This window comes from Centropristis striata, chromosome 5 (assembly GCF_030273125.1).
Source record: "Centropristis striata isolate RG_2023a ecotype Rhode Island chromosome 5, C.striata_1.0, whole genome shotgun sequence".
Classification (NCBI taxonomy): domain Eukaryota; kingdom Metazoa; phylum Chordata; class Actinopteri; order Perciformes; family Serranidae; genus Centropristis; species Centropristis striata.
Window position 1 is genome coordinate 33486954 of NC_081521.1, and position 120575 is coordinate 33607528.

Consider the following 120575-nt stretch of genomic DNA (forward strand, 5'->3'; position numbering starts at 1 on the left):
ATGTCACTTCCTGCAATTTAATTAATTATTTTTTGCAATTATTAAATGTTGCCATCTTATTGGCTGTCTGTTGTCATGCTCGCGTATAAGTTGCACCTAGTTTACAATTCAGGATAGAAAAGTACATACTGAGAGACATTTCAGAATGAAGTGTGTGTGTGTGTGTGTGTGTGTGTGTGTGTGGAGGCCAGTCAACCTCTGCATTCCTCATGAAATCCTGCCCCCTAGTGGTACATGAAAATAATAAATGGGTATGATTGCTATGAGATATATATGAGGCTACATGTTTTGGATGAGCATGTGCAATAATACAATACTATTTACAGCTTTAAGTAAAGGTAATTATTCACAAATCAAATAGGTCATTGTATTCTATCTTTTTTAACTAAGTTGTTAAGGCTTCACCTAATCTAATCAATGTTGCACTATTACAAGTATGAAAACAAATTAACCATATGGATATAAGAGGTAATAATAGGTAAGCTAAAGGTGCATTGTGAGATTTTGAAAAAATACTTGGAGATTGTTTGGTTTAATTCCCAGATCATCAAAAAAAAGATGTGCTTTGGGTTGGTAGTAGGGATGTACCAGCATTTCAAAGAGTCGCTATTTGACAACCTGGGAATGAGACTTGGCAATTTACTATCATTCTACAGAATCACATACTGCACCTTGACAAAAAAAAGGCCTTCATGGGAGAATAAAGTTGGCATATAAAAATGTAAACAGTTTTGAGCATCTTCAACAACAACAACAAAAATCATAAATCACCTTGTTAAAATAGCTTCCACAAGGTAAGTGCTAACTTAATAAAATAACTGTTAATAGTTTGAACAAACTATATAGGCAATGTGTAATTATTCTTTAGAGATGTGATTGGGTAGACTCATAAACCATCCAAACCTGCAGGGGGCACTGAATACTTACATTACAGAGAGACATGGAGACTGTAACTCATTTCACTAATACAACAAAAACAATCCAACCATTTAATGCAATGTTTGGTAAATTGTACATGGCACAACCTGTGATTAAGCTCTGATCAGAGAGTCACTTTGTTATATAGAAAAACATGGGAGGATCTTTGCCTCAGCCGTTCTGTAACGGAAATGCTCATCCTGCAAGATTCTGGCATTATGCAATGTGCGTATCTCCTTTTCCCACTGGCATTTAATCACGGGTACTAAAAACATTTGGTGTGTATTTCAAACAACTGACAGTTACCTCGCTGCCACTAGTGTTAAGAAAAAGCATGCCTTTCAGGGCTTTTCAGCTTACAGATGTTTACCCAGAGCCTGAATCACAGGAGAGAATGTGAAGTATGCCGGGAATCTGTGAAAAACATGCCTGAGGTGTCTGGATATCTGTTGAATCCACACATATTTTGACTCAAACAGAATATAAACACAAAGGAAGTTAGGGGGAAGATAGTATATTTGTAAATGATCTATCTAAATTTGTTTTGTTTGTAATTATTTACATTGCTGTCTTTTCTGTTTGTCAGCACAGTAAATCAAGATTATTCCTGGTGTCACCTCAACCTGAGAATGCCCCCTTTGTGAGAGAAGGGCTGAGCATTGTCATCCAGGAGAGACAGACGCCAGCATGCTGTGTGGGAGACAGCTTGAAAGAGTGCCAGCGTAAACACTCCCAGACCACATGTTCTCCCAGGGCAGAGGGGCTGGCCTCTCTCCAGGCACATCTGCACACAATCCCTCAGCTTTTAGCAAACCAGCCAAGGAGACAGAGCAGGGCACAGAGGGGAGAGAGAGAAGAGTTCCCAGACAGGGAGAACCTGCTTCCTCTGTGACAGCGTGTCAATGATGAAAGTGATGACATCTGAGGGAAACGATGAAAAGCAGCATGCAGATGGAGGATCACATGGATCTACTCCCTGTATGAAAAGTTAATGCAAATCCTGTGTGTTAAGGGCTGACCACCATCTTTGCAACAGTACGTGTGTATCGCACCACTAGATTCACATGCCAAGGTCTGCTTGGCTACAATCATTACCCAACCTGCCCATATCCTTGAGAGAAGATGGATTGCTGCATAAATCAAGCCCCTGACTCTCACACAGCCTCGCTCTGCATCTGTAGCAGCACTGCTTGCATGAAGTACACCATGCCTGTAACACCATTTTTCAACAAACTTCACTCTGGCAAACTCAATCTCTTGAGAAAACAACCATTCCAGCTCAAATTATGCCTAAATGTGAATATACATGTACACCCATCTGTCTCTAGCACGTCGCCCAACAGCGTCTCTTGGTTGTTACCTTTTAGTTTGCTAGTAAAGTGCGGCTTTGTGCTTGTTTTCACAGAGAGGTAATTACTGAGCAAGCCATGCTGACAACACCTGAGGAATGCAGAGCATGCACCAGCAGCCTGTGTTCTCCTAACCCCCCTCATCACTCACCCCAACACAGTTCTCCCCCATCTGTAACCCTCCCCCACACAGCCCACTATCCAGAGCCTCCGTCCAACACAAAGTTCAGCATGACATTTTCACAGGCACCTTAGATTTCCAAATAATGCAGGTGTTGTTTTATTTAATATTTTGGTTGTTGTACAAGTAAACAGACTTCAACTCAAGAATATTCTAGATTGACCAACAATATTCTATTGTATTATACAGTTGCAATCACATCAGATTTTTTTCTATCTGCTAGTGGAGGAAACCCTATACAAAAACCCACAACTCCCAACAGGCTCCACTATTCCCGTCACTGGTGAAATCACAGTGTGTGTTGGCTGAGTCACTCCCAAAACTGTCCTTGAGCTCTGTGGAACTCACAGCCCATCTGGCTTAGCACTTGCACACACATTTCAAAACATTGCATAGATTGAAAAAGGGGGCGCACACAACTCTGGGTGACCTAAATGCGGCATGAAAGCGGTCCAGTCGGAAAAAGGCATCAATATCTGGCTGTAGACAATGATGCCAATGCAGAATAATGTCATTTTTATGCAAATGAAACCAATGCATCAAGTTTTGTGTGAAATGCATGTGTGTGGGAGACAAATAAAGATAGAGGAAGAGAGAGAAAGATTGTGAATTCAGCTGAGCCTGTCTGACTCGACCGTCATGATGAAATCAGGATGAAATCTCTTGTGCATCTAGATCAACACAAGTATACAGGCCTCTGCTCTGTCTTTCTGTGCTGCTGCATTGAGCAGTTGTAGATATTTTATGCAAATGCCATGGTTAGGAAAAAAACAGCACACTGTATGGCTGAATGAACAATTGCATATGTTTTCGACACACTTGAGGGCTAATCAGTCAGGGTACGCAAGACGAAACAAAAGGGTCAGGGGATTCAGTTGCTTGGCAACTTCTGTTGATAAAAACATTGTTTTTATTCATATAATGAGAGCCGCCAAAATGCACGACAACTCATGAAAAGGCAGGGATCCAAGATTACTTCAGACATAGTTAATCAGTTAACCTATATATCAAGAGTTAACCGTAAATTTGGGTCAGATCCAGAAAAATAAACACTGGAAACTAGTTAGTCACACAATCCGGCGTTAACATTAGCATTACGTAAGAAGTGATGGAAATTAAAAGCAAAGTGCATTTTAAGCTTTGGTTTCACAGGTTGATTCATTTCGAAAAAAATAATAGATACATTGTACAGGAAAGCATTACTTGCAGGTTTTCACTGACACAAAGTAGAATGTAACGGGGACATTTAATTTAACTTTTGTCTCTTATCATACTCAATGTTAACACAGTTACATTAATTAAAACTACACTGCTGTTCTGATATGCTGACTGGTTCCAGTGATCACAGCTACATACTCTATGTATAATATATGTAGGATATTTTAAACCTATTTTATTTCTCAATAACCTTTTAGTTAATTATTCTTCATTTAAAGCCAGCACACATCTCACAGAGCTCCTTGTTACTCAGTTGATAATGGATAGCTAGCTGTAAAGAGCTGTTAACTACGTTTAAATGTCATTTTTTAAAGTGCCATAATGGCTGACGTGCTGTTTCTAAGCTTTCCAGCCTGAGGATTTACATCTGCTTTGTTTCACAAAGTGGCCAAAACTAAAAAAGAGAATGCCAGTGTGGGTTGCGACAAGATTATTTTGCTTTGATTTACCTTTAAAATACAACTTTTCTGATGCCAACCATATTAACTGGGATCACAAAGACGGCCCAGATAAAATAACACAGATTTGAGTTTGTAAGTAACATAGTTTGAAGATTAGACTTAATTTTGCTGTCAGTTTCAGGTAACCAAGGCTGGTTTAATTCATCTAAAGTGTCACCCAGATGGCGTCAGCTTCACCTGGAAGGGTTTAATCCCTTTTTTGGAGTTAATCCTGTGTCTATGCTTGGGAGATCATTAAATTGAATGTCTCTTAAGCAGTTTTCCAGATAGTTTAGCTGATTAAGTTAACTTGCCTTTAGCTACAGTCAGCTTGGGGACAAGTTTTTTACTTTTCCAATAAAAATCCAAAAATAAAGGAAGAATATACCACATCAGGGTGTAAAGTACAGATTTTTGTAAAGGTAAAAGTTATTTCAGGTCACAGTGATTCATGTCTGCTTCCTACTCAGGAAATAGTAGCAGCGGGCTATTCCCTTTCACTTCTGGTGCATATATTGCCTCTTGACCTGAAGTTCATCCAGGGGACATCAGTGAAATCTTAACTCCTTAATTTCGAAAAAGGCCTCTCAAATCTGATGGGTTAGTCCTGCTAGCTATTCCAAAATCCAGGTTAAGGTAAAAGGGTAATCAATTGTTTTCTGTACTGGGACCTCAGCTTTGAAAGTGTTCCAGTTAGCATCAGATCTGCTGACACTTTATCTGTTTTTAAATCATGTCTTAAGAAACAGACTTGCCTTTTTAACATCAAGTCACAACAACTAGCTTTATTTTGTTTACATAATACAGCTCTGTTGTGCAATCACCAGATTTTCAGTTTATTTTAGGAAAACTGTCTTTGGGTTAAAAAATGTAATACATTATCTTAACTGTGTGCTTCTGTTTGGCTGTTGAGTTTTTCTTTTTGTATTTATGATTGTTTTGTATGCTGTCTATAGAAAGTATCCAAATCAAATCATTATCTTTATTTAGCACTAATACCAGCTGCTAAAAATACTGACTGGCAGATGTTTTTGCACAAAGACTCAAAGTCACAATTTCCACACCAGACTTGTACAAACATCTGCTTTTCTGCATGTTTTCACCAAATCTCAAATTCAACAGGGTTACTAGGACTAGCAGTTGTACAGTGGATTTTGGATTTTAAGCCCATTCTTTCTTTTTTTTATATAATTTTGTCTTTATTTATTGGACATCTGTAGATGGACAGCAAATGGTAGAGAGGGAGAGAGGGTGACATGCAGCAAAGGGTCACAGGTTGGAACTGAACGTGTAACTACACTAGAAAGAATAATTTAGATGTGAAAACTGTTCACAACAAGGTCTATGGATTACTTTGAATAACAGAGTCAAAAAATCCTTTTAATGATTTCGGGCTGTCCCTGCTGTAAGTAAAAGTATGTGGGTATAATAACAAAAATGTTTAATTGTTTCATATAGGACTATAACTAATGATCATGTTCACTTAGGATTCATCGGCTGATAATTGCCCCAAGTGAAACCTTCACAGAGCTTGTTTTGTTTAAATCTCAATAATATTTACAATACATTGACAAAATGCAATAATTAAGGTTTTTGGTTTGTGACAACTTATTATTAAGATAGTTGACAATTAGTGATCTGTCAGCTAAACAGCTAATTTACTGAGTGAGTGATTGATTGATCGATTGATTCACTCAATTCATGTACATTTTAGACCATAAATAAACAAACCAACAAAACCAAAAGAAAACAGTCAATTCTAATTACATGATTAAAAAAAAGGAGTGGAAAGAACTGTGAAGTGACTTTATCCCACCCCCTCTCCATTATTCTTTAGTTAGGCTTCATTATTTAATCATAACTTATGAATACATATGAAATAAAGAAACACACACACACACACACACACACATAATAGATATTACATTTTTAAAAAATGATATTATATTTATTGACATACATTTTATACATATGTCTAAATTTTATTTATGTATTCATAAGTTAGAATTATAAAGAGGAAGCCCATGCTGACATATTAGCTAAAGAGATTTAATAATAAGTCAGCATAGGCTTCCTTATTTAATAAATAAACATTATATTATGAAAGCCTAATATGGCCTGCAAAATACAATTTGATCTAAAACCATGTATCTTATATATCATAACTTATTGCCTATATTGAATTAATTTTGTCTTCTATGAATAGAATGATTTAATTCATTATTGAAATCTTGTATATAGTGTAGGGTAGCTTAATTTATAAAAAAAAAAAAAAAAAAGGCATCATATTTTATAAGCTCTTCATACGTTTTGGTGCAAAATTAAACAGTTTAAATGCAAGAATTTTTGCAGGGTGGTATTAGTAGGCTACTTGTACAAGTATCTGAATAGTTCCTGCACCGCTGGAGATATCACACATACAGTAAGCACACAGGCAGTACAGTGTGTGGAGCAGATCAGAGTGCTGCTGGGAAGAGCGACTCCAATCACTACCGCTGTTCCTGGCTGAATTTCCCTGGCTGACGTCAGCTGACTGCCTCGGCTCTCCGCTCCTCCGGACACAGCGCCGTGTAAAAATGCTGCTCTCTGTGCCGCCAAGGACAGGATTCAACCCGTACAACGGCTACACCGGCAAAAACATCAAGAAGGTAAAATAACAACCCCCGCAGCCTACTTCTACCCTCTCTCCCTGCCTGTAACAGTGAGTGATTTTCTCGATGCGGTGTTGTTCCGAGCCCTTCAGTTAAAAGCTGCTCGGCTGTTTAAGCTGCAGTGTCCTTGAACGTTTAAACTCTCTCATACTTGCTGTTGCAACCTTCGCTGTCGGCTTTCTCGTGTTGTTTCTACGTTGTTACAAACTAACACAGGGCCCGTTACATTGTTGCCTGTAGATTACTACAACAGTTTGCCTTTTTTCTCCTACCCGATACGGTCTCTGTTCTCTTCCTATACCAAGCCTGTACGTAGAGAGCAGCTTATAAATGCGCTGTAGATGCTCGTTTGGTTGCAAACAAGGTAATAAATGCGAATTATGTTCGACTGTAATGTGAATTCGTGGAGGTTGAATCAACTGCCTAATGTTTAGGTGATGTTTTCATTGAATTACCTACAAGTTAGCAAAGTTTTTTTTCCTCTTTTACGCGTACCGATATGCCCCACCCCTTCAGTCCTAATGATGACTGAGAGGGTTTGCATGGCACTATGGAGGAGAGGAAAGTTACAGAGCCCATGTAATAAGACTAATGCACATGTAATATATGTGGCTGTATGGGATGAGCAGATCAGTTATAGAGCAATGACAGAGCTGGATCAATATATAGGGTTTAATATTGATTAGCTTGTCTTCTGATATGAATAATTCATGGTGTGACATTGTTCAACTACCTTTCCTGTACAGATTATAGATTTAATTTGAAATTCTGGGACAGAAATTACAGGATTACACTGGACTTTTTACTTTTCACTGTTTTAGCAACAGTGTAAATAAACTAGACAGCCATGAACAGCATTTTGTGCGCTGATTCTCGACGAAATTGTTAAACTATTAAGATTTTATGCCAAAAAAGTGTCTTGGGTGAAGTATGTTGGACTCTCAGCATTTCTTGAATAACATTTCAACAAAGCTGAAATCAAATACCTCCCTCCTTTCCCTGTGTTATTCCCTTCCCTGCCTTGCGGCTGGCAGGAATTCAGATTGCACAGATTAATGACCTGGAATTCCTGGAATCCTGGATTCAGACAATGTGCTCATTTGAAGAGGGGCTCTGCAAACTCAAACCTTTCCTTGAAAGAAGAATTGCACACACTTTTTTTTTTGCATTGTAAGAGCGCCAAAGTCACACAGAGGGAAGACTTGTAAATCCAGCGTCAAGTGGTAACCTCTGTTCTGTGTCTTTTACTATGGGAAAAAGGGCGGAGAAAAAGAAAAGGATTAAGAAACCCCCCCTCCCTTTCCTCTGCTTTCGATTAACTCCCCTGCGTCTTTTTTTTCTTTCTCCCCTGTGTGTTTCACATACCTTGATTTCTTGTCTGTCAGTGGTTCAGTTCACATGGAGAAGAGAGCCGGAACATTCCTCCTAACTGATGAATCCCTCGTCCAAAGAATTTCTGGTCTCTTCAGGGTGCATGATACCTGTTGAAAACATTTTTTTAACCATTTGTTCAGAGTTTTGTGGTGTTTTCCTTTTTTATTGAAACTGGACTAAGGATAAGGACAGCAAGGAGAAGTCTCACCTTGTAGCCACAGGACACCAAGGATTTCCATCACTTTTCTCATTTGGTTCTTTCCACCTTGCAGCTGCAGAAATATCATATAAAGAGATTTTGTCTGTTACACTATGATCTTTTCTACGGTGCCTTTTAAAGTTTCTTTAGCCAAGCAGGTAGGACTCCACATTTCAGATATCTCTCAATATACAATGTCATTTATTTGTAGGAATGTACTTGTTGCATGGCATGAATAATAACGGTTTTGGCAATCTAGAGATTATGATGTTGACAATATAATTATTCATTATTGAGATGCTACTGTATGGTAATGGAAAGTACCATTGTGTTGATAATGATTGGCAAAATACATCTTATTTTGGGACTAATTCAAATAATGAATATTCTTAACACTTTAAGTGTTTTATCAAGGACTTTATAGGAAACCATATGTTAAGAAAGTGAATTAACCAAATGATCTTAAGAAGAGTTTGTGAGATTGTTCTTCAATCCTCATTATAAGTTGCACAAAAGCTTTGTGTTGCCATACAGATGTAGCAGTCAAGCATCAGACAATTAGATTCATATCTCTGCTAATGCTACAGAGTTCCAGGCATACATCGCGCCTCACTTGGCACTCATTGTTCTCTCTTGGATGAAAAAGTCCTTGAGTCACCTGCGCTCCCAGCAGGTATCACCTCTGCTCTCTCCAACTGTAATCACCTCATCAGTCTTCAGCTGCTGCCTGAAGCACACTGCCTCTCTCTGCATCATGCTGGTGGCCATTTACTGTAGTTATGCTTCTTGCACAACTATAATAATAATTATAATAATACAAGGAGCCGGGTTACCTTACTGGAACTATAGCTGCATACTCTGTGGTAGTAATTGGTATGTAGTAGAAGTAGTTTTAGAGTGGTGTAAAGCACCTAAACATCAGTTGTTCGTAGGCAAGATTATTTTGCTATTACAGACAACAAATGCCTCATTTTTTAACCAATTTATCATCACAATTGTAAATTTGTGTATGTCATATATGCACAGGATTTCCTGTATTTATTAGTTCCCACAGAGCTGTGATGCCTCCAGGAATGTAGTTCAATTTAACGTTGACAGCTAATACCAAAACATGTCCCCCACAACCTCTGTCCACTTCAAGGACAGAAACACAAACATTTGTGTTTTTCAGAGGAATGTAAAGAATGTTAAGCAGTGACACTATGATGCATGTAGAAACAATGTTGTTTATATTAAGTTGGCGGCTGTGGACAGAAGAGTAACAAGTAGGAAGGACTAGCTAACTGAATTGGCAACCTTACAAGCTGAAAAAGGGGTATTCTGATCATGCACATTTAAGATGTATGCCATACTTTCTGACCTTCCCTTTCTAACTGCATTCGTGTTGTTCTGAATGCATAGCTGCCTGTGTTTGGCATTACCTTACATGGGTGGCAAAACACCTGGAGCTGTTGCTGGGCGCTGGGGCAGATGGGGAGTAGGTGTAGATCTGACTCACTGCCATCTTTTTCTCAGAAGGAGCCTAGCAGAGCGATCTTAATGAGACACTGCCTTCTGACTTGAGAGCACATGAGAGGGATTAGTGTTTTCCGCTAACAAGCTCAGATCCTAATTAGACAGGCCTCACTAGCCAGGCCTGGGCCCTGACTCGGTCTCCCGTCAGATCCTATCTCCCCAGGCCTCTGCAGGTGCATCCCTCCTGATAGTCTGTGCGGCCCGCCTACAGTGAAGGCAACGGAAAGCACAGGAAGAGGCTGTGATTGTGGAAAAACAAACAGCGTACTATTGATGCTTAAGAAGAGAGGGAGATTAGAGAAGAGGACCAAAATGAATGGGCTCTGTGAGTCACTGTGATTTTCTCAGCCTGACTGAAAAGACAGGGAGTAAGTTCTGAAGGCCCATAAGGTTGTAATGAAATAGTTTTTACCTCTTTCCATGAAATGATTGTGACAGTGTGATTTATTCTGGAGAGATAAAGTATATATCTTCTCAAAACTTATTCAAACATATCACAATGAAAATGAAACCACAATTAACAGAGGATTGTGCCTGAAAACAAAATTATTCCAACTTTATGGGCGGCTGTGTATATAAAATATATATAAGAGATATCAAAGTACACATTAGTCTAATATTTAGGGTTTAGCTGTCAGGTAGAAATAGCTTTGTATTGGGAAATACTGCATTCGCATTTCATTCATACATCATCATACATGCTTACATATTTAGCCAATTTGTGCCCAAAACTGAAATGATAATTTTCAGTTTGGTGGAAATGTTCTACAGGCTTGCCTCAGCAGGTATCTGTAGAAATGTGCTTTGGCTGGAAAGTGAGTTTTTCTTTTCACACTATATCCAGTCTTTGGACACGTGGGACTACTGTTTTTTATGGTGGGAAAAACAGCAGTCTCATGTGCCCAAATACTAAATATAGTATGATAAGAAAAGGGATGTCTCTCAGAAAGTACAGTTGATTTAATAAACACATTTCCCCTTTTTTCTTTAAAAAATCCTGAATTTGGCTATTGATAAAAGTGTATTTTTCTCATGTGGTTTACATTTTTTGAAGTTTACTGTGAAATACTTGTCCAAAGTTAGTCTTTATGAGATTATGAGACGTAAGACCAATCAGAACAAATGTTACAGCATTTTTCCTTGCAAGTCCATGGCAAAATGGGTTTATGTCTATGTACTAGCTTGTTAACCTGCTTGTTGCTTTAGACTGTAGACCTGACATCAGCTGGCTACAGTATAAAGTTTCTCCAACCAGGTACATGATTTTATAACGTTACAACAACAACAACAACAACTTACTTTTCACCCAAACTTCATATTACTTTGGAGAAATGTTTTTCAATTCACTGAATATGACATAAATCTTTTCTCACAAGTCTATTTGATTAATCTACTTATTATTTTTGACTAAATACTACATCCATAAATCCAATTTTTTAAACAAAAAGCCAAACTGTCCATTTTAGAGGTGTGGGGAAAAATCGATACAGCATAGTATCGTGATATATTGTGTGGCAATATTATATCGATTCATGGCCGCCAAGTATCGATATTTAGCGTTACAATGGCCGGCGGGCTGTCAGTTTTTTCGCCATTTTCACTTTTATGAATATACTGGAGATACTGGTATCATATGAATCTAGAGGATCTAAGGAACCTATTGATGTGCGTCAGGATATCATGTCGAAATAACACTGCAAAATTAGGCTATTTTTATGTTTCATTGAAAAAAAATTCAAAACAGTGAAGTCTAAAGTTGAGGAAAGTTTGAGAAAATGCTGCAATTGTTGTCTTCAATACATGTTTGATATCAGTTCAGTTCAGTTTGAATGAATTCTTCGTTGGTCAGTCTGTGGGTTTGACTCTCATTTTGGAGAAATAAAAAGACTGAAGTGAAGTGAATGAACAGACTGAGAAATTTTCTCTTATTTGCCAAAATAATTCTTGATTGAATTTAATTCTGTGGACACAAAATGCAGTTAAACAGTTAAATCGCAATATATTGAATCGCAATACTCACCATATCGCAAAATGCTTAAAATCACAATATAAAACTGATAAAATTGTATGGTTGGGCCTCTGCTGATTCCCACCTCTAATAGATTCCCCCTCTGAAAGGGGCTTAACGTTTAACTTTATGTTGAACAAAGTTTTGTCAAGTTTCAGAAATGTAAAATACCGTTACAACCGGTAAAAAGCACCTAACGTTACTAGTGAGACAAAAAACAGCTGAAGCTAACCTTTACCTTCCATTGCAGAGGACATCGAGCTATCAAGCTAAATGTTAGCTACGCTCTTGTTCCCCACAAGTCTATTACAGCTCGGTAACATCTTGTTTGTGGGTTTTTTATTACATTACTCTGCTTCCAACATTTGGCGAAGATGTTGTCAACGTCTGTGTTGACTGACATGAAAGTGTAACCAATAAAAACGCGGTTAGTAAGAGATCTGTAAGTTGATTGGTTGTAGCTTGTTGCAGCACAAAGGATTGGTTAGATTTTTCCCCTTCGTCCCGCCCAGGCACGTTGCACTGTTTTTGAGTTTGCTTTACTTTTTTATTTACTACTTTTGATCGTGTCACATTGCAGATATCTACAGAACCAAACCAAAATAATAACATAGTATCTTACAATTATGATTTAATATCCCATACTTATGACTAACTATGTCATGAGATACTAAGTCACAATTATGAGAAAGTTTCTCACTACCATTAGACATTAAGTCATAGTTATGATATATTAAGTCATATGATAAGATACTAAATCCTATATGAGATACTTAGTCACAATAATGAGAATTTTTCTCATTACTATGAGATATTAGGTCATAGTTATGAGATATTAAGTCATATACTAAGATTCTAAGTCCTATATGAGATACTAAGTCACACTGGAGGAAATGGGCTTTCATATATATCACTGTGACTGTGAACATTGTGAGTGTGAAACAAAACATCCACATCTTATTCTTAGATGTTGAAATCTTAATTTCAAAGTTTTGTGAAATCTGGGTTTTCTGGGTTTCCTGGTATTCAACTTGTACAAGCTGGTAGAGAGCAGATCCACCACAGAGAGAAGGAAAGATGTCATAATTACCCTCATTCTAGCAGTCTTTTGACAACTCCCTCTCTGTTAATAAGCTGATGGTCCACAGCTGACCTTGTGGTGTCCAACAAGCTATCCCATTGTTCCCCGGGGCCGAGCCTGCTGACCCTAACTAATCAAACAGTTCCTCCCCTACCAGGATTGGGAGGAAGGCAATACCAAGGACAGACTTAGCTCACATTTGACATCCACATCAATTAATCCTGTCCATAGTATTAAAACAGTTTTTAATTAAATGCAGACATTGAAAACAGCCAAATTTATTATGTGTATGTGCACATGTGGTTCCTTATCCCTTCTCAATTTGGGGGTACATTATGGCATGACCAGTAACATGCCCATTATACACATGCGATGATGTGAGTGGAGTCTCGCATACTGCTCCATTCTTACTTACGCATCCATGAGCAGTGTACAGTGACAAAAAAAAATGGTACCTCTCCATTTAGATACTTTTGGATTTTTATCACCACCCTAAGACAATACCGGTGCATGGAATTAGTTCTTGCTGCTCAAAGTCCTGACAAATTTCATTTGAAAAAGCCAATCTGAAAGTCTCTTTCCAGAAACATTGTCCTGGTTACGGTGGATTATCCACAGATCTCCCTGTGAATAGTTTGGATTGGAACTGTTTCAAATACTCCCAATGAAAACTGTTTGCAGAAACCCTTCCAGCTTCACCCCGCAACATAAAAGACTCTCTTGCAGCAGTGTGGAGCTTAGCCGCTTTAATTCCAACCAGATTTCATGTTATACGCTTTAGTTTTACATTAAAATGGGCTCATCACAAGATCGGCAAAGCACAGTTCCCATGTATGCTGTAAATTTTTATAGTGTATATCTTTGCCAAATATAGCATTTCACTGAAGTTCTACTGCTCAAAAGTAGGTCAGTTTGAATGAGACAATTAAATATATAACAATGAATGTAAGGTCTAAACTTTTACAGTCAAACCAAAAGGTATACTGTATTTCATCCTGTAACAGAGCTTCATGATAAAAAGCGTACTATGTGCACTTATTATCACAGAATCATTGGCTGTACATAGCTGTAGCCCCACTGTCGCGCCACTTCTCTACCTATATATGATGTAGTTGGATGATGGCTCATTCAAAGGCCCAAAAGACTGAGCTTTTTGATTCTTTCACAGTATTTATATAGCACCTGGACCTGCTTTTATGGTCAAAAAACACATGGAAATCTCACTTTTTACAATATGGGATGTTTAATGTTTGTATTATTTAACTTATTTTGACTGTACATATTAAAAGGTTCCTTCATTTTCAACCTTTACCATCTCCATATCATCTAATTTCATCACGTCTGACCTGTCAAGTCTAATAAAGCAGCAAAATTGCTATTGCTATCCTGACTCTTGACTTTGTAGCCCTATCTGGATACTTGTGTTCTGGCTAATAGTGTCTTTAACTGACATGCTCCTCATAAGACTTCAATTTGAACTAGTCAGCTTGTAAACAATTAAATATCCAGTTGGCAATTGCATCAGTTGATACAATTCATTTCATGTATCTATCTTCTTTGTGTATGATTAAACCAAATCTGCTATGCCCTGTGTTTGTTCTGCAGCAGACGTATGTGTCCCCTTCCAACCATCAGATGGCTCCCCCAAGCCCCAACAACAACAACAACAGCAACACCACCACCTCCACCTCCATCAGCAATGGCAGCAGCAGCAGCAGCAGTGCGGGAGAGCAGCTGAGCAAAACAAACCTGTACATCCGCGGCCTCCACCCAGGGACCACAGACCAGGATCTTGTCAAGCTCTGTCAGCCGTAAGTCATCGTAAAACCAATTGCTCCAACTTCTACATGATGTACACCTAATAAATCTCTCTCTGGCTGCGTGCTGCAAATGTGAACCAGGCTAGAATTGCAGAGTAGATTAAGATAGAGCAGAGTGCTGCGTGCATTGATATATGACTGAATGCATCAAGGATTGCATGACTACATGCTTTTCTTTACACTTGAAGTGCACATGAATGCTAAAGTACACCTTAGCAGGTATTTCTGGAGTGGAGCAGAGGGCCGCTTTTTCATCCTCGTGTTTTTAAGGCCCATCATTTAGTGGCCTTTTGGAAAAACCAACAATCATTTTGGCAGCAAACTAAGACCTTTCACTTTAGCACAGCTCAGCAAAGACTTTCCAACGACTAAGTACAGAATGTTTAGTCTCCCTCTCTCACGCAAATTCGTTGTGTATGTCTCCTCTTGCTCCATTTTAGACTTTTGTCCTACAAGAGTTATTGCTCCTCTGCGCTTTGGTCTTTTAGATTATCATCAAACTGTTTGACGACAATGAGACTATGCAACCCTAATTCAAAGTCATCTTGTGCACTATAAATACCACACTACGTTGCTCATCAGTGTGAGTGTGTGAAAACTCTGTTGTGGGCTGCATGCAGTCAGACATCAAACAACAACACCATCCAATCCATCTGATATGTTTGTTAGGCCTTCAGTGGAAGACATCAAAACAAGCAGGGCTGAGATGAATGGTCTGCGTTGACTTAATTGAATTCTGGAGCCTGGTGATGAGGACCAGAAGAGCAGAGGAGAGGAGTGAAAGAAAAGGAGGGAAAAGGGAGCGAGAGAGATTAAATAAGGGAGAGAGAGAGAGCGAGAGAGAGAGAGAGAGAGAGAGGGAGAGGCCTGCTATTTTACAGCTGTCTGGAAGATATGGCTCACATGAGGCTGCCCAACCCTACAGGAAACAGCGAGCCCAGGGGAAAGGGAAAGACAAACAAGGGCAATGGCATGAAGAGGGGGTGGATGGAGAGAATCAGAGGGGGAGGAGTGAATGGAGTTCAGAGTTTGTGTGTCAGGTGGTGTTCTGTGGGGGTAGTTCTCATATTTCTGCTTTTACAGAGCAGATAAAATCACTGCATGAAATTTGCCTTTTAGCAGATCACATTAAGGCCAATGTAATTCTCAGTTAAACTAGACTTGGAGACGACACTCTTTCCAATAATGGTTAATAGGGGGAATGCTCACAGATGAGAATGTAAAACAGTAGGAAGACAAGTTATGGAGGGAATTCGACTTAGTTAACTTAAGTTTAAGCAGCAAATTTGTGCACAGTAACAGAGCACAACACTCACAAAGCTCCCCTCCCCCACACTGGGAGTTGTTGTATGCACGCTCTGAGATGTACTGTGTTGGGAGCGAGGGATGAGAGGATCGGATGGGGGTTGGTTTTGCATGTCCGGCCTCTGCAGTTGTCTCTCTGGGTGCCTTGCTCTGGTCCGTTTCTGGTGGTTGGCCATGGATGGACATCGGGGCTGGACTCTGCTATGCTCTCTCTCACACATGGCTGAGTCTGCAGCCCCTTTTTTTCGCTCTGCATCATGTAGTCCGAGACCTCTGAGCGCAATTCAGTAAGCGGGTCTCTCAACTGTGCAAGCAGGGGTGTGCAGCAAGTACAGCTCACAGCTTAAATGTTACTCATAATGTGAAGACTGGTGGGAGTGCTGTGTGCTCACAGTCATAATGAATATGAAGATATAGGAACACAATGTTGGCACATCCATCCAGTCCAGTTGGAGACGTCTTAAGGCTTAAAATCAGTAATGAACCATAAAATTATCATGTTATATATGAAGTAAACCAACACTGGTTAGATTCAGTTTGAAGAGATTGTGTATGAGATACATTATTATAACATAATATAAAATCTGTATATGAGGCCTTGAATGTCAAGGGAAAACTTTATTTTTATGGACATTTATATTTATGGATAATTATTGATACATATCAAAGTGTTTTTATGTAAACACAAATAGAATAACAGGGAATCAAACAGTATTTTAGGATCAAACCAATGATGGTTTGGTCTTCTTGCATTGCTCTGTATTGGAACTGGATAGATTCATTCAAATAAATCTCAATATACTGTGTATGCAATATTTCAATATTTATATTCATAACATGTATCAGAATCAGAATCATCTTAAATGGCAAGCATGCATTGCTCAACAATGCTGGACAAATAAATGTAAAGCATGGACATAGGACTATTATGGACACAACTATGTAAAAAAATAATAGGTGTATTTATACACTAGGGATGTACAAAACACATTTTTATCAAAAATCCAAACATGGACAACAGCAATATTCAAATCACAGGACAAATTATATTTTTTAAAGGACAAAACTTGTCAGTATACTGATCTGAATGAAGTTTGGTGGTGCTGCAGAGATGTCCCGGCCAACAAATCCTATTATACAAACTAAAGAAAACATTTGTGTTTGGTGGAGATCCTATGGGTCGCCTTTGGCTCAGTTTGGTAGAGCGGTTACTCATTGGTCTGAAGGTCAGTGGTTCAATCCCTGACCATGGCAGCCTACATGTCGTAGTATCCTTGGGCAAAATACTGAACCCCAAATGGCCCAATGATGCTGCGTTCACCGATGTATGAATGAATTCCCAATGGTGGCAGGTGGCACCAGTGTGCACTGGTAGCCTCGGCCACCAGTATGTATGTAGGTGAATGTGCGCAGTCTGTAGTGTAAAGCGCTTTGAATAAAAGCGCTATATAAGTGCAGTCCATTTACCATGTTTTCAATCAAAATGTGTATAATGATGCAAAATGATAATTACCTCCATTATTGTGAGTCATATTGCCATTGCAAAAGATCAGTCGAAATAATAATTTAAAAAATGAAATGAGTTTTTTTCTCCGTATTATGCAGTTCCAATATTGACATTGCATCATGTTTTTGTGTTCAAATCAATAATTTAGAATGGTTTTATATTGTTTTTTGTATATAAGAAAGTAGTCATTTTCACAGATGACGTTAAGTCACTGTGGTAATTAAATAAAGATTTCAGATTAATTTTTTTCTCTGAAGAGAAATTAATCCCAAATTAATTTTAAAGACATAATTTCATTTCCGATTTGGAGTAATCCAACAGATTAATTGTCAGATTACAATTTTAGCAGGTCATCGCATAATCCTGACCAATAGAGCAGATTTTGAAAGTGACTCTTGCAGCCTGGATGAAATGTGGTGGTGGTGCAGTGTCACTGGATGAGAGCTGGACTGTGTTCTGAGAGGCACTAAGACCCAGCGGAGGGCAGAGTGCTGCCTGGAGAGAAGCTGGTTAGTAGAATGAGAGTATGGCTGGGAGCCAGCATTGGACAGGACAGCCAAGGAGAGGCATATCAGATTACACTGCATGCACATGCCTGGAGAGATGGGAACCGATAGACACTCTGCCGCACACAAGCATTTGCCTATGCCAGGAGCCATCCTATGTATCTGCAGTGTCTGTAGCTGGCCAGCTGGATAGATAATGCAGAATTTCTAAATTGACAATGTATTGTGAAGCAATCTGGAAATGCAAAAGAGACATTTATTTGTAGCATATTTTCACGCCATGATGGATTAGCCTTGAGTTACAATCTCCATTAACCCCTGTGAGGGTAGAAAGGAAGAAGATATTGGAAATCTATAGTTTTTTTTCTAGCATGCACAATCCCACGGGACATTATTCTTATTTCATTTAATTTATGACCAACTCTTTCTCTAAAGATTTCCCCATGCACATTGTTTTTTATATCAGGTGGGTTATTGTATTTAGTAAGTGTCATTGCACTAAAGCTTTCGGATGAATTGTAATTTACTCATTATTGAGTTCAGTCCTTTAGGGTTTGTTGAGTTAAGAGAGAGAAACCATGTTGTCTCAGCAATGTTGCAATGCTCATATGAAATGTAAACAAGGCATTATTTTTCAACACAGAATGGGGACCAAACTTGATTGTAAACCTCATTGTTTTTCAGATATGGGAAAATTGTGTCTACCAAGGCCATCCTGGATAAGACCACCAACAAGTGCAAAGGTGAGGCGTCAAGGCATCAGCTGCTTTAAAGTAACATCAGTTCATAGAGGGATGGAAAAGCAAGCTCATTTATACACACATACATTGTTTTTTAGGAAAATTCTGCAGAATATACAATATATCGGAAAATATTTGTATCTTAGAAGCTGAAACTCTCACTTAAACATTGAATTTGCTATCAAAATAGTTGCAGATTAACGTTCAGTCACTCCATACACCACTGTGTTGTCAGATTGTGACTCATTCACAAATCTCTATGACTTTATGTCCTCAGTAGATCATTAATTCACTGACACCTTATTTTGACAGGTGTTTACTGTGTGTTACATGCTATATTTCACGCTATATTTCCCAGCTTTCTGTAATTTCCCAGCTTGGGATAAATAAAGTATATCTATCTATCTATCTATCTATCTATCTATCTATCTATCTATCTATCTATCTATCTATCTATCTATCTATCTATCTATCTATCTATACCTATCTCTGAGGTGTGTATTGTGCGATAATATAGACAGTGTTGTATAACTCTACATCTGTCCTCTGTGGAGAAGCAAAGCTAACTGTCTGTCTCTTCAGATTCAAACAGTATGAGTGCTTCATGAGCTCACATTACATGCCTGTGTCCATAAAGTCCTGCGGTATGCATATCTCATTGTCACAACGTGTATGTCTTGCTGTATGTCTTGCTCACTGCAGGCTATGGCTTTGTTGACTTTGACAGTCCGGCCTCAGCTCAGAAGGCGGTGACAGCGCTGAAGGCGGGTGGAGTGCAGGCTCAGATGGCCAAGGTAAGAACCTCCACTGGAGATGTCAATATTTGGTGCGTTTATTTCCTACGACTTACTGTCAACTTCAATCAAATTGTAAGAGTTAAATTCTCAGCACGGGAGAAAAAAACTTTCATGCATTTTAACAGTGACTCAGCATAAAAGTTGAATGATGAATAATTAATTATAAATTAAAGGCTGAATTATTAACCTTGCAGCAGAAAGGTTGTTCCTCTGCCTTATCTGCTTCTTATGAATTTCTCCGTTAAAGCTGTTGCAAGCTCTTTCTCTATCTTGCTCTCGCCACATGTTTTTTTTGTTATTGTTATATGAGCCAGAGTTCAGGAATATAAGCCAATTAAGCCTCAGTTTGTGTGTGTGTGGTTGCGTGCGTGCGTGCGTGTGTGCGTGTGTGTGTGCATGTGTTTGCAGGGTGGTGTACTCGCTGCGTGTACGCTTAAATCAGTGTATTTATGGGTAAAAATGCACTGTAGAATATGTGTCTGCACAAACAAGACTGCCTGGATGCAAACAGGTACATGTGTGTAGATGATGTGCGTGCTCCATAGTGGTGACGGTGTTGAGGGAGTGTGTCCCAGGGCCTGCTCTCTGAGCTCCCCATACAAAGGACCTGTGTGTTCTCTCTGGTGGCATCTGACTCAGTGTCTGAGCAGCTCCCCAGTCAGCAGGGCCCTGTGCCCAGCCACCCGCCCTGTCAACACACACACACACACGCACACGCACGCACACTTGACAATCACACATGCACTTCACCAGCCTTGCCTCAACCGGATTATGACACACACTCACAAGCGACGCACACCACCAGCAGCACCCTGGGAAAGCTGATCTGCCGCTAAGCTGGATCACTGACATTCATACGGCTCCTTGCTCGCAGAATAACTTGATTCCACTCACCCCTTCACTCCGGGTTTACAACGAGGCTTATGTTTGCGTCAGATTTCTCTCTGACTCATTCTGACTCACCCGCAGCAGGACTTCTCTGCTCGCTCTCATGGGTTTGAGCTTCATCTCCAGTTCGCGCCGCTGCGGAGGAGGAAGAGGAGGAGGGAGGAGGTGAAGGAGAAATCACCTTCACCACAGGTCGCAGCAATAGCACATGCATAATTCATGGGGTGAAAATTAATTCACACTGCATTTACAGGTTTTTAATCACATCTGCACTCTGAGATAATGAATATGCATAATGGTTAGAGGGTGATACAGATTGGTTATTTTACAAGATGCTGTTGGTCAAATTGAATTTGTTTGAGCAGGAGGAAGAGAAAAGAAAAAGCCTACAAAATAGTTTGAAAGCATAAAATGAAACGATGGCACTTTTGGAGCTTCTTTCAGTTTGTTTTCTAATAGTTTCAAATTTAAAAGCTGCATAATTTGTCTGATTTATGCAGGCCAACAGAGCAGGCCTCTGTGTCTGCATTCAAGGTCAGGATTACCACATGAATATAACTGCTTGAATGCAAGTGACATATTATTGTCATGTCCTAGGAAAAAGGATGATAATGTTTGGCTTGTGGGGACGATAATAGCACAATGCGTTAGATGTTCTTCAGATCATTTCCAAAGGTCTTTGTCCAAAATGTCTCTCGGCTGTTATTCTCCACCGAGCGAGAGCACATAATCATTTTAAATCAGCCATGGATGGAGAGCCATTAGAAATGTAATTATGCTTTGATATCACATTACCTGGATCCTACGCTTTTATCCTCCTAAGAGGCGTGTCTCTTACAAAGGGCCTGTCTTCTACCCGTTTTGTAATAATGTATGGGTGATGGAGTATGTGAGAGGAGCGTGAAGAAGAAAAGCAGCGAGTTGGATGAATAAAAGTAGAGGAGACAGAAATAGAGTCAGAATGAGAGAGAAGTTCAGTGGAAGTCCAGCCAGAATACTATCTCACCATCTCTCCATTTCTGAATATTTCTTTTCTCTTTAGACCTCATCCATGCAGCTCACGCCTAAATGAAACCTGCCTTTAAACTCTCTGCCCTCTCTCAGATTGTTTTTTTTAACTATCTAATGTGCACCTGCCAGCCTTTCAAATACCAGACACCTCACACACTTCCTGTCAAAAGGTTATATACATTTTCATACTTCTGCTGACAGCTTTTGTGTGGCTCTTGACATCATAATGCAGCTGTGAATGAAGGGAACAAAGAGCTCTGTCTGCTCCACATCCTCATTCATTAATCCTCTTGTGGCTTTCTTTCTATTCAGCAACAGGAGCAGGACCCCACCAACTTATACATCTCCAATCTGCCGATGTCCATGGACGAGCAGGAGCTGGAGAACATGCTGAAGCCCTTCAGCCAGGCCATCTCCACTCGCATCCTCCGTGACAGCAACGGAACCAGCCGAGGAGTGGGCTTTGCCAGGTATAAGCTGCTGTTGTTCAGTCACATGTCTTAGGAGAGCTGGTTAAAGTTGATTAATGATGGTGTAGCCTCTTGTGCTTTGAAGAAACTACCCAGTTGCACAAATGTATTAATCATGATGAGTGAGCCATCTGGTGGCCGGTGCAGGTATACCATCTCTTTGTTAGACATATTGCTTGTTTTGTGATAATCATTGAATTAAACCTTTTCTTATAGGATGGAGTCAACAGAGAAATGTGAAGCCATCATCCAACATTTCAATGGAAAATATATCAAGACTCCACCTGGAGTTCCAGGTGAGCTTTCTTTCAGTTAGTTTTAATGTAGCATCTTTAAACATATACAGTGCTTAACAAATTTATTAGACCACCTGTCATAAAAAACGAGAAAATGTAAATATTTTAGAAATCTTTCAAAAGCTTGTTTAAAACTAAAAATGTTATTGGTATTTATTTGGCAATTAACAAACTGAATTCACTTTTTTATACCCAGATTTGATCCTGCAAGTCAGAAATTAATCAAGCAATACATTCAACCACCAAAACTAATTTTTCTGTTCAGAAATGCAAGTAAATTGCTCTAATTTGACATCAAGAAATTATAATGTGCTTTACTATTTTTACATTTTTTATGAAAACAGTAAATTTGAAAATGTATGGTCAACAATAATAATTATATTTTACATTTAAAATATAATTTCGGTTAAAGAGCATCTATATACTGGTGTATTGACCATTACAGAAACATAAAAAATGATTTTGGTAATTACTAATACTGTATTTAGGTCAGCTGTGGCATAAACCGGTGGTCTAATACATTTGTTAAGCACTGTATATAATTTGAAGAACACATTCTCATCCAAAAGTGTTTTACATTGATGATACTGAATATTTAATTTCACATAATGTACATTATAGTCATTATTCATCTATATATGAATTTATATTTCCATGGTCCAGTGCCGCCAGAGCCCCTGTTGTGTAAATTTGCTGATGGCGGCCAGAAGAAGCGTCAAAGCCAAGGCAAATATCTGCAGAACGGCCGGCCCTGGACGAGAGATGGCGAGACTGTGAGTTTATTTCCTCACATCGTAATGACTTCTGTAAAAACACTTTATTATGTAACACTGCCTGTGATCAGCCTCATAATGACAGTCCTTTGTCTCTTTTCTCCAGGGAGGAATGACTCTTACCTATGACCCGACCACAGCCTTACAGAACGGGTCAGTGCTGCTGCCTGTGTTCACCCAGAGGGATGTTGTTGTGTTGTGGTGACTAATGAGTGTGTGTTTCTGCAGGTTCTACTCCTCTCCCTACAGCATCGCCCCAAACCGGATGATGGGGCCGACCTCCCTCTCTCCGTACATGCATTCACCTGTGTCCACCTACCAGGTAGATCAGCCCCTCAAAGCTTGAATGTTAATTAGTTGTTTTTTTTAGTTAGTGTTTTTGTTATTGAAATTTTCAGGACATACATGCATCAGCATTTTAGATATAAAAACTTTAATTATGATAATACTTTTTACAAGTTAACATGTATTATACGAGAAAAAAAGATTTATTTGAAAACAACAATAATAATCACCTATATATTTTATTATATCTATATCTATTCTCTTCCTTTTATTCATCACACATAATTTGGTTTTGTATTTAATTATTTTCATAATGTTTTATTTCCTTTATTTTCCTGTCTCTAAGTTTGTATATTTCTGGTCTTGTTTAGACATATATAATTTCAATAAACATTTGATCGCAAAATAATAATAATAATAATAATAATAATAATAATAATAATAATAATTATAATTATAATTATAATTATAATTATAATAATATGAAGAAGAAGAAGAAATTGGAAATGATAACAAAAATTACAAAAAATAGGAATTAAGATAGAAATAGTGAGATAGCAGACTAATCTAAGTAAAATTAATTGACAATAATTATTAAAAATGATTACATAAGACAGCTTTGCTTGTCTTTTTTTTTATTTGGCCAAACTTTTTATTTGATCTTCTTTCTTGTTCCTGCAGGTACACAACCCATCCTGGCTACACCATCAGTCATACATCATGCCGCCCACAGTGAGTATCTTGAACCTTAAAGCTGTTCACCTTCCTGCCTGTATTTGTTGCAGAAGAAGCCCTTTAATATTCTGTTACCTGCTACCTATGTCTTATTGTTTTAATGCCACTGGCTGTATGTGTTTTATTTTTTTAAAGGGAGCAGTCCTGACACCAGGAATGGACCACACCATGTCCATCCAGCCGACCTCCATGATGGGGCCCCTGACGCAGCAGCTCAGCCACCTCTCTATGGGCAGCAGTGGCACAGTCAGTAAAGAGCAGAGTATTAGGCATTCAGCTTACTCTTGCTACGTTTCTTGACTTCATCCTTGCTTGTGTTGTTTTATCTCTCATTTGTACAGCGCTTTGGAAAAAAGCATCTGCTTAATGACATTGTAGAATTGTAGGTAGGTAGGTAGGTCCGTCGGTCCGTCATTTAGAAATTATAATGTGTTTTACTATTTTCACATTTTTTATGAAAACAGTAAATTTGAAAATGTATGGTTAACAATAATAATTATATATATTTTTTTAAATTAAAATCTCATTTCGGCTAAAGAGCATCTATATACTGGTGTATTGACCATTACAGAAACATAAAAAATTATTTTGGTAATTACTAATACTGTATTTAGGTCAGCTGTGGCATAAACCGGTGGTCTAATACATTTGTTAAGCACTGTATATAATTTGAAGAACACATTCAATGTAGCATCTTTAAACATATACAGTGCTTAACAAATGTATTAGACCACCTGTCATAAAAAACGAGAAAATGTAAATATTTTAGAAATCTTTCAAAAGCTTGATTAAAACTTAAAATGTTATTGGTATTTATTTGGCAATTAACAAACTGAATTCACTTTTTTATACCCAGATTTGATCCTGCAAGTCAGAAATTAATCAAGCAATACATTCAACCACCAAAACTAATTTTTCTGTTCAGAAATGCAAGTAAATTACTCTAATGTGACATCAAGAAATTATAATGTGCTTTACTATTTTTACATTTTTTATGAAAACAGTAAATTTGAAAATGTATGGTTAACAAAAATAATTATATTTAAAATTTTAAATATCATTTCGGCTAAAGAGCATCTATATACTGGTGTATTGACCATTACAGAAACATAAAAAATGATTTTGGTAATTACTAATACTGTATTTAGGTCAGCTGTGGCATAAACCGGTGCTCTAATACATTTGTTAAGCACTGTATATAATTTGAAGAACACATTCTCATCCAAAAGAGTTTTACATTGATGATACTGAATATTTAATTTCACATAATGTACATTATAGTCTTTATACTTCTCTACCACTGGTCTAATGAACGTATTGTCTCCTCTCTCCTGCAGTATATGCCTGCAAACACATCTATGCAGGGGACCTACATCCCCCAGTACACCCAAGTGCCTGCCACCAACATCTCAGTTGAGGTAACTATCTTTTTTGTATCTGTCACTAGAACCGTTAAAATGTTGTGCAAAACAATCACTCATGGGTTTAATCTCAGCTGCCTCCCTCTCAGGAAAGTGCCGTCCAACCACCTGTTGCCATTGAGACGCCCACAGAACACACAACCTACACCTACCAGCATAACAAGTGAAGAGGCGGCACAGGTGGGTTTTGATCATTTATCTCACTGTGATGTTACTGTGAAAGGAGACGGTGCAGCAGTAACTCGTGTTCCTCACTTCTCAGATCCTCCTCTGGAGCCGCAGTGACTCTCAAGGGGCCCCAAGTGCTGAAACTCAGCACAGTGACTCTGCACGTAAGGCACCAGACACTCGGGAGGAACATGGACTGTTACACAGAAAGGACAAAAACAAATCAAAAAAACAAACAAAAAAAGATATTTTCTACAAACTCATATTTTAAAACAAACTCTTTTACTCCAAACAAGCACGGCTGGAGGATGGCAGGCAATGTGAGACGGAGGAGGAGAACAAGGAGCATCTATTTTGATAACAGTCACACACAAACACACACTACAAATGTTTGAAAAGGGTTTTTTTCATATTCTTTTCTACTACAACTCCGGGGAGCTAGAATGAAACCAGGAAAAGAACATTTCAACACCATGTTTTATTTTGAGTCATGTTTTGTTTTGACCTTTTTTTTGTAAGATATGCTGATCTTACTTTTTTCGTCTGATACTTTCAGGCTTTGAACCTGCCTTTTTGTACATAATTCTTTGTTTTGGTGTGTTTCTAGCTTCATGTGTCCTAGTTTGATTGATTGGTGCAAATATTTGAATACAGAAGACTCGAAAGGCTAAAAAAAGAAACAAAAGTCATCCAAAAAGCTGATAACTCATATTTTAGACAGATATGATGCTGACTTGCATTAGCGTCTCTTGAAGTGGCAGCAAGGTTATCAGGTAAAAAACCTTTTCAACAGAAGCCCTGAGAGGCAAGTGAGAAAAACAATTACAGTGATCTATATTCTAAGTCTGATCTAAATTGTTTTCCCTCTGGTTTGTTTTTGAGTTCCCTTTATCATCTGGGAAAGAGGTGGAAAAGTTTTGCCAGGTGAAAAAAAAATAATTCTGCAGGATTATTTCTCTAGATTATCTGTTAAAACTGGATTACAAGACATTAGCCTGCAAATTGTCAACCCTAACCCTAACACTAAAAATTCTAATACCTCACTGAAGAATTACTCCACTATGAGTAAAAGTCCTGAATTCAAAATTCACTTCAGTAAAAGTACAAAAGTATCAGTATCAAAATGTACTTAAAGTATCAAAAGTGAAAGTACTCATTATGCAGAATGACCCCACTCAGACTGTTATATATATTCCAAATATATGATTGGATTATTATTATTGATGCATTTATTCAAGCAGTGTTTAAAACTTCTCAAGGCATGTCTTATTTAAACTACTCAATATACAGTTATGAGGTTTAATTAAAAAAAAATGTCTCATCACTTTAAATGTATCATGTTGTTCATGTTTAATCTCAAAATGAAAAGTAACTAAAGCTGTCAGTTTAATGTAGTGGAGTAAAACGTACAATATTTACCTCAAAATGTAGTGAAGTAGAAGTCTAAAGTTACATAAAATGGAAATACTCAAGTAAAGTACAAGTACCTCAAAATTATACTTAAGTACAGTACTTGAGTAAATGTACTTAGTTACTCACCACCACTGCTCAGCATATGATGGTGTTAGGCATCACAGCAGTCCATACACAGATCTATGCGTAACAAACACATAAGAAAAGAGATAATATACAGGATCTGCCATGATGTTTTTAAGCACTGAATCACTTGAGATCACAGACGTTTTCCTTATCCGAACTGAATGTCATAAACACAGGAGAGAAAACTATTAGATCAGATATAGCGTGGATCACCAGAAATGTTTTGTTTGTTTTTCTCACTTGCTCTCAGGGCTTCTGTACTTACCCGAGGCAGCATCACTTCCTTTTGGCACTTGACTCTCAAATAATGTATAGTTTCCAACAATCTCATAAAAGCTTCAGACAATCAGAAGATTACAAAGAAGAGAAAATTAAGAGACGATTTCACAGAGATGAGCTAAATAGATTTAAACCATTCCAGAGATGAATATTATCAGATAAACTATTAGTTCACGTTGAGCTGCTCCACTTGATGAAATCCAAAGTTTCTCAACAGGGATCACATCTCTCACAGAGCTGCCTGTAAATAAGAGATTTAAATGTATTTAGGTTTTCTTTTGATTTCCTTTTATCGGTGTAGTAATGCTTCAGTTATTTTAATAACAATATTATACCAAATTGTCCGAACATGGCAGTTCACGTATTGCTGTGTTGTTGTTGTTTTTTGTCCCTTTTATAAAAGGGAAATATCTGCATCCCAAAAATACATTTTCTGAAGCAAGAATTAGATGTTGTTATTAGAGTATGAAGTTGTTATGACAAAGACATGGAGATCAACTGATAAAGTGCAGCTCTGTCCTGTTATATCTTCAGAAAACACTATCAAGGTTTATTATGGATTATTATGGCCAGTACAGAGATGCTTTAATACTGGCCATTGTTGTGTGTTTGCATCTATTTCTGCATTTCTGTTTTTCACCCTCATGTGTTTTTTTCTTATTTAAAGGTTTTCTTAATTTTTTTATTCAGTTTTTAAACTTTTAAGATCCTATTTTTCAAAGAAGTTTTGTTTTTATTTTTGATAGTGTATTGTGTGCTTCAAATAGTGATAAATAGAGGTTTTTTTGTTTTTTTAAATATGGATTTGTTTGTATGTTGCATACTTCTCTTGTTCTAGTTACAGTGTTGATGTCAAAGAGGCTTTAATGTTTATTTTGTAACAGACACTTCAGCTCAGTCTGTGTCACAAAGTCCTGATCATGGGTGAATTATGTCTGCTCGGTTCAGATGCATTGTTACAGAGTTGCGCCCCAAGCAGTTGGGAACAGAGTAAAAGAAATATATGTTCAAAAACTTGACTTACCTCATCCTGCCAGAGAAATGTAGATTCAGTTTGTGTGCAAGGTTCACAGGCAATAACCAACAGGTCTCATGGCTGTTCACAGCTGGTACTGTGTCCACATCCTTTAACTCTTCCGTCCAATGTTTGGAAAACACGCCCAAGGTCTGACGATCTATGCAATTAATTTATTATCCTTATAAATGCAATACTACAGATATCCAACAGACACCTCACATTATGACAATGGATCACCTCACAATATGACTTCACATCCTGGTTCACAAAGCTTTTCATTCATATATAAGTTTCTTTTCTGACTGACACACTCATTATCGGTGCATTAATTGTTAGTGAAACTGCTGCATAAAAAGGGAACTATTTCATACCAAAATGTAGTTGTTAATATGACTGTAAAAAATGTAGGAAGTCTAAATAAAATATATAGCAGGTGTGCTTTCTGTGAATGAAAGTGGGTGCTGCCCCCTTGTCTACCCTACTTTTATTTCACGGTTCCATCCAGCTTCTGGTTATATTTGATGTGTCCTGTTTGCTTTCTTGTTTAGTAATTGATGCAGTTGTCCTTCTTTTAAACCATGAGACAGTTCATTTCCAAGAGAGAATTAAACTTCACAGAAATGCCTTAGATTTCACTTGAAAGGATGGTGAAGTGCTACTCAGATTTGATGGGCTTGTTGTTTTTTCATGCACTGCTAATGTCGAAAAGATTTTTGTTGTATCAAACTACTCTGAACATAGATCTATGAAGCAAAGAAATATTTACATCTTTAAATTACTATTTTGTGTTCCATTGTCATTCCATGATTTCTATCCAAAATGTTGAAGAAAAACTGAACGGTGGCTTATTGAGTCTAAAGAAATATTGCTGCTAACGTTGGATTGAGTATTTAGAAATCTTTTAGTTGTCATCGAGTGTATCGAGTCACATTTGGGGTCAGTTTGTAACTCATGTTCAGAGATGTCTGTGCAGTTTGTTTTGTGCATCAAACCTCTCCTCAGTAAATGTTTGTCCGTCTGTGCCATGATGCAGGTCTTTGTCTTCTTCATAGAAAAAAAAATCCTACAGCTATTAAACTTTTAACTTGGTTTGATTTGGAACTTGTCATTTTTTTAATAAAAAGTTTTTCACTGTGCTTTTTGTGCTCTTTGTTACATAAGGGGGTTGTTTGCAGTGTTCATACAAAGTCTTGAGAGTTTGGGAACATGCTTTATTTTAATTATGTTTTACAGGTTGCTTGAATTTGATAATAATCTTTGAAGAATGCACGAAATGAAACAATCATTTTCCTGGCATCTTGGGGCCTCATGCATCAACGCTGCGTACGCACAAAACATTGCTCACGCTGTTTTTCCCGCACACGCCACATGTATGAAAAGTGAACTTCCCGTGAGAATGTGCGGTGGTCTTTTATGCTCTATTTAAAACGTGTTTCATGTCTAAATTCAAACTACACACAGCTGGCATTTAAAAAAAAAATATATATATATAGTTTATAGCTCTCAGAAAATGGAGGGGAAATGCCGTTTTCCACCATCAATAACCCGTTCTAAATATGAGGGGATATATATATTTTTTTCATCTATTGTCATATTTTAGACTTCACCTGCGTACTGCTGCTTACTTGTGCAATGATAGTATATTGAAGTCTATATGTTTTGATGTTAAGATTCTTAAGTCTATATATTCTGCTATTTCCACTATTTTTATATACACCGAATTTCCCTCCGGGAATCAATAAAGTACTTGTGATTCTGATTATGGAGCGCATACATTTTTCACAGTTAACCTGCCTTAATTACTGTGTCAAAGTGTCGATCGCCGACTGTTTCCCCTTTGGTTTAACATGGAGATGTTAAACCATGATCCATGACACACAGATCCCTCTCTCCTCGGAGAAAAAAACCTGTGTGGGAAATCCTTTCAGAATAAGTCAGGTGTTGTCCATATTTGATCACGTATGTGATGTTTAATTGGGACAAGTTAAGTGCGGCTTATAAACTGACCCGCAAAAATGATTTTGGCGGCTTTAACCAAAAAAAATAACGGTGAACTTCAAAAAGTTATTTTCTTGTGTTCACTTGTGATTTAAGTTAAATAAGACCTCTGTTGCTTCATTTTCTCAAAATGAGTCAGTTTTAAATAATAGTGACCAACACATAATCAAAGTTAACAGCTGGTAAAATAAACTGTGGGACAAATAAATCCAGTTAACTTTAGTCTTTAAAAATTGCAACAATTCAGATGTTATGGTAAAAGTCTTCAAGACTCTGGAAATATTTGGTGCAAGTACCTTGAAGTTATTGACTTTTCAAGCCTTGTATCTTTAAACGTGATCATGTACTTCAAATAAGCCAAGACACAATCAGGTTCTCTCATGTTTATCAAATTATCAAATGTGGCAGTTTTTTTCTTTTATATCAAACCGAATAGACTTTAAGGTAATACACAAAGAACAGTCACAATACATGAGATTTATTTCTAAAACAGACTTGTTTCTAGATAAAAATAGATAAGAAATACGTAAAGAAAAAGGTATATTACACTGTTCAAGAGGCCTTATATGTTTTTAGTATATACAAAGTTCAAAATATACTGAATATGCCCAAAAGCTGCTGTAGGAGACTCTGAAATACATAAAATAGACTTTGAACCTTACTTTACAATCTTTTATCAAGACAAACATGTTTATTTTACCCCGCCTGTTTTAGGGTTTTACCTAAACTGTCTGTGGCAAGGTGAAACATTCTGTTTCGTTATAAATCATACTCTGAGGCAGTGTTTAAGGACTTTTGTGCCTTTTAATCAAACAAATTACAAAAATAGTTGTTTTAGGTGAAATGTTGATATTATTGAAATAAAAAACAAAACAAAAAAAAAGCCTCATGCCTGAATACAAAGAGACAGATGTTTAAGACTAGAAATTTCAGCTTTCGAGGTAAAGTCAATTTTCCTCTGAACAGACTGAGTATCAAACATTGACACCAAAACGCAGCATTACTGTCGTTATAAAAATTACGTGGCATATGCGCTCATCTCCCTGTAAGACAAAAACATGTAAACTTTGTAGGTCTGCATCAGACTGAACATTGCAGCTCAGAGTATGGTTTGTAAGTCAGTACAGTTCAGGCTGAGAAATAGAAAACACGCAGTGTTTCAGCTGCTGTACTGACGTTCCATGGGTGCACCAAAAACAAACAACAGAGTAGAGGAGTGGGTGGCAGTGCTTGGTGCTCCAGCAACATCCCATCAGCTAAGGGGTGGTTGAAGTAGAGGATGCTGGTTCCTGACCTGATGAGCTGGTGTGCAAGTCTTTCCCAGAACAGGAATACTGTAGATGGATCCTGGTGTTGAATGTAGCTCAGCCATCGCTTTGACTCGAGCAGACTATACAAGTTCAAAACCCTCATGCTGATATCACAACAGCTTGTGGTTTAGTATCTCCCAAACCATCCTTTTTCTGAAGTAGGGCATGTGTTTCTGGGAAGAAAAAGAGAGGTCCCGTAAGACACTTCTGGGCCATTATAATATGATGATGAATACCAGATAAATCTTTGCTCTTTGTTACCTGTGTGAATGTGATTGGCTTGTCTTTGGTAATGTAATCTGCATATTTGCATGTGAACATTCCACAGTCGCTACCATTCATCTGCTGTGGGATTTCCTGAGAATGAAGGAGGAATAAAAAGGTTAATGGACTGCCAAGATTTTGCTTTGAAAATTCACTCTCTTATATTTATCACATGAGACATTTTGTTCTTTACAACACAATGACATTAATAGATTTTCAAGGGTTTATGCAAGAAATGATTTATGAGCCTGAAAGGTTGTCCAGCAGTAAATGTGTACAATGTATCAAATCAAGTATAGGAATTTAAGGTCGCTTTCACATATAAAGTCTGGTGGATTTAGTGTGATTCAGTGGTGAAGTTGCAATAGTGTTGCATTTTTCATTTGCTTTGACGCTGTGATTTGTCAAATGCACCAAACCAGCAAAAACCATACGGACTATCCAACACCCCTAAATCTTTAGGGCTATTTATATTATATAGATATATACAGCTTATTCAATTAATTGGAGAATGCTTGACAAACAATTGTTAAGTTTACTCCTGTGTATGCTGTATTTCTATAAAGGTGGTGCAAATAAAATAACTAAAATATAAACAAAAAAAAATCATGCATATTAAAAGAAGTTCACTGGTAACAGTACTGCACTGCAACAGACCTGCACAAGCTGGCCAAGAACTACAACCTGGAACTTTCTGCCAATATTGCAAGTGTAACCCAAATGACCTAAACAAATGCAGTTTGATGACAAAGCATGACAAGGAACAAAAATGAAAACAGGCGGCTTATTTTCTCTCCAACAGAGTTGGGTCAATTTATGGATTTGCTGGTCTGGTGTACGAGCTTAAACCAGTTTGGTTTTTTTGCAAAGCGGCTAAACCACTGTTTGTCATTATGACACATTATGTCAAATTAAAATATATGTCAGCGTTAGACTCAAAACTATTTCTTTTTTTTTTTTTTTTAAACCAGCCCCACCCGACTCTTCACCATCGTGCCTTTAGGACTTACGTTGCGCTTTTTGCTGTGCAGACTCCAGCCTGAGGTATCCAGTTCTTTGCCCTTCTTGTCCTTGCTTTCTTGTTGCAGGTAATCACTGTGGAAACAAAATACTTTATACAGTTTTGTGGCTCATCAAAATCAATATACAGGAGTTCCATTCAGCTCTCAATATACATCTCATTCAACAAACAAACATATCGGATAATGAAACTTACAACAATATTCTGCATGCTTCATCATTGTTTCCTCCCATGGAATCAAAGTACATGATCGCCTTTTTGCGGAAATCCACCACCTGTAAATAAAATAAATAAGGTTGCACAATAAAACACTGCAACATAAATCTCAAGGTTGTTACTTCTATGTTTACAATTATGATCATTCAGACTTACAGAGAGACACCAGTGCACCCCCAAGTGGACAGGAACCAGCAGGATGTCTTTTGCAAAGATGTCCGTCTTTTTGGTCCAGCGGCGGACAGCAGAGTAGCCGCTGCTGCGCAGCTTGGGATAGAAGAAAGTGTTGAATGTATTGGCTGATGGCAGGTTAGGGTCCTTGCTGCGCTCCACCAGCAGGTTCATGTAAAAGTTGATCACCTGATGGATTAAAGAGGAAGTTTGAATTATGGAACAAGCTAAACTGCATGGCTCAGTGTGCAACAAGAATTACAAACACAACATGATCATGTATTTTTTTAATATGATGACATATTTATAACCAAAAGAAGAGTGTGTCAGTCTGCTGCAAAGTGAATGCCTCATTCACACACAGATCTGACTTTGAGTGTAGTCTGCTCACCTCATCATTGAGCCAGTTAAGGTTGCTGAGGGTCTGTAGGTCTTTGCGTGTCAGACTGAGACCAAAACCTTCACTTAAAACTTCATGATTACCTCTTCTTAGTGCCTTGTTCACCTCAGACTCCATTTCCTTAACAGAAAGACAGCACACAGGTGAAAAGCAGGTCATATTAACCCTGATATTCATTACATATAAATTTGCAGAAACAAAAAAAATAGCCATTACTTGTAACACCCTTATTTATTCTGAATGATAATATTTTACTTATTTCTGCTCTTACTGTTTCGAACCAAAGAAAGGGACTTTCAGGACACATTATGAAAATTATGAAAATATGTTTTGCTTTTTTTTTTAATGAAGAAACAAGAAATTAGGAAATGCATAATATTTTGCTAGCAAGTCTATTGGTAGGCCATCTAAATAACTCCTGTACATTGTAAACACTGCAAGCTTATTAGGACACAATGGCCACACCTCCGTCATTTCTGGGAATTCTGGTTTCTCTTCCAAAGCTTTCTGTTCTTCTATTACAAGAGGCAGAGGAACCTCCTTCTCCAAAGGAACTCGAACATGGACCTCCACATCTGGGCTGCGTTGCCCCTCTTCAGACAGGCGCTGGTAACCAGTAACAAGGTGGCACAGATTAGTGGGATAAGAACAAGCTGAGAAGCAACAGATATAATAAAACTGAATCTGAAAGAAGGCTTTAGTGGTGCAGACTGACCTGTCGCAGCAGCTGGGCAGCCAGGGCCTCCTGCTCTTCAATCTGTCTCCGTCTTTCTCTCGCCCGGGAATCATACATACTAGTCCTACAGTAACAAAAAAAAAAGTTTTTATCTATACAAATAAAATGTCAGTGATCAATTATATGATTAAATATACTGATGTGTGCTTACAATTCTTTGATCCATAACTCTGCTTGGAAACATGGCACACTGTAAAGACAGAGAAATCAGTCATACAACATACGAATAAAACACTTCAGTTGACTGTAAGCTTTGATATCTCATTGTTCTTCCTCCACTCTTAACACCTAAGTTAACACGGTATTAAAGTTAATTAAACTTAAAATTAAACATTTTGAATTAAAATAACAGCATCCAACGTGAAATATTTAGACATCTAGAGTGAAAACAAATACTAACCTTGAGCTGTCTTGCTTTTTACCCTTTCGCTCATTTACAATAATTACAGAGTCACCATCATGAGCTGCAAGACAAGACCGGGAGATTACGACCTCTCCAAAAAAAATGCAATCGCAAGCAAATATTCAAACCAATTATTATATACAATTTTTACAATGCATAGGTTTACATTAAGTGCACATACAAGTGGCTGAAAAACTGTACCTGATGATTGTGTGTCCTGAGAGGAGTTATCCTGCAGAGCGGATGGAGAGGGAACTGATGTGAGAGTAGCTGCTCTGCTGGAGCTGAGGTCTGTGTCCAGAGACCATGTTTGGATCCCTGGCCTGCTGGAGGCCCCCACTGGGCTGGGGATATTGCTGGAGCTCTGGCTAGACACCCCCCTGGGGCTGGGGGGGCTGCTGGGTCCCTCTGAAGTTCCTCCTGCTGCTGACCCATTAGGAGAAGAGCACTGCAGCAGTCTGCGGCTGGTAGTCAGGAAGCTGGTGCTGATGAGAAAGTGTATGTATGTGAGAGAGCAGTCACTTTCTAGATACACACAGAAAAGTCAATGTTTTGTGTGGAGCTAAACAATGTTATTCACTTTCCACATAAATGAAGTGTGTGTTTGTGGTTGGAGTAAAGATGGATACTAACTGCATGCTAGTTCCAGCTACAAAGCATACATGCAACTCAACTGAGTATCGCTCATGCAGAGTGAGGAACTGACACAAAAAACAGAGTTTGTGATAAGATACTATTAATCTTATATGCTTTTGGAGCCCCCCACTGGTCTGCAAATGAATGTTGAAAGAACTCTTTTCCTCCATGACCCCTCACTCTGTATACCGTTATATATTTTTAACAGTTTGAAATGGAAGCTGTTAAATAGTACTGCTTTTGTATGAATACGTACAAATCCCTGTGTGACCTCACGATGGCGTGTGAGCTGCCGTTTTGAAGGAAAGAGGACTGACCACCAGAAACCATGGTCAGAAGCTGCCTATAGACCTCCTTCTCCTCTTCACGAACAGACTGGACAAACATGGAGAAGAGCCATGAAATTAACAAAGAAATGCAAAACCTTGACTTAGAAGGAATTACGTTTGTTCAGGTATCTGACCTCCTGTGCTGTGCAGCGGGGCCTGGTGTTGTGCATGCGCCCAGATGAGGTGCTGTGTGTTGGGCTCTGCACCACTTTGATGGGAAACGTCTTCTCATACATGCTGGTGCACGAGCTGCTTGCCACTCCACTTAAACTGCAGACACAAAATGATGGTGTTATAACAACTGACAATAGTTCACACAGTCAAATGATACATAATATAACACATGACTATTGAAATCTTGCAATGTAAAAACAAAGATATGAGTAATACCTTGGTGCTCCATACTGTCGGAGGTTTAGGGGCCTGCCTAGCCGTGGAGGGGGGTGCAATTTAGGGGTAAAGGTGGGTGGCAAGTTGACTGAGTGACCATTTGTTTTTGGCACTTCTCGATGTGTAGGACTCATGCACACTTGTCGCCTACAGACTTTTGCTCCCATAGTGGACTTCTCATTGCGCAACCATTCTAGAGTTGAAACATAAATGTTAGTACAATAATTAACTTCTCTCAAAGAGCTTATGGCATGCATAATGTTTAGCAACTGTGATGCACAAAGCTTATACAACACTTAAAATGATAATCTTACCTGTTTTAGATGATTTCCATTCCAAAGTTGTTGAGGGAGCAACAAACGTCTCATCCAAACAGTTTCTTTCAGCAATCTTAAACCAAATACATATGACATGTTTGAAATAATATCTCTGCACTGCCCTACAAAAGGTAAAGGGCAGAAACTACAAAACCAGTAATAACACAGGTCATACACAGTTTTAGGCCTGAAAGTATGGGGGTTGGGGTTGATTTGGATAAAGATAATATGATTGCAAGCCAATAATCCATAAACTATAACTATATATACTATTTGTTGGAATAGTAAACAAAATTAGTTATTGGACCTTGCTTTTGTAGGGCAGTACAGTCAGGCCCAAAACATTCATCCCTTACCGGCATCCCAGCCCAGACTGCTGCTGATGTTGATGGCTGTGGCTCCTCAGGTGGAGGACCAGGGGAGGTAGGCAGTATATTTCTCAAGGTAGGGCTTACATTGTTCCTCATCCATGTAGCCACACTGGAGCTGTGATTCTTAACCCCTTCAGCTGCAACCTTGACTGTGTCAATAAGATCTCCTAGAGACATATGATACAGTCAGACAAGATCGTAGGTGAGACTTGGCGCCACATAAACTCACACCATAATATGAAACAAAGTGAGAGATGAATTACCCATTCGAGATTTCTTTATAATCATACCATCTTGGTCGATGTTATGTCCATCTTCCAAACTTAAGGGGGAGACAAGTTGATGTTATACAGTTAATAATTCGTTTTGACAAAGTTAAAACAAACGATTTCTTCACATAATGCGGATAAGAAATGGTTTAGACGCTGAATGAACAGCGGGGCACTGAATGGCGGTTCTCACTTCAAAGCAAACTGGAGTCGGTCTTTTTAAAAACAGACTTTTGGTTTCACATGGGAGTAAAGCTGCTACAGCTCATACCATTCAATGGGTCTTTTCCTCCTCACCGGACCGTCTCCCTGTGGCGGCTGTGCATCAGAGTGCTCCGCAGCAGCTGGCACTCCGTTGCGAAGATTGGCAAAGCTCGTTTCAATCCATTCGTAGATTTTATTCAACATGGCTCAAAAAGTTTTAGAAATATCGCCGCTGGTTTTAAAGATAAATCGCTGTAGCCGTCTACCTGTCAATATAGTCGAACCGAATTAAGCTAGTGCGCTTCATTCGACTGAGGCAGGTTGGCTGAGGCTATTTTAAAGGCTAGCGCTCCTCACAATTATCATTTTACTTTCCCACGAAACGAGCTAACCGTTAGCTAGCTAGCTGAGAATTAGCTGGTTGCCTAGCTAGCACGCTATGCTAACTGCCTCGCTAGCTAACGCTGCTAGCTACAACGGCTAATTTATGGAAGGAAGTTTAAATTCCAGCAGGAATGCGACAAGTCGCAACTAACGCCTTCGGAAAAACGGTTATCATTTTGAGTCACGTCCTAACTCATTTATATATCATCAACTTGACTTTAAATTGAATATAAACTCGTTGAAGTATATTATCTCCCGCTTCTTCCTCATTCAAAACCACAACATGGCTGAACCGGACGCTCGACCATCGCGCCTTGTGATTGGATGTCTGGATGCTGTAAATCCCAGTGAAGCCGACTTCTACTGGCTGGCTGCGGACCGGAGGAGACCATTTAATACACGTCACTCCCGCCGGCTATGAGTCCTGAGCACAGTTTTATCACATAGGCACAATTTCTCAATTCTCAGATACGACATCTGGAACAACAGAGATATATTTTACATACGGAAATCTTTATTTATGGAAAACTGGTTTAACCATGGAATCTATTTAGTCAAGCAGCTTTTCAACTCTAATGGTGTTTTAGTATCTTACTCTGAACTTTTAAATAAGTAGGCTACAGTATTCCCATTCCTCCAAAGGAATACGCTGTCATTTTTGACGCGGTTCTACATAGGGGCCTACAGGGGCCACTGCCCCTGTGAAGAAGCCTTTGGCCCCTGCTGTGGCCCCTGTGTCAAATTAATAATAAAATGATCAATTTATAACGATAAACAATTCTTACCTTTTTTTTGTTCAAACAATATCTCATTGTACACAAAAGGAACCCAGAATGTGTACATTGTATACTATTTTAATTGTCCAATAAAATATTGGTATATATACACACACACACACACACACACACACACACACACACACACATATGTATATGTTGTGTATATGTATATGATGTTTAAATAAGCTAAAATAAAGGTTTTGATTGCTTAAATATCATCTTTGCCATTTTTTATGTGCTAATGTGCCCCTCTGATTAAACACTGGCCCCTCCTTGGCCCCCACAGTAAAATTGGTCTAGAACCGCCACTGGTAATAACTGTAATATACGTGCTTTATTTCAAAAGGACATAATCTTTGTACAAACATCTGATTATAAATAAGGTTAAAGAAGTGTCTTTTAAAATGATTCATAGGTTTTATCCCTGCAGTTTATTTCTACGTAAATACAAAAACGACATTGACGTGAACTGCTCATTCTGCAAACAGTGTGAAGAAGATCTTTGTCATTTGTTCTGGTCCTGTCCATTTGTATCTGTTTTCTGGCAAGATGTCTGTACATTCATTTCCCAGAATATTTTATCTGGTGTCTCTCTCACATATATAAATGTACAGTTTGGGTTCCTCTCCTATCCTAAGAACAACAATGATCAATTTTTCATTACCACCCTGATTGTTCTACTTGCAAAATACCATATACGCAAATCCAAATTCTCTAATCACAAACCATCTTTTTTGAGAAGGAACTCAAACAGTACATTACAACAATCCAACCTTCAACAAACAAAAAAAAGCCATCAAAACCACTGAGCTATGCACCCTTTATAACTAATTCATCATTATTTTGTATACTGTGACCCCCTGGCATTGTTGTTATTTTGTATCAATGTTCTGTGTTTTTACTGTTTGTAATACCTGACTTTCAATAAATTAAAAAAAATGTTTATCACACCACAAGTTTTAGCTAACTTTATACTTTAACTCCACTACATTTTTTCCCCCATTGATTTCCATCTGTATCTAATTGAATTGAAAGACAGCAAAGCAGGAAGAAACCCTAAATAGTACAAAAGATAAAACCAACATGGCATTCATTACTTTGTCCAATGAAAGTGATATAAACAAAAAGCTGAATATGGTGAACAGTTGAAAGTTGCCTAACTGTGCACTGTACTCAAGTACAATTGTGGCAAAGGCCTACATTGTACTTTACTTGAGTATTTCCATTTTCTGCTACTATACTTATTACTTATTAAACTCCAATACAGAGGGAAATATTTTAATTTAATATTTTTAATTTTTCTCCACTACATCTTTTTTGTAGCTTGAATTAAAGTTACTTTGCACAAACAGATACAACCATTATTGAAAAAATGTATAAAGATAAGACTTTTTTGATGCCATGGTGAATGGTGAATTTCACATTCTACCAAGCAGTGTATATAGTAAAAAAAATCACAGCTGCAACATTAAAGTGATGAACATATTTATCCAACAATAATTATAACTCAGTAATATAATACACATTATTCTGAAATGAGACATCCATTCTGTATCATCTGTACCATCACTTTTTGTACTTCAATTTTGATGTCAATACTTTTCTTCACCTTTGACCTTTATTTATGCAGGTAATCCCATTGGAACATGAGTGTAATTCTCATGAGAGACCTGATTATCACTAATTTCAGGGAAATGCTTAAAATAAATAGAACTATGGCTCCAAAATAAACACAGGCGGACAAGGAACTTTATATACAGCTAAAATATTAGAGTAAGAGTCTTTTATCTGAGCACCAGAGTGCTGCTAAATAACGCAAATAACACACTCTTAGCAGGAGCACATTGCAATGCTTAGGCTAAAATATATAACTGAACTATAACTAAATTAAGCTATTTTGTCCTATGAAAAGTGGCATTTTTCCTAAATTAATTTTTTAGAGTTTAAAAAAGAAATAGCTCATAGACATAAAATACATTTGAAGTGGAGGTGTTAAAGCATATTGTTATTTATTAAATCAGAGAGACCCAGTGAGTCCATTCATACACATTCACCCTTTAATAAATCAATACTATAATACCAATGCTTAGGTGAAATGCAGGGTGTTCTAAAAACAAGGTACTGCATCAATATCAAGGCCACTTTAGACAACGTATGAATTCATTTCAAGCTTCAAACTCACCGTTTTATATCACACACTTTCTTAAATATATCATTCTGTCATAAAAAAATAAACTTCAAATGTCATGAAATATATAGCACTACAGTCCTTTTTCACAAATGTAAGCCTTATCAAAAGTTACGGTAAATCCATGCATATATGGCACTGTCATGTTTACATTTAATTATCACTTCAAACCACCAAAATGTTTCTCATGAAAAGATTAAAACACATATGTGTTAGACAAATGACATACTAATAATAATCAAAATGACATGGAGTTAAAACCAACACATAGACCATACAGTATATGGGAAATATTAGTAACAAATCAAGTCAGAGATGAGTAGAAATGTCCAAAATCTAATCAATAACATTTTCAGATTGTAATTCAAAAGCCAAAAAAAACACCCCCACCCCCTGATGAAACAGGGAAGGGGTATCATTTCATTCACAGTATTCACAGAAAAGATTGGATATGCTTGAAAACACAGTAAAAGTCTTTAAAACATTACATTTGTGCCTTCAGTCGTTAAATCAACACCCACAGCAATAGCCCAATGATGGAATAACTACACCTGGCATAGTTAGGGCTGTTTAAGAGTCATGCATAATGTTTTATAGATCACATACCTCTTAAAGAGCACTGACATCTATTGTTTGTGATATCTAGGCAGGCATGGACATGAAGACACCCATACAGCTTCAGATGGACACTCACAGTATGTTTTATCAAAGGAAGATCACTGATTGATTCTTGCTGGTTAAGCTAGTAAACTAACCTCACCATGATGTGGGTTCACAACATGCTAGAGAGAAGGGAAAGGTGGTAGACATTTTGGATATGAACACTGGCATACATCGATGTACATGTATAGCTGTACAAAGAGTATTTATGACCTTATCAGTATCAGGCAAAAAAAAAAAAAAAGCTGTTACAATTGGAAGCACTGTCATCACAATCACCAAAATGTTTAAAAAGACTTATCATTTCATCCCTTGTCTGTATAGGTAATAAAGATGGGGTGGTGGTTTACTCTTGTTTTGTTCCGAAGATTTGGAGGAAGAAGGAGAAGATGTAAATGATATCAAGGTAGATGTTGAGAGTGGCAAAGACGTACTCTTCTGGACTCATGGTGTAGCGCTTGTTCCCCATGAGGAGCTGGGTGTCGAATGCCAAAAACTGCAACAGAAATAAAACAGCAAGTAAGACATATTTTTTTGTTTGTTTCTGATTCTGATAGTCGCCAATATACGATCATGTCTATCAGTAAGTGTCTCTCACCATGGTAAACAGTATGGCTCCCAAGACAGCATAGATGGCATCCAACCAGGGTACCTGCACAGAAAAAGATGTCCACATCACCACAATAGCTAAATATAATCTCAATTTAGAGTTGAATTTGCATCTCATGTCAAGTGTTTTTCAATTTTTTAATTTACACTCGTATTTAATGGAACTATATACTGGTTGTCTAAAAATCCTGCATGTTCAAGTGTTACATGACACACAACTAGAGGTGATCCTAAACTCTGGAGGGCCCGAGGCCAAAAAGCCTATTGAGGCCAAGGATGTATAAGAGGTGGGCCCCCATTCATTCCAATGGAAGTTGTTCAGTGGTACATGAAGCCAAAGACGCTCAACTTCCATGTATGAAATTAACCCAGATCTACAGTATCTCTGGGCCCACAGAGGAAGCGCACAATTCGTTTAACTCAATTAACAACTCGGTCTTTGGCTCATTCACATGAATGACGGAAAGGGAAATAATAAAAATAATCCAGCTATTTTAAAACTTCAGGACATAATGACTTAAATAGGACCTATTTAGGTGCTTATACTGGGAAGTTGATGTACCTCCAAAAAATGATCTTACAGACATTGCTTTCCCAATGTAAGTCCATTGGAAAAAATATTTTTAGGCTCCACGGCATCACCTGACAGACCCTGAAGTTGTACTTACACAGCTGAGCCACTGGGTCAAATTGGCTTAAAACACTATGCTGTTCCTGCAGGCCCGTTAGCTAGCTGACAATCCTTACTAACGGTATCCGGCAGCTAGAAGGGGCCCCACTAAGGGGTTTTTCTGGGCAGCAGTGGGGCACTGTATATTGCCTTAGTGGGAGGTTTAAAAATTGTTTTAAAATGACAAAATGTGACACTAAATGATCAATGTGGGCTCCTTTTCCCAAAACTTTTGTGGGGAACCCCAAACTTTTGCCTTGTTTGCCTCTCCTGATGATGCGCCCCTCACATTGCGGATGTTACAGCTTGATTATGGAGATGTAGTTGTACTTACATATTGAAAGGGGAGGACGAGTGCCAGCACCAGTCCAGAGATGAACATAACCATGCAGAAGACGAAGAGCACGCCTTGGTATGATGTCACGTCAAACTGGATAGATAAAGCACATGCAATATGTTAATCCAAAAGCATGTAAATCTGACACACGGGAATGATTTCAACTCCCAATCATGCATAGAGTATATCAGATAATAAGTAAAGTACAGTGAAGGAAAAATGTTATTTTTCTTACCTTAGTTTGGAAGCTGAAGACCGTGACCAGGAGACAGACTGCAACTGTGATGCCCAGACACATCACCACTGACTTTGTGTTATAGAAGCTATTAAAACAAGAAACACACAACCTCACAAATGGTAGAGAAAATACATTGCTGGCTAAAAGCAGATAGAGACAATACACCATTACACAGGTCAGTCACATAAAACTGTAAGCAAACATGAAAGTGTACCTGGACAACATCCCTGTCATGTATGAGAGCGAGAGGGTCTGTAACAGACACATCATGAGCATGTTAAAATACAGGCATTTGTAACAACAAGTCATGACTGAAGAGCATTTATTAAAAAAAAGTATAAATTAATTAGTTTAATTTAGTTTTTAATTTTAGTTCCATTTTAGCTGTCAGCTTACAATCATTTGTGGAGTAAAAGTCACAAACTTACTTACTGTTAATTTTTGAACGTATTGTTTGCAATTCTAAGCCCCAGTATGTTTGATTTGATTCAAAACACTGCTAATTAATAGCACAAATACAGTCAATACATGAAAACATCAAATAAAAAAGTAGATATTTTACTTGTACTTACAAAGATACCGAGAAGAATCAGATTCCATGGAAATTGTCTCCTGTAGAAGTGAGTTTAAACACTGTTAGCGGTTAATTCTTTTCTTTTTTTTTTTAAATGTATGATGCACATTTTGAGAACTTACCTTGGTGCAGAGCAGCAAGACAAGGTCAGATATGTGACAAAGAACACAGCGCTGTAAAATAATATAAATGTTATTAGATATTTTATACGATAGGAGTGACATGAAGCAATAATGTGAGGAGTAATTTTATTACTGACTAAACCTGTTACTTACTAAGAGGCCCAGTACCAGCCAGGGTTACTCTGAATGTAGTCCTTCACAGGGTCACTAAAAGTAACACAGGCTTAAGTAAGATCACAACACAAAATCACTTGTTCAGTATTGTTCAACCCTCTGAACCCCAGGCTATTTCAGGATGTTTTTCTGTTTTTCTTACATTTTACTCAAAGTGGCTTTTCTATTTCACTACAATATATAAAATCTGCAGCTCTGTGGAATCAGCACAATCATGTCTAGAAGTGTGCAACTCAAAAATGTCTTTTGTGCAGATTAACACAGTAGAATTGATCCGATAAGGCATTTTTTCTTTAAAATTGGAATAAAATTGAATTTTATTTTACTTTTCCAAGTGCCCATAAGTGTCATGAATATTGGAAAAGAAAATTGGGTCTCCACATAGTACATATTGAACTATTTGCATTTTTACAACTCTACTTCTAACCTCTCCTGTCCTCTCCTCTCTGCTCTGTGTAAACAGATTTTCAGTAAATATTGATCACATGACCGTTTGTCTCAGCAGAATCAATCATGGCTTCACAGTATCGCTGAGGAGGGTTTATTGCTTTTAACAGGATCTAATTATTCCAAACGGTTTATTTTTGGTGATGTTTTAAATAAGACATGTAGAATAAAGTGATTTTGACAGAAATATCTAAATTTTAAGATTAATTTTGGTTAATTTTTCTAACATCAACTTTCATAATCTATAATCCATTCAAGGACTGTGATAAAAATCAAATCACGATAAAACCCGATTTTACAGTTTCGTTGTACAATAAATAGTGTATTCTTGGCTATTACTTAAAGAAAAAATAAATTTCAATCGTGGATGATGGGGTTCACAGGGTTAACATGAGAGAAAATTTAAAAAATGTTGGTCGAACACTAACCAGAATGTGAAAAGAGCCACAATAGCAAGAGTCACCAACAGCTGGATCATCAAGATGGCGTACACCTAAAAGAAAACAAGTTAGGTATGAGAAAAATGGGGAAATGATAAGTGATACACAGTATTAAGAGAAGAGCTAATAATGTTAATCATATGTGTGTTTGATACCTTTCGAATGAAGACCCTCCTGATGTTGAGATCATCCCAGGTGAACTCTGTGAGCATCTCAACATCATTATAGCAAGGAGCACTGGTGCCTGGAGAACACATTTATTTAAGACTTTCTGGTGGTGAAGATTTACAATGCATGGAAGTCAACACCACTACAACACCGTCCCATAATAAACATTACCAAACGTATGTGAAGACAATGACACAATGTTATGATACATATAGGAGAATGAGGTGTGGTCTTACCCGCAGTGGCTTCCTCATAGCTCGGAGGAGACGGTGTCACTAAGACATCTCCACTGGAGGAGCCGTTGGAGGCCTTGTTTGCAAGTGACAACTGATAAAGTAGCACAAAAGAGTAAATCAATATTTTAAAGGGGAAAAAATACTTGTAAAATGTTTTTGACTAAATAGTGTGAAATAACACATACTCTCTCCCTGAAAATATGAAATTGTAAACATTTATTGTTCAAATAATCACAATGTATAATTCAGGATGATTATAAGTGGTCAATCATATTCCAGGAACTTCTCCTTCTTGGAAAATGAAAAGTAGTAAAATAATGACAGATCTGCGTAGTTAACAGTTCAGTGGTTGAAATATTTTTTAATATTTAATATTTTTTAACACTCTGAGCCAGATAAGCCAGTGACACTTATAAACACAGAACATTCGAGTTTTATTGCCATCTATATTCTGTAAATTTTTACTTGTACAGAAGGATTTATTCATATTCCATTGCCTGGTTCATGCATTTCATTTCTAAAAACAAAAAGCTGTTGACAGTACTGCACAGAAATGTACTGTGTTACTTTAAAGTGTTTTCTATCTTTTTTTCTAAATTTGTGCAAATGCCATAAAAATAAAAGTAAATTGCTTTTATTACAACAATTAACCATAAATGGACATTGAAATCTGTGAATTAATATCATTGGACATTATAGATTTTTTTTTACAGTATTATCAATTGCTTAATGGTCTTGCATGTTGAATTTCAGTGAGTTATATGAAAAAATACACATCATATTGCTAACTGTGTAAAATTCAGGCAACTTTCTGTTTACTTACAGTAATATTTTGATTTAATGTAAAAACATTTTAAAGTTGCCAAACACCTTCATATTAAAGTTTTAAAAAAGATTAAGTTATGATACAAATGTATATTTTTTAAATACAGTTATTTACTGTATATCATCCATACATTTACATACATTTATGAAGCGTTATTACTTTGGTAAAAAAAAAATCTTTGAAGCTAATATGTCAACAATGAAACCTCTAGGATATCCTAGAGGTTTCATTTTTTTTTACTTTTTCCAATTTTCAGATTTAAGTTCTGGAAATGCATGGAAATTATCTCAAATTTAACATAATAGTTGCTTATTTGCCTATTTAAATTTAAACATTTAGCCTGCAATACAAATAAACGTTTTAATGTAAGTAGCTGGTGAAGAACTGGGAAAATTTCACGGTGAATAGCTACAATTCAATAACTGCAATTATAGCCTATAATAAAGGAGTTTTTATTGATAGGTTGACACAGATCCTATTGACAGCCTATTCCGTAGGTGTACAGTCAGACAGTTAGTCCAAATTCGTCTCTCATGTGAGGATCCATTCAGATTGTCTGGCGTTGAAGCTAAAAGATGATTAACGATGTGACGTCATTAGGTCGTGTGAATCCACTTAACTGTGCTCCGACCGTATTTTAAGAACCTTAACACACCGTTTTTACCATCTAGATGAAAAATGATTATGCAGAACTGTGAATCGGAGACAGCAGCTTCACATAGCGGAGCTACGGGAAGAAACTGGCCGTCATGATGACGCAACATGATAAAACAGCCTGTGACGCACTTCATTCACATAAACTCAGGTAACACTGCTCAGCTCTGAACACCACAAATATCAAACAGGATTAAGATGCCATTAATACTCTGTGTGACAGCTATTATTTTGTAGCTATAAATAATATAATGCAGGTCGTTAAAATCCACTAAAGCCAAATAATCATTCATTAAAAGATTAATCTGATGGTTTTCACAACTGAATAGCCTGCATTGCCATGAAGCATTTCACAATAGTGAAATAGTGAAATAGTAATGAATGATGGAGTAAAGGCATGGAGTAGAGACATGCATATCAACTGGCTGTTATGTAATAATCTAGGTCTCATACAGAAAATCTAAATATAAAACTGTTTAGCCACACTTAATGGCAGAAATTATAACAGAATGAGATTAAGCTCATACCTTGCCCTGTGTCATGATGCCTGTCTGTCGTCCTGCAGTAGGTTGTCCTGTTCTGTATGCCAACCAGTCAATAGGCCTCTGGTGTCTCCTTTCTGGATGATGTAGTTCTTGCAGAGACTAAAAGGAATAGCTGTGTGAAAAGGACCTCGGATTGACAGAGCTCTTCTTCTTGCCTGCTCAGACTGGACACCCTCTGACGATTTTGTGATGTAATCCCAAAACAACGCAGTTAAGACTCGTGCAGATACCCCTCCCTCACCCACAGAGAGATGTTCTAGCAGCATCCAGGTGAAGCTGCACCATAGAGAAAAGCTGGGACTGTACCACAGCAGCAGGGCAAATGGGGAGGATGGATGCCTGCATGAGGAGAGAAGTCCAGAAAAATCTGGAAAAATGGTCTGCAGTAAAAGAGAGAAATTTAGTACTTTGTTCAATGCTAGATGAAATGTTTGTGTGTGTGTGTGTGTGTGTGTGTGTGTGTGTGTGTGTGTGTGTGTGTGTGTGTGAATTTGAATTGGCTTCTTGCATTTGAATTATCTGAATCACAAGTAGCTTTCTTTCTGTAAAGGTAAAAAATTTACAACTGTTGAACTTAATTTCCACTTATTCTATATTATATTGTTTTTTTTAATGACTGGTGTTTTGTTTGAGTTTGAAATCAAAAAATAAATCAAAAAGTAGTTACAATCCTCTGGGGAATACATTTAAATCACAAAATATACTTTTTCTAATAAAACACTTCTCAATAATTATAAAACATCAATATGCCACAAATTGAAATTCCAGTTAAAAAAAATATTCATGATGTACAATATGTACACTTTTATTTAAAAGCATAAAAGAGCACAGATAAGACTATACAGAGTAAAATAACCTGTACATGGTGCAGAAAAAGCATTCAAGAGTTGTCGTGAATAAAAATACACAGATGCTGGAAATAACCCTGCACAGAAATGTTGTAAGAACTGACATTCAGATACTGGTCTACATGCTATTTATTTCTTTGGATATTTACTCTGCCACTCTTGTCAGGTCTGTTTTGTCTCTCCATCGGTGGACACAATGATGCAATAAACCTGGAATAGTTGGTGGAATTATATATGTAGGAGTACAGAGGTTCAGAACTGTCAGATGCATTTGAATCTCACACCTCTGAGCTTATCCAATCCTTTAAATCAATAATAGCATGTTTTTATGATAGTCACACTTTGCAACCACAAGAAGTCATGGCGGAGAGGAAGAAACAGTCCAAAGTGTGGCTTCAATTCACAAAGAAAGACAACAACAGTGCAGCTTGCATTGTCTGTAAAATTATAATTTCAAGTAAGAGCGGAAACACCGGAAATATGCTAAAACATCTTTCAACACATAATGGGCTTAAATTCTAGTAACATAAGTGCTTCCCAATTGAGGAGCTTGTCGATACCAAGTGTAAATATCCTTTAATGTTAACATTAGTGCAACACAGCCAAGCTCATCTGATCTCAGAAATGTGTGGGTCTACCTTTTTCTACACAGAAAACAGATAGGAATCATTCATGGAATAAATAAAGACATGGACCAATAAGCAGAATCAATAATGGCATTGGTATCAAAATCTTATCAACTCCCATCCCAAGACATGGCCAGGTCCCCAAAGAATCCCGACACAGACAACACTAGTAAAAGTAACAAAGTAACAAGGCAACATAAAAAACATTGGAATTAAATATAAAAACACCCCTTTGGACTTTGATTTCCTTCACTGATGCATTTGGCAAAAAATAGACTATTTCAGTAGAACATATGAGGTCTCTACTTTTTAAATCACACAAACCTGGAACATTACATTTGAACCCATAGAGCATAAATTAATATATGGTCCATCTCCTCAGAACATCTCCCCCTCCCCTCTGTTTGCCTCCAGTCTCAGGTCGGTGTCGTTTCTGCCCAGAGTGAACAGACTGACGACGGCCATCAAAGCTGCCAGCATCATAACTGCACAGCCTCCAAACATGTGTCTGGTGCCGCTGCCCTCCTCCCCTCCACCTGTTCCTGATATCTCCCCATGAAGCGCCAGCAGCCCGAGGCAGGCCAGCAGGTGCAGAGGCAGCCGGAACCAGGCCAGTACACTGGACCGCTTCTCCTCTGGGATCACTCTGCTCTGAAGGAAGCTGACTGCGGGGAAGTAGAGCCCACAGGCCAGCTCCAGCAGCAGGAAGGCCAGAAAGGATTCATGAGGTCTAGGTTGACCTGGGGCGGTGGAGAATGTCAGCATGAAGAGGGAGAAGAAGGCCATCAGCACAGAGAGGCAGAGGACATGGCCTGGCTGTAGACAGTAGCGTGTGGAGGTGGCGAGGCGGTAGAGCAAGGAGCCGGCCATGCTGGCAGCCATCAGGCAAGAGAACACTATCCCCAAAGGAGGCCCATGAGGGTCCAGTACCGGGGTCCACAGGAAAATGAAAACGTAGAGGACACTTTCAAACAGAGCTTGCACTCCACCTAAGAGCATGACTCTCCTGTCTGACAGCAGGCAGCGCAACCCTTCAAAGCAGCTGCGTGAGAACCGGGCCCTCGCAGACAAACGGGTCACACCTCCATTTGGTGTGCCTAGAAGCAGTTTTTGTTTGTCTCCTTCAGGACCTTCTTCAGCCTCTTCCTTGCCCCAGTCTGTTAACACCACCCACCCACAGCACACCAGGCAGGGGACAGCCAGGAGAAAGGGGGCCACTGGCCCCAGGTGGAGCCATTCAGCCAGCAAGTTAGCCACCAGCCCCGCTCCCACAGCGAGGCCATGATTCCAGGTGGCAGCTTTGTTGAAGGTACTGGGGATCCACTCCTTGGGAAAATCGTGGACCTCTACATGGCGGTGCACGTACCAGGATTCAAATGTGGTGGTGAGCAGGGATGTGGAGAGCCCCCCCAGGATCCGACCCACAATCAAAACAAAGTAGTCTGTGGACAGCTTGGTGAGACAACAAGCAGAGTAGGACAGGCAGAAGAGAAGACACGTCTGTCTGCGGCCCAAGACTTGAGGGAGCCAGCCTGAAAAAGGAGCAAACAGAACACAGGAGGCCAGACCGCACACATATAATATGGCTATTTGGGATTCCAGGAAGCTGTAGTGGCGGTACAGTTTGTAGAGGTAAGGACCCTGGAGCCAGTCTGCCCACAAAGCCAAAAGGTATGCCCGGAGGAATATAGTCTGGAAGCGGCGGAAAACTGGGTTGGCTACGGCGGTCGGAGTGGACTGGGGTGGGGTGAGCCGGCGGGCTGTGAGCTCCAGGCCAACACACAGGGCGAGCAGGAAAATGATGGCGAGATATGCTGTCACCAACATGGTGTTATAAACTGCACCCACTTGAGGTCAAACCTGAGATCCTGAGGTGTTTTCAACTCTCTCCCTTCTGTTTCTCAACACCTGCAGAGAGACATGTTGAACAAAAAGTAACCGAATAAGCCATTCAGTCTAATCAATTTGCATTTTGTCTTGCATGTAGCTATTTTATTGAATTTGTCTTGATTTTAGGTTGTTTTATTTTGTTGATTTTTTTAAGCACAAATATAAAATGTTAGATGACAAGTACAATGATCAAACAATAAAAACCATCAGCAACAACAAGACAAAAAACAAGCAAACAACCAAAACAAAAGGGCAGCTATGATTCCCATCAATGCCTTTACTGTCACAGGACGTGCTCTGTTGATCTCGGCTCTTGTTTATTTAACATTGGCTATTCTGTAAAAGGCTAGAATCCATTGTGGCTTTAAAGAGAGACTTGGAGTGTAGGTTTTTTTTCTTCCTTTTTTTGCAGTAGTAAATCCTGCAAACTGCAGTGGATTAAAAAGTAAAGGATGAGTTGTTGTTGAGAAGACGGAGAGATGGATTTGAATCATTGCTCAAACCAGTCAGGCCTGATAAAGAATAACAGGGTAATCCCATAACATATGCAATTTTACTTTTTAGACTCATGAGCTGCTGAAACATGTGATTGTCCCTCGCCGTTGGTCCAATGGAGTATCTTCATCCATGTAAAATCTTACGTTAGCGAGCGTTGCTAAAAAAGCTTTTACTTTTAGGATTATAGTAAACTACAAAAACTACATTGACCATTTACGGCAGTAACGATAAAGTATTAGGTTACCGTAATTAGTGACAAAAGCCTGAATTGTGACAATTCGGTTTTGTTTACTTTGACACGTCTAAAAGCGTACTCGCATGCAATTGTTATTCAGCTAACGCTAGCCTACAAGCTAACTTGCAATAACTTGGATTATTATTGCGGCATTAATCTATTACATGTTTTCCACCATATTGTAACGTATTAACATATGATGGATCTTACCGTGTCGTTTGACAGCGGTCCCATATTAGTTACACGACGTACGAAAGTGGTAACATTAAACATAAAGTGTTGGTGTCGGACAGGAAATAGTAGCAAAACGTTCACTTCCGGGGACCCGGCGGGGTTTGTTGCTTCACCACCAGGTGGCGCCACCGCTTTGCTTTCCGATTCCCAGAGGAAGGAGAAAGTTTTCTCATGTTCCCAGACATCCTGTGCTGCAACTTTCTCCGACAACAATTAAGTAGACTGAATCATATTGGTCCGAATACATTTAAGTCCCTTTTTTATTTTATTTTGAAGGGCAAACATCCTGATGTGTGTTAGTAAACTGTCGACGGTAAGCGGAATAAAGTGTATTTTGGCTGCAAAAAAAAAAAAAAAACTTTCTCAGACAAGACCAGTCCACTTTCAGGTTTGATTCATTAACTCGAAGTTCCTTGTTTGAAGTAAGATGTTCTTGACTACTTTCTGTAGTTTTTTTCACGTTTTGTTTTGAAGACACTCAGTTTCTGCAACGTGTAGACCAACATGTAAACATGGTAATGAACTTGTTGTTCTCTGTCTGACCTAGATTTTTTTTTTTTTTAAGCTTTGAGTGCAATCACCCATCTAATGCACGCCCTAACAGCTCACAGTGTGTGGGAGTAGTAGGAGTAGGAGTCATTTCTGAGAAAACAAACAGTCCTAATCAGTGGTTGAATACTAGGGGAGAAAGTGTGATGTGTGATGAGACAAAAACTTTTTCTTTTTTTTAATCTCTGCATTTACAGCTAACTGATTTTTTTTTTTGTCAGGGATCTCACATTTTGACACAAATTACCCCTATGTGTCTCCTTTGAAGATAAATAATTACAACTTCTCCAGGTTTATCACAGACTTCAACCATCTGACCCCGAAGCTGTTTCAGGGTGGGTTTTTTGTGCTCTTTTTACGTTTTACTCACTGTGGCCTCGTATTTTACTGCAATATATAAGTCCTGCAGCTCTCTCGAATCAGCACATTCATGGCGAGAAGTGCCAACAACTCAAAAATGTTTTTTGTCTAGTCACCATGGTGACAATGACATAAATCATAGAAACAGAAAAAATGCAAGTTGAATTTCTCTCATATATATTTTTTATAAGTGTCCCAAGTGTCATGAATATAGGAAAACAAAATTGGGTTTCCACATGTTATACATATTGAACTACTTGCATTTTTACAGTCTTCATGCAACCTTTCCTGTCCTCTCTTCTCTGCTCTGTGTAAACAGATTTTAAGTTAATATTCGTCATGTGACCATTCATCTCAGCAGAATCAATTATGTCTTCACAGTGTCACTGAGGAGCAGAATTTAATGTTTTTTTTAACAGGATCTAGTTTTTTCCAACAGTTTATTTTTGGTGACGTTCTAAATGAGACTTGAAGAATAAAGTGTTTTTGATGGAAATAATGCAAGTTTAGGCTTTGTTTTAGTTACTTTTTCTAATGGAAACTTTCGTAACCTATGAACCTTTAAAGGACTGTCAGAAAGTTCCAATTCTGATGTTAATGCATGTTTTTACAGTTTTTTTCTACAATAAACAATGTCTTTTGGGCGATTACTAGAAAACAGTGGAATGTTGGGGTTCAGAGGATTATGATGTCACATACAAGGAGTCTCATTGTCATAACCTGTCCCACTACCCAGGTTAGTTGTAACACACGCCATTTTCAGACCTGCATTAACATGTGTCTTGGGTGATCAGATTACAAGTGGACGGCTTTAAGTACGTTGGTTCACATCTGGTACAAAAGTGCATCTCTACGTGTCTTGAATGATTATTTACCTGCTCCACATGAAAATAAACATGGGATAAACACATGGCTAATACAGCAGGCATTGCTGCGTAAGTTTACAGTATTGTCTGTAATGAAATCCTGCATATTTGTGAATTGAGGTAAATTTTATGAACCTAAAGATATAGATTATTGTTACCCGTGGTACTGACACCTCATGAGATATGTCATTATTAGACTTTAAAACTGATGCATCAGTGTGCATGCAGAATTGATTAAGCTGGTTGGGGTGAAGAAAGTTTAAACCTCTTTATAATAATAATAATAATGATGATGAAGTTATTTTATTCCAGGGGTTCCCAACCTAGGGGTTGGAGCTCTCCAAAGGGTCACAAGATAAATCTGAGCAGTCATGAGATGATTAATTGGTGAGGAAAGTAGAAAAAAGAATAAAACCTCTGCTATACAAATTTGTATTTGTTTTCTTTAATTTTTTATAATCTTTAATATATATATATATTTTTATATTTTTTGAGCCTCAAACAGTTATTGAAAAGAAATAATGAGAGAAGTTTCAAGGAAAAATGTCTCCTTATTGTTTTTTTGTAAGAGATCAAAGAAGTCAAAAAGATATAAGAGCTGGTTTAACCTTAACAATGTATTATGTCTTCATAAGATCATTATATATTTTCATGTGAAATCTTAATGTGCAAAGTAACTTGTAACTATGATTGTCAATTAAATGGAGTGGAGTAAAAAGTACAATAAGTCCCTCTGAAGTGAGTAGAAGGTAGCATAGTTTGTACTATGCACAGTATCTATTTGATTGTACATTATTTACTGCATTTTACCTGAATGCACACAAAAGAACAAGACAGAAGCAGTCGAATAATACATAATTCAAACTTTATATCATTATATCATTTTCTATTTAGGAATAAAGATTTACAAAATGTACAAGATGTGCTCAATCAGCCATAATCAAACAAGCAAACAGTGAGAAGACCAATCAAATAAGATCTCTCACCCAAAAATATCTCTTGTGTTTGTATGACAAACATTGGGGGCAGAGGAAGGGTGCATGTGGAGTGAGTGCTGGTGATTTCAGGGATTATGCTGGTTGGTTACATCATCTGATAGCAGGAAGTGTGTCTAAGCCGTCTGAGAATCCCGACTGCATATTCTCCTGTGCAAAGCCCCCTTGGCATGGCCAAACCCCCACCTATTACAGGAAGGTCACTACATTCTTCTTTACACCGAACTCATCTGTCCGATCCATCACATCACTTCAGTCGTCGATACATAGACGTTAGAGTAACATAATATTTACAGCAACAAAAATAAACGAAGGAACTACAAAACCCAACATGCATGGGGCGTCTCCATCGGTCCAGCTGTCATACGATATATTGATGCAGACAAGTTTTTGTGAATTAATATAAAATGCCATTGACTTATGAAGTTGGCATATTTAAACCCAAGGTGTGGCAAATGTTTTCTGGAAGATTAGTCAAAAATAGACAGAATACATCTTACTGTGTACACGTTAAAATAGTGGTCTCATTCCATTACTGATGCAGATGGTATGTTTGTGAAACAGTGATACACAATTACCTTAATATTTCAGATTTCACTATGTATTATATACAGGTTCCCTTTCACTTAAACACAGACTGACGTGGTCAATCATACTAATGGTCCCTAAGTATTAACTGTCTTTCAGCTGCTGAAAGTGATGGCCTGTTGATAATGTACGGCTTATGGAATAAACAGAAGTGAACTGGCTTTTATTCTTACTGGATATAATGAGCAAGTGCACAAATGATTTGTCCAAAAGGGTAATACTAAATCTACACATGATAATTATTGTTTTTTATTTTTACTGGAACAATGTCTCTCAAGAGGTGCTGAGGTTTGTGTGTGTACATGAGTTCATTTGTCCCAAAACATAGCATGAAGATCAATAGTGAGTCAAAAATATGTTCGCTACTGCCCTCATTTATCCTTTTAAAAACAACTCATCATCAGATTGCACAAGTCCTGTCCTTGGAAGATAATATCTGTGTATGTGTGTGTGTATTGTATTGTTTTTCTGTGAAACAGTTCGTGTCCATGTGAACAAGCGGCTGGCTCAAGGGTCGATGCGAAAGGCCAACAGTTTGTCAGAGTGCATATTGTTGAGGGTGCGCAGGTCCGGCAGGCGCAGGAGGAGTTTGGGGAAGAGGGCGGAGTCATCCGGGCGGCGGCGAGTGATCAGTGACCGTAGGGCACGGATCAGACCCTCCTGTAGCTGCTCCACGGCGCGCATGTCAGAGATGCCAGAACGATCTGAGGAGCACAGAGGGATGCCGGTGTGAGTGGTTGACAGACATTATGACGTTATTGCTTCATTAAAGGGGGCATATTGTGGAAAAACTCACTTTTCTAGTGCTTGTGCAGATACACTTGGGTATTAAAATAAGTTGAATTTGAATGTTTGAAACAGAGGGTGAATGCAAAGGGGCAGTATGAGGAAAAAATGTATGCGTGTAAATACGTCCAAGTAGAACACCAATATACATGTAAAATTAGCAGTAAATTACATTATATGTCCCCTTTAACAATGCGTCACTGCTCTGCAGCGTTTGTCACTGTTTTCTTTAAATAGTGCACCTGTCTCACCTGCAGAGACCAGCACCACAGCCATGAAGAGGGCCATCTCGTCAGGCTCCAGCCCCAGGGAACTCAACTTCTCACTGAACTCGAACATTGCATCCAGCAGAGAGCCCATGCCCAAAGCCCGCAGGGTGGACAGGGGATAAGTTTGGCCGTTCAGGAAGGTCACTGTACGCTCCTCAGCATTGAACAAGGTGCAAAACCTCACCATCAGAACCTGCAAACACAGGAAAAAACAGAGGAGGAAAAAGATAAGTTTGAGACAAATACTAACACAATAAAATAGTTGGACTCACAAAGAAGGTGTTGCATATTTTAAATAAATCATCTGTACGCCATTACCTGAAAAGTGCCTGATTTGAGCAACATGACCTGGTCTTGTTGGCTTAGCTCTTGAAAGCCTGGGATGCCCTTGGCAAACTCTACCACCTCCTTGACTGCAGGAGTGAAACACTGTGAGAAGGATTCCCATATCTCCTGACTCGTGCGATCTGCCCCTGATACAGGCCACGCGTTGAGAGGACACGCCTAAAGAAGGACAAAAGAAAGAGTCATGCGTTATTTCTCAGATAAGAAAAGTCACAAGAGTCTTGATCATATTTGGTATGCTTCCTGCGCTTACCAGCACTTTAGCTCCTGAAGCTGCTTTCCATGGGCAGGAAGGCTGGTTTTGGGTACTTCCTGCATTGCGGAAGTTGTTCTGATTGGCAGAGCTGCTCCTTTGAGATGTTGAACTGTTGGTCTGTTCCTGATTCTGATTTGTTGAAACTAAGTAGGTGTAGCGATTGTTCTCCACATTGTGGAATGTAGAGTGGTTGTCATTGTGGGTAACTGGGCATCGAGGGGCAGACGCAACAGGGCAAGACTGATAACTCTGGGTGGAGGTAGGGTGGGAGGAGACTTGGGTGAAAGTGGCATCCTGAGAAAATGTGTTGTTGGTGGGGATGTTCGCCCTCTTGGCTGCTCTCTCTTGGCTGTTGCTGTTGCTGCTGGTGAAGATGTCACGGTAGGCTCTGGAGATGGCCCCAATGGCCTCTTTTGAGTTGCAGTCATCCGGGCTGCTGGGAGTTTCCCTCGCTGAGGACGAGTCCATGTCCATGGCAGCCGACTCATTTAGGCTGTTCATGTAGCTCTGCATCTCATCCAGAAGTCGCTGCTTCTCTCTCTTTGGGATGCGGCCAAAGCGCACAGCTAGGGGAGACACAAGCAGTGAAGACGGGATCAGCCTTTAGTCAATTGAAACAATTTTCAAATGCACAATATGAACTCCTGCAACATTCAAATTGCAGGAAGGAACAATACGTTTCAAAATACCCATCTGGCTTATGTATTGTGGTGCTGCAACATGTCCTGGCCTACAAATTGTATTCTAAAAAATCAAAAATAATTAATGCGAAAAAATGATAATATCATCCAATATTGTGAATCATTTCAGTTAAAATTATTTTCACAGTCCTGCTTTTTGTTTGCATACAATGCTGACATTATTAAATTGACATTGACATAAATTATAAAGATGCAAGCACTCTGCACCTGCTCAAGAGGCAGGTGCATCCTGTTTCTACAGTCATGCCATTTAGGACAGAAAGGTCTGCTTGTGTGAATGATGCTGGCTATAAATTCAAGCTAAGATGGTGAAACAGTTCCTGCTTCATACACACACATCAAAAGCAAAAGCACAAAATTTCAAGTGTTAATTTCAGGAGAATCATATAAGTTGTGAGATGAAACTTCCCTCTCTTAGCCCATATCCCCATCCCCCTCCTTCCCACAGTAACCATCAGCTGGAGAGGCTATTTATAGACCCCTTGCTACCATCTGCCTCATCCTCTCCTCTATCCACCCCTGTCTCCTTTCCTGCTCCCTCCCTCCGTTTGTAAGTAGGGCAGTGGGGCAACGTGAGTGTGATGTCACCGGTACTGAGATCGTGAGAGGAGGAAGGATGAGAGAGGTGGGCTTGAAGCGCAGAAAAGACAGTAGTGAGAACATGAACAGGGCTGACGTGACAGACGGTGATGCATGGAAAGTGAGAGTGTGTGTCTGGTACAAAGACTATCTAAGTATTTGCAGATCTGAATCTTTGTTTTTCAAAGTGTAACAGAAAATGTATAGTGCAGCAATAAGATATGCAGAGCAGTATACCCATATGTTAAGCATAAAGCCACAGTGTTGGGTCAACTGAGGTGATTTACTTGGCCTAGAAATGTAAAGTACCAAAAATACAGCTATCTGCTCTTTACAAGAAGGATCCATTGATGAGGAAGGGGCCAATAATGTGGCATGAGATTAATCCCTTTCATCATGGTTAAAAAGGAATGTGGACTAGTGAGCTGGTGCTCTAAAAATGATGCTCCGGTTAGAGGAAGAAAAGTGTGCCATCATGCCAACTGACTTTATAATTTGCCTATATTGCAGAGCCAAAGCTACACAGCTGCCTGGTGTGAAATCAGGGTGTACTATTTATTGTGGGCTGCAGGCAGTTGCATGTGGTTTTCCTGTTTTCGTAATGATTGAGGCAGAACAAAAAGGGGTTTCTAGGTTGTGGTCCAAAACGCTTTCGAAAATGTCCTCTAAGAGGGTCGACCTGACTGTTTGTTCTCCTATTGAGTCGTATCCTACCCTATTTTCTCTGTGCACCAGAAGTGTCAAAGCACATGCAGAAATAACACTAACCTGTATACTAGATTGAGCAATACAGGGTACTGGAGGGTGGAGATAAGCTGAAACCAGAGTGAGAGGAAGAAGGCAGGCAAACTACACCAAGTAGGTCATGATGTATGAGTGCACTATAGGCCCAATTCTGTATTGTTTTTCTAGGTCAGCCCTGCTGTTTTTTTAATCTGTTATGATAGGTGATCAATCAATGCTCAGCTATCAGAACTAAAAAGAGGAGATGTGAGCATCACGCCTGATAATGCCTGTCACAACGACTGGCTGTTTTCTGCATCGTTGTTTAATCGTTGCCCTATCCCTCATTAATCGCAGTACAATGTTCTGTAAGCATACACAAGGTAATCAAGTTGACCCTGTTCCAATTTCCTAAAATAATTCCTGTGTTTGCTGCAGTTTTCCAGATGATAGATAGCTTCAGGGACTTAAAGGCTCCTCTTCTCATAAATCATTGTCTGAGGGGGAGATGCAAGAGAGCTGAGGGAACATGGTGGGTACGTGGAGGGGGAGGGGCCGTGCTGGAGAGAAGGTAAGAGTATTGTAGGAGGATGCTTCAGAGGGCATGAGAAAGACTTGGAAACTTAAGAGAGTGATACAAGGCCAGATGGTTATCTTTGGCAGTGCAGTGGCACAGTAGAAAGGCAAGGCAGGTGCAGGTCTGCTGATAAAGTGAGTGAGTGAGCTACTGGCACGATGACCTCAAAAGACTTTCCGCATTACATTTTTCACACAGATCTTCATCACAGCACTGTGCCTCTTTCAGGCCGCCTATTTCCCTGCTGCTCCAGCTAATCAGAGCACTGTGGCATTCTGGCAGAGTCCTGTTATGAAAATGTGTCATGATGGCTCACCATCTCTTGACATGCCAACAGAGAGGCATTTCTTGAAGCGGCAGTGCTGGCAACGGTTGCGGTTCATGCGCATGATCAGACAGTTCTCGTTCTTCACACACATCTTGTAGTTGATGTTCTGCTGGATGCTGCGGCGGAAAAAACCCTGAAACAAACAAACAAGAAACACATGAATTTGATGCACTCAAAGCAACACTTGGTGAGTCACTCCACATGAATGTCTGATCAGTAGCTCACCTTGCAGCCCTCACATGCATGCACTCCATAGTGAAAACCAGATGCGATGTCCCCACAGACTTTGCAAAGCAGGACCATTCCACCTGTCTCTGAGTAGGGGAAAAAGAAAGTTAGATACTCTGCAAAAACTTTGATAAATCTTTCTGCATATCCATAGTCAGGATAAACTTACTTGTGAAAGTTCCTGTGAATCCGCATGGCCTCTTTCCCACGATGGGATGTGCATAGGTGTGCTGGGGAGTGGCTGCTGCTGGGGGGGCACTGTAGACCTCTGGGAACTGGAATATCTGTTTTGAGGATGGTGTAGTGCACTCATGTTTCAACACCCCGATCTCTGTGAAGGTAACCTCCTCTGGAGATGAGGGCTGGGAGTGCGAAGAAGGTGACTGGGTCTGGTACCCACTGGAGGGGCTGCCAGGGCTCGGGCTGTTGCTGCCAGAGGAGCCGGCATACAGGATGACTCCTGCAGACAAGGGAAAGAATGGAGACCTTTGAGCTGAGTGTTTGGGGTCAGCTGATTCAAATTGCCATTCAAATATTGATAAAAAAGTGGCTATTATTTTGTACAGCTGGAGTGGGTGTGGATGCAGAGTCTTTTCATAAGTGCTGGCTGTCGGTCTGATGGCCAGAATTAAAACATTTCCAGCCGAGTTGCTTCTCGCCCTGTTGATGTAAGGTGCCTTGCATCCAACTGAGCAGAGTCTACGTCATGAAAGAGGCAACTGAGCTGTCACTCACTGCTTGTTTGTGTGTACTTGCTTGTCAGTCACACAAGGAGCTGTGTAATTCACTGCATAACAATAAGGTTAGCTAAGCACTAAGGGACCTGCTCTCACTGAATCAGTCACAGTGACCCAGAAAATCATCATGCAGTTACGCTCGGGCCAAATTTGCAGCCAGATATGACATTTTCAAAGGATTCCTTTTCTGGGTGACCCTGACTATGTCCATGTCAAATTGCATGTGCTTTTTATTGTACTTTTTGAGGAATTTAAAGGCAAAGTCAGCTTTTCTGACAAGTCAAAGATGATTATTTGTTTATATTTTAAATAGAAGACCATTACAATAGGGTCGAATAAGTTTTGCTACCGTTTTGATTGTATGCACAAGTGGAAAAACCTGAGGGTTGATTTTGGATTGATTATACTTTTTTTAACAGTAAAATAAATGTAAGTTAACTTGGCAAAACAGCTGCTCTACAACTGTGGATGTGATGTGATGTAATGTTGCACAAGTTCTGGGCAGCAGTGAGCAGCTCTGAGAATTTGCTGTGTCGTTGCCTCATCCTGAGTGCAGCATGCGTAATGTTGCGCTCAAGCGGATAAAGTGGGCGCTAAAAATACTGCTGGTAGCACAGCAACAAAGCAGACAGGCATACTGTAGATGCACCAACGATGGACTATTTTTTTTTTATTATTAATTTTAAATAAGTCCTGCGTGCAGCTAATGCAGTACTTATAAAGGAATCATGTGAAAACAGGGGATGTTTTGTTGTTCAGCCGTGGTTGTTTCTAAAGTTTCGCTTTCCTCGCACTCTCTCTCCCTTTCTCCCTCTCCCTCTCTCGCACTTCTAGTCATGCGTTGTGGATGAGCTGAGACACAGCCTCACGTGTCTGCGGGGTCTGCTGCCTCCTCCGCTCCAATAATAGCCTCGCTCCCCTGGCACCGTGCCCAGCGCCAGCTAACAGCACGACACCTGACCGCCGCCTCACATGGACTCCTGACACGGTTACTGCCCGAACCAAATCCGCAGTCTCGTGTTGAAATATACAACAATCTGAAGTCAGATCTGTGTTTACAAACACACACACTTACTGGGAAGCTCCCCGGGCGTGAGGGGGCAACCGAGTCTCAGCGCCACCAACAGCCGGAGAATGTGAGTCACGTTTTTACAAAAGAAAAGCCCCAATGTGTGCACTGCACCGTGGAATCATATATTACCAATCCAGCAATGACACATTATATACAGGCGAAATAATCAGAATAATCTTAACAAATTCATGCTTGGCTTGCTCAATTTCCAAGATTCGTATAAAGAAGTAGGCCTATCCCTGTTGATGTTGATGTGTGTTGCCCTTTGCTGCACAAGGTATTTGTTTTAGCTCTAATGTTTTGATAATCCCTCACCCAGCACGTGTTGGTGGTTTATTGACTCATGCCAGAGCCATAGAGAGCCAGCAGACACAGGCCCTGAGCCTCACCTCTCCCTGAGCCTCCATGCAGACAGTCATGGCCCAACCCCCACTCCACCCAAACACATTGCATGTCCACCTGAAGACTCACATGTACAGTAAGAGTTCATGAATGACCTTAAGAGTCACTGTGCTGTAAACACTGTCAATTAACAACCCTTTTTTACAGTCAACTACTGATGGAGGGATACTAAAAAAAATCTGCATGTGCCAGGTGTCATACTCGAAAGGTTGATACAGTTTAAATATAAACACTGTAGACTTCCTTCTTCTTCGCCTTTTTTGCATTTATTGCAATCATAGCAATAATTGCCACCTATAGTTAAAGATTTTTCCTCAGCTTGCTTTAGGCAGCATGATATTATTAATTTTTGATGCAAATATTGCAGGGGATTTAAGTATCCACAATAATAAGAATAAAACCAGCATTGCTATTTTTATCCTTTTATTGGCCTTTCCCCCCACATTAATCAATTTCTGAATTGATCTCAGATGCATTGATTTATTTTAACTTATATGATATTCCTTCCTCAATGCTCCACGTTAAGCTTAGCCTACCCGTGCAAACACTAATCTGCCTGGGACCAGAGGCAGGCATAGAAACGTGAGCAGCAGTGAGCACTGCACAGGCACAACAGCTCCTCTCCTCTCCTCTCCTCTCCTCTCCTCTCCTCTCCTCTCCTCTCTTGTCCTTTATCTCTTACTTTCACCTTATAATGCAGGACATTGAGAGAGTCCGGCACAGATATAGCTTACAGTTAAGGTGACCATAGTGTTTGTGTGCCCTTGTGTTGTGAAGTTTATCAACCTCCCCTATAGAACAATGCAGTGTTTATTATGCTATATTATTAAATATGGCAATAGCCAGCTAAAGTACTTGTGCTACTGAACATGGCCAATGTGTGAGCACTACTTGGGTGTTTGCAGCAGACTTCATTAACTCCAGCTTGTGTAAGTAGGTCAATATCACAGAAACTTGATAGAATAGTGTGCCTCAAGCATCTCTCCAAACTGGTGCTGCATCACACACAGGCTCATGCAGTTAGCAGGAGGAACTGTGTTATCATTTATAAACACCAGAATATGACTTGTCGTGCAGCATCTTATCGATGGCTTTAATATTGATTAATATCTGGCATGCCTGCTCTGTCAAACATGGCACTGGAAAACATCATTTTCAGGATTCTGCGATGATTATCTCAGTGTTTGTAATCCGCGATCTGTTTCAGCAAAGCAGAGGATGTTGTGTTTAACAGCAGAGTCACGTTCCAGCTGAAACACACCCTAAGCGGATGTGTGCCCTGAACCGATGAGTTAGGGACAGATGTTGCAGAGTCAAAATCGAGTCAGCTTCTACCGCAATGCAAAGTGTGTGATTCAAACCTAGTGGGGGCGGGAGGGGTGCATGTGGCGGGAAAACGTGACGGGAAAGAAAAAAGTTAGTGCATTGAATCGCTGACCCACTGACCAAGCTCACCATCACCGCAGGCGGCATCAGCACAGAAAGCGTCCGTGAGAGCGGGGAAGCGGCGGGGAGGAGGGAGGAGGGAGCCCGAGTGTCTCACGCGTCGCACGCGGCTCTGCGAGGGAAGCCACGTGAGGAGGCTTTTGACGGAGCGCGCTCACTGGGAAGACATGAAGCCGCGCTGCAGCCAGAAGCCAGAGCTCCTACAGCCCGCCAGGGGCTTATAATTAAAGAGCCAAATTAAATAGAGCAGCATGTTATGCGGCGGGGTGGTCTGACTGTGCAGCAGCAGCACCGCCTGCACCGTCAGCTGCATCCAAACAGTATGCGAAGCGTCACTTTGTCACAGTTTCTACTGTGATAATAACATTTCTCTCTCATAGAAACTCACTTTATTCCAGGTGAATTATAATATAAAATTGTGAATATAGGCAGGTCTACATTTTAAAATATCCTTTTATTATAATAGCACTTAGCCTACATATTACATATTATAACTTATGTTGTAGCCTACTTCCCACTCTTTTGCAGAAAACCTCCAGCAGGGGAGTGTCAGAGTGAATCAGTGAGAAAATATAAAAATATACAGTGCACATAGTTACGCAGTGAACAGTGGGGAATGTCAATTGGTCTATTTTTCCCTTTTATCATGTGAGCAAAATTTAGCAGTCAGTTGTAGTTATTGTGCAACTGAGCAAATTAATATTTGTGTCAAGAAAGAGCCTTGACCCTTAACATGAGGACAAGGATATGCAAGTTTTATGAAAATATATGGGCTGATATTGTTTTGTTTTGTTTTATTGTTTTGTCTGATATTATTTATTTATTATGGATCCTTAACTGCCCAAAACATTATAATGCATGCCAGTATATCTGCGCATAATCTATTTAGGTCTTTTTGTATGTTATCTGGCATATAAGAAATGCAGTGGTCTGAATTCATCTTTAGAAAAGTCTTTTGGGGGAATTCTGTATTTGCATGCATCCCACGACCCAATCATCTATATGAAGCGGGGGCTTTGTGTCAGCACACACACACTGCACACACTCATACACAATCCCATTTGATCTCCAAGACTTTATGAGCCATGCAGCCCACCACTGCAGCCATATTTTTGCCAAGTTATGATGATGTTTATGAGCTTTGTTTAGATCACCACATTGACCTCATGAGTGAAATGAAGTCATTCCAATAACTTATTGAAACATTAAAGGTCAGGGAAACCAGTTCAAGGTTGGATTTAGATCAGTGAGATGAATAAAAAAAGCTGCACTTCATTTTAAATAGAGCATAGGAAATTGTAAAGAATGTGAGATACATAAATAGATCATCATATAAAAGCTTGAGCTCACAAAACATATTTGAAATATCAAAGCCCAGCATGCAGCCTTCACCTCTAACTGCTGACTTAATACTACAGCTATTATCTGTGATTACTTATTTAACTGCCTTGCTTGTTCCATGACAAACACTGGCCTACTTTATGGACACAAACAGAAAGTCATAACTCGGTGAGTGGGTTTAGTGTTGCCCTCAGATTAGAGTGTAACATGTTGACAGGGCACAGGGTGCGCCCATCACCTGTGCTGGAACGTGACCGGCACTGTTGTAAATGATTCACCGTCAATTAGGAAAGGGAAGCAGCGAGCATGTGCACCTTTGGCTGACCTCGAGAAAGCGCCGCCTAATGCCACTTAACGGATGTCAGACCTGCGGTTATCAACTGTTGTGCTGCAGGCACTTCAGATGATCTTGATAATGGAAGCAAACACGCCCTTCAACGCCAAGTTTTTCTTTGTTTATTCCCCCGTGAGATGATAACGGGTTCATGTTAAAGTTCTGGCTCTGATAGATTGTGATTACAGTGACAGCCAGTGGACTGGAGCTCCACGTGAGTTTGTTTTCATGGAGAGAAACAGGAAGTGGCCACTACAACCATATGGCTCGATGTCAGTAGAGCTGTTTCCAGGCGCTGCGCTTTGACATTTGAACGCAACACAGCAACTTTTTATGTTGTTGCGTAAAGTTTGCGTAAAGCATCACTGCCACATTGTACTTTTCAATTGAGTTAAGAAACAGGTTGACGTGCTTAAAAGCCGTAAGAGCAAACTCATTCATAAGTCCAGATTTCACAAACCAATAAAAATGACTAATATCAATCAAACACTTCATGCATGCAAAAATATGTTGTGCACATATTGCTCAAACACATACGTTCTTACACAAATAATTGTCAATAATGCATATAAATACAACTTTAAGTGTTTTACACAATCAGTCAAATACATGTATAAATGATAAGACGATAATATTGTATAAAGGCTATATTATTTCCTTATAATTTAAGTTATGTTTTACTGAGTCAATATTGAATCAGACACAACAAATAGTTGTCCCTTATTGATTGTTGGCAACAGCTTGAATGCAAACGTTAAACAATGACCAGTTAATCAACCCTGACTCTTAAGTCTGAGTCAGCATAGTTATAATAATGTCAAATATAAAGTTAAGCTTACCACCACCTGGGCTGTTATCCATTTCTCTTGTTGATGTAGATGACTTGACTTGAAGAGAGATGTCCGTGAATGTCACTAAACTGGAGCAAAAGTCTTTTGAAGACAGGTGAGAAAGCGAAAAAACTGATTTGCGTAAAACACCTGCTCCATTGAGCGCTAAAAAGAAAATGTGGAGAAGTGTTGGAAATGTGTCCAAAGCGCGTAAAGTTGTGTCCCGGTAAACCGTGGAGAGGTGTGTCTGCTGGGTGCTCAGCTCTGCTCTGACAGGTGAGTGATACAGGCTGCTCTTCTCAAAGATACCTGGGTGCCTTCTGTGCTCGGGATGGGCTATACTGCGCCTCGGCTGGATCGCGTGTGATGTGTGGTGCACGAGCGGAGATTAAAAGATTCTCACGAATTCCAAGAAAGTTGTGTCAGCATATCCGTGAACGGTGTCAGGCTTGACACACACACCCACTGATGCATCAATCACGTTTGCAGGTGAGTAGGAAATGTGACCGCCTTTCCCGTTCGCTCAACTTGTGTTGTGTGTGTGTATGTGTGTGTTTGTGTGGGATTTGGCTCACTCTTTGTATCTCGCGGAGTCCCTTCTCTCTCTCCCTCTCTCTCTCTCTCACCCCCTCCCTCTCTCTCTCTCTGTCTCTCTCTCCTTCACGCTTTTGTGCGTTTTCATTGGCGGGGATCTGGAGCGGAGGGGAGTTTGATGCGCTTATTCGACCGTGGTATGTGTTCAGTAAAGCCACGCTACATGTGCGCTCTGCATGTGCCGGTGAGAGCGCTGCCCTACTGATACACATTTTATGCAAAATAGGGAGCGTGTGGTGCGCAGGGATGGAGAGATTGGAGGATGAAGCACATGGACAATAGGCGTGGCTCACCGTGACTGCCTGCTCGCTGACAAGCAGCGCTGCAAACGGATGGTAAACACTGAGACATGCCAAACATTGACATGCGAAACAACAAGCAAGTGTCGTGCCCATGTGTCAAAGGAAACCGTAGAAGCGCAACTAAACCTTTATCACGCCAACAACATGCTGCTGGAGCGAGAGGAATGCAAACACTAAACCTCGTCTTAAAACCTGGTCTTTGATTTTGAACGACATCTAAATAGTGTATTTGATAAAGTCAGCATTTGTAGATATTTTCGCGTTTTTAAAAGCAAGGCCCAGTCTGTACGCTTTGTAAGGGTGGAACTTTTACAATAATGTCATTGTAGCTGCTCCTTATTTTAAAATGTGTACGCGAAACGATCATTTCTATCACATTCCGTAAGCAACAAACTTTCTAGCCTCCTGTGTGACTCTGAACATTCAGGTCAACTATCCAGAGCTTGTGGAAAGCGCCCCCCAGTGGCAATTAATGGCAGTAGCACATAAGGATGATCTATCTATCTAGAAAATTACATCTTAAAGTTTTTGTTAAAATAAACCTTATCATCTCATGTAAACAAAACAAAAAACAGTGCTTTGTATTATTATATAAGCCTATTTAGTAATTTTCCCTTTAGTACTTATGTGCTTTAATGAATCATTAACTCACCAATATTCCTTTAATTCCCCTTTTCATTAGTGTGAACGCCTTTGATTAAGCCCCCAAAAAGAAGTAACAGTTTTTATGACTATAGTGCATTATAAAGATAACTATAATGCATTATAATCTCCCTTGATTGTAAAAGCATTCATAACTTATTTAAAATTCTTTAATTATAAGACATATTAAGGATTTTTCAGGTTGAGTATCATTAACCTTCATAATAGCTGATCATGTACAGACCTTTTCTACAAGTTTAATAGTGTATTATAATTCTTACGGTAGCATTATATCATTTATATATATATATATTATACATAATATATATAATGTTTTATAGTAAAGTATTATATTGTGTTATAAATGACATGAGTGATGTGAAAGGTGCCCAAAAATAACAAATATTATTATTATTATTATTATTATGTGACTATAGTGTATAGGGTAATTAAAACCCTTTAATGCATCATAATTAATAAGTATGTTAAATGCATTATAGATATGGGTTTGGAAAAACAATGTCAGCAAATATTATGATACTTGACCTCATAAGTCATATAATGTGCTATGATTATTGTTATGAGGTATTCTGAATATTTATGAGTGCTTGTAACTTTGATTATACAGTGTTAAAAGAGGATTATAAGGCATTTTAAGTATTCATTATGGACATAAGATAAAACTATTTATCCTGTTGTGGGAAATGCCAGTAGTCACAGCAGCTTAAGATACAAAGAATGATCAAGTAAATATGCAAATAAAAGAAATATGCATACATAAATATACATACATTATATATATATATACCAGCGGTGGAAAGAGTATTCGGATCCCTTACTTAAGTAAAAGTAGTAACACCTTACTGCAGAATTTCTCCACTACAAGTTAAAGTCCTGCATTCAGAACTTATTTAAGTAAAAGTCTAAATGTATAAATGTACTTAAAGCATCAAAATTAAAAGTACTTGTTATGCAGAATGGACCCAATCCGATTGTTTTATATATTCTAAATATATTATAAAAAATATATATGTTGATACATTTATGTAAGCAGGTAAAGATAGGGCTAATTTAACTACTTAATATACTGATATGAGGTTTAATAAAAAACATTTTTTTATTTTTTCAAAAATCTAATCACTTTAAATGTATCATGTTTTTAATGTTAAATCTCGACCTGAACTGTCAGCTCAAGAAGTTGAGTAAAAAAGTGCAATATTTAGCTTTAAAATGTAGTGAAGTAGAAGTATAAAGTTAAGTAAAATGGAAATACTCCTCAGTACCTCAAAATCGTACTTAAGTACAGTACTTGAGTAAATGTACTTAGTTACATTCCGCCACTGATATATAAACATTATATACTTTAATGTTAAAACACTTACATGGCTGCTGTTGAACGTTATTGATTAATAATGATAATATTGGATTGAGGGTTTCTCCTATGTAGTATTTTGTATTGCACATTAGTGAAAATAGATTTTTGTAATATTAACAATAAATTGAATATATATATATATATATATATATATATATATATATATATATATATATATATATATTCAATTTATTGTTAATATTACAAAAATCTATTTTATAATCTATTTTATATATATATATATATATATATATATATATATATATATATATATATATATATAGGGGAAAAGAAGCAGACTTATTTTGGGCTACATCTTGACCTACTTATTTTGTTATTTTCTTACGTAGGCCTATATATTTATTTATTTGTTTGTTTGTTTCCGCCTCCTCCTCACTGACTGCAGTCCTCCTGTCCGCCACTAGGGGGAGTCACAGTGCCAGAAATGTGGGCGCACGGTAGCCCCCATCGACGCCCCTGAACTGCCGGGACACAGTGACGGATTGGCAACAAACGAAGGTAATCTGACAAATGACTGAAATGATCTCTGAAGCGTGAGACCAAATGGCGTGATCTTTTACAAGCTGCTGCCCCTGTAGCGGAGGATTTCTCTCAATACTTGTCCCTGACTCTTGTTTTTTTTTGCTTCCTTCACAGACAGAACTTCGCCGAGCGTGCGCTTGTCATCCACTATTTATGCTTCAAACTTCTGGGGGAATGTGCTTTCTGCTTTTGAAGCCGAGACATACGCTACTCTAAGGCGAAGAGAAGGTAAGGACTGTGTGCTTTACATAAATCATCTCCTGCAGTGATTAATTGGACGTGTCTAAGAATAAACGTAGCTCAGGCTGCGTCAGTCCGGGTGTGTTTACTGTGTGTAAGACTCACGCACTCATCATGAGAACACGTTATGGCAGGGCACGAGATAATTACAGACTGCTCAAACTGTTTGGGGACTGAGCAGAACAGAAGTCGCTGCCAACATACACACCTGCAAAGCGCCGCTTCGCCCGAGGCTCAGAAGACAGTCTTCATCACTGTCTGTCTGTCTGTCTGTCTGTCACCCATCCCTCCCTCACCCCCTCCCTCCACCTTGTTGAATGTGTGCTTTATGTGAGGTGTGTGGCTGATGAGAGGCTTCAGTTTATTCCAGGCTGACCCCCCCAGTTTGTTTTAGATTAGCTTCCAGGATGGTTGATTAAACTCAGGAAAGCAAATGAGTAAAGAATGCAGGAAATTTTCCAGCAGTAGACTTTATGGAGTAAGCTGGTTTTGGGTTTTTCTTCCACGTCTGTGCAGAAACATAGCAAATGCAGATCCTTAAAGGTATAATATGTAATTTTTCCACTTTTATTTAACCCTCTGAACTCCACGTCGTTTCAGGGCGTCTTTATGTTGTTTTTTTTGTTGTCGTTTTTTTTACATTTTACTCACTGTGATCTTGTATTTCACTGCAATATAACTCCTGCAGCTCTATGGAATCAGCACGATCATTGCTTGACAAAAACTTATGTTGAATTTCTCTGCTAAATTACACAAAATAAACAAAGTAAAAAATGAATGTGCAACATTTTAAAAAAATTCGAAAGATATTGCGATAATACCATTATGTGAATTCTTTTGATCGTGATAATTGTTTAGTGAAAATCTAATATTGTTTGCTCTATTTCCAACCGATAAAAATACATAATTTTAATAAACAGTCACACTCAATAGCTTCTTCCCCTTTGTGCATGCATCCGCACTGTGGTCGTCTGCGAGAAGCTGTCATAAACTGCCTTTTTTATCCAGTTTAACTCACTTAAAAAATATAAAAAATTAGATCTTGGTTGTTTTTAAACAATATTGAACCAGGAGAAGGATTTTAGTCATCAAATATCTTGATCTTAAGTTATCAGAGAAAACAAGCTGACAATGGCATCATTGCAGGTATGTAAGGTCCTCAAATCAAGCACATTTCAACATACTGCGCCTATCATCCATGTGCAAAGTACATCTTGAAGAAGTGCACAATAAAAGCAGTACACTCGAGGTAGCTATCATGTGCACACAAACGCATAGTTAAAAGCGAGTGAATTACCAGATTAGCCAGATTAACGCAGCATTGATAGTAATGAGCATGAAGACCACAACTCCCAGGATCCCACTCTGCTTCACACCATTACCAAACTCTTTCTTTTGTTATTGTTTTGATTGGTAGACGCCTAGTGGCAGTAAGTTATAAATCATACCTTTAACATACTAAATGTATCCCATATACGTACATATTTATAAACCCGTCCTGCTCGCCAAAAAGCAAAAGCAAATGAAAACGTTGTTTTTTTTCATGTTTCCTGCTCAATATTTAGTGCCCAACTTTCTCACAAGGGCAGTTTTATGTGCAGGGAAGGAGGCATGGAAAAGAAGACCTTTCCTTTTGAGCTCACAGATTTGCAGTAATTACAGAATCACTTCCATATGTGGCTCTCTGGCTGCCTTCTCGCTGCCCCCACCACCCCTCTCTTCCCCAGTGTTCTCTCTCTTTCCCTCTCCCCTCTTTCATTTGCATTCTCCCCTATTCCTCACTTTTCTGCTTTTATTTTTTTGGCTTCCCCTCATGCACTTGGAGCATTTTTTTTTTTGTAAAACCACAGCTTAAACAAAGTTTATGATAATCAGAACATCCTGGCATTTTTGGCAAACAGCTGCGCTTTTTGGTGATTCAATTAGACCGCGCTTGCCAAAAAAAAGTTTGTGTGCTTGAGTAAGAGAGGAGAGAGAGGAGAGACATGGACGGGCGAGGGGAAATGTTGAAGAATACGGAAATATGAAAAAGAGGAAAAGCAAAAGAATGGGAGCTCAGTGAAGAATTCGAGAGGCAGGAGCGGAGCGTGAAGGAGGGAGAGGTGGAACAGAAAATGAGGCAGCAAGAGGGAGGGCTGGAGTAATGCTTTTTGACAGAGGTGGGTTCAAGATGGGTTCATGGTGACATCATGGCTGATTTTTGAGGAAAGTATAGACAGGAGAGCCGTTCACCTTTCATTGGACACACATGTTGGGGAATAGTGTGTGCTGGCACACACGCTGGTAGCTGTGTCGACAGCCTCTGAATGCACCCCAAAATATGCACAAAAAGCACACACACACACACACACACACACACACACACACACACACACTCTTCTTTTTATTTTCTCTCCCTCTCCCCCTCTCGTTTTCCTTTCATTTCTTCTGCAGTAAAAAGCTTTTGGCTCTCTCTCTAACTGTTCCAAGCTTTGTGCTCATTTGTTTTGGTTAGAGGAGTACATAGTGGTATATGCCCTTCGGTCCCTAACACATACATTTCTCCTTTGCCATGAGTAACTCATTTTCCTGTGAGTAGTATTCCTCTGTGTATGTTTTTACTTCAAGGCGGTTGGACTCTAAATGAGCGCACTTTGCCAGGCTGGATGAATGAGCTCCTTCATTTCACAGGATGTGTGTTTAAGTCTGTAACCAAGAAAGTGCAAGCAAGTGTATATTTGTGTGTTGTGTGAGTGTGTGCATGAATGTGTTTCTGCACATGTGTGCTCGCTCTGCATCGCCTGCCTGTCTCAGTGTGGCACCAAACTTCACATGACATCAATCTGAATGTGGGGAAATAGTGATCTCATTACAGGCATCTTGTTACTGATTAAAACCTGCCGCCACAGGCACCAGCTCCCTGCGCCCCTTCTCACCTCCCCACCACCAATCCCATCAACCCCCTCCTCTGTCTCTCTCTCTCTCTCCCTCCATCCCTCTCTCCATCTCACCCTCCAGTTTTCCTTCCCTCCCTCTTACTATTTCACACCCCTTTCTCTCACATTCCCAGTACCGCTGGCCCTCTCTCTCCTCCCCCTCTCTCACTTTAACCTCTCTAACCTCACTTCCTCCCTCTCTTGCTCCCTCCATCATCCCCCCTTTTCCTCTTTCCTTTCCTTTTGCTGCTTTCCCTCTGCCAGCGTGCCTCGGGCCTCCGCTCCGTGACTCTGTGAATGCAAATACGTTGAATCTCAAGGGGAAACACACGACTGAGTACGATGTTTCCATGAATATTTCATATCTTCATAAACACACCCAGAGAAGCTGCGACGCTGAACAATGCCTGTGTTTGCCGGATGGCTTCCTGTGAGGAATTGCCTGTCTTGCGTTTCGACTTTTTGTCAGAGCACACTGTGTCAGGATTGATGTCAGGGCAGTGCGTTATGATGTCACAGGCTGAAGTTAATGATACGAGAACGGACGGGGCCACAGGCCATGTTTCCAGTGGTGCCCGGAGAGAGAGATAGCACCCTGATCTATCTTCATTATCCCCCACTCTGCAGCCTCCCAGACACAATGATCATAAATCTCTGCCTGGAGCACACTTCACTGACACTGAAACACAAACACTAGTAACCTCTGACCTTCTAGCTGCTACTGCCTACACATACTCATCCAAGCACACACACACACACACACACACACACACACACACATATTCACAAGTGCAGACGTGCATGCTGCAAGAGCACATAGCCTAAACACAACCCCTGCTCAAACTCACTGTCATAATTTAATAAGGAGCACAGCATGCCCCTGCACACTGACACACACGCATCATGTTCTTAACAACTGCAAATTCTGACACAAGTGCACGGTCTCCGTCAGCCTTATGGCATCACACTCACTTAAATTCACACTTCTCATCATTCTAATGAGTTTTTGGAGCATGTGGCAGCATTTTCTTAAACATTATATTTTTATTGATTTTATAGATGTATTACACATATAAATAGACAATTAAAATAATAATAATTACCCTAAGTTTTGCGATAAAACATGTAGTCATGGTTTTTGTAATCAATAGAAAATAAACTTTAACTTTTCATCCTGCTTATGGGTGTCCAAAGTCTGTTATTGGTTGTAAAAAAATAAAGAAAAACTTCAGCACCTCTCAGATAGAGTCTGAACAACTTTTTTTCAGCATTCTATTCTATTCTATTCTATTCTATTCTATATCTATTCTACCATTTATTTTGCAATAGTTTAATTCTCTTATAAATTTTTGTCCCATTGAACCTCCAGTCTCCATGCCTGTAGTGTCTCGTCCCTATGGCTGTATTTACTTTCTTGTTTCATATTGTTTTCATATTGCTTATTTAGCACTGCTATGTAAACAGTTAAAGGATTTCTATTAGCCTTAGAGGTCCTCATAAGCAACACATAAATCAAATGTAAACAAGATAAGGATCAGCTGAAGTGCTTTTTGCAGTACCACTTAGATCTGTGCTTCCTGAATATAAGGTTTCTGCAACAACAAAAAAAGGCAACACTGCTTATGCATTCATTCGCCCTGATTATGTACCAGCAAATCCACATCAAAAAAAGTATGAAAGAGCATTTCAATGGGCAACTGTAGACCATATGTGTCTGTAAAGATCGGAAACACATAGGGATAACGAGAGTGAGGCCGGGTACTTGTGTTTTTTATTATTATGATGGCTTGACTTTATCCTGGAGACATATTGAGGTCAGTGTGTTTGGAGATAAGATCTCTGCCTGCATCAGTTTCTGTTTCTGTGATATACGGACAAAATGCGGTCATATCAGGTCGTAAATGTACAGAAAGCTGGGAAAAGAAAAGTTCAATATGCTGCAGTTGTTGGCAGTTCTGCTTCTGACTGTAAGATTTGTGAGAATGTGAAGTGATGCATGTCCGATGTGCCTGAAGGGCATCGTTTTAGATGAAGTTTCAGAATAAGTAGTGCATGTATAAGTTGGTTATTTTGAAAATGCTCGCTGCACTTACTCGGTTTGGATATTAATTAGACTTGATTTCTCTCATTTAGGTGTTAAAGAAGCATGCATGTATTTAACATTACATTGACTGTTTGTTCAGAAGGTGTAGTTTATCTGTGGTCTGCTGCACAGTATTGACATGTATTAAATGACAAAATAAATGTTGTAATCTGATACAGTTACTAACTAAATATTGCAATCAAATTACAGCTACTAATCAAAATATTGATGATAGAAGTGCTGTTATTGATTGGTTCTTGGTTCTTGTTTCAATTTGCACCTCCTCTTATCTACCAATGAAATCAATGCCCATTGCTCCAAGCCAGACCCTTAAGGGGGTCGCAGGATCATTGCTGGGTGTTGCTAGATGGCTGTAGAGGGAAAAAAAATAAATAACATTAAAAGTAAAATAACATATTTTGGAATGAGGGATGGTTTTTACATTACTGTGTGAGTTTGGTAGCTTTCATGTGTAATATTCAGTGCTGAATTTGGAAATCAAGACGTCCCGTAGAGGGTGTCAAATATTATTAACACCTCGGTGCTAGCCGTTAAAACTGAACCAAGCTGTCATCACAAACAAAGCATGTTTTATTAATCAGAGCAGTCCAATAATCACTTAAAATCAGCAGGTGGAGGAGCATAGAAAAAAACCTCTCTCTCTCTCATCATTGTTGGTGCTGGGCTCATGAACACCAACCTGATTATTCAGGGGATGCGACAAGAACGCCTCTTCAGTGCAACAATATTTAACTTCACTGTGAAAAAAAAACTTTAAAACAGTCTGCCAGCAAAAGGTGCCAAACATTTACCATCAAATAACAATAAACAACTGTAAGTTGTTTAAAATACAGTCAATAGCGTTATAAATAACAAAGTAAAATCTTTTACTTTTTATGATTTCTTTTTTAGGTTTATTTACTAAAAATGTAAAATTTTACTGTAAATGTGCTCTTTTTTTTATTTACATTTACCAATATGATATGTATTCATTGTATTTTAAAGAAATTCACTGTAATTTGTTCAAGAAATTAAGGAATTTAATGATCTTGTAAAATAAAAAAAAGTACCATCCCATTATATTAATTTTCAACTTTTATTTTATGGTAAATATTTGTAATAAAGTTAATTTACTTTTTTATGGCATTTGGACTGACTTAAGAAAAAAACAAACAAGAAAAACCCTGTAAAATTATACCGTAAATTCCTGTAAAATATCCAAAAATAAAAAAAAATTAAAAATCATTTTTTACAGTGTAATGATCAGTGTTGGGCTGGTTTAGATTTAGGGTTTTAGGAGTTTTCAGTATTATTGCCCAGTTAAAAACATTTGTTAAAAAGTATTTAATAAGTTACATAACTTTGAAGTTATTAAAATAGTTAGATTACTTACTATATTACATCTTAATCCTATTTCATTTAAAAAAGTAAGCTCTCCAACAGTTCTGCTTCAGAGGTCAGTGTGCCTGTTGGGGTGCCAGTTGAGGTGTGCCCTCTCCTCCCAGTTCTGAGGTTTGAGGTGCTCCTCATAACCAAAACAACTTGAGAAACATTACATTCAGAAAACAGGGCACACACCCAGAACCACAAACACATAAACACAGATCTGAAACATATGATCTCATATGGAGAGAGGGGCACGTTTCAGGGGCACACCCAAATCTGTCGCTGCTGCTGCTGCAGCTCGGCTCTGCCATCTCACGCGGGACTTCCCTGCAGCTCATGTGCCACCACAAGTTTCATTTTCAGAACTGAAGTGATTTTTTAGTTACAGAAATCTGCAGGTTGTTTTTAAACAATCCTGACATGAAAAAACAATATTTCTAACTGCATAATGTTTTGCAGGATGTTGACAGATGTTGTGTATCCTAAAAAATTTTTAGATTCCAGCTTTGAACGCCAGAATCTGTTTTTGGTTTATGCTCAGTGAGAGTGTTTTCGATATTCTATTGGATTTCTTTGTGTCCAATACTTCTTTCATTAGTTTCACAAGGGTCCTCCTAATGACCCCAAGATGATCATTTATATATCAGTTCCTCACCCCGTGTTACCTTTAGTTCTTGAAGAAAACTTTGTTTTTCTTGTACGCCTCCAAGGTGAACAGAGAATCCAGAAGGGGAGAAAATACTTGATAAAATGAGGTGAACGGGGCCAAGTTCAAAAACAGCAAAAACCTGTTAAAACATACATTAAAACACATACACAACTCATGCAATATAATCCAAGTCTCATTTATCCACTTCCCAAACACATGAGTTTTCACTAAAACCTTACTATTGAAACACTTCCACATGAACTGTCCTGTGCCGTCTTTGTTTATACTCACGCAAGACACTGCGGAAGAGTTTTAAATTGTATGATTTAAGCCAAAATGCATGTTTGGAAAGTACTAAGTATAGGACTGGATAAAGAGACTTGGCCCAATACTTCAATTCATCAAGAATTTTATCTGGTTTTTGGATGCACTGTATCCTCACGATATCACAAAATCATGATCACGAAAATTACAAATCCATCTTGTCAGACTTCAAGTAATGCGTTTGTGTCTGAACAGCCTGTTTTTCCAACCAGTCGACAGCCACGCATGTGGTTTAGATGTGTGTGATGACCGGTAATGACACAAGCTGATGTTTAAAAACAATGCAATCCTGTAGACGGTGATTGACAGATGGTTCATCCAGTCACCTTTAAAGTATTTTTTGAAAGTCCCCGCCCTTTTCCAAACAGTTTCTAATGAGGTATATGTGCCTCAAATGTAGAAATGTCACCAATCAAAAGATTAAATGTCATCACATAATAAAAAAACATTACAACATAATAAAAACATAAATACATAAATAAATAAATACACTTTCATTTGTGATGGTCAGAAGTGACTCTCGGACAGTAAATTGAACAAATCTTTTTTTAAGTAATTTTGTTAATTTCGTTAATTTTAACAAGTTTGGTGCTACAGCCCTGTGGCTGAGCTGCCTGTCACGTGACAAATGAACGAAAGACAAAAACCTGACGATCTATTATGAGACGCGAACTCATACAGCTGTCACATGACTAATGAACAAGACACTCAAACTTGGATACAAAGTTGAGTCACAAACTAATCATTTCTGTTTCCTTCCCTGACTGAGCTTATGCAGCTGCTATGTGACAAGGGAACGTACTGCATGAAAATGAACAAATCTCTCACTGAGACTACTCATTACTCCCCAGTCATATAAAAAAGTAGTTCAAAGTGAACGAAATGTTCACGAACGACACACCACTAAAATCATGTACCGAGATTGACAGATGGCTCCTCCAATGGGAAGTTCCTGCCCTTTTCCAAACAGTTTCCAATGCTGGATTCTCAGATGTTTCTTTGTAACAAACCAGCTGGCAGCATCAGTTTAGAGGCATGCTACAAAAACAAAGTTTTCTTCAAGAATTCAACAAAATTGGAGGGAAAACTGACATTTAAATGATTATTTTGGGGATCATGAAGTATTCCTTTAATATCGAGCCCCATCAGTAGTAGTAGTAGTAAATCAACAATAGATTTATTATAGCTGCTCTGGGAAGACTGTGACAGAAACATAAGAAGCAATAAAAGACAGTGCCAAACACAAACACAGTTGTTACACAAAAACAGTACCCACAGGCCTGTAGTGAGCAGACAGGTAGGACAGAGTGCATCATGATTATTCCAATAATCAATCACGCCAGGAATGAATGAATCTATTGGCTCGCCATTAAAGCGTCATCTGGGCCACATCAAAACAGTGTAATTTGTGTTCAGGATACTCAAACATCCTCTTCTATTTAACTGTGAATTTATTGATTAAACACGAATGATCTAAGATCACGACACGGCTCCGCATGTCGACATCCGCAAACAGTTTGTAGGTAAACCGACTCTTTAGCCAAGAAGATGAAGGAGAGAAAAAGAATTCACCCGAGAGACAAAGAAGGGAGAGAGAATTAAAAACAGAAACTTAAGCTCTCTGGGCCTTTTTCTTCCCTCCAGGCATTTTGTGGCTTGTGAAAAAATGTGCTGTATATTTGAAGTGTTGGGTCACGTGACAAAGGAAGGCTTTATGAATCAGAGAGTATAATTATTTCTTAGTGAGTGAGAGAGTGAGTGAGTGTGCGTCTGTGTTTGGGGAGTGAAAGAGTGATTTTAAGAGGTAAAGACTGTGAGAGAGGAGGAGGAGGAGGAGGAGAGAGTGCAAGAGAGGGAGTGAGGGAGAGAGAGAGGCTCATTGCTACTCTGTCTTTGCTGTCAGAAGGACTCTGATGAACGTACACACATCTTTTCTCCTTTTTTCCCCGGCTAGCTCCGCTCATCAGACCGCTCCGGCAACTGCTTCATCTGTCTGTCTGCCTCATCAACACCACAGTGGGTGAGTGATTTCTACTTTAAAAAGTTCAGGATTTGTAACTTTAGTCATTGTTTGTCTTCCCTTTTCTCTCTCTCTCTCACTCTCTCTCTCTCTCTCTCTCTCTCTCTCTCTCTGAGAGAGAGAATGAGAGAGAGAGAGAGAGAGAGCATTTCTTTGGGAACGGGTCGACACTTTTAATTGAAGACAGAGACTGAGAGTGTGCAAAACACTTGAGAGGCTTTGAGACAATTAATCATTGTTTTCCCCGAAATCCGACCAGACTTTCGTGCGTAAACACTAAAATGTCCTAACACACATGTTTGTTTGCATGCAGTGTGTTTGTTTCCCTCCGCTTTATTAATACGAGAGTGACACTGAGTTTATATGAAAACATACTGTGTGCCTGCATGCGCCTGCGTGCACATATGTGCTTATTAGCGAGTGTTTCAAGTGTTACCCAGTGCCTGTGGAGCTCTTTATTATTAGCATATGTGTGTGTGTGTGTGTGTGTGTGTGTTTGTGTGTACACACTTGCATGTGTTTGATGTGTATGAATGTATTCTCCAGAGGAGTCACCAGTCCTTGACCTGTGTTTTTTATAAGCAACATATGAACACTTGGAAAAGAGAAGCATTGTTTTCCACCTTTTAACCAGCGGAGGCTAATTCCTGTGGAGTGAGGTGTGTCTGAAACTCTGGTCTTAGTTTACATGGAAGTTTATTCATTGCGTTCCCATAGTCAGCAGCATGTCACTGGCTATTATTTATTGATGCTGGCATATGTGCTAGGTTAACAGGTTCCACTTGTTCCAGCCATGTGTAACACAGCACATTTAGTGCTGTTTGATTTGGATATCAGATGATCAGAGTGTGGCTTTCCGCAGTGTTTTGGTTTATTGCTCCAGCAGTGACTGGTCAGTAGGTAAACTGCTGCAGCTGGCCTGCTTTGGCTTTGCACCTGCTGTCCACAGCTTATTTCCCCTGGTGGACTTGACATAAGTGTGAGGGACATTTTGATTTAAGTGAATTGAAAAAACACCCACACGGTCGAGTGAGGGATGCCTGCTCGAAGGCCAGTGATATCTGTGGCGCCCTGCGCTGTCATCTGCTCGATCAGTTTGAGTCGGTGACATCTGGAGTGGAAGAAATGGAGCTCATCTCTGAGGCAGAGTAATATCGCTGCTCTCCTCCTCCTCTTCCTCTTCCAAAGCACCCACCCGGCCTGGCCTGTGGGTCTTTTTTTTAACTTTTTTCGAGGACAGGCTATCCATGCAGAGCAGCTTTACCTTCATGGTGTTCAGTCACAGCATTTTGCTTGTCTTCAGTGACAGTTTGGAATCAATTATTATTTGTGCTTGCTGTTATATGCTCCAGATGGGAATGTGTCACTGCTCATGATCCGTGTACTTGTGATCACGAGTCTGTCAGTTTTATAGGCCTCACCAAAAACAGCCTCCCATTTTTGTTGCTGTGAGTATTTACACGTGAGGCAAAAGACCACCTTTAACTTACCCACATGATGTCTATAGACATTAATATATTGCTTAACATGTGTACTGTAGGTCCATGAAAATGTCTACTTTGGAACAAAATCATAGAAGAATCCATTTTTGTTTTGCAACAGTGTGATTATTGGTAGTTTTTCAGCCATGTGTGCCCTAAATGTAGAAATATCAAGAATCAAAAGGTTAAGTGTTAACACAAAATATTGAAAAAAACAAATGAAAGACAAATAGTGATTACAATAAAAACATAAATACACTTCTTGGAATCATACTTCCACTAAAGTGAATTTCTCCACAAAGAATTATGCAAAAGCACCACTTCTTTTTTTCTTCACCAGAGATGTGCTCATAAATGTCTAGAAATAAGTCATTCCGCATGAAAAGGAAATCTGAGTCAACTATGACCAAAACAACCGGTTAGTTGAATAATCAGGAAGGTGCAGCCCTATTTTTATAAAATTCACATATTTTCAAACAAGATTGCAAAACCTGGTGCGTCATGTGATAATGCCTTTCAGGTGTAGATAAATCTGAGGTTTAATGGGAACTGCTGAAACAACAGTTGCCCCATAAAAGCTTCTGTATTGCAAAATCTGCTCACAGTCCTTCTTTGTGTCATAACTTTGAGCTGTAAATCTGGGAGTTGTTGATACCTGTCTTTTTCTGGAATTTCTATAGCAATTAAGGCCAAGTAGCAGGGAGGGGTTAGACAGGTGGTTTTAGGAGAATCGAGGGGCTCCGCGCTACCACACTATAATTAACAAGGAAACTATCTGCACACCATTTCCTATGTCTATTTTTGCAGGTGTGCTTCTCTGATTGTGAGGATTTACATGTTCAGCCTGCCTTTAAGCCCTCATTAAAAGATTTTTGGCACAAAGTTAAACTTGTGTGAATGTGTGTTGTTTTGCTTGTGTGTGTTAAGTGTGTGTGTTTGGGCCTGCTTTAGGCCTGAGTGTTGCTTTGACTCCCGAGGCTAAAAGCGGTGATGGTGAAACCCATCCATTATGCATCTCTTTATACAGAGAAAGGATTGTTTTCTCTCCCAGTTGAGGAAGGGAAACACCTTCAGTGCCGCCTGCGTGAATCATCTCTTTGTAATTACAAAACAAGATGTATTAGAAGTGCAGAAGAGTATCCAGCACTCTGTTGCCACTCTGAAACTTCTACTCTTGCTTTACTTCCTGTCTCTCTTTTTATTTCTCAAACCATGGTCTGCCTTTTCCTGTTTTGGTGTGTTTTCATGCTGGACCCACTGCTGAAGCCTCCATGTTGAGTTCTCTGAAGAGCTCTCTACCACATCATGGAAACAGCAAGCTGTCAGGATGACTTCATCATGTCACAAAGTGTTTTATGTCTCACTGGCTTCTCACTCTTTCCATGCTTCTCTCCACCGCTGCAAGTCAACATAGCCTGTTTTGTGACATTATGTTTAAAGAAAGAGAAGAAAAAGAGAATTTTTTTTTCAGGAATTAACATTTGATGCTTTATAGATACAAAAACAAGGATTGCATGACACGCCCCTTTGACGCCTGTGAGAAACAATACCTCTTAAAGTGACAAGTGATTACACAGAGGCGCTACTCCACATTGTTGCTGTAAGCAAATACGTGTTTGTGTGATGCCAAGAGCAGGCAGATGTCAAACAAGTTTGAGGCGGTGGAATGCCGCTCTGTTTGGAGGCACTGGTCCGTCTGTCACCAGGTGTCTCTCTCACAGCCATTAGCCAGCCACTTGTTGAAAGACTGGGAGCTGTCAGCTTTGCATCAGATAGGCACTAATAGTGTGGAGGATATTGTTTTCACAGCCTAAATACTGCTGACGCCAACAACATCAGATAAGTCTCCCATGATGTTTCAATATGAAGATCTTAATTTGTCTGTGACAGCCACAAACAGTTTCTTATGGCTGTGGGCGGATTGAATCAAATACCAGAAGATTTTAACTGGTTATGAAACAGTATCGTTTTAATACTGATGTGCCCTTGTATGACCTACATGAGCAAGAATATTTGCTATTTCTTATAGTTATTCTTAATGCCTGTCCCTGTTTCCAATTTCCCGTGAAACCAGACGAAACGATTTACACAGACTGGAAGAGCTTTTTCTTTATAGCAGTGAGTAGCATGTTGGCCAGTTAAAACGAAGCGAGAGTTGTGTTGTAATTATGTTTGTGCTAATGACAGATACTGGTAAAGAAAAAATTAGCCAAAGAATTAAAAAAAATAAAAGAAACAATGATAGAGCACAGGTGAAAACACAAGTCAACCTTGGCTGGAGAGAATTGTGGGATATGAAAGGATTCAAAACCGATATTGAATTGTCCTTCTTCCTCCTAAACAGGTATTAAATGTACCTATTTTATTTATAAAATACATGTGAGATACATATAACTTCAATTAACCTCCACAAATGGTGGATGTATTATAGATCTGGATGCAGCACCGTTGCTCAGTCGTGCAGCCAGTTTTTTTCTTGTGGCCACTTACGGTATTGCAACTTTAACTGCCCCTGCTCACCAAAAAGCATATTTCCATCAAAAAAGGCGTCTGTAAAACTGTTGACAGCACATCTCTAACTGCAAACATGGTCAATTGCATCTCTTTATTTTGTGATTTTTTTTATCAATAAGGTTTTGTAGTTCTAAAACTATCCTTGAGCTGAGAGACCCTAAAAATCTGTGACATTATCACCAATTGACACAGCCAGTAAAGAGAAACACTGCTGCATATTTTCTGTGTGCTGCAAGACACCGAAGTAAACCCAGAAGCTAGAAAAACATTTTTACCATATGCGCCAGCCGAGCAAGTCCCATTGGGCTGAATAATAATCCTGCAGCTGAGTTTAAAAATGTAATATAGTATTAAAAAATAGGCTGTGTTTTCTTACATTTCTTACATCTTTCAAGCCAGATGAAGATCTTGTCGACATGCGGCGGTGCTCATGGAAACAATACCATTTCTGTCCACAGGGGGCGCCAGAATCAACATAAATTATGTTGTTGCTTTAAGTAGCAATGATGACACTAAGTGTTCCTTTTGCTCCAAGCTGTTGGAAAAACCAGGCTGTCAACTCCGTCAGGACAGATGGACTGTAAAATCATTGTTTGACTGCTGTGGCAGTATGACTTCACCCACGACCCAAAACTTAAACATAACCCCCTCTGCTTCAAGTCGTTTCCTTTACAAAGTTACTGTACATAAATCACTTTATGATGTTGACAATTGGAGGACAGTGCCTGGAAGACATGCAGAGTTTTCTGTCAAAAAAAGGAAAAAAAGAGCAGGAGTGGGCAAGTCAGAGGTGGAAAAAGAGTGAGAGGATTGTGTGATTCTGCCAAGCTTTCCCTGCCAGGATACATGGTACAGTTCATTTGTCTCCAGGCTGTGAATTTACAATTCAATCCTTCCAGTAAAAGGTTTTGACTTGCTGCTGTGCCTGGACTGACTGACACATATTTTGTATTCAAGCTCGCAGGAAATTTCTTAAAATTGCATATTGTGGGCCTTCTGGGGAGTTCAGGAAACCCAAAGAAAAACGTGTGAACCCACTCAAGCTCAGAAAAGCGACAAAAAAGTCACAAGAGTCAGAGAGCGAGCTCTGGAGTTTGAACTTCAAAGGCAAATATCCACCAAGACAAACATACAATTATAACTCAATATAACATCACACACAGTTACTGTAAATTTTCTTGTGTGTTTCCGTCTTCCAGTTAGCGAGCCGGGCCAGCCATGGCACCCAGAATCCTGCTCATATACGCCGAGTAATCACCTGTGGTTTCTTGTGCTGACTGAAAAAACCCACTGCCTTTCTTGGTTGTGTGGTGCGGCGCTTCCTGAGATGCCGTGATTTATTTGTTATGTTTGAGTGCAGTTCTTATTGCCTGAGGGGCCTCACTCTGTCACAACGGTTAAGGCACAATTGTTGTTTTGCTCACAGAGGATTTGATACCCTTTGTCTGACAGACACTCAATATGTGGGAACTGTTCTCTCCCTCTCTCTCTTTCTGTCTTTTTCACTCTCCTGCTATGTCTTTTTTGCTGAAACTCTTCAGCAAGTCATTCCCTCTAAGCGTGCCCCATCTTGTAGCGCTGTCTCCAAATTGTCCTCTTGATTGATCTCATTTCATTAGCTACACCGCCTTTGCACCGATAAAATCGATGGATTATCTCAAGTGTAACCAATCGGTCTGCTTTAACATGATGAACTACTGTGAGGTCTGACACTCCACTATTTACAGAAACAACCAAAGTAAATTTAAACTGCTGCAGCGCACCTCTTAGGGAATGATGGAAAGTCCCAGCAGCCGCTGCAGCCGTGAAGCGGCTTGTATAGCTGGCCCTGGTGCTCCTCGCCTGCCTGGCTGCCTGCTGCCTCCTGTGTGCCCCCCAGGCTCAAGGGAAGTGGGGAGGCCCTCCATGCCCATTTGGCCCTGGCTAACAGGGGATGAGGTCACTCCAAATTCCCCTTATCCCCTTATAGCCCCAGACGGGCTGGCGAAGTGAGCCTACCACAGGACCCAACATAAAACATAAATGGCTCTGTAAAAAGCTGCTGGGCTGATGTGACTCATTAAAAAACACTGGCGCCAACTCTTTTATTAATTCATTATTGTGTTTGGGGAGAGTAAAGTTACTGGGTTCTATTTTAAAAGGCTGTTTGTCTCTCTGCACTCTTCGCTTCTTTCTTTCTCTCTCTGATTCTTTCATTGTTTCATGACATATATGTGTGAACGTACAGTGGTTGCGGTTAATTGTGCTGAGGTATGATTTTCCGCCTCAGTCTGGTGGCTCATTTAGAGATTAATTTATTTGGATTAATACGCTGTTGTTATGCCCTGTGGGAATACAAAAGTCACAGGGTACTCTCTCTCCGTGATCCTTCTTTTTTCTCACACATCTTCCTTTTTCTCTTTATTCTTCTCTCTCTTCTCCCAGCACTCTCAGACAGATTGCGCTGCCTTTATGGGGCCTGGTTTGAGTTCATGAGGCAGATACCCAAACGGGCCAAACGCTGGCCAAGTACATACTCATAACACACATGCACACACACACACACACACACACACACACACATTACGAGCCTGTGTGTTGCTGGCAGTTTTGTTTTTCCAGTCTGTACCTCTTCTCCCATTAGGCCCACTGTGAAATCTTTAGTGATGTTTTTGTGTGTTAGCCACACAGTGGAACCGCTGCACAGGGTCATGGTACAAGTTGTATAAGCAGAAGAGGGATGGAAATTGGGGAGGCAGGGGAGAGGGAGAGGATTGGGTATAAGGACATGATTATAGAGAGGAGATGTGGGGTGGGTCAGAGAAGGAAAAAAAAATCAAAAGTAGTTTAGATGAGGGATAGGCTGAATACGGGAAAGAAAGAAACACAGGAGAGAGAACGGAGGAAAGAAAAAGAAAGATGGCAGTATGGCTGTGTTGGCAGGATGGGGGTGGGTGCCTATCGGCGGCTGCTCCTTCCTGAAACGTGGCCACCCGAGCCTGCCTGGGCCCTGGATGCACATGTGGAACAGTTTACTGTAATGGAACTCTAAATTAGTGGTGGTTTGAAGCTGCCTGCAGCAGTAGGGTGTAATTAACTGGCTCTGTTGAAAGAGAAAGAGCCAGAAAGAGAGGTAGGGAGGGAGCCAGAGCCCTGGAAAAGGCAAGGGGTGAGAGGTGTGTGTGTGTGTGTGGGGTGGGGGTGGGGGGGGTGCTCTCACACATGTGTAGAGGTTTTTTGATTGCATGTGTGTGTGTTTCAGACTGTGTGGTGCGTATGTGTGGAAAGCTCTCCCTTCTTTTCCTGGGCACGGCGCCACCTCTTAGTGCCCCCCAGTGCCCAGACCCTGTCACTGTACCTCTGTGCGTTTTTCGCTCAGTTCAGCAGTTCACCCGTTCAGCCTTAGATCTTTTTTTTTTCTCTTTTTCTTTTTTTCTTTTCTTCCCCCCCTCATTTCTTTGTTTATACCGAATTCATTACCAAGATTTTTTCCCTGTCTTTTCTCCCGGATTCACAAGCCACAGCAGTTCCAAATTCCTTGGCTCTGCTCTTTTTCAAAGCCACATTTAAAAAACAAGCTGATCACACCACCCACTCATGAAATCACGCTAGGGAAGCGAAAGGCAAAAAAGAAAACATGAAAAAGAAAATGGAAAGGCCTTTGCTGGGATTTTTTCCCCCCTTCTTGTATTAACAGTCAACAGTGGGGCATAACTGCAGCCTTGTCCACACTTGAGCCTGACTTGTCTGTGCCTACTGTGTGGAGTCCAAGTGACGAGCTTGCTGCAGGAGGTTAGAGCCAAAATGACTCTGTGGGATGGGAGCCTGACCTCAAGAGAAGATAGTTGGAAGTGACAGCAGCAGTTAGCAATCAGTGGATCTCATTTTCCCTACCCTCTACCCCCATCAACCCCCTCCTCCTCCCTCCCTTCTTCATACTCTGGACCCCGTGTCTGGGCCTCTGGTCCTGGGGGAAAGAGGCAGAGAGGCAGGCTGCTGTGCTAGGCTGGCAGCAGGAACAGAGGAGCTCTTTATAGTAGAGTTCTGGTGATTTAAATCATATGGCATAGCCTGGAATCACTGTAGAAGTCTGGAAGCTCTTCAAAACTGCAAGAACAAGAGCTCTCTCTCTTTTTCTCTCTCTCTCTTTTTCCCCTCCCTCCCTCCCGCTCTTCCCTGTTATAACTTTTTCCAAACTTCTTTCTTATTTTCTTTTCCCCTCGCCCAGTCCCAGTTTTGCTGGCTTTTCCCTCTCACACAGCTCACTCATTCTTTTTCTCTCACGTCTCTATCTGTTTTGGTTTTCGCCGTCCTTCCTCACTTCCTCCTCTCCTTCCCATTCTATCATATCAGTTTGTATGAAGTTTGCACATCCTTCTCACATTAGAAAAAAGTAGATAAACTATTCTCCGTCCCAGAACGTGGCTGGGTCGTGGTCTCAGAGTTGACATGAGGTGAATTGTGTTTTGTGGAATCCGGGGAGGATCTGGACACAAACCACTGATTGTATCATCAAGTCCATGCCAATTACAAACACTTAAACTTTTTATGTGGTGAATTTATTACAAAGCAATAACAAATGTTTCTGCCTTCTGTTTCTCAGAAAACCGAATTGGATGACTTTCCTAAAGTGGAGTCACTAAAACCAGAGGCCTTATCGTCACTCATCCACTCCCCACATCCTGAGAGTCTTCGAAAGGACACGGATTCCAACTTTTCTGGGGATTTCCAGGTGTTGTGCGAGCCGTTGCTTCCACCCAGCGGCCTGCTGCGGACCCCTGGGGGTGCTCCCTCAACATGGCTACCAACAGGGAACAGCAGGTGGGCCACATGACCGGCTTCCCACCTGCTGTCTACCCCTTTGCCTTCAACTCCATGAGAAGCCACTCCCCCTTCGACCTGCTGGCCAACAGCAGCCTGTTTGGGAGATTCGGTGCTGACCTACCCAAAGAGATGGCCGCTCTCTGTAAGTTATTTTCATTACTGTGTGATTTTTTTTTTTACCTCCTCCCTCTCACGTATCATTTTCCATTTCTAACTAAAATATATAGTCCAAATACCTTGATTTAGTCAAGTCACATTATACAATTTAGACGTGCAGTGGAAAGAGGAAAAAATGGCCATTTAAATTGCACTTCATTATGTGTAATTTTGTGGAAATGGAAAACCTTAAGGTCTGTTTGTGATATAGGACGAGTGGTATAAAAAAAAGAAACCATGAAGAAAAAGTCCACTTTCATCAATACAATGATTACTCTGCTCCTGTGGTTTCCGTATAGTAGATGGTGTGGTTGTGACCACAAACTCTGGCTCTGGCTTCGCTAGTGTGTGTGTGTGTGTGTGTGTGTGTGTGTGTGTGTGTGTGTGTGTGTGTGTGCGTGCATCTATGTATGTGTGTGTATCTAGACCTCTCACAGAGCTTTTGTGAGGCAGGCAACCCACAAGTCTGCAATTAGAGACAAAACAACATTCTTTCAGTGTGAGGTGATGAGAGCTCTGAGCATCAACAAATATTTAAAAATGAGCACTTTTGCAATTCAAAGACTTCTCTGACTGTTTACTCAGAATGAGCTTACCACGCTTGTGGATTTGTAGGGGGGGAAAGAAAAAGAAGGTGAGCCCAAAGGACGGTGCACATAAACTGCAGGCTCCAGTCGTGTCCGACCTGACCACAGGGGGCACTGCTGCATGCTGAAGCACTGGGATTGGATGATGTATGTGCAGCACAGAGCACAAAGAGGAGATTGTTGGCAATTCAGAGTGTTTTTCTGTCATGGAAAAACCAGCCAGATTACACACACATATGCGGCTGACATGTATTGCTCATTGTTAAAAACACCTGCTCATTTGTATATTAAAAAAAGGCCGTTATTTAATCAGGATCCTAGGTCAGGGAGTATCCTCGTATAAAACCACTGCTGCATAATTCAGAGACAGGAAGAGAGACACTTTCATTGAGGTTGAGGTAAAGGTAAGCAGGAGTTATTTGAAATCTTATCTGAGTGCAGTGCTAAAGGGGCGGCAGGTGGTGGTGGGTGGTAGGTGGTGTAGGGGCTATAATGGGTGTGGGTGGCAACAGCTGAGTGCAGAGCCTGAGAGCCCCCCCCTGTCTGTGTGTGCAGTCCCCCTCTCTCCCCTACCACAGCATGCCTGAGCACCTCTCCAGCCTTTCAGCCGTCAATCACTACCTCACACCCCCTCTCCCCACCCCTTCCTCTTCGCCGCCGCTGCTGCCCACCTAATCCTCAAGGTATTTTCACAGAACGAGAGAGAGAGAGAGAGAGAGAGAGAGAGAGAGAGAGAGAGAGAGCACCTGGGGGTAATGTCTTAGTGTGGTGGAATCCAAGAACACACCCTGCTAGGAAAACACACAGATACACACATGCAAACACACCACCAGAGACACTCTTCCCACTCTCTCTCTCTCTCTCTCTCTCTCTCTCTCTCTCTCTCTCTCTCTCTCTCTCTCTCTCTCTCTCCGTTCTCCGTCTCTCTCACACACAGAGCACGTCTTTCATCTAAAAACTAGAAACATACCCCTGACGCAGAGTGAAATCCCACCGCACTGACAGATGGATTCTTTTTGGTTTTTAACACTGGCATGAGTTAAAACAAAAACAAGTATCAAAGCACAAACAGGCGCAGGCAACCACATGCAGTCGGGGCCCTCTTACATGACTGCCTGTACTGACACATCCACGCTGGCAGTGGTATCGCTCACAAGGGTTAAGGACGGCAATTATTCGGTTTAAGCTCTGTGTCAGAGCTTAAACAAGGCTGGGGTCAAAGATTAAGTCGGGGTCATTGTGACAATTAGAGTTGACTCTGCTTTATCTGGGTGGATTGACATTTTGTAGTCCTACTTCTTTATTAGCCTGTTAAATCAATTTCATTATTGGTCTAATATTATTGACTGTGAATATTTGGATCAACATTATTGTGACTTTTTTCCCCTAGCAGTCGCAAACCACAAACTTTATTTTTCACCCAATGAATTACCTTAAAATAGATACGTCAGCAGCTGTGAATATCACTATAACTGATTTGAAGTAATAATTTACTCTGTAAAATGTCAAGAAATAGACAGACTATTAATAATAATTATGCCTGTAGCACCTGCAGTCAGTTTAGGATTCCTTCAGTGTTCATCTACAAAACATATGGACCAGGTGATTAAAACTGGTAAAAACACTGAATAAAAAAACTGTAAAAAAAAAAAAAAAAAAAAAAAAAAGAAAGAAAAGAAAAGAAAAGAAATACAGTGTTTCTCCAATGCAGTTAAGTGGACGAAGGACGAGCGGTGCTCCCACTTACATTTATCAAGCATTCTCGAGGTTTTTATCAGGCCCAGAATTATACCCATTGGTCCTTTCCTCTCTAAAAGAAACAAATCTGGTGATTTAAACAAGTAAAAACACTGAATAAAGTGGTTGAGGTTACAAATAAGTGTCTCTCCTCAACTATTCGGCTGACAGCTTAATGTTGGCTCAGATTGTTTCTCTGATAATTTAAGATCCAGACGTCTAATGACCAACATCCTTTATTCCGTTAAATATTATAGTTTAATCTAATCTAAATCTAATCTAATCTAAAAAAAAAGAAGTGTATCGTAAAAATGTGGCTTAATATTGGATAAAAAGTCAATTTATGACAGCTTCTGGCAGACAATGCTGACGCATGTGTAAAGGGGATATGACGCCATTGACAGATGAACAAATTAACATGATTAAAATGACGTATTTCTCTGAGTTTGAACATTGTTGGATAATGTAAGTACATAACAAAATACATAACATAAGTCTAGTGATTCTTAGACATTTTAATGAGGAAAAGTTACACATTAAACTGTTAATCGACTAATTGCTTTTGCACCAGACATGCCTGCAGCTTATTTGTAGTGTTACTCATTCAAAAATACATCTGAGTGTCAGTTTAGGTTTCAGCCAGTGGATGGAAAATTATCAGCTGTTAGCATCGGCTTTTAAAACATCCTTTTGGTGTATCCCCTGACTAGGAATGTTACAAGTCATTTTACTGACAGCAGTCTCATTCCCCACTCTCTTAAACGTTAGCGGGGGAAGACAAAAGGCCTTGGTTTGGACATTCCCCAGGCCCTGTTTTTCTTCTCCTTCTACTTCTTCTCCAGGAGTTGGCTTAACAGGCCTGCTCATTGTTGTCAAGGCTGTCTGTAGGCCAGACTGAGAAAATACCTTCCACATAAAGGGAGTAGCACTGTGGACATTTCTGTGTGTGTGTGTGTGTGTGTGTGTGTGTGTGTGTTTGTGAGTTCAGTAAATAACGCTGCATTCTTCAGAGCTTCAGAGCTCTGTGCGTAATTGTAATTGTTGTTAGAAAGGTAGCCCGGGTGACACCTACCTTTGTTGGGTGTGCATGCTGCGCCGACAGGTCGGAGCACCTCCCATGGCGGCGCTGTGCTTTGGCACCAGAGTGTCTTTGGAAATACCTGTTTTGCAGAGAGGTGGGAAGAGACATGAGAGGGGAGGGATGGCTATGTTTGCACATGTAGAGAGGTAGTCGTTATTCTTAATGCATGCATGGAGGAAGTAGACTCAGGAAAACTTCAGCGTTCAATGAATGAGGTTCACTGACCGTGTGGGTGTGCTGCAAGACTCCCATCCTCACCACCCATGTCTTTATAAACGCGCAAAGGAGTTTGTTCATCCATGAGAGGGTCTGACGGCTCTCTGTTCACTGTGGAGCAGAGGCCGTTATCAGTTGATCCCTGTCATTATGGGAGCCCTTCAAACAAACAGTTGGAAGCCCATTAAGGCCACTTACTATGTGATAACATCACCACTGAGCCCTGAAACACCTCTATAAGCTTTCACCAATCAGGGCCGGAGCCCTGGCCCCAAAGCCAGCCACAGGGATGTTTTGAAAAGCTAGTAGGTCATTTCCTTCAGCCCACATGGCTCGGACCAAAATCTGCAGCCCTCTGCTGGGCTCGGACTCTCCACACAGACCATAAGTTTGAGCTTTATGTTGAGTGACGCAAACAGAAAGCTCAAGAGAGGCTCAGCTGTGAATGTTTTCAGCTGCATCACAGTGGGATGAAATGAAAAGCATTGTATTAATAGAAAGGAATGAAAACGCTTGTTGAAACTTGTGTAAAAGCTGCCCGAGTCTGCTCAGTTGTGCCTCCGGTGGAGACGAGGTGAACAGCTGTTTATGTAGAGTGAGTGTTGGGCATGGCTTTATACACACATACACACACACGCACATACACACGGCATTAAGTCAGACAGACTGTGAAAAGGACCAAAATGTTCCAGCAGAAAAGAATATCCTCATGCAGAGTGACATAATTAAAAACACTCATTGCATTCTGAAACACACACACACATACACAAGGAGGTCATGTTGGCTTAGGGAGCTCGGGGAGTTGCGTAAAGGAGCCATTTTGGTGGGAAATGTGGTATGAGAGGGAATGTTAAAGCGAACCTTTAAATGGAGGAAAGGGACAGCAGGGAGGGATGTCGACTCGCAGAGTGAAGGCTTCTCCGCTGGATGCGGAGCGGAGCACAAACAGCACATTGTGCCGTTTTATTTATTTTCATAAAGGCTGAAGTGCTGGGTTTCAGCCCAGCTTTGATGGAGGTTCTGTAGGTGGGTACGGGCCTGACTGTGAAGCTTTGCATCTGTGCGTGCTTATGTGGGTACGCTGTATATTTGAGTGAAGGGAGGGAGGGAAACGAAAGAGAAAGTGAGCTATGTATGGATATGAAAATGATGAGCTCAGCCCTACTACCCCTCACTTCCCTGCGGGCACAAGCTTCCCTAGAGACACACAAAGACTCCAATCTCTATTTTTTTCCCCCATCTCTTCTGGTGTGCTCTTCACATACTGGGATGTCACCTCCCTTTTTAAAACTATTCAAGGCACACAGAGGCACCTGAGAGTTTGGTTTTCTGTTTGTTTTTGAGAGCAACGCTGATCCATCTCTGTGGCCCATTCCATAAAGGGAGTTTACCAAAAATACCAGGCGTGTAATCTGACTCATTTTATGTTAATTTGGATCCATAAAGCATTTTCAAGCTCAGTCATTATGGTAATTTATGTTGGGAAACTAGTTGAATTGGCTTTATGGAACCAAATCAACAGAAAATGAGTCAGCTGAACCACAATTGGCTGATTTGATAAATGCACCTTATGCAACAGACCCATGACCTCTGTCAATCTCTGTGTCATTTACTGATCTCTGTAAGATTTATTGAAAGGGCAGAAAAATGTCCCTAGCCCTGGGGTTAAACATAAATTAGGATTTCAAAGAATCTCAGGAAAAACTTCAGGAATGAAAGATGTATATTTAACATTGATTGAAGGCTCATATCAGTTCATTGCATATGGATTTTAATCATTTAAACGGCTGAAATAAAGCAGTAAAATAGATCTTTAATGATACATGAGGCGTAGATACATAGATGCATAGGAATAATATTATTCCTGATCTGTGATTTTGTATGAAGAAATCAATTCTAGATCATTTGTGTGTAAAAGTAGAAGGCTGAATTTGACCTCTATCTAGCAACATGAACTGTTAAAGGTCATTGGGCCTCATTCAGCCATATTTTATTCAGCCTTATAAGTCTTTTCTTACATTTGTTCTAAAGAAAGGCCCCAGGCAGCTTCCTGTAAATAGCATGATCACTCACTAATTATCATCATCATCACTATTAATACTACTACTACTACTACTACTTCTACTACTAATGATAATAATAATAATAATAATAATAATAATAATAATAATATTAATGATAATAATAATAATAGTTATGAATATAAAAAAATTCCAGAAAAGTCTAAAATAAAGAATAAAAAAATATTATCACTATTATTACTACTACTACTACTACTACTACTACTACTACTACTACTAATAATAATAATAATAATAATAATAATAAATATGATTATTTAAAAAAAGTCTAAAATAAAGTAAAAATAAAATGTGTGTTCTATGAAGAAATGTCCTGGTTAATGAGGCCCGGTTTTAGCAATGTTTGACCCTGGCGTTCACTGTAATGAGTGTCAACTTTTATTCCCAAGAAAGCTCCATTATAGAGCCCCCTGCTTGCTGGCATCTCTGCTCCTGTGGCCATGATCTATAGCAAATTAGCAATGCTAGGAGTGAACCATTTGTGTGTACTTGTGTGTGATGACAGCACATGTAGCGCTGTTTGGCTGCGTCCTTGATCTATCAGTGAGACCGGAGCCTCCTCTGCTTCAATAAACAGCCCGGCGTCATCTGACATCGCTGCTTTCATCTCCCTTGGTGACCGCTTGCCTCAAGATGACAGCTCTCCGAGATGCTGCTCTTCTTTTGGGAAATCGATTCCCCTCACTTTTTTTCATTTTTCTGGTGATGGCCAGAAAGGGCCCACTTTGTTTTTCCAGTCAGTTTAAAGCACCAACTGAAGGCGTTTTTGTGAAACTAAGTGGAATATCTTCTCCTCTGATGAGATCCACCTAAACCCTGTCGGCTTATGCACTCCTGAATTCCCTTGCTCTTCTCTCTCTCCTCTTTCTCTCTTTCACCTTGGATTTCCTTTCGTTATCCCTTTGTGCAAGTTGGAGCCAATTTGCCCTAAGTCCTGGAAACTTTCTGAAACTTTGCGTGTGTGTGTGTGTGTGTGTGTGTGCATGCATGCATTCTTGCAAGTGCCTGCATGCCTGCGTGTGTGTGGAAAGTCAGCAAAGGTTGCTGGTGAGAAAGAGGCCACAGAGTGTAGTACAGCTCTGACATGATGACAGATGAAGATAAAGAGGCTACTATAAAAAATGGGAGGGGTCTGTTTTCAAACGGGCACGTGCAATGGGAATCGCGCGCAATGGCGAGAAAGGAGGGATGGGCCCTGAGAAGGCGTGGGAGGGAGGGCGCATCGGCCCAGGGCGGGCCTATGAGAACAAGACGGGGGGTTTCGTATTTTTGGCCGCACAACTAAAAGATCTCTCTTTCCTTTTTTTCCCCCCACAAAACACGGGTAGCAAAATGTCATGAAAGTGCAGATAGCGGGAGAGACACAGAGTGAAAAAGACTTGGCTGAAAGATGGCCAAGACTGATAGCGCACTGAAAGTAGCTCTGTTAGGTCTTGGGGACCAGCATGGGAACAGAGGCCAACATGGCCGCCCCTGAGAAACAGGTCTCTCTCATAAGTCATGCCTCACCTTCCCGACATCCCTCCTCAGTGACACATCAGGTAGATATATTGTGAGAGAGGTAGATGAGGGGATAAGAGTACATGTCTTGTCAGAGCTGAACATGTGTAAAACCTGCTGCTGGTGGAGCTGTTGATGGATGTGATGAGTAAGAACGCAAGGATTGCACTCATGAACAAACATAACAATGAAACAAAAATAAAACATGACTACTTTCAATGAGCTCATACATTAAAAGGATGGGAAATGTTTTTGGGTGCATGGATCTTGTTTTTTAGGTCACTCATTCAGCTACTTTATTTGTAAAATCTATAGGATGTCGATGTGTGTTTCTTTGTGTGTGTGTGTGTGTGTGTGTGTGTGTGAGTAACCTGAATCTGGCTGCAGTGGAAGGGCACTCTGAACTGGTGTTCAGTGTCTCTATCATCACCGGCAATCTGTTTCAGCACGTCCACACACTGCACACATGTTCACATCAGCAATGAAAAAGCTCTACATTCCTTTCAAAATCACCATGCTGCGTTTAGCACATAGGCATTTTTAAAAACAAGCCGTCTTTATTGCCTCACACACTGCTGTGTTGTTGACTGCTTGGCTGGAACCTCAATGACTGTATACAGAGGAAGTGGCAACAATGTGTTGTATACGTCTTATCTGTAATCGGCATCAGCGCGTCAGACAGTAGTAATTTTTTTCCTGGGCTCTGGCCCACGTGGAGCTATAAGCGGTCTGGGACCAGCTGACAAGGCGTCCCCGTCTACTGTACAGATAAAGAGATGAAACATCATATCACAAAAGAAACATTTAAATATTTTGAATATATGTGGAGAAGTCTGGTCTAATCGGGACAATTAAATATGATTTAAAGCAGCAGTCACATAGAATGACCAGTGAGTTGGCAGCCACTGAAAATGAAACATTTCCAAAACCAGAAACAAAAGCAGAGAACTTTGTCAACTAAAACAAATCATGCAGTTAGGAAAAAAATGGCCATAGGGAACTTGATGAAATGGGGAGAGTATTTGCAGAAACAGAGAGGAGTGGGGGAATTAAGGAGAGCGATGGAGAGACTTGTGAGCCAGAGAGTGAGGGAGAGAAAGAGGGAGGGCAGGATAAGTTTGGGGGGAAAGTTAGTGGCCCAGTGGGGGTTTCTTCTGGAGTTCAACCTCTCTGGCTGGGGTAGGAAGGGGAGGAGGGAGGGGAGGCAGAGACCGGCCTGGGTCAGCAACAGTATGGAGTATGTGTAGATTAGATGTCTAAACTCACTCCGCAAACCCTCTGAAGCGCTGGAAGACTCTCAGCTCACCGTGCTGTGTGCCAATAAGTGGAGAACGTGGGGTTAGTGGTCTGAATTATAGTCTCAAACACAGTAAAAAAGAAATGTCAAAACCAGGAGAGAGTCGGATAAGGTCCATAAATCTCCAAAAACAAAAGAGCTTCAAGTGTGAGCACATGATATTATAAATCGATTGTGTTGCGGCTCGCCGGTCCAGAGAGCAGCCCCTGGCAAACAACGCTGATGTTACAAAGAACATTTGAGCACCAGGGGATTAGCCAGTTTTTAGTTTCCAGGATGCTGTTTGAAACTAGCAGTGAGAAAGAAAAAAAAACACAGGAAACAGACGAAAGGCGAGTGTGAGAAGAATGCTTGTGGATCATAAAAATGTGACTCGTGGCAGTGATGATTCAATCTGAAATGCATCCAGATCTGGACTTTTTAAAAAAAAAATTATTATTGTGTAAATGGGTGGAGGAAAAATAAGTCATTTTAACAACAAACTGTTAGCAGGGGCATCTTTGGAAGATAACAGTTTGTTATCTAGCCTTCTATTCTTGCTGTCATAAAGCTTCCTCTTTATGACCCGACAGCTGTATGAAGAAACACATAAAAACTACTGATGTTGTTTACTGTTTGATGCAACAAAAGAGCTGTTAAATGTGTGTGTGAGTGAGTGTGTGTAAGGAGTAGCAGCCCCATGTGTGTGTATGACTGTTTGAGTGTGCCAGCTTAAAAAAATAAACAGAAGATCTCAGCTGAAGGAAAAGCTTTTAGGTCAATAAACATTTTAATCGAAATCATTCAAAATAGCCAGAAAGCATGGTTTCTTTCATGAGACAGGAAAAAGAGTGAAGTGTGAGACAGACGAGGAGGAGGAGGAGGAGGGAGGGAGGGCACTGTGTGTTTATGGAGAGCGTAGCCAGCAGCACAGATTGACAGGAAATGTTGTCTTTTTTGCCTGCTGGGCTGTACCACTTGTACCGGCCTGACAGGGGGGAGATGAATGTGCGGGGCACACAGACTAAAGCCATTCTATTATCATATATCTCCCATTGTATCAAGCTGTTTGCTTTAGCCCAGCCAGAGTCTATCCGTCTGCCGAGCAACAGTTAGGACCAGTGACAGGCTTTTTTATTGACCGCGGACCGCCTATTGATTTCCTTTGATTTACCTTCACTGTGAGGGCACTGCTCTGTTTTAAATTGAATTATTTTAGCGATACACAGAACAGATTGTGTTAAAGGAGACTTAATGCGGAAGGCAGGATTTTGTGGCACATTAAAATTCATGACTCGCACAACTTCATCACATCTGCATCCTTGCATCTCTCTGTACGTCTTGACTCTGGCCACTCAGAGATAAATCACAAACAGGGTCAAGAGAACCTGTGAGAAGTGTGTCCCGCACATGGTGTGTTTGTATATTGGGGGTATTTGTCTGTGTAAATGCACTGCGGGGATTGAGCAAGGCAGCCCTCATTCATCACTGTTAAAGCACTTCCAGAGGGAGAGACAGAAAGAACTGCCCATCCTCTGTTCCCTCAAACAGACTGAGAGGAGGGAGGGATTTACCCTGGCATCTGGTTTCTGGGTTCAACCACAGCACAATGTTCTCTCTCTCTCTCTGGCTCACACACACATACTCACCCGGCCAGTGGCTGGACTTTAATATGGTTATGATTAGAGACGGGGGCTCAGGGAAGGGAGGGGAGGGGGCTCATATTTACTGCAGGGGAATTGGGGGAGGTGCGATGGAAGGACAGACCGAGACAGGGACCAGATCTGAATGGGACATGAGGGGAGGGGGACTGTTTGTTTGCATTCTGGGCTGAAATATGAAACACAAAAGCAGCACGGACAAAAAAGCAAAAGAAGAATGGGAATAGAGTTTTGTCCTCTAACCAGATCTTCCTCCAGTGCAGGCTCTGCTGGCCGGCCCACTCTCCCTCCCTGCTCCCTCTCCCTCCTCCTCCTCCTCCTGGGTCCCTCTCTCTAGCCCTCCCTCTCTGGCATTCTCTGCTCTCTCTCCACCCCCTCTCAGAGCGTCATGCCGAGGCAGTTGGTTCGCTCCGCCGTGTCTGGGGCTCAGCGAGAGCTGTGAGAGGCTGTTATTTAGGTCTGTTACAGCAGACAGGGAGCAGCTCACCCAAGGGCAGGGGGAGAGTCGAGAGTCAGAGTCACGCTCAGCTCAGCTCAGCTCAGCCAGGCAGGAACCAGATCTGCATTCCAGCTGAGACGGAAAGAGGGGAAACTCCAGCATCGGCAGGAAAGGGCAGCCGCAGAGAGAGTGACAGCGAGAGATAAGTGAAGGTAGCAGGTCCAGCTAGCTGTTGCTGCTGTTTGTTGTTGTCACCGCTCCAGCGAGTGACGTGAGCGGTGGAAGCAGGGCAGGACGCAGGCAGGACTGAGGGCTCGTAGTGATTGTTGCTGAGGGCGGGGGGGGGGTGCCATGTTCGACTGTATGGAGGCTCTGGGAATGGGCCCCCGTCAGCTCTATGATGTCACCAGCCGCGGTGCATGCATGCTGCGGAAGGCGAGCCCCTTCTTTGCGGGGCTGGACCCCTTCGCTTGGACGGGCAGTGCCAGCGTTCAGTGTAAGTGGCATCCTGTTTCTTGTATGACACAGTCATGTCTGTCTCTCCCTGTCGTTCTGTCTCTCACACACACACACACACACACACGCTCCCGCTCTCTCTCTCTATCTCTTATTGCTGGCTTGCTTACCCCTCAGGGCTCGGCCAAGGGGGCTGCTGTCAGGGGCTACAGAGCAGCACAGGAAAAGACTGGGACAGACAGTCTCCTCTCCTCTCCTTTCCTCTCCTCTCCCCCCTCACTGCCCGCAGCCAGTTTGAGCTGCTCAGCCATCTGAAAGAAACTCTCTGCTATGATATGATATGCACTGTGTGCATGTGTGTGTTTTCGTGTACTTGTGTGTGTGTCCATGTTTGACTTGTGGGTTAGACCCCATGGAGTCAAGTTTCAGTGACAACGTGTTGCCACCTGAGGTTTGACCTTGCCAGGTGCTGTATAGTAAAAACAAAACTACGAGTATGCTCTGATGAAAGAAAAGGCAAGTGTGGGTTTGTGACAGGAAGAGAGAAAACTCAACGATTTGGATGCACAAATGGGTTACGTTTATCTCTAGTTTGACACCACAACTTTGGTCTCTGACGTGTTTGTCATGAAAGGATATTGCCAATCATATCCTGTTGAATATTACAAATGTTGTAAAGAAGTTACAGAAGTTTTGGGTAGCCTGCTGCAGTCCTCATAGGTCAGAGGTTTGTTGATGCTCCTGGATACGAGATGGATAATGATATTCCTCTGGAGCCATGAATTAATAAGCAGATGAATTATTTAATGGATAAATGAATAAATTAGAAATGTAGTATGTAGTCTAAAAAAGCAAAGGGGTATTCTGGCCAGCTTTCTTTTCTCTCTCTTTCTCTCCTCTGTCAGACTCTCATTTTTCCTCTCCCTGCTTCCGCCTCTGACTTCAGACAAGGCTCTGACTCTAACAACAGGCCTGTCTCTGGACAGACAAAACTGGGGTCCATTTCCATACACTTCCAGGGGGCCGCTGCTGCTGTGAGAGAGCGTGTGAGAGTGGAAGAGGAGTGGGGGTGTGTATGCATGGTATGGTGGGAGAAGTGTGGAGGGAGCCAAGCCAGATATGACAGTGGAAAAACAATCAGGAACACAAGAAGAAATAGAGGAGTGGGATGAACAGCTGAACTGTGTTTTTGTTTTTGGGGGGAAGTTTTTTGAATTTTTGGGTATTTTTCTGTTTGTTCATCCTCCTGCTTTTTGTTCCTTTTTACTGCCTCTCGGGGGGAGTCATCTGTCTTCATTAATCGTGAAGACACTAGCGTTTCAGTGGCTGTCATGCACACTGGCTGAGCTTTAATGAAGACAGATGCCCTGTCAGTGGAGGCCGAGGCCAAGGGGGACTCCAGCCAGCCCAGCCTGCTCTGCTTAGCTAGGGGAGCCCTGATGATAACAAGATGAGATTTGTTTATTTAATCAATCAGGCCTCTATGGCCTCTCCTTTTAACCCCATTCACACACATGCACACATTTGAAAATTAGGCCCCCAGATTCCAGAAGTACATTTTTCTTTCGGGGTCTTTGTTCCAGAAAATCAAAGAGATAAAAAAAAGTCCTGAGAAGCTGCCCCGAGGGTAGCTGAGCCTAACAGAGCAGAGCAAAGTGGAGGCTGGTGTGGTGTACTGTTTCAAGCCCTCTGTGCCCAATAACCTTTGTAAACAAGGCAGCCCTATCCCCACATGAGGAGCCATAATGCCTCTCTTTGCTGAAGCAGTTGCCCCTCATTGTCCTCATCAATGAGGCTGATGAATTGATGTTTGAGTCTGATATCTCATTAAGCCGGCCCAGCTGCACAACAGAGGGACCTGTCTGGTGCACACAAGCACGCACTCTGCACACGAAAATAACCACCGGGGTTTGTAAAGAGAGTCACCTGGCCCTGGCATGATACTCAACAATGAATTCTTGTAGTGAAACTTTTATCCTGTTTGTAAAAATATGCACTTTGAGGTGAATTTCATAAAAACAAATCAGGTGTCTTTATCTTAAAATGGTCAGCATTTATTTGCTAGTCAATGTGAAATGCAGTAAAAAATGTTCCTCTAAATCTTACCCAAAATGAGTATATCCTATTGTCCTGGCGGTAAATCTCCTGGGGTGATAAGTGTCACTGTTGTTGGCCATTAGCCCGGGACAGTCCGAGGACTTAAAAGTGTGTGGTCAGTTTTCCTGTTTTTTGTTCACCAGTGGGAGACCTCAATGTCAGAGGTTAGTGAGAGGCTACGGCCTGGCCAATGTCAGATCTACACCATGTGTGGCGGCCTTGTCAGCTTGCTGAAAAGGAGACCCTTTCAACCAGCTTGGCTTGTGTAATGCTCTTAAGTGCCTTCCACTACGGAGCTGGTACTACATCTGAGCTGCCCTGCGCGTAAGGATAATGGACACTGATTTAGTCATACGTCAATGAGAACTGAATTAGTCAACTGCCAGGGAAGCCATTTGAGAGAGCCTATGCAGACCGATCCCCCTCTCTGTCAATGTTCATTTGCTTAGAAGAATGAGGCAATTACGCTTAGCAGTTCTCCAGGGTCAGAAGAAGGGGAAGTGTGTTTTTCTCACCAAATCGTACTCGTAGTACTATCTTTTTAAACACTGTTTGGGTATTAATTGTGATTCTTGCAAGTGATACATGCAGGAGAGTGACAGGGCAGTAACAGATTGCAGAAGTGATCCATCACCATGCATGCAATCACACACACACATGCATGGGCACACACGCCTCTTTGTTTTCCCTTAATGTGCTGTTCAAATGTGAATTGAGGAGCTAATTGAAATGGGGGTATATCGCAGCAGCAATGGCAGAGAAATAAGAGCTTCCTGTGACCGCTGGCACATTCTGGCCCCTGATCATTTTCTCCCTGATGGAAGTCCGCAGTTATTTCATTATAATTACAAAAGATTCAATTAAAAGATTAGAATGCCTGAGGGGGCAGGACTGGGAATAGATAGTGGTATCTTGGTTAGGGGGCTGGTGTGTGCGTGTGTGTGTATGAGAGAGAATGAAGGAGACTTATAGTACCGTGGTTGCAGTTCTAATGAGGACTTGTCATTGCTGTTATATATACATAAACCTTGTTGATCCTTTCAAGATAATGTCAAATGAATGTGCTGAAGTTAAAAGGCTTAAGTAGTCAGCTGGTCCAAGGTCAGTGAGTCGTAATTGATACGACCGACGGAAAGGCCTGTCTCTGAAAACAATTATGCCAAAGCAACTAAATGAGCTGTTTGAAGTAGGAAATCAGTTCAAAGTGAAATGTACAAAACACTGAAGCCTGAGAGTAACCTTTTCTGTTCTGTAATTCCAAACTGTCATTGAAAAAGCGCCTAATTTTAGAGTGCAATCAGTGGATAGAGAGCCCTTATTTCACTAAGCTGCTCACTGGGGAAAAGGCACATTACTGTGTGCAGCATGTGCAAGTGTAGCTATTTGTATGTGTTCAGGGTTCCTTCACATGCAGGAAATCATGTGAACACTGTGATGTTTTTCAGATTTGACAAGTGCCTGAATTTTGAGATTTAGGTTATATGGGATGCCAAGTCCACTTACAATCAGGTGACACATTGTGAAACATGAAACTTTGTTGTTTTTCCTTCTGTAGAAGGAAACAGGAAATTCTAAATTAAAAAGACAGTTTGCAGAATCAAACTTCTGTAGAAGGAAACACAATCCAAAAATAATTTTGGTTGTTTATAGCACAATGACATCTCATTGAATGTGGTAAAGAAGTGACATTATCAGTGTACTGCATATATTGTATGTGCTTTATATAAAAAGTAATTCAGAGCTGTAAGCTGCTTGAAAAGCTTGAAAGTGCACCTTGAAAATCCTTTAAAAAACTTTGGAAAAGATGATGGAACACTGATGCATAGACTGAAATGTAGTGTGTGTTTATACTGTCAGTAAGGCAGTTGCTGTTGTATTCACACTTTAACTCTGCAGGGACAATCTATTGAATCTGAGACTATAATAAAATATAATTGAAACTCTTTAAATACTTATCTGATATTTAGTGTATTATGTTACATGACAACATGGAAAACACCTTCATATAATGAATCCATTTTCAGTATAAGGACGACTTGTGCTGCAGTATCACACCACCTTGCTAACAGATCTGTCTCAGCTCTGCAGTAATATCCAAGCCCATTAATAGGCAGTGCCGCCTATAAATAAACAGTTTCAATCCCTGCAGTTGCTAAAAGTTAATTCCACAAGCCCCCTTTTCATGCACGGTTCTGCTTGTGCATAAATATGAGTGTGTCAGCCTGTGCTTGCGTGAGTGGAGTCTACATGTGAACTCCTATATGTCAATGTATGTGGTGTTTACGTGCCTGTTTGGCTGGCGTTGGGCACCCAGACTGCTGTGTCAAATCCAGAGACAGACAATGTGCCAGGCTGGATTCCACAGGCCTGTGTTGGAATCCAGCTCTGCTCTAATAGCAGTTTATAGCCCTTCAGCAGCGTCACTCACACCACTGTAAATAAAACTCATCAACTGCCCTGCTGAGGCTGAATCTGTCACCCTGGACTTTCTGTCCATCTTATTGCATTTTTTTTTTTTAGAAGTATTTCACCAGAGTGCTTACGCTAACACATTACAAGGCATCTTGTTCAGGCTGTTATGAGGCAACTGGGCCAACACTTTGCCCCTTTGTATCAGCACAGCAGAGTATAAAATGTGGACTTTCGTAAGTTGTTTCACAATCGTTTGCTGGTCACGGAGGTATTGTGGTATTGTGGCTGCCCACCCTAACACCCATGTCTGGCTGCTGCTATTGTAGCTGTTTACCGAGAACAGCTCTTTGCCTGCCAGGCACATTTTCCCTTGTACAAAGGCGTGGGCAACTGGCAGGCAGTGTGTGCATGCTTGTGCACTTTGTGCGTGCGTGTTGAGCTCATGCATGCACCTGTGAGAGTTTATTTCTTTAGAGCATGCAATGTACTGTTGCGCAAGTGTGTTTATGTATAGTATATATAGGGGTGTGTGTATGTCAGCTCGGAGCCATGTGTGAGGATAGCAGTTCTGTTACCACCATGTTATTGACTGACGGCTTGGCTCGAGCGTTGCTAGGGGCTCACTGTTATGAGAAGCAGAGGGCTTGGACAGCCAAGCCGGGACTAGAAACCCAGACGAGCCCGACTGTCCTCCCTCTGTATGTGTGAATGGGCTGTGTTTACGCAGCCGACAGTGTTTGGCAGGGAGTGGTGGGCGGCTGGTGTAGTACAGCTATTATCTGGACTCAGGGGTGGAGAGTGATGGAAGAGAAGTTGGCCAAGGGAAGGAGGGAGGGAGGCCCGCTGGTGTTGTTTTCACTTGGACATTAGTCAAATTCTGCCAATGTGCACATGTGCAACTGCCATGACCACTGTTCTGGAAAAGGTGTTCATTTGTTTGTATGTATTTTGACTGTGTGTGTGTGTGTGTGTGTGTGTGTGTGTGTGTGTGTGCGTGTGCGTGTGTGTTTGTGTGTGTGTGAGCGGCAGGCCTGTTATTGTGTGCTCCGCCGACAGTTTGTAACATTTCACAGGAAAAACATGAATGTTGATGGTAGGGATGCAACTTACAATTATTTTCATTCGCAATTAAGCAGCCCATTATTTTCTTGATTAATCGAGTTATCATTTTGTCAATAAGATCTCAGAAAATAGTGAAGTTTGCCCAAACCCAAAGCTGAAGGTATGTTTTATTAAATTAACAGTGCAAAAATCAAATACATTCAGTTTATTATCATGTATGGCAAAGAAAAACATTTAATTCTCACATTTAGGAAGCATGAAACCAGCTAAAGTTGACCTTTAAAAAAAATATTGAAATTATTGTTTCATTATCAAAAATCAATAAATGGGCAAATCGTTGTAGAAAAGAAGAAATTCACAGAATTTCACAGATGCCTATGTATGAGTGTATGTCTATGTTTATGTTTACTTGTGCACATGAAGGCAGGTTATAAGGAGATATTAGGTTAAGACAGAAAACAGGAGAATGTGTTCACATCTTGAAAACTTTATATACAGCTGGTCAGTTATCAGATTTCTTTCCAACCTTCTGTCATATTTTTGTACCAAGACTCCAAGCGGTGATTAGCTCAGACACACAGTTGTTCCTTTTTACTGCAGTCTACTCTACAGCCGTGGGAGACTGACTTATTTATTGTAGTTTCTGTTTTAGTCAGATTTTGGGTGTATTTATTTTGGATTCAAGTATGCACAGTTATAGTAATGGCCTTTCCTTTCATTTCACTGCATTGCATTCAAAGCAAAGTTTCTCTTGTAGAAATATAGCTTTTGTCGTAAAAAAGGAAATCAGGTTACTGCAGGAAACTGTCAAATACCAGATTACTGGATTGTGTGTTTCAGTCGGCCCCTGCTGTTTTTCTCTGAATCTGAGAGTGTAATTTCACTTACACACATGACACATACTCATAAGCGGTCACACAGATAAAAAAAATCACAGGCTCCTCAGTGGCTGCAAACTAGCAGATAATACATCCATGTCTTCACTGTAGCATGACCTGTGATTGAATGAGAGCCGGCTGTAGTCATCCTGTCAGTAGGCCTGGATTTATTTGCTCCCGCTCCACTGTTTGAGCACCTCACATTTGCCAGAAAACACTGAGAGAAAACCAGCTCGCCAGACAGACAGTCAGTTAGACAGGAAGCGATCCAGCAAACGAGTTAGGGGCTGCTTGTGATGATTTATGCCTTGTTCAGGAATGCTGAATGAGTTCAGGGTGCATTTCTGTTGTGGGAACTTGACTGAATGGGCATTGCTTGCTTTCTCACTGATGTAAACGTATCCTCTGAATGGTAATAGTCAAAATGTGACGTTGACCCATATTAATCTCACATGGAACTTCCATTACATCAAAAGGAAAGACAGAGAAGGAAATGAATCACTGCAGGGCCCCAGTCTAAATGTCTTGTCAGTGCTCTGAAAGCCTCCACCCAGACGCAGAGTTGGGCAACCTGTTGGCGGTTGGTTGCCAAGCAAAAGTGAAAAACTCTGATATGCATCATTGCTCTGCTTAACTACTCAAAGCAGAAGTTTCTCAGAGCGAGTCTACCTCAGATATGACACTGAGTGTGTGTGTGCCAGTGTAAAGGGACTTTGTGCCAATGTTCAAAAACCACCCTATAGACCGCTAAATACTTGGAAATTAAGAAGCAACAGTCATTTCCTGGCTGCTCTTATTGTTAATCTGTCCATTTTACTTTCTAACTATAGTCACTTTCATTCTTCAAATCTCTGCAAAAGATGAGATAAAACTGCAGCTGTAAATGCAGATTGTTGGATTGAGTGTTAGATAGATGGCTAGGCCGAGAACAAAAAAAAGTAAGAGGAAACACGTTGTGTAGTGTGTGCAGACGCCTGGGCACACACATTTACATGTTGAGTGGGAATGAACTGCTGCTCCTCGTGGGTGTGATTGTTCCTTCCAATAAGAGGTTTGCGTTTGCACACTTTGGTCTGCGGTGCTTCCCCAACGAGCTGGAGTGAATACTACTGTTGTTGTTTACGTTATCCTCCTTTCCCCTCACTTCCTCTGACAGAGCAGGGCTGCAGCCAGGGCTGGGCTACTTCTACTTTTGTAGGTTTCTATTGTTGTGGAGAGGAAGCAATAGCAATTGAACGAGCGCTAGTGGCCTTGCCAGAGACAGACAGGTGAGAGCCAGGGCTACAGATGGTGAGAGGAAGTCTGGGAGGACGAGGAACAACCTGAGGATCAAAGGACTCGGGGTTTGCCTCGATGACTCTCTTCTCTCCTCACCTCACCCGTCTGCCTGCCTCCGCTCTCTGTCTGCTTCCTCGCCTGCCCGTGAGTTGTCCTGTCTCCTTGACATGATCAATGGCCCGGGCCTGCGCTGCATTGCCAGGTTTGGGTTCACTCTGCAGTCACGGGAGGAGAGCTGTGTTCCTCTCTGTCTTCTGGTGGGCAGATGAAGAGTCAGCTGGAGCTCACCACAGGGATGAGGGGGCACATTTTTTCCACAGATCTGCACTTGACTGTCTGCTTTTTCCTGCGCTCGCCATAAAAGGCCACTGACTAAAATCCTTTCATTGAAAGTATGTTTCCTTTAATTTCCCCACTCTTTTTAATACCTCCTTCCTCAGGTTTTGTTCAAGGACATTTGAAGGAAACTTTTTTTTTTGCTGGGTTCAGGGGGGACAAGCAGCTCGGTGGGCAAGTTTGTCTGTTTGAAGCCAACTTGTGTATTTCTTGACAGGGTTGTGTGGTGCAGGAAAAGGGGGGTGTGCTTGCTGCCAAATGTTGGCTTGGCCGACTCCATCAAGAAAATATCAAAAGGCTCTTTATGAGGTGCTGTAAAGAAGAAAGGGTGTTTTGAGAGCACCACCAGACTGCAAGGGTAATTCCACTTTTTAAAAAGTGCCCTGAGGATACAGGCTTATCCCACCTGCCGCCTTTCCTGCTCTGCTCTGCTTGTACGCTTTCTTCGGGGGAGCTTTAGATAAAGGAGTATAAAGCATGTGTGTGTGTTGGCAGGAGTTTGTGCGGCATGTCACGTTGTGTCCCTCTCAGAACTCCAGAGTTTTGTCACTAGAACTAATGGCAGCTATAAACATATGCTAAAATGTTCTCCACCACATATCCGTCTGGATTCACATCATATGTGTGCATCATGGGCGCTCACACGTGTGTCTGTCTGTCTCTTTCTGCTGGTTCTGACAGAAGGGTGTCAATTCCTGGAGGGGTGTGTGTTTGTGTGTGTGTATTAATGTCTGGTTTCTCACTACTCCTGGCCAGCTTGGTGTGTTTTCACCGCTCAGACCTGAGCCGTCTCCTGGTCGACAGCCCAGTTTTATCATAGACCTTGTTTTAAAAGACAGCTTAGCGGGGCCTCTTTACAGGCGTGCTAGTGAATGTGTGTGTGTGTGTGTGTGTGTCTGTAGGAGCCCAGGTAATGAGCTTTCTGACAGCTGTTGAAAGGCGTTGCTACTGCTCAGCACATTTAATGAAAGCATCCCCCCTCCTTGTCAACACACACACATTCCTCCCTCCCTCCTTCCAGCTTTCGACTTCCCCACCGTATAAACCGTTTCTTAGACAGGTTACATTGTGACTGCTTGTGTAACTCAACACAATAGAGACTTGATAGACCTCCCACCTAAAAGCTCGCAGGTGACTCAGAGTGGCAGTATTATCCGACCTGTGGGAACTGAGAGCACATGTAAGTAAGTGTAGCAGCGAGGGACATAAAAGCAGTGACGGAGATCCTCCGGAAAGACTGGTACTGACAAGAGGAAGGAAACAAGCCTGTTGTGTGGGACCTTGTAGCAGAAGCCTCAGAGGGATGGCAGGAAGACGTGGGCAGAGAAATAGAGAAGGAGAGTGAAAAATGCTGGAACCAATGGCAGGGTGTGGTACTTTCTTTTCCTCTTTCATAAAGAGCAGTTCTTCATAGAAACCTTTTGGTGTGCTGCTGGTCACTCAGTGAGCACCCTGTGGTGCTGTAGCCTCTGCCATGGAGTAGAGGGCCAAGGGCACCCTCAAAGGCCCCACCTAGTGTGCCAGCAAGTCTTCCAGCTCAGTGTTCACCATCCTCTCTCAATCTGCTCCCCTTCTGCCACTGCTGTCTGCCCAGTGCCCACCCCTCTTTTCACAGTGAGCCCTACTGTGTGCCCCTCTCTCACACACTGCCTCCAAGTCTCACACACTCTTTTACTGCACAGCGCATTCGACAAGAACACGAAAGCTTTACAGGCTGTTTAATGAAGGTAGAGATAGAGACAAAAGCCGCCACATGCCCGTGCTTGCAGTTTAACACAAACAGAAAAAGCCGCTCATGCACACACACACACACACACACACACACACACACAGGTGGATATTTGATGGGGAACAGTGGAGCTTACTTCAGCACACTGTTATGAACAGTCCTGCATTTGCAAATCAAATAGAGGCTGCAGAGAGTGGGCAGCGCCGCCGGCTGGAGCCGCACACGCGACATAAACACAGAAAGGCGTCTGTGCTGCTCACTCATGTATTGTATTGTGTGTACGATGTCCTCACACAGCCTGTGCATTCGCTCTCACATGCCAAGACTAGACTTCTGGAACAGTGTACCACTGAAGATTCAATCACACCAACAAGTCACGTAGACAAAATCTGCAGGCCTATTGTGAAAGAATACTTGTTACCCTGCCAGAATGTCATATGCTGCTCAGTTAAAAGGAGTGTGTTGCAACACAAAACACGAGCAGCATAGTCACAGCCTTTACTCGCATACATTAGAAACACTCCCCGTTCCAGCTGAGTGAACAACAGGCTCCAGTGTTACCAAACAGTGTTTTTCTTTATAATCTCCTCCTATTCGCGCTTTTTCCGGTATCTGTAGAATCTGTAGGGACGTCGATTTGGCCTATTTGGCTCGACCTAGAATTTAATGTAATTGACCTAGTTGAAGTCACCTTCAGCCAAACAGCTATTTCTGTCGTCTGCAGTTACATTTCACATCTAATGAGGTTGTGGAGAATGATGTGCTGCACAGCCCACTCACGCTGAAGCACTTTAGTGTAATTTAGGGGAGGGCGGATTGTGGTGTGTGTTTGTTAGTTTGTAGCCACTGAATATTATCCTCCTGTGTGTGTGTGTGTGTGTGTGTGTGTGTGTGTGTGTGGTGTGTTGTGTTGTGTGTGTGTGTGTGTGTGTGTGTGTGTGTGTATATGACCAGGGGATTAGGCCTGGTCAGCGCAGCTGGGCCACAGAGAGCATTGAGAGAAGGGATTAGGGAGTAAACTGATACTTAGCAGGAAACGAACAGTGGCTACTGGTAACTCAACTATCCCTCCTTCTTGCCTCTTCTCTTCTCCTCTTCTCCTCCCCCAACAATAGCAGCCACCCACCTATCCCGCTCCGCTCCTCTCATCTCATCTGTCCGTCATCAGCTCACAGGCCTCGGCCGGCGGATTGTCATGCAAATAGTGCCCCAGGCCTCGTAGCACTGATAAGGAGGGCCTCTCATTTCACAGGGCTTTGTTTTCTAAACAGTGATGAGCTGAGTTGAGGAGACTGGCGAAAAGGGGCTGCCTGAATGGGCCCTCTCACTGTGGCGCCCTGGGGTAAGTGGTGCGGGGGATTTGGATGGAGCAGGCTGAAAGAGGCAAAGTCCTAGGAGGCGGGTACAGGAGTCATGTTCTCTGGCAGGAACCAGGTTCAATGTGTTGACGGAGACTGATGTATTTTCTCTCTCTCACCGCTGTCCGAGTTTTTTCTCCAGGATGGCCTTTCTCTCTCTGGCTCGCTTTCTTCCTCCATTTAGACGGTGTCAGTCAGTGTTCGTTACTTGACGCCACATATGGTTTGTCCTTTTCTAAGGGGTTGTCAGCGCTCGGTTTGGAGCCTCATTTGCTGCTGTTATTATTGCATAAACACAGAGGTTCATGGCACGTTCAGAGGGTTTCTGCTCTCCCACTGACCCTGCTGCTTTGTTACATTCTGGCCAGGGAGATATGAGAACTGCTGTAGAAACATTCAGCGGGTGTAAACTTCAGGTTTAGGATTGATTTGCACATTTGGCTTTGGGATTGCTCTTAAAACTAATGGAAAACATCTTTGCCTCCAGCAAAGTACGGCTTTCAAAAGGAGGAATTTCAATGTGGATTCTGAATAGTCAAATATAAAAATGCATATGAAAAACAGATGTTTGAGCAGCAGGCAACACATGAAAAATGTCTGACATATTTCTGTTACTATCATTAATGAGGTAGTAGCTGGGCATTCGCAGCAGCTGCAGCAGAAGTGGCAGTAATGGTCATCTTGGTCTTGAACAAGACTTGCCCTCAGGAGCAACTGTGTCCTCTCCTCCCCCTTTCCCCCTCTGCCCCTTTCTCTGTTTTTTATCAAATTCCTCTTTTTATGCCCCCCTTTTTTTTCTTCTTTTTGAAGTCTCTCCTCTCTTGTAAAAAGCCAAGCTGGTGGTTTCGCTTCAGCCTTGGGTGTGAGAGAGGGGAGGAGGGGGGTTGTAGGTTAAGTTTAGGCTAGCCCTCTGTGCTTTCCATTGAAGGTGCTGGGGGGAGGTTGGGGCAGTAAAAGTTAGAATTTTAGAGCCTCCCTGTTTTTTATTTTATGATTGGCTTTTTTTACGGGCTGGGAGCTACAGCTGGTGGTGTGAATAGCTGCCCAAGGTGACCGAGTCCCAATAAAGTGCGGGCCAGCCGGGCTGGGGCCTCCAGTCCAGCCATGGGACCGCCTTTATAGGCCGCCTTACGAGCCTAGGCCTCTATTAAAACCTGGCAGGGCTGCACTGAGGAATTTAGGGCCAGGAAACAAGAGAAAAATAGGGTTTGTGTGTCAGGGGGTGGTGGGATGCAGAGCTGAGGGGGGGTGAAGTTTGAGGGTAACTAAGGGTGAAAGTTGAAAGAGGTGCTGCTGGGTAAGTGGATGTTCAAGTGTGCAGCGTATGGATTCCATACTTCCCTCGAGCAACATGTGTGTCTGTGAGTTTGTGCAGGCTAGCATGTGTGCGACGAGGGGTCTGGTCCTGTGTGTGTGCAGCAGCTTATGTTTCTCAGGGGAAGTATGGAATCCATATGCTGCACACTTGATCATCCAAAAGAGCCTGTGCGTGTTCCTCTTTGGAATATAGTGGAGCTTAATGTACCGTAGAAAGTATGTGCCTCGAGTTTGCGCTGACGTCACGGCTGGTGTTCCACTTTGAAAGGTAGAAGGAGAGCTTTGCATGCATTTGTGCTTGACATGTGTCTCCTCTGTGCGTGCAAGATGTCATCATGCGCTGTTGTCAGTCTGTGGAATGAGGAAGAGCCAGCTTTGACTCTGCAACAGCTCACTCTGTTACCTGGCCTTATCAGACAAGCTGTCGATCATCAGCACTGTTGCTTACTGCTGTAAAAAACAGTTTTGTCTCTGCTGTCAAACAGTCGTAACTCCTTTTGTTCTTTGCATTCACACAAAAAGAAATAATCTTCCCAAACATGCACCTGAGTGCTGCCCCTTAGGGTGATATTGGTGCCTGGAAAAAAAAACCCTTCATACTCTATTCCTCTTTCCCTCTCTTATCTTATCATTCTGTCCTACAGAGAGACAAGCTAAAAAAATATGTGATAATGTATCTCAATCCACCTCCAGGCCAACTGATTATCACCGTTACTCAGCATCTCCTGCTGGCCTCACAAATCACATGGAAAAGGAAATGCTGTCAGCTGTCATATCATGTTTATATGCAGTTCCATACACCCGATTATCCACATCTGCTACTTGTATCGACAAGCGCTCATTTGACCTTTCTGAGTAGCCTTAGGGCAATGATTTGTGACAAATCATGTGCTCATGTGCTGTCCTTTTTCTTTTTTCTTTTCTTCTCCATAGCGGTGGAGACCCAGAGCACCAGCTCAGAGGAGATGGTACCCAGTTCTCCGTCTCCACCTCCCCCACCTCGTGTCTACAAGCCCTGCTTTGTGTGCCAGGACAAGTCCTCAGGGTACCACTACGGGGTCAGCTCCTGTGAGGGCTGCAAGGTGAGAAGAACCTGCCACAGCCTTTTGAGCTCTGCTTTGTCTGGATTTATTACATACATTTGGAAAAACGCAGGGTCGCAGTTTGTATTAAATATTAATTACCTGCCTTCTCATCACGATCAGAAGCCTTGTACGCAGCCTGGAGCCACTTTTCTAATGTGGGTTAGATCACAATGTGAAAATGGAATCTCTAAGAATAAAGAAAAAGAAAGTTTAGAGGCTTAATTATTATAAAAACAGAGTTAAAATGTATAAATGTTTTGCTTTTCTCTTTTGGATCCAAGTTTCCTCCCTTTGTCATAAAAAGAAGTGATTATGAAAGAGAAACAGCTAAATGTCACATCCTAAATTTGATGACTTGACTATAACACACAATCTCTCTCTCTCTCTCTCTCTCTCTCTCTCTCTCTCTCTCTCTCTTGCCCTCTCCCCCTTTGTCTCTTGCTTCCTGGTGCTTCAGGGTTTCTTCCGCCGCAGTATCCAGAAGAACATGGTGTACACCTGCCACCGAGACAAGAACTGTCAGATTAACAAGGTCACACGCAACCGCTGCCAGTACTGCAGGCTGCAGAAGTGCTTTGAGGTCGGAATGTCCAAGGAAGGTGAGCCCTCCGGGACCGGAGTCCCCAGATATACTGAGACCCACTTATAAAACATAGATTTACACTCACATTACACACACACACACACACGGCTGCAGACTGGGCCTTCAGATGTTTCAGACATGGTTAGGGCTGTACCAACTGTCATTTTTTTCTTTTTACGTTTGATTCTTCTATTGATGTTTTTCCAATGGCTGACATTATATTTTTATGTCATCACCCCAAAGGAATCTTCAATTTGAATGAAGTGATTAAATTAATTAGCATTTTTTTTAATGAAATCAACTTTATTTGATGATGTTGTGGATAGATTGCCAAACTGCCCCATTAGTAAAGGTGCCTGCAAACTGTCACCATTTTTTTTTACCACGGTGAAAACATTTTAAAACGTTAAACTAAACAAATATGGATTTTTAGATATAGAATTTCTCGTTTGATAAAAACATGAATATCTGCAACTGTGTAAAAATAACAGGTTTAAACACTGGATCCAAGTTATGAAAAAGGGAGGAGAGAGGAGCAATTATGAAAGAGAAACAGCTAAATGTCACATCCTATATTTCATGACTTGACTAAAACACACAATCTTTCAATGCTTATGTTTGGATTACATGAGTCGGAAATAGTCCTACAAATAGTATAATACTAATATCATTAACGTAGTCTAATCTTATCTAATCTAAATAAACACAATGAAGAGAAAAAAGAGGCTGGGCAGCACTGGATTGATTTAGAATTTGAATGTCAACATTATGAATAAAGCTTCGAAGTTTCAAACTTTTCAGTTCAGCCCTATAGAGATCAAGACGCAGTTTGATATACCTTAGTATCTTGGAGACATTGGCAAGCAGCTAAAATTCTACTTGGCTCAGATCAGATTTTTTTTTCCATCAAAGGAAAGCTCTACCCTGATTCACACAGTGTGAACGTATTGATCTATTATTGTTCAGGCAGAGTCTCTGGGAAACTATGCAGCAGAGAGAGCAGAAGCAGATGATGAGCCCGAGGGGTGGTGATCAGGGCGAGGCTGGGCACTGGACCAATCATATGACTAATCGTTTTACGAAATGATTCTGACTTCCTGTTTCACCACAGAACCTCGCCCCTCTGGCCAGCACAGACACTGCTTTCATTCATAAAGACAACAGAGCAGAAAACAAGATTTTGAGTTTTGACAAAGCAAATGGCGCCACTTCTGTGCCCAATCACACAAACAGTTTTCTGACCTCTTTTTGTTTGACCTTGAGTGTGTAAGTGGCAGTTTCTTGCCCTTCACAGAACCCGTGGGACATGTATGTGGGTGTAATGTTTGTGTGGGATGTGTGTTAAGACCGGGATCACATTGTGCCTCTGCTATTACTGGATATCCTGAGAGGAAGGAAAATATGGGAGGAGGAGGGAGAGGAGGCAGAGAGGGAGAGAGTGGAGGACTGGCTTATGTGCACCGGTCAAGTGGATAGAGAGATGGACAAGGAAGAGAGCGGGTGATAAGAAAGAGATAGCCAGTGTCCATCCCGTGCTAAAGGAAATATGTTAATACTGTTAAGAGCAAACCTCCGTTTGTAACAGAGTTCTGGTTTCCACTAGCAAGCACAATGTCCTTGACAGTGGTGAAAGACACAGAGCATGAGCACTGTGGATGTTTTTACATGTGATCTCAGATAAAGAAGAGGAACATTCTGTGGCTGATCTGTGCTGCTTCTTGTCTTTTCTCTCTCTAAAGCGGTTCGCAATGACAGAAACAAGAAGAAGAAGGATGTGAAGGAGGAGTTGGTGCTTCCAGAGAGCTATGAGCTAAGTGGAGAGCTAGAAGAGTTGGTCAATAAAGTCAGCAAAGCTCACCAAGAAACCTTCCCGTCACTTTGCCAATTGGGCAAATACACCACCGTAAGTTACACGCACGTATACACGACTACACCACTGTTCCCTTATTCTGTGTGTGGCAACATTCTTAAAGCTATGCCGTCACTGAGAGCTCCCAGATTGCATGCAAAGACGTAAATTCACCGTAGCTTTCCCAACATAGTGGTGGTTTAACTAATTCAGTTCCCCATTAAGCCATCTGTGTGGCCTCTGAATGATTGATGCAACATGTAAATGTTTTTTCCCCCTTGATTGATGTAAAATGTAAATGTGTTGTGAGGCTCGGACACGCTCACCCTTCATGCAAACACACACAACCTCTGTAACAACATACTGATATGTGTGTGCGTATGTGTGTGTGTGTGTGTGTGTTTTCAGAACTCCAGCTCAGACCACCGGGTTCAGCTGGATCTGGGTTTATGGGACAAGTTCAGCGAGCTCTCAACCAAATGCATCATCAAGATTGTGGAGTTCGCCAAGCGGCTGCCGGGTTTCACCACCCTCACCATCGCTGACCAAATCACTCTACTGAAGTCGGCCTGCTTGGACATACTGGTGAGGAACCACTGTCTTTGTTTTTCCCTTTTGTCCTCTTCACTTGCTCTTTTCTTACAAATAAATTAACTTGACAGATGAGGAAATACTGGCATCTGGTGGTGAAAAGTAGTAATGCAGGAAGGTTTGCCCAATAATATTGAATCTACCGAATCCATGGTGTGAGAATAGTTATACAAAGATGACAGTTTGAGCTGATATCTAACTGTTAAGCGACTGTAGAAAACCTTCATAAATCACAGTAACATCATATTTTGCTCAACACTTACAAAGTTTTCCACCTCCTTTTGCTCTTAGATGCTGAGGATCTGCACACGCTACACCCCAGAACAGGACACTATGACCTTCTCAGACGGCCTGACTCTGAACCGGACTCAGATGCACAACGCCGGCTTCGGACCTCTCACAGATCTGGTGTTTGCCTTTGCTGGCCAGCTTCTACCCCTGGAGATGGACGACACAGAGACCGGCCTCCTCAGCGCCATCTGCCTCATCTGTGGAGGTACTGCAGCGCACAGACACACACTGGCAACATCAGTCATGAAGAGAAAGTGTTTATTTAGGTTTAGTTCAGTCTTGAAAGTTTTGAAAAAAAGTAATTTGAACTACTTTCAAGGTTATGAATATACTTGAATTTGTAGAGTCCTTGAAAAATACTTGATTTTCATCATAATCATATAAACCAAAAGTCTTTAATATTTAAATTTAAACTATCTCACACGTGTTAAGCTTACTAATAGCTAAAAGTCCTCTGTGTATCATTTACTATGGAAATAAGCAATAATTTGCTAATTTATGATATACAGTCATGGAAAACATTATTAGACAACTCTTGTTTTCTTCAATTTATTTGATGATTTTTGTTATTCTCAAGAAAACCATGGAAAATGGCTAGATATCAGCTCTTAAATTAAACTCTTATGAGATATTTTTGTTGTCATCATTACATTTGTCCAAACAAATGTACCTTTAGTTGTACCAGCCATCAAAATGAACAGGAAATTGATGAAAAAGGGCGGTCTAATATTTTTTTCCATCACTGTATATATACAGTCAAAGTTAATATAATCAGCTTGTGGAATAAATAAAGTGTCAGTATACAGTGATTGCTTTGGGTATGAATGAATTCTCCTTTTTATCCGCAGTTGCATTTGTTGTAACAATTTTGATATATGCTTTAAGAGTCAGGAAATATTAAGTTTAGGTACCTTAAAAAGTGGTGGAATTTTACTCTCAAAAAGCTATATCAGAGCTGAATTTTGGTAAATCTGTTTTAGCACTCATCTCACTGCTCTGATAGGATTAGTAATGCAAAGTAAAAAAATATCTTATTTTTATACGTACATTTTTTTCAAACTATAACAGCTATCTACAATCCCTTAATTCTTTATCGCAATGTATAACTCTGGTGAATAATAGAGACTTTAATGTGTTTTCTGCATTCTTCATCAGACCGTATGGATCTGGAGGAGCCACAGAAAGTGGATAAGCTACAAGAGCCTCTCCTCGAGGCTCTGAAGATCTACGCTCGTCGCCGACGCCCCAACAAACCTCACATGTTCCCCCGCATGCTGATGAAGATCACTGACCTCAGGGGAATCAGCACTAAGGGTAAGTGTAATTACGTAGAACAAATCCTGATTTTGAAAAGGCCTGGCCGCTGTCATAATCAATTCGTAACAGTGTCTTATTGACAAAGAGGGCTTTGTCGGTAAGACACAGATCCTCTTCAGCCCTTTGGTGTTTCATTTGTGTCCTCTTTGTGGCAATGTGAGCAGTGTTTTTAAAACACGATTTCTAATAATCAACCGTATTCTTTGCTCCCAGGTGCAGAGAGAGCAATCACTCTGAAGATGGAGATCCCAGGGCCGATGCCTCCTTTGATCAGGGAGATGCTCGAGAACCCGGAGGCCTTCGAAGACCAAACAGAGGGCAAAGAGAGCCCGCCGCCTCCACCACCGCCGCCGCCACCTCCACCACCAGCCCAGGTCAAGCAGGAGGCTGAGGATGAAGACGACAGCTGGGCCACAGAGAACGGCAGCGAGCCGTCGCCGGAGGAGGAGGATGAAGACGACGACGACGTGGGGGATGAAGATCGAGACAGGGGCTCGGACAGTGATGGGGAGCCCTGGGGGGTTCTGGATGCCATAGATGGGCCGAGGAAAGGCCTTGTTGGGAGGGCGCAGTGAACAAAGCATTTCATACAGACACACATGCACATACAGCTTCAAACACACACACACAAAACATACATACACAAAGACATACAACACAACCTCACTCATTCTCCCACCTCAACAAAATGCTGGCCTTCCCTCCCCCTTTCTCTCTCCTTACTGCACATCACTGTGTCCTCCACAGCGGAGCACAGCAGAGCCTTATGTGTACAGACACTTCTAACTCAGGCCACATGGTCCATGACAAGTGAACTACAGAAAACTAAAGTCAAGGAGAGATGACAGTCAACCATATGAACTCCTGGCGTAGCCCAGAGGGAAGTTAACGTGACAAAAAGAACAGAACCTCTTTGAGACAGCTAAACCTCTCTTTTTCCCCATTATTGTTGTTTATATCTAAATAGGGGAACGGCCAAACCAGTCAACAGAACTGAGCAGTTGATTCCAACGGATCACAACAAGCACATTTCTCAAAAGACAACAAGATTACAGGGCAAAACCAAATCGAGTATGCTAATCTTTTTGTTCTTGTGGTTATTGCTTTTGAATATTGTTTTCAGTTTTACTTTTTTTTTTTTCAATTTATGAATAAGTCCATACATATCTATATACCATTATATTTTTGTCTTTACTTGTTATTCTGGTTTTATATATGAATTTCTTTTAGACAAGTTTTCTCTTTGAAGAGCTTTCCTGAGAAGATATTCCGAGGGAAAGAAGGGTAATCAGAACTGGCTGGGTCTTTCTTATCAGCTACATATGCTTAGCTGGGGCTTTTTTGGGCACTCACTGTGGATGTCAATGATAATCAACCCAGAGGACTATTGTTATGTTGCAGTGACTTAATCAGTTTCTGTTATCAGGGAATTGGCATTATTCTATTTTGCTCTCGTTGCAGCCAACTAATGCTGCCAATGCGGAAAGTAAGTATCTTTGTGCCAAAGTTAGTAAAAAGTCATCTTTGGAGCATGAGTTTGACTACTGGCAGGGACTCCAGCCACGATCCAGCGATCCTCACAGCAGGGCACTCACTCACACATGCACTAGCACACCCTCATTATTCCACACACAAGTGCATACACACACACTCCGCTCGCTCCACCCTCAGCTGCAGCAGGTGTGCCGACCTGGCATGGAGTGCCCGGACAGAGATTTTTACACTTGACCGTATATGTAGCACTTTTGTGATCCTCTATTCAAGTAAGGCACATCTCATCTGCTGAAAGTAGAGCTACTTAAATCTCCGTTAGCATGTCCCAACTGATGACGGCATCAGCATATAGAAAACAATCAACCTTAGAGCACTCCCCGATGATGTCAGTAGACGAATGCACACTTTCAGCACAGACAAAAAAGCTTCCACACATAGTAGCAACATCATGCATCAACACAAAGACATATGCAAGTTGAAAGCAGGAATCTTTATGGAAGACATATTGGAATCAGACTCAGGGCTTTTCAGTAAGGACCAAACCCTAGCTGCTTTCAGGCACGCTAGAAACAGGCAATATTTATGTGTGTATTCTTGACTCCGTTTTTTGATCAGCTCAACCCCTCTGCGTGTACATAGAAGGTGACAAGTCTGAGAAACAGCATGGGTGCCAGTGTGACTCTCGCAGAGGGGGGACAAATCATCATCGACATTGCCGCTGCCCCTCCTGTGCTCGCACTGGCATCCATGCAGCAAACTGCCTTCTCATCCCAAAAGCCATTATATCATCTTGTCTTCTTGTGTATATCCTCACTTCTCTTTAAAGGAGCTGTGCAGGATTATGTGTTCTCATGTATCATTTCTTTATTGCCAAAATGTCTCAGTAGGCGATCAGCTGGGAGAGCGCAGCTGATCTACAGTACAGAGGGTTTTTTCTGTCTCTCTTCGAAGCAATATGAACATTCTTTCTGTAGCGGTGAGAAGTCCCATTTTCTGAACATGGGCAGCTCTCCTCAGTTTGTGTGAATGTGTGTGCGTGTGAGCGTGTGTGTGTGTGTGTGTGTGTGTGTGTGTGTGTGTGTGTGTGTGTGTATGTGTGTGCTTGAACATGTTTTTGAGTCATTGGGTGAATGTCCTCAGCACGGTGCTGTCACACATCTCTTGTGTGATGACCTCATCCCTTCTCTCTCTCTCTGCCAGACTGTCATGATGTTAGAGACGGTTATGCAGGCAGAACATTGAGATTATGTTGTTTCATGTTTTTGTTTTTCAAAATGGCCAAGGTGTTGTCTACCCTCTGTTTATGTCAACTCTTGTCATACAAAGAAAAGCCATATAAACAGTAAGAGGCACAATAAACTACTTTTGTGAGATTACGGGACTTTTTTTGTTTAATTTTTCTGAAAAAAAAAAAGGGTCATATGAGGAAATTTCCCCCCGTTCTGTCTCATAATGTTGTCAGCTCTAAGTGAATCCAACCATGCATTACTAAATGTATCAGTAGAGGGAGCTCTTGCACCATGACTGCAGGGTGCACTGCATGCAGCAGTGTTCTTCCTGCATGGAGGATACCAACAGGGTCTGTTAGGTCATGGAGAGCTGAGGGTGCAGAGGCT

General features: G+C 40.7%; 6 protein-coding genes across 9 annotated transcripts; 2 read left to right on the forward strand and 4 right to left on the reverse strand.

Moving 5' to 3' along the window:
- Positions 1–6493: 6493 nt before the first annotated feature.
- LOC131971696 (RNA-binding motif, single-stranded-interacting protein 2-like) lies at positions 6494–29628 on the forward strand. 2 transcript variants are annotated; one of them, XM_059333252.1, is made up of 14 exons: positions 6494–6754; positions 14540–14745; positions 18757–18815; positions 19515–19606; positions 21821–21978; positions 22195–22274; positions 22938–23047; positions 23154–23200; positions 23276–23369; positions 24014–24064; positions 24203–24313; positions 25405–25485; positions 25563–25668; positions 25751–29628. In XM_059333252.1, exons 1-13 carry the CDS (start codon positions 6683–6685, stop codon positions 25653–25655), a joined length of 1254 nt encoding a protein of 417 aa, XP_059189235.1. In that variant the 5' UTR covers positions 6494–6682; the 3' UTR covers positions 25656–25668; positions 25751–29628. The 2 variants fall into 2 exon arrangements, with proteins under 2 accessions (XP_059189235.1, XP_059189236.1); XM_059333253.1 differs by having other exon boundaries at positions 25578–25668.
- A 1230-nt stretch (positions 29629–30858) lies between these two features.
- On the reverse strand, positions 30859–38261 carry senp1 (SUMO specific peptidase 1). 2 transcript variants are annotated; one of them, XM_059334062.1, is made up of 18 exons: positions 37595–38261; positions 37345–37376; positions 37040–37221; positions 36681–36756; positions 36367–36559; positions 36111–36246; positions 35904–36022; positions 35213–35496; positions 35009–35072; positions 34760–34798; positions 34588–34672; positions 34338–34478; positions 33864–33992; positions 33458–33661; positions 33281–33360; positions 33075–33159; positions 32062–32157; positions 30859–31973 (listed from the first exon to the last, which is right to left on the reverse strand). In XM_059334062.1, the coding sequence occupies exons 1-18, from the start codon at positions 37729–37731 to the stop codon at positions 31911–31913; spliced, it is 2145 nt and encodes a 714-aa protein (XP_059190045.1). In that variant the 5' UTR covers positions 37732–38261; the 3' UTR covers positions 30859–31910. The 2 variants fall into 2 exon arrangements, with proteins under 2 accessions (XP_059190045.1, XP_059190044.1); XM_059334061.1 differs by having other exon boundaries at positions 37318–37376.
- A 2421-nt stretch (positions 38262–40682) lies between these two features.
- Positions 40683–47737, reverse strand: LOC131972200 (protein lifeguard 2-like). Its single transcript, XM_059333987.1, has 12 exons — positions 47561–47737; positions 45554–45644; positions 45305–45393; positions 45138–45202; positions 44242–44295; positions 44089–44139; positions 43965–44004; positions 43607–43644; positions 43390–43477; positions 43152–43247; positions 42137–42190; positions 40683–42034 (listed from the first exon to the last, which is right to left on the reverse strand). Exons 1-12 carry the CDS (start codon positions 47573–47575, stop codon positions 41885–41887), a joined length of 831 nt encoding a protein of 276 aa, XP_059189970.1. The 5' UTR covers positions 47576–47737; the 3' UTR covers positions 40683–41884.
- A 1088-nt stretch (positions 47738–48825) lies between these two features.
- mfsd5 (major facilitator superfamily domain containing 5) lies at positions 48826–51999 on the reverse strand. Its single transcript, XM_059334224.1, has 2 exons — positions 51886–51999; positions 48826–50960 (listed from the first exon to the last, which is right to left on the reverse strand). Exon 2 carries the CDS (start codon positions 50877–50879, stop codon positions 49431–49433), a length of 1449 nt encoding a protein of 482 aa, XP_059190207.1. The 5' UTR covers positions 50880–50960; positions 51886–51999; the 3' UTR covers positions 48826–49430.
- A 3405-nt stretch (positions 52000–55404) lies between these two features.
- nr1d4a (nuclear receptor subfamily 1, group D, member 4a) lies at positions 55405–62287 on the reverse strand. The gene is made up of 9 exons (XM_059333057.1): positions 62258–62287; positions 61666–61810; positions 60229–60519; positions 60057–60145; positions 59820–59964; positions 56921–57489; positions 56641–56826; positions 56305–56515; positions 55405–55971 (listed from the first exon to the last, which is right to left on the reverse strand). The coding sequence occupies exons 1-9, from the start codon at positions 62285–62287 to the stop codon at positions 55775–55777; spliced, it is 1863 nt and encodes a 620-aa protein (XP_059189040.1). The 3' UTR covers positions 55405–55774.
- A 4790-nt stretch (positions 62288–67077) lies between these two features.
- rarga (retinoic acid receptor gamma a) lies at positions 67078–120330 on the forward strand. Of its 2 annotated transcripts, XM_059333597.1 has the most exons (12): positions 67078–67150; positions 69541–69653; positions 69792–69905; positions 79229–79294; positions 87872–88234; positions 112683–112831; positions 113292–113433; positions 115157–115320; positions 115675–115851; positions 116149–116353; positions 117304–117462; positions 117679–120330. In XM_059333597.1, exons 5-12 carry the CDS (start codon positions 88066–88068, stop codon positions 118038–118040), a joined length of 1527 nt encoding a protein of 508 aa, XP_059189580.1. In that variant the 5' UTR covers positions 67078–67150; positions 69541–69653; positions 69792–69905; positions 79229–79294; positions 87872–88065; the 3' UTR covers positions 118041–120330. The 2 variants fall into 2 exon arrangements, with proteins under 2 accessions (XP_059189580.1, XP_059189582.1); XM_059333599.1 differs by lacking the exons at positions 67078–67150; positions 69541–69653; positions 69792–69905; positions 79229–79294; positions 87872–88234 and adding an exon at positions 98883–99322.
- The last annotated feature ends 245 nt before the right edge of the window (positions 120331–120575 follow it).

Excerpts from the sequence above, each read along its gene's own strand:
- nr1d4a (XM_059333057.1), bottom strand. The coding sequence starts at position 62,287 with ATGACTGTCTGCATGGAGGCTCAGGGAGAG. Across the intron at positions 59,965-60,056 it reads ATGCATGTGAGGGCTGCAAG|GGTTTTTTCCGCCGCAGCAT; the intron begins GTGAGCTACTGA and ends TGTTTGTTTCAG. Across the intron at positions 56,827-56,920 it reads CTTCAGGAGCTAAAGTGCTG|GCGTGTCCTCTCAACGCGTG; the intron begins GTAAGCGCAGGA and ends GTCCTTCTTTAG.
- mfsd5 (XM_059334224.1), bottom strand. The coding sequence starts at position 50,879 with ATGTTGGTGACAGCATATCTCGCCATCATTTTCCTGCTCGCCCTGTGT.
- LOC131971696 (XM_059333252.1), top strand. The coding sequence starts at position 6,683 with ATGCTGCTCTCTGTGCCGCCAAGGACAGGATTCAACCCGTACAACGGC. Across the intron at positions 14,746-18,756 it reads CTTGTCAAGCTCTGTCAGCC|ATATGGGAAAATTGTGTCTA; the intron begins GTAAGTCATCGT and ends ATTGTTTTTCAG. Across the intron at positions 19,607-21,820 it reads TGCAGGCTCAGATGGCCAAG|CAACAGGAGCAGGACCCCAC; the intron begins GTAAGAACCTCC and ends CTTTCTATTCAG.
- rarga (XM_059333597.1), top strand. The coding sequence starts at position 88,066 with ATGGCTACCAACAGGGAACAGCAGGTGGGCCACATGACCGGCTTCCCA. Across the intron at positions 112,832-113,291 it reads GCTCCTGTGAGGGCTGCAAG|GGTTTCTTCCGCCGCAGTAT; the intron begins GTGAGAAGAACC and ends CTGGTGCTTCAG. Across the intron at positions 117,463-117,678 it reads CAGGGGAATCAGCACTAAGG|GTGCAGAGAGAGCAATCACT; the intron begins GTAAGTGTAATT and ends CTTTGCTCCCAG.
- LOC131972200 (XM_059333987.1), bottom strand. Across the intron at positions 43,248-43,389 it reads TCTTCAGCTTCCAAACTAAG|TTTGACGTGACATCATACCA; the intron begins GTAAGAAAAATA and ends TTATCTATCCAG. Across the intron at positions 42,191-43,151 it reads TCGTCCTCCCCTTTCAATAT|GTACCCTGGTTGGATGCCAT; the intron begins GTAAGTACAACT and ends TTTTCTGTGCAG.
- senp1 (XM_059334061.1), bottom strand. The coding sequence starts at position 37,731 with ATGTTGAATAAAATCTACGAATGGATTGAAACGAGCTTTGCCAATCTT. Across the intron at positions 37,377-37,594 it reads AGGAAAAGACCCATTGAATG|TTTGGAAGATGGACATAACA; the intron begins GTATGAGCTGTA and ends CTCCCCCTTAAG. Across the intron at positions 34,799-35,008 it reads AAAAAGCAAGACAGCTCAAG|TGTGCCATGTTTCCAAGCAG; the intron begins GTTAGTATTTGT and ends CTGTCTTTACAG.